The sequence below is a fragment of the Anabrus simplex genome, chromosome 1, assembly GCF_040414725.1.
Source record: "Anabrus simplex isolate iqAnaSimp1 chromosome 1, ASM4041472v1, whole genome shotgun sequence".
Lineage (NCBI taxonomy): Eukaryota > Metazoa > Arthropoda > Insecta > Orthoptera > Tettigoniidae > Anabrus > Anabrus simplex.
This window is the reverse complement of record NC_090265.1, coordinates 1012313713-1012457891: the sequence shown is the minus strand read 5'-3', so window position 1 is coordinate 1012457891 and position 144179 is coordinate 1012313713. Positions and strand designations below refer to the sequence as shown.

The 144179-nt window shown below is 38.9% G+C and overlaps 1 protein-coding gene across 1 annotated transcript; it reads right to left on the bottom strand.

Moving 5' to 3' along the window:
* Positions 1–40530: 40530 nt before the first annotated feature.
* LOC136857894 (sphingomyelin phosphodiesterase) lies at positions 40531–126977 on the bottom strand. Its single transcript, XM_067136937.2, has 10 exons — positions 126843–126977; positions 117894–118195; positions 112340–112516; positions 90657–90884; positions 67399–67571; positions 64502–64696; positions 56693–56863; positions 47784–47964; positions 47468–47658; positions 40531–40823 (listed from the first exon to the last, which is right to left on the bottom strand). Exons 1-10 carry the CDS (start codon positions 126910–126912, stop codon positions 40661–40663), a joined length of 1851 nt encoding a protein of 616 aa, XP_066993038.1. The 5' UTR covers positions 126913–126977; the 3' UTR covers positions 40531–40660.
* Between the last annotated feature and the right edge of the window lie 17202 nt (positions 126978–144179).

Here is a 144179-nt window from a genome sequence, read left to right as displayed (position 1 = left end):
AACATTTTCCTTCAGTCCTTCGTGGTAATATTTTCCACGTTTGTTTGTATGTTAATGTACTTGATGTAAACTCAATCCTGTGGATAATTATGATGAAATGGCTTGCAGAAGCACAGTGGGATGTCCTTGATACCATCAAAATTTAACAAAAAAATCCTGCGAATTTTGTTAAAAGAAAGAACTTAATGATGTTTATGAATTTATATTTTAAGCTAGTTTAATTGTAACGGGTTTAGTGTTTCTACCATTTTCTTTTTGCGTTGGCTAATCACGTTTTAATTAGATTTCAGTCTCCTGGTTTTTTATCTTCTTCTCATTTTAAAGAATTGTTATTATGTTATATATTCTTGGTATTTTAGTTGAGGATGACCTTAAATATTTTTCTTGGTTTCTACTTCTTTAATTTCAAAGTTTAATATATTTTATTAAGCTTGAAGAGGTGTTTTATTTTAAACATTCAATAATTTATCTATTTCCCTTTAAGTGGTGTTTTCCTTTTTTAAGTGTTCGATAATACTACTGTACATGGATGTGTTTAGATCCACATTAGAAGAGACACCCTGGCCTTCTTGAGGTAAGCTTCCTCCCCTTTTTCATTTTTATCTTGTGATTTTATTTCTAAGGGTGTTGTTACTTGTGTCTGCTAATTTTGGTATCATGGCAGCACAAAGTTTCCTTTTTTTTTTTTTTTTTTGTTTTGTTTTTGCTGGTGGCTTTACGTTGCACCAACACAGATAGGTCTTATTGCAACGATGGGATAATACCAATATAAATGGTCCGTTATTGGACATTATAAATTTTCCAGCTAGCTCATTCTTGGTTGCCAGCGTTTCGCCCTCGTGTGCTAGGGTGGGCTCATCAGTTGGTACCTAGCACACCTACCAATACGCTGGCTAGTGCATACCGTGGAGGCCACTGCGTAGGCTAACTGGAGCCACCGGCAGTGCCAATGCACTAAGAGACTTTGTCTCATCACTAAAAATTGATGCCTGCTTGGCCATCAGATGATATAGATGTTGATTCCCATAGAAAATCTGAAATATTTGTCCTGAATGAGCAAATTTATAATACCAATATAAATGGTCCGTTATTGGACATTATAAATTTTCCAGCTAGCTCATTCTTGGTTGCCAGCGTTTCGCCCTCGTGTGCTAGGGTGGGCTCATCAGTTGTATAGCCAGCGTATTGGTAGGTGTGCTAGGTACCAACTGATGAGCCCACCCTAGCACACGAGGGCAAAACGCTGGCAACCAAGAATGAGCTAGCTGGAAAATTTACAATGTCCAATAACGGACCATTTATATTGGTATTATAAATTTGCTCATTCAGGACAAATATTTCAGATTTTCTATGGGAATCAACATCTATATCACGATGGGATAGGAAAGGCCTAGGAGTGGGAAGAAAGCAGCCGTGGCCTTAATTAAGGTATAGCCCCAGCATTTGCCTGGTGTGAAAATGGGAAACCATGGAAAACCATATTCAGTGCTGTCGACAGTGGGATTTGAACCCACTATCTCCCATATAAAAGTTCACAGCTGCCACACCTCTAACCGCATGGCCAACTCACCCGGTAAGTTTTCTTTTACCAGTATGACTATTCGTCCTCCTACCATTCCTATCCTCTTTCTGTGATTAACTCTCCAATTCTATGAGAAAATTTCTGCATCCATAACATCAGTTCTCAGCTGTGATTCAACTTTTATTACAGTATTACAGTATCTAATAAATATTGTTCAAACATGCTCGGCGATGCTCAGGCTGCAACAACAGATCTTGCTCTCCTAGCCACTTGGATACGGTACTGGTGGATACTGCCATATCCCAGCTGCCATGACATATCTCTGGATGGTATGCAGAGGTGCCTAATGGAATGCTTACAGCTTTTTTTTTTTCTTTTTTTTTTTTTTGCTAGTGGCTTTACGTCGCACCGACACAGATAGGTCTTATAGCAATGGTGTGAAAATGGGAAACCATGGAAAACCATCTTCAGGGCTGCCGACAGTGGGATTCGAACCCACTATCTTCCGGATGCAAGCTCGCAGCCGCGTGCCCCTGACCGCACACTCAACTCGCCCGGTACTTACAGCCTGTTGCACAATGAAATGATCCTCCCTGCTGGTAGTCTGCCAAGGTAGATCGGATCACAAATGAGGAGATACTAAATTGTGTTAGTGAGAGGAGAAAAATTTGGCTAAATTTGTCCAGAAGAAGATAGAGAGCGATAGAACACATCTCGAGACATCCAGGACTTGCTCAGTTGCTCAGTGAGAACAATAGTGGTAGAACAGATTAGAGTAATAGTTACATAGAAATGATTTGGTTAGCACAGGATAGAGAGGCACGGAAACCACTCTATGGACTCGAAGACCCAAAGGACCCTGTCCTCTCTCCTACGATTAGTGTTATGAGGGGCTAATAATCATGTTATTTTGCTCCTTTTAAGACATCTCAACTATTCAGTTACATCATATCCTAATTGGGCCTTCCAGGATTGTCAACCTTTCCTATTGACAGGAATCCAGTTTTCCATTTAGCAGTAAGCTACATTGTAATTAATCTTGTTCAAATTGGATACAATTGATTGAATCCTATGGATCATATTAGATCTCATTTTGGAAATGTATTTATATAGCATTATTCATTCAGTTTTCTATGAAATACGTTTTAATTGTTGTTGCTGATGATTCACGTAGGGAGCTTGGGGCATCCTGATTATCACCTGGGTTCTTAGTTGTGAGAAGTTTTGTCTGACAGCCTGTATCAATATAATGTCTATTGCTAGTGCCTATTTCTATAGTTAAATGAGGCTAGGATTACAGAAGGTCATTCAGGACCTTTTGAGATCTCTGGTGACAAGTTTGAAGGCTGCTGGTGATGCTGTTATCAACTTGAGCATGTCAAAAATGGGGAGTGATGATTCATGTCAGTACTGAGAACGTATGTGTAGAGTTACGTGACATTAGCCGCAACAACACTGAAGCGGATTGACACCCTACTGGGAGGGCTACATAACAGCCCTTTCCGATGACAAATATAGCTGTTCTGCAATCCAAGGAATGTGCAAGAAGCATGCTGTATTGAGTAAAAAAGGCAAAGGCTGACTGGGCTTAATTCGAGAGGGGAAAAGAGTAGGTAAATCCACAACCAGCCACCAGCTGTACAACGGAAGTGGTGAGGAAAGTGAAGGCCCTTGTCTCAGGTGGTAATCCTGTCCCCCAAAGGAGTATCGCACGTAAGATGGGGATGTCTGTTTCAACAGTTAACATCAAGGCCCTGCAATTAGAAAAACAGCATAAGAGCTGATTTCATAAGCTGTTATCTCGTCACATTTTAGACCATCACACTAACGCAAGAAAGCTGTATGAGGGTTATCTGGCAGGGGAGAGATGGAAAAATATGTGTACCTTAGTGATTGTAACAAACCCCGCTCGATTTACTACTGCTCTAGAGACAAATTGTTTATTAAACATTGTATAAAGAATGCCAGGAAAGTTTTCCAAGGAATTTCATGATCATCACTGGATACTGCTACAATGGCAAGTTCACTATTGCTGTGTCACTAATAATGTGAAAGTGAACTCAACATACTATCAGCAAGATGTTTTAACACCCATTTACAACACAAATATGCCAGCACTGTATGAGAGGAGGAAAAATCAGGTATGGGTACATCACGATAAAGCATCCAGCATCACTTCTCGTTCAACTCGTCTGTTCTCAGAGAGAATGGAGATGGAAACTGGAATCCATGCAATTCCTTTTACTGACATTCTGGTGAAGGCGCCTGATGGGTCACCCATGGACATCTGTGCATTTGGACTCCAAAAAAAACCAAGCTCAATAGCTGCAGTCGCTTAAGTGCGGCCAGTATCCAGTATTCGGGAGATAGTAGGTTTGAACCCCACTGTCAGCAGCCCTGAAAATGGTTTTCTGTGGTTTCCCATTTTCACACCAGGCAAATGCTGGGGCTGTACCTTAATTAAGGCTGCAGCTGCTTCCTTCCCACTCCTAGCCCTTTCCTCTCCCATCGTCGCCATAAGACCTATCTGTGTCGGTGCGACGTAAACAACTAGAAAAATAAAACTCCTAAAAAGGGCCTTAGGAAATATAAGTCCACACACTATCAACAGCTCTGGAAAGCCTTTCAAGAGAAGTGGGATAAGATAGACATGCTAGCTCTGAAAAAACTTCTGCTACAATGGAAATTACATTGTTGGACTATAGCTAGAAATGCTGGCTTTCCAATTGAGCATGATCGTTGGTGGAACATGGCTTTTCATAAGCTAATTATCCTTCAAACTCCGTCCCCAGAGATCACAAATGACCTTCTGTAGGTAGAAAGCAGTCAGTGCCTGTATGTTAGGTATAGATTGCAGCAGCTAGCTGTGGCAATGTAAGGGCAGAAGAGGGGTTATGACTTGTACAGGTATCGTGATGTACATGTGTCTGTTTGAAAGCAATAATGTGCACTACAGTAGTATCTTTGACACAGGCTAGCCTGTAACAGTTAGAGGGTACTTCCTTGCTGAATGTTATTACATATTTTTAAGCTTATGAATGTTTAAATTAGGATAGGAATCTTGTATTAATTGGATGTACTATCATTTTTAACAATCCTCTCACTTCATCTTATTTCATCCTGGTTGTGGAACTCCTTAATTGAATTGATTTTGCCATTGATGCTTTCACAGCCCGTACTTATAGACATGATATAGGCTTTTCGGCTTATGCTGTGTCTAGAAAATAAGGTGAAATTCTTCATGTTTCACAGAGAACTTTGCTCTGTTTCATCAGAAGAAAATTTTGACTGTCCACGAGAAAGGCTTATCAAACAATGAGTTTTGAATTTAGACATTATAATAGAAGTGGAAATGATACGTTCATTCATTGCCTTCAAACATCGTTGAAATTGCTGAAATTGTCATGAAAAAGGTATATTTCAGACAAAAATCTTTAATTCAGGCAATTTCCTACATTTTTCCAATCAACTGTCGCCATCTGGTGACGAATGAATGTACCATTTCCACTTCTATTATAACGTCTGAATTCAAAGTTCATTGTTTAACCCATTGAGCCCTGCATATCTGTTGGATTGAAACTGCATTGGCGCTGGGATTATTTTGGAGGAAATATAGTGTCGCTTCATATCATGAGAAATTTCTTAGTTACAAGACCATTAAAGATTTAAATATACATGAACACTAAAGGCTTCCATACCACAAACTGCGGAACAAGGAATACAGTAAAACACTTTATTTTATTAGCATCACGGGACCGTAGGCCTACTCAGTCCGCCTGCTGAGCTGTAACCCAGTTTTCTCTTTGCACTTCCTCTTCGATTTCCACATCTATTTGTTATTCAGGAGCATTGCTCACACTAATACTAATATTACTACTAATTTCACTGAAAAAATTATATTCCTAATCATCATTACTTCCTAAAAGGGGTTATATATCTGTAAATATCAGTTCTATACTGACAGCCATCTTGTTTACAAGCGAATCTCAAAGGTAGAGATACCCCACTTCAAACTAGTATTACCAAGCACACTATCGATATATATTAATAAAGAGTATATAACATTGCAAAGAAAGAGTCCCTACACAAATCACAAGTGCAACTCACTCTGCCATCTCTTGAGGAAAAGTAGAATTACGTAGCAAAATGAGACAACGGAACAGTTCCGTGGTCCGGCGTTTGGTCCACCGAGACGAAGCACGAAACGGCTCCGTGGCTCGGGCCCAATGAGTTAATAAGCCCTTCTTTTGGACAGTTGAGATTTTCTTCTGATGACACAGAGTGAAGTTCTCTGCGAAACGTAAAGAATTTCACCTTATTTTTTTGATACGGCATAAGCCCAAAAGCCTATATCATGTCTATGAATTGATTTTATTAGAAAGCTCAAAGACTCTTTACCTCATTGATTAGCTCCCTTTAAACATTATTGTGATCTCTTATATCTGTCGTATGGATTTTAGTGCCCGGAGTGGCCAAGGACATGTTCGACTTACCAGGTGCAGGTCTTTTTACACTGACTGACAGAGCAAATGCAACACCAAGAAGGAGTGGTTCGAAAGGGATGAAAGTTGGGGACGGCACGGACGAATAATTGATGTTTATTTCAAACCGATATGCAGGTTACACAATGCGCACGGCATCGACTGAGTAGGATGTAGGACCACCGCGAGCGGCGATGCACGCAGAAACACGTCGAGGTACAGAGTCAATAAGAGTGCGGATGGTGTCCTGAGGGATGGTTCTCCATTCTCTGTCAACCATTTGCCACAGTTGGTCGTCCGTACGAGGCTGGGGCAGAGTTTGCAAATGGCGTCCAATGAGATCCCACACGTGTTCGATTGGTGAGAGATCCAGAGAGTACGCTGGCCACGGAAGCATCTGTACACCTCGTAGAGCCTGTTGGGAGATGCGAGCAGTGTGTGGGCGGGCATTATCCTGCTGAAACAGAGCATTGGGCAGCCCCTGAAGGTACGGGAGTGCCACCGGCCGCAGCACATGCTGCACGTAGCGGTGGGCATTTAACGTGCCTTGAATACGCACTAGAGGTGACGTGGAATCATACGCAATAGCGCCCCAAACCATGATGCCGCGTTGTCTAGCGGTAGGGCGCTCCACAGTTACTGCCGGATTTGACCTTTCTCCACGCCGACGCCACACTCGTCTGCGGTGACTATCACTGACAGAACAGAAGCGTGACTCATCGGAGAACACGACGTTCCGCCATTCCCTCATCCAAGTCGCTCTAGCCCGGCACCATGCCAGGCGTGCACGTCTATGCTGTGGAGTCAATGGTAGTCTTCTGAGCGGACGCCGGGAGTGCAGGCCTCCTTCATCCAATCGACGGGAAATTGTTCTGGTCGATATTGGAACAGCCAGGGTGTCTTGCACATGCTAAAGAATGGCGGTTGACGTGGCGTGCAGGGCTGCCACCGCTTGGCGGCGGATGCGCCGATCCTCGCGTGCTGACGTCACTCGGGCTGCGCCTGGACCCCTCGCACGTGCCACATGTCCCTGCGCCAACCATCTTCGCCACAGGCGCTGCACCGTGGACACATCCCTATGGGTATCGGTTGCGATTTGACGAAGCGACCAAACTGCCCTTCTCAGCCCGATCACCATACCCCTCGTAAAGTCGTCTGTCTGCTGGAAATGCCTCCGTTGACGGCGGCCTGGCATTCTTAGCTATACACATGTCCTGTGGCACACGACAACATGTTCTACAATGACTGTCGGCTGAGAAATCACGGTACGAAGTGGGCCATTCGCCAACGCCGTGTCCCATTTATCGTTCGCTATGTGCGCAGCACAGCGGCGCATTTCACATCATGAGCATACCTCAGTGACGTCAGTCTACCCTGCAATTGGCATAAAGTTCTGACCACTCCTTCTTGGTGTTGCATTTGCTCTGTCAGTCAGTGTATTTGACGCGCATGGGTGACCTGCAAGATTCTATGTGGGATGATTATGATAATGAGGTAAGGAGAGGGTGAAACCTGGTGTCAGCACGTTGTCTACTCCTGTCGAATAACACCAATGGGGTCTCCTCAAAGCTTTATGTCCCCATCCAACGGACGAATCACCATCAACAGCATCATATGCCCTCACTCCATATGAACACTGCAGAGAGGTTTGGAATTAAATCCAGACTTTAGGCACACAATCTAATGATTAGAAATTTTATACTGCCACCTCTTCTATCCTGACGGCCAAATGGTGAAATTATTTTTGGCCAAGAGGACTCGAACTGACTAACCACGTTGTCAGACCATATAGACTTGACCCTTTAACAATCATTATTGTGTTCATCATCATGTTCAATATTTTTAATTAAATGGACACAGATAAAATAAACTGAAAATACCATGTTCTGTGCTGGCTTGAATATATGACCTCAGTTAGTGAAATTTAGATGATCAATTTCTGAGTAAACTAAAAAAAAAAATTGTCATGAGAAAGGTATGTTTCAGACAAAAATCTTTAACTTAGGCAATTTCCTACATCTTTCTAATCAATTTTCTTCTGACCATAAAAGTAAAAATATCCTGCTAACTGAAAATTTCAGTAGACAATTTTCTAATTAAAATGTATTTGTTTGTTTTTATATTTAAAAATTATTGAAGGTGGTTTATAAAATATAATTACTGTATACCATTGACATGATCAGGCCTTCATGAAGCTAGTAGTACAATTTATTTTTCAACAATATTGAAAATAACACCAGAAGCTTGAAGGAGAGCATGATTTCTCATGCTCTGACTACTATGTTCAATCACACATTTCTACACCAATGCCTCGTATTGTCACGAACATTTTACGCTCAAGCAGTATGCAACAGGAATAGAATGGGCAAGTGCACAGCTAGCTGCTGGGATCTGTACTATCCAGAAAATCACCTGGAACTGGTAAATATGGAAAATAATTTGAAAAAACATTTGCTACCTCACCCTGCACTGCACTACACAACGTTAAACAGCCCTTTACAAGATTACTTTGAAAAATATACTGTTTAACACTAGTTTTAATTAGTTTCACAGAGACACAAATTGATAGTCATGACTGAGCCACTTACGAGGAAATATGCACACTCACTACAAACTACATTCAAATAAAAATTATCTGTATATTTTTCTACTCGATGGAATATGTGTTCCAGTGGCCTCTCTGTCCTCCTTCCTTGGTCACTCTCTTCTCATCTCACCATGATTCACTTCTCATTAAGCATAAACCTATTGGGCGCGCGACTGTGAGCTTGCATCCGGGAGATAGTGGGTACAAATCCCACTGTCGGCAGTCCTGAAGATGGTCTTCCGTGGTTTCCCGTTTTCATGCCAGGCAAATGTTGGGGAGGCCACGGCCGCTTCTTCCCAACTCCTGGGCCTTTCCTATCCTATTGTCGCCATCTATCTGTGTCAGTGTGACGTAAAAACACTAGCAAAAAAAAAAAAAGCATAACTGTATGGCTATAGAAGTATCATTCACCAGATTTAAATCAATGATCCCAGAGCACACCTCCTCTGTATAAATGTGCAGTACACATGGAAGATAAAATGTCTGGTGAACCAGTTGAGGACTTTTGAAGTAATAATATGAGTTGAGCACAAAGTACACAGCTAGGTAGCAGAGAATACACTGTGCTGCTGAAGAGGAGTCTTGTCCCATCCACCGAGGATACAGTTCTCGGATTATTGGAAAATGAAGAGATCTGCTGGTTATAAAGTTGTCATCTATTTCCAAAGCTTTCCTTCTTTCTACAACAGATGAGACATACATCACTTTAGTCCCCTGAAACATGGAAAAATTGAACAAAAGCATCATAGTTTAGAGTTATTTTGTTAAGAAAAGGAAGGCATTCTTTTCAGTGTTGACTCAGTTAACAGAACTTTTAAGATTTTCAGTTTGCTGAAGCATGAAATACAAAGTTCATAACACTGTAATATACTGTACCTGTAAAGGAACACATTAACAACTGAGTGTAATATCTGTAATGTGTTTCTTCACAGGTATGTTATAGTGTTATAAATTTTGTATTTCATACTTCGACATACTAAAAAAACTTAAAGGTTATATGTTTCGAGTAATTATACAACACCACGGCTAGGATTTTGATGACATGTCATCTTTTAATTGGTCTGTGACAGATATTGCTAATATGTACAGAAATCCTGATCATAGTTCTCACATTATAGGTCATTTTTGTCATTTTTTGCCATTTTTTATTTTTAGGTCATTTAATAAAAAAAATCATGATTATTTGGTCATTTTGAGGGATTTATTAGATTGTTTTATACATTTTGAGTCATTTTCTTACATGTTTGAGGATTTTAAAGCATTTACGCAAGTGGTATTGGATATTATCGCAACTTTAAGTGAGGATGAATACGAAGACTTCAGATTCTTCACAACACTTTGTCAATCTGGGGCCTAAAGAAACTTTGTTCACCACTTACTTCTTGAAAACGTCCACATTCCAGGAGAGACACCTCCAATTGGAGAAGTCTTCCTCTTGAACAGTCGAGATTTTCCTCTGAAGACGCAGATCAAAGTTGTCTGCGAAACGTAAAGAATTGCACCTTGTTTTCTTGACATGGCAAAAGCCCAAAAGCTTATTTAATGTCTATAACATAAATATAGGCTATAGAACTCGATCAGTGAATTGATTGTAAAATTTCCTTTTAAAATTTATGTCATTTTTTAAAGTTTTCAGATTACTTTACTGGATTTTTGCCATCATTTCATACATAATTTTTGAACATTTTTAGGTCATCAAAATCCTGGCCCTGTACATCATTGTACTGGCTTAAATACATCACTATCACTATCAGCCACTCCGGCTCCAGGGCTAAATGGTTAGCGTGCTGGCCTTTGGTCACAGGATTCCCGGGTTTGACTCCCAGAAGGGTCGGGAATTTTAACCATCATTGGTTTATTTCGCTGGCACGGGGGCTGGATGTATGTGTCGCCTTCAACATCATTTCATCCTCACCATGACGTGCAGGTCACCTACGGGTGTCAGATCAAAAGACCTGCATCTGGTGAGTCAAACATGTCCTCGGACATTCCCGGCACTAAAAGCCATATGCCATTTCATTTCACTATCAGCTAAATCAATCATTAAATTATGTGGCTTCTTTAAGTCCAAAATAGGCTTGTAACAGTCTTCTCCAAGTGGTACAGTTTTGTGCAGTTCTCTGCCAGGTGATATCAGCAATCTTCCTGATATCTCTGTCCCATCAGTCTGGTAGTCTTCCTCTAGGCCTCCGATATTCTTTTGGAGTAAATTCCAACACTAGCTTCATCCATCGTTCAATATTATGTTGTGCAACATGGTCATCCCACTGCCATTTTAAAGAGCACATTCTCTCCAAGATATCCTTAACCTTAGTGATCGATTGGATGTCAACTGCTCTTTTCCTATCTTTCTTTGTATAGCCCAGCATTGCCCTTTCCATGGCTCTCTGAGCTCTCTTAAATTTTCCTTTTGTAAACTTGTTTAGTGTCCAAGTCTCAAAACCATATGTTAAAGCAGGAAGAATGCTGATTTCTTCAAATTTATTGGCATTTCTGATCTAGAAACTGATGAATTCCTTCCCAAAGCTTGCCATCCAAGCTTCATGCACCGATAGTTATCTGGTTTTCTATCTCTTCATATTTAAAGTCTGGCCAAGGTAGATATATTCACTGACCTCTTCTAATGGCGTGTCCTTATTCATTATTCCAGCCTGGACCCATTTATTGGACATGACTTTCATTTTGGAAAGGTTCATGCTTAAGCCAACCCACTGACATTTTAATACGAGATCTGTAACTAAGGTTTGTAGCTCATCAAATTCATTTGCCAGTAAACCAACATAATCTGCAAATCTCAAGTTGTTAAGTCTTCCCCCATTAATTCCAATTCCCTTTTCTTTCCTGCAAAGCTTTGTCATAGCCATCTCCAGGACAGTCGATAACAGTTTTGGAGAGATAGGATTGACTTGTTTGACACCCCTCTTAATGGAAATTCTTGAGTTGATTCACTGATATTAACACAGGCTGAAGCTATTACTGAGTATTTGATGTAAACTGCTTCCACTCCTTGCTCACTCTAGCTTGCATGACAGCTGTACGACTGACGGAGTCAAATGCCTTCTCAAAATCAATAAAGGCAATACAGAAAGGCAGCTGGTTTTCACATGCTCTGCTAATCACTTCTCTAATAGTCAGAACGTGGTCTATTGTGCAAAAGTTGTTGCAAAATCCTGCATGTTCAATAGGCTGGGCTGAATTCAGAGTGAAATTGATTCAATTTAACAAGATCTTTCTAATAAAAATTTACTATTATGATCTACTAATATGTAAAGGATCTGTTACATTTTATTTGAAATCATGATAAGTCTTTGAATCAAGACCAGAAGAAATCCACCACATACAATTCGTGAGAGTGAAGCAAAAATGAAATGCATAACAAATTCCCTCAACTTGTGAAAATCTTTACAACAAATGTTTCACATTTACAAAAATTCATAATCGTGATTATATTAACACAAGCTAAAGAAGTCTCATGTGAATGAATACACAGTAGGCTATATAAATTCGGAGATGATTAAAATGATAGTTTCATTTTTACAGTAAATCTCTGATCCCATCATGATTATGGTATTGTATTTGTTGTAAGGATTTTCACAAGTCAATACTTTATGATAATACGGGCTCAGATATGAAATTTATCATGTGTAATGAATTCTCTCTAAACAACAAGCTCTGTGATTATTTTACATTTTTATGTGACTATGAGAAAAGGAACAAAGAAGAGAACAAATATAGATCAACAAAGGAAACTAAGGAGGAACACACACACAAGAATAATACATGATAGACTAATGTGGGAAAAAGGAGCAACAGAAAAGAGGAACAAGGACGAACATGAAAGTAGAAAAAGACAAGGACAAACTTCACAGCTTCACACAATACAGTCTTTATAGATGGATCCTCTCTTCATCAATCCCGGTTCTTTCAGATACATTTATCCACACCATTGTATGGTCCCAAGTCCGGAATGGGAAAGGAGGAGGGTTAGCTGGCTTGGCAACCAGCTGTAAAAACTGCTGACGCCAAGTGTCGAGCAGTGGTGAATAACTCGATCCCCCATACGGGCCAACAGCTTCAGGCGGATGAGCCCCTTTGGGTGGGGTGATGGTCCCCTCAGTGTAGGAAACGACACTGGAACCCATCATCTGGGTTTTTGGCCCAATGGCAAAACAGACGGAGGAAACTCCTCTTTGTGGTTCTCAACGGTTGTAGAGGTGGATGAGGTCATGTCAGGCTGACTGGCTGTGAAGGCACAACTCAATGGTATTTTGAGTCTGTGGCAGTCCATTGCAGTCCTGGTACTAGAACCTGCATGTCACATTTCATTTGTGACGCAGCGTATAGTTCCAAGATCATAGTGTGCGGCTCACTTCCTTGCAAGCTACGATCCACCTTAAACAAAATCCCAATTGTGGCACTTTTCCCTGCTGTCACGCCCTTCAAGTCAAGTCCAACGGCGATGGGATAAGGATGGTGGAGGCAGGTTTTCGGGTGAAACTGGAAGCCTCTAGTTCAGACTTGCAGGAGATGTGTGGTTGTTGTCTTTCTGAGACCCTGTGACTACTCAAGAATTTGGTCCTGCATCTGTGTTTGGGCAGGCGTATTTAGGATCACCACTGCCCACCCTGAATTGGGAGAGCCCTAGAAAATGTGGGCTAAACATCTGTAATTACACTCTCAGCCGGCTGGGAGGCTGCACCCAGCGGGTCACCCCTTATGTGGTCGAAATACGAAGATTACCAAAACTTTGATTATAGGAACCTGGAATGTTCAAACCCTACTTGTCACCCATGAGCTTGGACGAATGAACATTGATATTGCTGCCTTACGTGAAACCAGACTGTCCAGTGAAGGTAAACTTACAGAGTTCAGCTCAGGTTACACAATCTTCTGGAAGGGAAAAGATGAGGGATAACACTGCATTCATGGTGTTGGTTTCGCTGTGAAGATCACATTGGTGAATGATTATCAGCTAACTCCAACCACTGTCAGCAAAAGAATTATGACTCTCTGAATCCCACTCTCTGGAGCTAAATCTATGACACTCATCTCTGCATATGCTCCCACCTTGGATGCTGATGTAGAAGCTAAAGACTATTTCTACAACCTGCTGAGCACTACCATCACCAGAGTTCCAAGAAGAAACAAGCTCTTACTACTTGGTGATTTCAACGCCAGAGTTGGTAAAGATCAGCAATTATGGGGCAATGTGATGGGAAAACATGGACTTGGCAACTGTAATGCCAATGGTCTACTGCTCCTTGGTTTATGTGCTGAACATGAAGTCTTTATTACTAATACTCAGTTTTCTGCCTAATCGCTACAAGACCACTTGGATGCAACCTCGCTCAAAGCACTGACACAGCCTTGACTATATCATCACCAGGCAATGTGATAGAAAAAATGTCCTTGTTACAAGGACCGCAAGAAATGTCGATGACTGCTGGACAAAACACAAGCTCCTTTTTTTTCTTTTTTGCCGACTGTGAATCTCAATCTGTCGTAAACCAAAAAAATCCATCCACAACCTACCCAGAAAGAAATTTGATATTTCTAAACTTCAAATTGAATCCATTGCTACAGATTACAGAAATGCAATCTCAAACAAAAACTGGCTAGTCATCCAGTCAGCAGTGATAGTACAAATCAGGAGTGGGCCACACTTCAGAAAGTCATCACTGAGTCAGCTGAGGAAACAATTGGTTTTGTGAGGTAAAAATGAAAGTAATGAAGAAATTAAGTGTCTGATCAATGCCAAATGGGAAGCCCATCTATCCTATCTTCAAGATATGTCTTCCAATGTGAAGATATCACATTTCTTGGAACTTAAAGGAAAATGTCAGGCACAAATCAGGGAAATCAAGAATAACTGGTGCCGTGCCAACAAAAAGCTGAAAAACTCCAAAGACTATCTGATGCCCATGACCTGCAAAAATTCTATGCTTGAATAAAGGAGATATATGGTCCAATTCAATCTTCATCAGGGTCACTGAAGGCTGCTGAGAACTCCATCATTTTAACTGATAATGGATAAATTTTAGTATTGGAAGGAACATTTCTCAGTGCTCCTAAATCATGCCTCCAATGTTGCTGAGGACTTTCTTCATAATGTCCTTCAGCAGCCCCAACAACCATGGATGGCAGTTCCACCTAAGTACAGAGACTTCACCAAAGTACTCAATCAACTAAAACCAAGAAAGGCTCCTGGTCCTGATAACATCCCTCTGGAAATTATACAAAATAGAGGTATACGCTTGAAGACTAGACTTTTCACACTCATCCTCTTAATTTGGGAAACTCAAGAAGCACCTAATGGCTTGAAGAATGCTACCATCATCACTATCTTCAAGAAAGACAATTGTTGTGTATGTGGGAACTATCGTGGTATATCGCTTTTGTAAACTGCAGGTAAAATTTTCGCAAGAATTCTATTAAACCAGCTCCAAGTTATCTCAGAGAAGATTTTTGACTGAGTCTCGATGTGGTTTCCAAACCCTCAGAGGCACAACAGATATGATCTTCTGTGCTAGACAACTCCAGGAAAAGTGTAGAGAGCAACAGCAGCCTCTGTATTTAGTTTTCTATGATCTGGAAAAAGCCTTTGATTCAGTACCAAGATCTGCTATGTGGAAAGTATTGAGACATTTTGGGTGTCCTGAACGTTATATGGAATTGGTTCAAATTCTTCATGATGGCACAGGACAGGTCTGGACAGGTTCTGGACAGGTTCATCATGGTAACTCAGTATCAGATTCCTTCCCAATCACTCATGGATTGAGACAAGGCTGTGTGCTTGCTTCTACACTCTTTGCACTGTATATGACTGCCATGCTGCATGAATCATCTGCAAACAACTTAGGCATGGAGATTAAATTTCATTTTGATGGAGGCCTTTTCAATCTGGCAAGAGTTCACTCACGAAGATGTACTCTGGTTACCCGGGTGACAGAACTGCAGTATGCCAATGACACCGCATCTCCTGCTCTTACACCTGCAGAACTACAACAGTCAGTTGACAGCTTTAAAACTGCATGTGATCGCTTTGGTCTTGCCATTAATTAAAAAAAATGAAGGTATTTGCACAACCTGACCCAGGATTAACTCTTCCTGAGTTCAGTATCTCCATCTTAGACACAAAACTGGGCAGGTTGATCACTTTTCATATCTTGGAAGCATCTTGTCTAAACGGTGTACCTGCAAACACGATGTTAATAAGAGAATTGGGACTGCTCATGCAGCATTTGGACAGTTAATGCATAGAGTCTTCATGAATAATGACCTAAACCTGCATACCAAACTCATGGTGTACAAAGCTGTTGTCATTTCCACGCTACTCTATTGCTGTGAAACTTGGACACTCTATCGCCATGATATCAAAAACCTCAAGTGCTTCACCCAACAAAAGATGAGATAAATCTTGTATATCAAGTGAGAGGACTATGTAACCAACACTGCAGTTCTCAACAAAGCGCAGCTAAATAGCATTGAGGCAACAATCATCGCTCATCAACTGAGATGGTTAGGCCATGTTCACCGCATAAGTGATACCAGGCTTCCCTGCCAAATTCTTTATGGTCAACTTTGCTCCAGCAGTAGACCTCAAGAGCCCCTCTTAAGTGTTTTAAGGACCAGCTGAAACACATCATGAAGACAACTGGTATAAATATACAGACATGGGAAGAATGTGCTGTGGACCGTTCACTGCTGCAGAACACTACATCCACCACTGTCAACTTGTTTGAAAGAGAACGCTGCAGACATCAAGAGGCCAAGCGACAAGCGAGAAAATTCCATTAATTACAACCCCGCCCTCCTGCATCCATTCAGTGTGATTTGTATGAGCGTTTGTTTTATGCCAAGATTGGTCTGTTTAGTCATGGCAAACACATCCATAAAATGAGTTGAACTGCTCACTTTATGCAGGGAGAAGTTATATATACTCAGATCGAGTTACAGCCGACGGTTTATCTCAGCACCAACCAACTCATTTCTGCTTCCCGACGAGAGGACATTTCTTGAAAATTCTTGTAATTGTTGATGGTATGAATCAAGGACTTATTCAGAGTCCTCCACCATTACCTTTACTACTGACATCTCTCCTTTGATGTCAGTGTCATACCATTCCTCACTGTCAATACATCATAATGTCTTTCAAGTGTTAGCATTGGATACTTGATCCCCATCATGTAAAACAGAATTTGCAAGATGTACATAGTACACAGTTCAAAAAAATTAGGGGAACATGTTTTTGAAAGTATGCCATGCTCCACAACACAATACCTCACACCCAGGTATATTACCAACTAAACCTTAATTCTTTACCGTTGAAGTATGCAAAAGAACATCGATGGATTCACGTTCATTTTCAGAACACATATGGACATGTCCAAATAGGGGCGAACACATAGTGATAACAGTCCTCCAGGGTGGATTTTTATCACAGTTGGAGAGCTTCAGTATGGTGTATGTCCTCCACGAGCATTTATCACAGTTTGGCACCTACGTGGCATGCTCTGTATAAGTCGACGGAAGCCACGTTGCGGTATCAGGTCCCATTCTTCAATAAGAGCCTGTTCGAGGTCTTGGAGAGTCTGTGGTGGAACAGGACGCCCACAAACACTTCTGTCAAGCCTATCCCACACATGCTCGATGGGATTAAGGTCGGGACTCACTGCTGGCCATTCCATCTTTTGAATATCCAGTTCTCACACGACAGCTCTGGTGATGAGCGCTACATGAGCCCTGGCATTGTCATGCATGAGTATGAATTCAGGGCCAATAGTGCATGCAGCAACCAACACATGCTGCAGCAGTATCTGCTCGATGTACCCCGCAGTAGTAAGATTACCACGGACGACGACAAGATCCATATGGCCATGAAGACTGATGCCACCCCAAAACTATCACAGAACCTTATCCGAATCGGTCGCCTTCCTGGACAACATTTGGCATTTACTGCTCACTACGGCATCTCCATGCATGTTGACGTCTATCACGCTGTGTCAGGGGAAATCTGGACTCGTCTGTGAACAACACCGGTCTCCGTGGCGAAGTTGCCAGTTGACGTTGGTACGGGCAAACAGAAGGCAAGCTGCACGATGTTGCTACGTTAAACAGGGCACTCAAACAGGACGTCTGGGTCATAAGGACACTTCTCTTAACCTGTTCCTTACTGTCTGGTCAGACACCGTGACTCCTGTGATCCTCCTGAGGTCTGTTGCTGTGCTCTGGCAGTTGCTGAATGCCGCCGCAATGCAGATGGTAAGATATCGGTCATCCTGTAGGGTTGTTATGCATCCACAACCTTGTCAACACTCCTTGTGAACTGGCCTGTCTCACTGTAGCAATTGCACAAGCGTTGAATAACTGACGGAGAGACATTGAGATCCACAGCAACCCGGTGAAAAGTCCATCCTTCCTGGATTAAAGTGACGGACCCTGCGACTTGAACATCCTTAAGATGCCTTAAGGGAAGCGCTGGTTTACGTACAACGTGCTCAAATGACCGCAATAGTCTGTGCACCTCACAACGACACACGGACGCACAGCTATTCACTTTGTTTTGAGGGGTCACCTGACAGTTTAATGCATGGCTACGACTACAGATGGAGTATAACTTTGATTTGATACACCCTGAGTAGCTATGGTCTCAAGGTATGCTGTATGACCTTTGGAACCCCATCTACGAAATTAACGTTCACATATCAGACGTTACAAAATATGTTCCCCTAATTTTTTTAAACTGTGTATATAAATTTGGAGATGATTAAAATGATAGTTTCATTTTTATAGTAAATAGCTCAACAATCTCTGATCCCATCACATTCAACATGCGAAACCATTTCATGAAGCAGCTGGCATTAATTACCTATGTATATTCATCATCATCTTTTGCCTCTCTTTCTAGATCTGAACATTAGCATGATAAATGCCTGATAAGCCATACCCGGAATCAAACCAAAACATTCCTTAATGTAATCTAGTGTACTGACCGTGGTACACAAAAGCTCTTTATTCTTTTGTTCTTTTATTTTTTATTTTTGATATATTGGTATTAAATATGAATGGCAGAATTTGCAGTGTACAATAAACTATACAGTATAACCGTACCTATATAAACTAATATTCTTAATGTACTTTCAATGTAAATTTTGGTAATGAATCTCACTCAGTTATTTTGTACAATTTAAAAACAATATAATAGCAATTAAGATCAAGAATTTACAATTTTCTACTTAATTTTTGGTGATGAGCAAAAGAAATTTAAAAAAAAAGGTAAAGAAATACATAAATTAATTTAAATATCAAAATGAAATTCATTGTAATTATTTCCAAATTCCAATTATGGATGAAGCTCATCAGATGAAACATGTTTATGTCTGCAGCGAGTATATGAGTACCATTTCACCTGCAAGGTGAGCACATGAGTACAATGCCAGCGCAAACCAGTCAATATCCGGTGAGTATATGCATATGGGACAAGTGCGGAGACATGTGAGTTGAGTCAATGAGGGTATGGGTTTAAACAAGTTGCAGGGAGATGAGCATCAACCCACCTGGCGAGTTTTCAGCGGGTACGAGGAGTTGGTTTCTCATCTCTAATGTTAATGTATGGGCAGAAATCCATATTATAGATTTGTAACATTTTTGCCCTAATTTGAGAATTACAGGCCAAGGTAGAGTGGCCTTAGGTGTAGTCCTCAGGTAGTAAATTTCCTATCAATTATTTACCTTTTAAGAATCCCAGCCATGTATCAACAACATTGAACTGTTGGTCATGAAACAAACAAATGAATCAAAAGTCTATAAATAAAAATGTTGTGCGAACCTTCAGAACAACAGTAAATAATGAGAAGTGAATAAATCTGTTAATACCTATTTTAAAACTTATCTGCAATATTGGTATCATTTCTCAGTCACACTCCTTGGCTGAATGGTCTTTGGTTCAGAGAACCTGGAGTTCAATTCCCAGCCAGGTCAGGGATTTTAACGGTGTATGGCAAATTCCCTGGCTCAGAGACTGGATGTTTGTGTCATCTTAATATAATTCTCTTCAACTACATACAACACATTACACTCCCAACCACCACAAAAACACGCAATCTGAATACATAAAAATGGATATGTGTATGTATGTGCGTATTCTACATCTCCTCCAAATCCACTGGAACAATTTTGACCAAACTTGGTATCTGGAGACAAACACTGTGGGATTAAGACACTCCTTCCTCCCATAGGGCTGGGTGTGGGATGGAGTGAGATATAAAAATAATGAAAAAAACAGTATCGAATCCATAGTTTTCGAGGATACTGTAAATGAATGGTGATGCTCTGGGTGTCATTTAAGTCCAAGTTCAATCCCAGTTGGCACAGGAATGAGATGGCGTGAAAAAAAAATGTTTCAAATGACCGAGATGTGTGTATACCTCTCAATCAAACTTGGTATAAATAAGACTTACTATCTGTGAAAAAGCCTCCCTTGCAAACCATATGACCTTGCCATGATGGGGAGGCCTGCGCATCCCAATGAAGCAGACAGCCGAGCCTCAGGTGCAACCATATTGGATGGGTATCTGTTGAGAGACCAGCCTAACGAATGGTTCATCGAATGGGGAATAGCAGTCTTTTGGAAGTTACAAGGACAGCAGTGTACAAGATTGACTGATACGGCCTTGTAATAATACTTAACATGGCTTAGCTGTGTTGATACTGCTACACGGCTGAAAGCAATAGGAAACTACAGCCGTAACTAACTCCTGAGGACATGCAGCTCTCTCTGTATGAATGATGTAATGATGATGGCCTCCTCCTGGGTAAAATATTCTGGAGGTACGATTAAATTAGTCCCCTATACGGATCTCCGGGTGGAGAGGGGACGATCATCAAGAAGATGGATACCTACATTCTGCGAGTTGGAGCGTGCAATGTTAGAAGTTGAATCGTTGTGCTAGTTTAGAGAATCTGAAAAGGGAGATGGATAGACTAAAAGTTAGATCTAGTTGGTATAAGTGAAGTACGTTGGCAGGAAGAACAGGATTTTTGGTCAGGCGACAACAGAATTATCAACAAATCAAACAGAGGAAATGCAGGATTTGGTTTAATAATGAATAAGGAAATAGGGCAGCGAGTAAGCTATTACGACCAGCATAGTGAAAGGGTTATTGTTGTCAGGATAGACACCAGACCAATGCCCACCCCAATAGTGCAGGCCTATGTGGCTATTAGTTCAGCAGATGATGAAGAAATTAAAGAATATATGAAGAGATAGAAGTTTTAATACAATATGTAATCGTGATGGGAGATTGGAATGCAGTGGTAGACCAAGAAAGAGAAGGTAATACATTAGGAGAATTCGTATTGGGTCAAAGGAATGAAAGCGGAAGTCGGCTGGTTAAATTCTGCACCGATCATAATTTAGTCCTTGATAATACATGGTTCAAACACCACAAACGATGGTTGTATACGTGGATGAGACCTGGAGACACTGGAAGGTATCAAACAGAATTCTTTATTATTAGGCAGAGATTCAGAAACCAGATGCTGGATTGTAAAACTTTCCCAGGAGCAGACATGCACTCTGACCACAACTTGTTGGTCAGGAAATGCCATCTGAAGTTGAAGAAGTTGAAGAAATTGAAGAAATGAAGGAATGCAAGCAGATGGGATCTAGACAAGTTTAAGGAAAAGAGTGTGAGTGATTGTTTCAAGGAACATGTTGCACAAGGACTAAATGAAAATGCTGAAGGAAACACAACAGAGGAAGAATAGACAGTCGTGAATTATGAGGTATCTATAGCTGCTGAAGAAATGTTACGAAGAAAGGGAAGATCCACTGAAAATCAATAGATAACTCAGGAGATACTAGACCTGATTGATGAACGACAAAAATACAAGAATGCAAGAAATTAAGAGGGCAGAAAAGAATACAGGCAATTTAAGAATGAAGTGGATAGAAAGTGCAAGATAGCTGAGGAAGAATGGCTGCAGGAGAAATGCAAGGATGCTGAAGGTTGTATGGTCCTAGGAAAGATAGATTCTGCATACAGGAAAATCTAGGAAATATTTGGAGAAAGGAAAACTAGGTGTATGAATATTAAGAAATCAGATGGAAAGGCATTTCTAGGGAAAGAAGACAAAGCAGAAAGATGGCAGGAACATATCAAACAGTTGTATCAAAGTAAAGACGTAGATGATTTGGTTCTGGAACAAGAAGAGGCTGATGATGTTGATGAAATGGGAGACCCAATTTTGAGGTCAGAGTTTGACAGAGCTGTGAGATACCTAAATAGGATCAAGACATCTGGAATTGATGACATTCCCTCGGAATTACTGACTGCATTAGAGGAACCAGCATGGCAAATTTATTCCATCTAGTGTGTAAGATGTATGAGGCCGGAGAAGTGCCATTGATTTTCGACAGAATGTTGTTATACCAATTCCCAAGAAAGCCGGTGCTGACAGGTGTGAAAACTACCCCACCATTAGTTTAGTATCTCATCCCTGCAAAATTTTAACATGTATTACAAACAGAAGAATGGAAAGACAAGTTGAAGCTGAGTTGGGAGAAGATCAATATGGCTTCAGAAGAAATGTAGGAACACGTGAAGCAATCCTGACTTTACGCCTGATCTTAGAGGATCAAATTAAGAAAGACAAACCCACATACATGGTGTTCATAGATCTAGAAAAGGCTTTCGATAATGTTGATTGGACCAAGCTATATGCGATTCTGAAGATGATTGGGATCAGATACCGAGAATGAAGGATTATCTACAGTTTGTATAAAAATCAGTCTGCAGTGGTAAGAATCGAGGGCTTTGAAAAAGAAGCAGAAATCCAGAAAGGAGTGAGGCAAGGCTGCAGTTTGTCCTCACTCCTTTTCAATGTTTACATAGAACAGGCAGTAAAGGAAATCAAAGAGGAATTTGGAACGGAAATCACAATCCAAGGAGAGGAAATTAAAACCTTGAGATTTGCCGATGATATTGTTATTTTATCTGAGACTGTAGAGGATCTCGAGAAATTGCTGTATGGTATGGACAAAGTCTTGGGTAAGGAGTACAAGATGAAAATAAATAAGTCCAAAATAAAAGTAATGGAATGCAGTGGAATGAAGGCAGGTGATGCAGGTAATATTAGATTACGAAATGAAGTCTTAAAGGAAGTAGGTGAATATTGTTACTTGGGTAGTAAAATAACTGATGATGGCAGAAGTAAGGAGGACATAAAATGCAGACTAGCACAAACAAGGAAGAGCATTCTTAAGAAAATAAATTTGTTTACTTCAAACACTGATATAGGAATTAGAAAGATGTTTCTGAAGACTTTCATCTGGAGCATGGCATTGTAGGGAGGTGAAACATGGATAACTAGCTCAGAAAGGAAGAGAATAGAAGCTTTTGAAATGTGGTGTTAGAGAAGAATGCTGATAGTGAGATGGTTAGATCGCAAATAAAGAGATACTAAATTGAATTGGTGAGAGGAGATCGATTTGGCTAAATTTGATGAGAAGAAGAGATAGAATGATAGGACACATCTTAAGGCACCCAGGACTTGTTCAGTTGGTTTTTTAGAGAAGTGTAGGCGCTAAGAACGCTAGGGGTGGATGAGGTATGAATATGACAAGCAGATTAGAGCAGATGTAGGATGCAATAGTTATGTAGAAATTAAAAGGTTAGCACAGGATAGGGTGACATGGAGAGTTGCATCAAACCAGTCAATGGACTGATAACTCAAACAACAACAACAACAACAACAACTGTAAAAAAAAATATGTGGGGTCAAGACACCCCTAGAACTTCCAGGGGAGGGGGTGAAATATAAAAATTACTGATAATGATAACCTACAACCTGTTTCCCAGTTGAGTAGCTCCTCAAACGTGTTGTTTTGAAGTTCTTCTGGCAAAGCTGTCCTTTCCCAGCCTTCATATTTATCATACTTGTTGGCATGACACAAGGAATAATGGCACTCCAGATTAAATTTTTAATGTGATTCAATATTTTATTACATATTAAACATTTTGCTGTGTTATTTTCTTGAACTATTAAATACTCTTCTTCCCACAAAGGTTTGACACTTGTTGGCATTGATGGCTCATGTTGTGCTGAATTCTCTTCCATAGTGAATGCAACATCTACCGATTAGGCTTGAACGTCGTGTGGTGGGAGGATAAATGTGGAGACATACTACTGTCATCTCACATGAGTTCACGCGTATCATGTCGCAATCTAACCTGTCCAGAAAGATGTGCTGCGCCATTGGCCTTCAATACGTATTACGTCATGCACTTCCCCTACTTGCTCACTAAGCTGCTCTCATTCCTCGAAAGCAGGGAGCAAACTGGCTCCGAAGGCATTTTGCTCTCAATTGACGATGCCTGATATAAGGCAGTACAGTCAAAATTCTGACGTTTATCATGCAAGTAGACTATTCAAGAATCAGTTAGTTTGTCAGCCTACTCAGTACGTATGATTGTAATGTGGATGTATCAGTTTCTATTTATTTGTTTTACCTACCAGGTTAGTGATCAAAAAAAAAAAAAAGTATCAAAACGGTGGAAGAATTTTAATATTGTAAAACTTAGTGATTAGATTTTGATATGGAAAATGAAGGTGATTACTTGCAAATCTTGCTTGTTACTGGTACCCTTCTTCTGTAATGGGTGTATTAGAGCCACTTTCCATTATTCTGGTATCTTTTCTGTTTTATAAATTTCTTCAAAAATTATTTGTAAATCTTCAATGATTTTTGGTTCTGGCCATTTTAAAAGTTCAGCTGCTATGGAATCTTCCCCACTAGCTTTATTATATTTTAGAGATTTAATTGCATCTTTAATTTCTTTGACAGTTGGCAGAAATCAGATTTTAGGTTTTTATGAATCTCTGGAAATTTTAATTTGTGGCTTGATTCCAGAGGGTTCAGAATGTTTTCAAAGTGTTTTGCCAGTATTTCACAGTTTTCGCCATTGTTAAGGCCAGTTTTACCATTTTCATCTCTGAAACAAATACTCGGAACTTGAGAGCCCTTCAAGTTATTCTTGAAGGTTTGATAGAAGTTTTGTGAATTATTTTGTACGAAATTATCCTGTATTTCCAGTAGCTGTGATTTTTCATAGGATCTTTTGACACTCCTTATAATCGTTGCTGTTTCTTTCCTTTGTAATTTAAATAACTCATAATGTTCATTCTTTCTAGAACACTTCCAAATTCTTCATGTTTCCATTCTTTCCATTAGTACTTCTATTATTCTTATAATAATAATAATAATAATAATAATAATAATAATAATAATAATAATAATAATAATAATAATAATAATAATAATAATAATAATAATAATAATAATAATAATAATAATACGTGTACCAATATACATAACGGAATATGTATATACACACCATCAAGCCTTCAACAGCAGTCATTCAACTACAACCTAAAAATTCACACATTTCTGGAACATAATGGTATGTACATGCACTTATTATTATGTTCGTGAAACATACAAAGTACAACAGATTTGCACATTTACATACCTCTGAGTCATCTGAGTCATGGGGAATGTACTTGGGATCCTGGTTGGGAATATCAGGATCACTAGTAACTCATCCAAAGAAGTACACAGATCCCTTGTAGAGGCAGCAATTTTACCTAATAACTTAAAAGAACGTATAAAATGGTTCAACCTTTCAATACTATTAAAATAAGAATTGTAAGTTTACATTCCTATTTAATTAAAATTGTACCGATTTCGACCAGTATTTTTGCTCATCATCAACTGATCTCAAATAAGTGTAAAACAATGCACATATAAATAAATTGCAACGTATAAAGAGTTCTGTAGGTTGCTAATAGTGAAGCACTAAAATCTTTAGGGAGTTCTGTACATTGAAATATAGTCAATCATATGTAGTTTATGAAGCACTATAACACAATGTTATGAAAAAAATTCTAAAATCAAATATGTATTTATCAGCTGCAGTTCATAAGGCACTGTATAATTTTAAGGATCAGCACTGCGTGTCAATCATGAAGAAGTCATGGATCAAGAACATCAGTAAGACATAAGCGTTAGAGAGCACTGTATGGGAAGAAGTCCAGAATCAAATGCGTATCCAAATATAGTACTGAGCAAATTCTTGAAGAGTTCAATTGCAGTTTATGAGGCACTGTATAATTACAGGAAATAGCACTGCCTGTCGATAGATCAAAAAATTATGAAGAAATCGCCAATCAAATATGCAAATGTACTGCGTAGCAAGTTCCTGAAGAGTAGATCGGCACTGTTCTTCTAAAAGTCTCTTAAGTTAGATGTTTTAGAGAGCACTGTGTGTGTGAAGAAGTTCAGAATCAAATACGTGTCTAAATGTAGCACAGAGTAAATTCTCGAAGAGTTCAGCTGCAGTCCTTGAAGCACTGTATAATTTTAGGAAATAGCACTGCTTGTCGATAGATCCAAAAAATATGAAGAAAGTCGCAAATCAAATATATAAATGTATTACGTAGCAAGTTCTTGAAGAGTAGATCGGCACTGTGCCTTCTGTGGCAGACAGTAACTGGCGCTTACCATGGAGCCCCTCCCTGACATCTGTTGAGTTAATATAAAACTTTTAGCTAGTGTATTCTATTCTGCTGCTCATAGGTAGTGTCAATGGCCCTATATCTCAAAATGCATGGCGGTGCCCCCCCCCCATAATGGCTGAAATAATTATATACATTTTAACCTTACCATTCCTGAGTTTTCCTTGTAGATAATATAATGTATTCAGCACCATTCCCACAAAAATTTAAAGACCTACTTCTTTCAGAACTTCAGTGTTCAGTGCTCATCTAGGTAAGGGTATAGCATCATATCCAAACCATCAACAACCCCCATAAATTTGTTGAACTGATATAAAATTGCTGGTCCAATTACCTCTTTAGGGGGTCTCGGTTTAGTGGTAGGCTTTCGGCAATGGAATGCATAGACAAGAGCAAAACTGGTTTTTTAGAACTTTTTTCTCCCAGTAGTCAGCTAACAGGTCCTCATTCTTTCTAAAGTACCTAGTCTCACCAATAGCAAATTTACCTTTCGTTTCTGAAGGGGTATACTACCTGTTTTTCCGGGGAGTACCTGTGAGGAATGTGCCCTTAGAAAACAAATGCTGGGCCAAACTAATCATAGTAAGTAAATTGTCCATTACTACATAATAGTCCTTCATTAGGTAGTTGCCTAGTCTCAACAAGAAATGCTAGTTCATGTTTCTGTATATTTTTTCTATCGATATTGCTCTTTGCTCCACAGTAGCAGAAGTAACCCAAACAATAATATTGAATCGTCTACACCATTCAGAATTTTATCCGCCATTTGTGATGTTTTTTTTGTTTGGAAGATACTGCAACAAGAGGAATGACATCTTGTTCCAACAAGTGACTCGTCTATGCTAAGCTGCTGGACGGGCGTGTACTGGTGTCTGAACAAATTGTTAGTGTGATCCACAAGAAGACTGACATGAGCACATGGGTCATATTTCTCATGGCCTGATGGAAACAACGAATCATTATTCACAAGGTGAACGAATTTCAGAATCAGCTGGAATCTGTCCTTGAGAACATGTTTGAGAACGATGGGATGACTCCAGAATCAGTGTTCCAGTATGTGGCTTCAATTATTGTGCTGACCTCAACAACTGAGTAACATATCTATTCGTTTCTGTCATCATTAGCTGCCACAGGACTTGAGTAAAGAAGAAATAAAAACATAAAATAGGTTTTGCATTGCAGAGCAGGACATGCTTTGGGTCTGTATTTTCCAAGTAGACAGGTGCAGGTGGTGGTGGTGGTGGTGGTGGTCGCGGTGGTGATAATGATTACTGTTTTAAGAGGAAGTACAATTTGTCAACCATTCCCTATTAACACTACTCAGAGTGAAAAAGTGGAAGGGGTCTGACACTTCAAAAAATAAAGCTATCAGCTAAAGAAATACAAGGTCCACAAAGGGCATGCAAATGATAGACTCCCTAGGCCTTGAATGCTCTAATACCGTTGGGCAGATGCAGGTCGATAAACGACAGTCACTTTCTGCAAAAAGCTCCCAAACACAGAAGTTTGGGGAGCATTACCACTATCACTATCACCATCATCATTGTCATCGTTGTCCTCACCCACAGGACTGTCGTTTGTTTCATCAGTAAGTTTGGAATCCTCTGAACTCTAAGATATAATTGCAGCACTTACTCATGCGATTCATGCCATAACCTCACTAATGTCCCTGTCTGAGTCATTCTCAGAATCATTCCCCTTAAAGGGTGCAGAGTTCAAATACTCCACTAACTCATTATCGTTCGTGAACACATTACCATTAGTATCATGTTTTGCTGCCATTTTCACAAGCTACCCTGCGACACTTTATAAAACATACACCAAGTTCAAATACTAATAAATCCCAAACAACAAAACATAGTGACAAGCTGCAGGCGATAATGAAATTCTGTGCCTTTACTATCCTACTACAACCAGCTTTCCCTCCCATCAATGATATAATACTCAGTAATTGAGGAGCTTATTTTCCAAATGACTCTTGTCCACCTCCCTAAATTTGTCGTAAATAAAAGAAACATTTTCAGATCTAATATCTCTACCAGACCCCTTGAAAATACCTTCTTAAGATTCGTTGTATCTTCAGTTATATTTTTTCTCAGTATTGTCTCTACAGAGTCATCAGTTTTGCTATTCTGTGAGAAATTAATCTGGACAAAGTTCATTTTGAAACTAACGGGCAAGTGACAATTTGAAAAAAAATACATTGGACAAGAGACTTGATTCTAAAATGAGGATAGAAACTTTATTGCACATATTCAGTGTGGTTAGTAAGTAATTTAGAATAGGAGCAGATGGAGTCACCCCTCACACGATTATGAATCTCTTCACTGCTGCAAATTTGAAATGTCATTGCCCAGGGTCCTTCATGCTTTGTTGTGACAAAAGCTTCCAATCAGAAACAGCCCAAACATCTCCCGTTCTGAAGACTGTTCCATGGTTACCGAAGACCTCCCAGTTTCGTTCAGACTTGACAATTGTGTCAATATCACAGAGTTCAAGTTCTATCCAGCCAAAAATCCTGTCTGGTGGTACAGGAAAAATTACACGCACTTCCTTCACATGGCGCAGAGCACAATTTGCAAGCCAATATGTGATCATACATATTATTGAGGAATTTTTATTCTGCCCCCCAATCTATCTGCAAACATCTGGGGTATGGTGGAGCCATTGAAATTCATGTTATTTAATCTGTGATACACGGAAGGTGAAATCTGTGCTGATCCCTTGACTCCATCTGCCTCGTGCACGTGTAAATGAAGACCTTGTCTCAGGGCTGCTTATCAGTGGACGTACCTTCACATATTGTCAAATAGTAGATATTGCAGTAGGAAACCTGATCAGGTACCCTGGAAAGAACTTAATTTCTTGACATACGAAACTGTTCTCTCTTCGCTGTTCTTGGCTTGTAGTTTTGAAAAATAAATGCATCACTTCTCTTCTTGTGTACTTCAAACTCTACAATGCAAGATTTATCTCCAGCTTGTATTTTGTATTCATACTGAACCTATTTTGAGCATTTATCAACAGCTACCGAGCCAAAGCTTATGTTGTATTCATTTATGAATACAGTATATCGTAGAAATAAGAATATGGGACTTTAAGTTCTACAGTAGCATTATAATTGTAAACCATACAGAGTTTCTGAACTGAAAGATAACTGGACAAATAATGTCTCAGTTTATTCGATGCACGACAACAGTCTTTCTCCAACGGAACAAGTCTTTTGATAAAAGACTTCACTGTAGTCCTTTTTGTTCACAAAGAGGTGAGATTTGTGGTCCCCTCCCCTATTCACCTATTCACACTGGGCAACTGTCCATTTTTAAAATGCCGACTGCAGACTCGCTTGGCCTGCTAAAACAGAGCAGAAGCTTTCCTTGCATACCTGAACAAGCTCTGTTTTTCTGTTTGTAGTCTAATGTAGGCCACACGTTCTTGATCACTAACCTGGTAGGTAAAACAAATAAATAGAAACTGATATGTCCACATTACAATTATACGTACTGAGTAGGCTGATGAACTAACTGATTCTTGAATAGTCTACTTGCATAATAAACGTCAGAATTTTGACTGTACTGCCTTATATCAGGCATCGTCAATTGAGAGCAAAATGCCTTCGGAGCCAGTTTGCTCCCTGCTTTCGAGGAATGAGAGCAGCTTAGCGAGCAAGTAGGGGAAGTGCATGACGTAATACGTATTGAAGGCCAGTGGCGCAGCACATCTTTCTGGACAGGTTAGATTGCGACATGATACGCGTGAACTCATGTGAGATGACAGTAGTGTGTTTCCACATTTATCCTCCCACCACACAACGTTCAAGCCTAATCAGTAGATGATGCATTCACTATGGAAGAGAGTTCAGCACAACATGAGCCATCAATGCCAACAAGTGTCAAACCTTTGTGGGAAGAAGAGTATTTAATAGTTCAAGAAAATAACACAGCAAAATGTTTAATATGTAATAAAATATTGAATCACATTAAAAATTTAATCTGGAGTGCCATTATTCCTTGTGTCATTCCAACAAGTATGATAAATATGAAGGCCAGGAAAGGACAGCTTTACCAGAAGAACTTCAAAACAACACGTTTGGGGAGCTATTCAACTGTTTTTATACAGTGAGTTTTTCTCATTGGTTGTATTATAAAGTTTGAAAATTCCTCAGAGAAGATGTATTTATGTACCGATATACTTATGCATGTATTTATGTTGTATTTCATTATTTTTAACAGGAGGATATGTATTCCAGTGAACTTGCTATTCGGGCCAGCTACAAGATTGCCTTGCAGATAGGGCGTGTTTTGATACCCTTTAGTGAGGGTCATTTGGGAAAGAGTGTATACTTCTGGGAGCTAACGCAGTGTGTCCAGAACAAGTGGATGATTTTAAATCTATTACCTTATCCTCTTCTACAATTATGCGACTAATAAAGGACGTAGCCAATGACATTCATAGACAATTATGTAGCATTACAAAGAATTTCATAGCATAAACTGGCAATAGACGACAGCATGGATATAAATGACACCTCCCAACTTGCTATCTTTATCAGTGGCATAAACAGCGACCTCAAGGGAGGAACTTTTCGATATACTGCCAATGAAACATACCACAACCGGTTATGATATATTTGCAAGTCTCGAAGTGACAGTGGAGAATTTTGGCCTTCCATGGGAAAAACTAATGTCCATAGCAACAGATGGGGCAGCTGCAATGTGTGGGAAGAATACAGGAGTGGTAGGACGTTTCCAAAACAAATTAAAAGAAATGAGCATTCAGCATGATTTTCTGCCTGTGCACTGCATTATACACCAAGAAAATTTATGTTCAAAGCAGATCCAACTTGAAACTGCCATAGATGTAGTTACTAAAACGACTAACTTTATCAGATCAAGGGGACCGAACCATACCGAATTTTAAGAGTTTCTTCATGACCTTGAAAGTGAGTTTGGTGATATTCCATATTATACGAACATCCGGTGGTTAAGTAGAGGAAAAGTTTTACATCACTTCTATGATCTGAGGAAAGAAATAGCTCTCTTCATGGAAATGCACAGTGAACCACTAGAAGAACAAAACAATGGAAAATGGATACAAGATTTGGCATTTCTAGCAGATCTCACCAGCCACCTCAATGATCTTAATTCCTCCCTACAAGGTAGAGATCTTACCATTATTCACTTCTTTGACTGTGTTAAAGCTTTTTAAAATAAGTACTGCTGTGGGAAAGTCAGTTTGTGAATGAAGACACAACACATTTTTGCACTTTGACTGCAGAGTTGTGTTTAGCTCCAAACTATTACAGTAAAACATTAGAAGAATATAAAGAGGTTTTAATGTCACTATATGATGAATTTGAGAGTAGGTTTCATGATATTCAGGCATTAGAAAAGGATTTGCAGGTGTTCGCTACGCCCTTCTCAGTGGATGTGCAAACTGTTAGACCAGAACTACAGTGCGATACTCAAATGAAAGATAAATTTGCGAACACAGTTTGACTGAATTTCATGTTCGTTTCCCACATGAGGGGTTTCCTGGATTACACAAATTTAATGCATATATTTTAAGTATGTTCGGATCAACTTATTTATGTGAACAGATGTTTTCATTAATGAAGATTTGTAAATCTAGACACAGAAGTAGGCTCACCGATGAAAACTTGAAATGTGCTTTGCATCTTGCCAATACGCAAATTATAGTACCAAACATTGATACAATACTATCTAAACAAGCCCAAAGGTCCCGTGAAGGAGGAGTATACCAGTGATATGTTTTATTTCGTGTGTTTAATTTGTTGTCATAATCATAAATGCTATACAAATATTGAAATGTATGTTAATGAGAGTGCAAAGAATATGTACAAATATCACAAATTGTATTTCCTTTTGGCAAATGTACGTGTCCCAAAGCTTCAGTTAATCGTGAAAATGAATTTTTCAGGACATATTGCACACTGCTGTATATTCCTTTGTCAATGAATAATTTTCTTGTCCTGTTATACTCTGTAATCTGTGCCCTGTTCGTCTCACATGATCCATGTTCCAAATTATTATTATTATTACTCTCATTATTATATCTGTATGGTAACATTTTCTGAGCGGCAAGTACGGTATGGCTACGATATGCAACCCACCTGGCCGCTGCTCTGTTGCCACATGACAGGCAGCCTCCAGAGCGGAGAAAGTAACATCGCCTCCCTAGAGCAACTAGTGATGATGTCTGCCTTATATCATACCTTTCCACAATTAAGATCTTCAAAGAGAAGCCTTTTGAATCTAATAAACCTAACCTAACCCCATGGCACTGGAGCCCTGAAGGGCCTTGGCCTACCAAGTGACCGCTGTTCAGCCCGAAGGCCTGCAGATTACGAGGTGTCATGTTGTCAGCATGACGTATCCTCTCGGCCATTATTCTTGACTTTCTAGACCGGGGCCGCTATCTCATCATCAAATAGCTCCTCAATTGTAATCACGTAGGCTGAGTGGACCTCAAACCAGCCCTCAGATCCAGGTAAAAATCCCTGACCTGGCCAAGAATCAAACCTGGGGCCTCCGGGTAAGAGGCAGGCACGCTACCCCTACACCACGGGGCCAGCATTTGAGTCCAATAACTGCTGAAATCTTTGATATTATTCACTTACTTTGCTAGAAAAGTGCTAGTGCTGATCACCAACTTTCAGAGAAGTGTACAAACATAATTTATCATTAGAAATTAAGATAGTGTCATTCCATACATCCTCAGGTTTGCAACTTTTAAAATTTTCAACTAAGCAAGGAGAAATCAATGAAATTTATATCAATATGTGCTCTTTCTCCTTGATTTTTAAGCTGCTTACCAGGTGGACAAGAGACATTTTGAAATTTCTATCCCACTTAGTTCTGAGGTTACGAATAGTGGAAGCCAACAACTTCCACTAATCCAAGAGCCTTCATGGCCTGTATGAAGATTGCTTTGCTATCACACTTACATGCATTTGTATACAGTCAAGCAGAGAAATGTGAGGAATGGAATCTCTTAGTCAGGTCGGCCAGATTAAATTGGTAGTATTCTGCCTGTGTTTAATGATGGTTTACTAATAAAAAATGCTTCTTTTTAGGCAAAAGTAATTGTAGAATTATTTTAGATATTTGCACGTTGGCCTCTTTTTGATGGATGCAGTACTTTTGCATCTGTCTCTTGGCACAGGCCAGAGCAAAATGTAGCTACCAGAGTCTCAGACTAACATTTGGCTGTGTCAAAGGCAGAAAGTTAGGAAGAAATATAGGAACACAAACAAAGATAAACAAAATGTCTGGCTAGTCTGGACATTGCAAACAAGAGAAAGGAGAGAAGCAGTACATTGGAATGAACATCTGTTGTTAGGAGAAACAAATATTGGAGATTGTATGATTTAATCTTAAGACAAAGATGTAAAAATTAAGCTGTGATGTGTTTCTGGTCTCTCCCCAAGTACAGATCAGAAATCTCAAAGTGAACACTGGCACTGTGGTTTATTAACCTCACTATTGAAATCATCCAGATATAAGTTGTAATTCTCAGTTATCTTAAGTATCTAATACAAATGAAGCATAATACCTATGCAACACAGACATTTGTTCGCTGTTATACATCATTCTGTTTTAGGTCTACTCTACGAAATGGCAGAGAAAGTGGAACACTACTGGGCAACCTATGGCAGAGATTTAATGAATTTTTGTCAGGTAAGCAATGAATGTATCACCAAAGATCTTTTACATGGCAACATCGTACAACGTGGAGTGTCAAATTAAGTTTTCTTAAATCTGGCTACATCTGTTGGGTCTAAACCCACAATCTCAGGATCCAGAAACTGACACTTCACTGCTGATCCATAGGAAGAATTGGTGTCACTACAATGAAATATACAGATGGTACTTGTGGTCTTCAGGAATTTATCAACCCCATTAGAAGAGACTACTACTGCTATATCCTTTTCCAGTTCCCAGTCAGAGAGAGTAATGGATCAGTGACCTCCATTTCTGTCTGTTATTCCACAGAAATAGAAAACAGACTATTAAAGATAAATACACACATGCTAATTACAAGATATTGGTCACCATAACATTCCTATCTCCCATAAATTATCATTCTTTTCATTCATTCATGTTGTTTCAGCTAACCACACCATTTTAACTATCTTTTTCCCCGGGCTTTAACATTTGCCCAATACTCCTGCATTTGTTGTCAGTGTTGTTCCTTTCTTGGTTCGGTTTGTGCCTTCCCTACTTTCAGCTTTGGCTTTTCTTGGAAATTCTTGTGGTCTTGAAGTTTCTTCTTAAATGGGTTGTACACCAGTATATCATCATGTGTGATGCCCACCTCTTGTAGATATTTTTCTACCTCACTGAACCTCTTTTGTTTTCTTATATTGGAAGTAGGAGAAGATCCACTTGGTTGACCTTGCAGAGCTCATTCTACTCACGTGACCATGAAAAGCAATCCTTCTCTTCCGCATTACCATTCTTTGTTGTAATTTTTGCTACAGTATGAATATAGGAACACAAACAAAGATAAACAAAATCTCAGGCTAGTCTGAACATAGCGAACAAGAGAAAGGAGAGAAGAAGAAGCAAGCTTGTAGTTTTATGTGACTATTGACACCCGCAGGACCTCTCTAGTTTTACCTGGAATCTGAGCCACAGTGACATGACTTTTTATTTCAAAAATCTTGGCAATAAAAATGTGAAAGCCTTGCTGAAAAGCCAGTGATGATACCACTTTATTGCCATGCCTCTAGAAAGGAGAGCAAGTTGATCTTTGAAGTGTACAATGAGATGCAGTATTCATATTCTCACTATTAGGAACTTTGCCATTAGCTATATACAGTATACAATTTGATGAGCCATTCACATAATGGAAACTGTGAGAAAACAGCTGAACAGCTTTCAATATGTGATCCCTAAAGCATACAATCTGAAGGTTCTTGGATTACCACTTTCTCTATATTATTTTATTTTCTTCAAGTAGTTCCAAGGTCTTCTGCAAGGTACAATGGTGCGTGGTTAGCGTATTTCTATGGCCCTCTGTTATGCACTGTATAACAGCTGGTATCATTACTACTAGGGCTATAGCAACAGAATTACCACTTTCAAGCAGGAGTGTGTTAGTGTACTATTAAGACAGTAGCGTGAGTTTGGTTGTTATGAACTTGTATAGCCTATGTAAAATTTAATATGGAAATCAATGTCTACCAGACTGTGGCATCAATTATACCAGACTGCAAGTTGTTGTTGTTGTTGTTGTTGTTGTTGTTGTTGTTTGAGTCATCAGTCCATAGACTGGTTTGATGCAGCTCTTCATGCCACCCTATCCTTTGCTAACCTTTTCACTTGTACGTAACTATTGCATCCTACATCTGCTCTAATCTGCTTGTCGTATTCATGCCTTCGTCTACCCCTACCATTCTTACCGCCTACACTTCCTTCAAAAGCCAACTGAACAAGTCCTGGATGCCTTAACCTCTCAGCGTGGGATGACTTTCACTACCTGGCTACCCTGTGCTGCGGGAGAAGTATAACAACAAGCATGCTATGAGTGCAGGCTCTCAGTTAATGTGGCATTAATGACAAACAGTTCAATGAATTTTACCAAAATGGTTAGTGTGTTATTAGAGCATAAACACACAAAAAACATAATTTACTGGAATTATCTAAGGTCAATGAAGTGGAGGAATCTTCTGAGCTTTCAAATGGGCCCAAAATATGGCTGAACCAAATATAGAGGTAGCTAGTACCCGGATTTTTTGAGAATTAATGTCTCAGTACAAGTTTCTGTAGTATGCTCATTAACATACACAATGCAAAAGCTACATACTGTACCGGGAACAACGCTACGAGAGAAGTTCGAAGTATGTTTGTTGAACTTCGCGCGAGATGGAAGGTAGGCAGCCCGCCGAACGCAGTGACGTACCCAGCGAGTGAGGTGGCCGCCGTAAGCCAGCTATCCGCTACCATATATGGTAATGATCCAGCTCGTCCTCAAAAGTACATTTTGAGCTAATTTATCGCTATTTTGACATTGCCAACTTAAAAGCCTTTACAATAGACATCATCTCTTCAGATTTCAAGAAAATCCACCGAGTATTATAGAAGTTATAAGGGTAGATAGTACCTGAGTTCTAGACACTTCCATGCGAACGTGTATAAAAGGAGGCCCACCCGACCTACGAATTCAGTGTGTCTGTCACTCCGCCGTCTCTGTGACACGGGTGACAAGAGAAGTGTTGTGCGTGTCGAACTTCTAGTCGACAGTCTGCGAAATCCAAGTTCGGTATTTTCTCTAAGTGTTGTATCAAGACTTTATCATATTCTTGAAGTGCCTGAATGGGACTTTACTTTTGAGAGCATCGTATTGGAACTTTGTCATATTGCCATATTGGGACTTTGTTTTTTTCGTGTGTCGTGATTAGACTTTGATATTTTCTTAAAGTGCCATATAAGAACTTTGTTTTTTTTCCTGAAGCGTCTCATTGGAACTTAGTTATTTTCGCCAAGTGTCGCGATAAGACTATTATTTTCTTAAGGTGACGTACTGGAACATTGTCATCAAAACTTTATTTTCTTCGAGTGTCATGTTGGGACTTTACATTTCGACACGTTGGAACTTTATTTTTTTCGAGTGTCGTGTTGGGACTTTAACATTTCGGCACATTGGAAATTTGTTATTTCTACACATTGGAACTTTGTTTTTTTTTTTAAGTGCCACATAAGGACTTACTTATTCGACGACGATTGAATTTTCACGTGTGCTGTGTATCGCATTGAACTTACGTTTCGAACTTATTCAAACTTATATTTTTGAATCGATTTCTGGAACATTGAACTTAGGGGACATTCAACATTACGTTTAATTGTGAAATATGCAATGCTTTCCAAGTGCTGCACAGGGACTTATGTTTTGATTCTTAAAGACTGTGACAATTCGGAATACGCATATCGCATTTCCCGAAAGCCTAGAACTTTCCAGTATTTTGAGTGATCCATAATTTATGAAGTTAGACTTTTTCTTTCAAATATTATTTTCTTTAATGGCTATTCACTTCGCCTATTAATGCAACAGGACAGTTTCCGAGTGCTACTTATTCAGTTCATTGCCAATATGTTTTAAATCTTCAGAACTATGCATTTAGGACTGCAGTGACAGTAATCCTCTAGAACATTCTGACTTACAGTGGGCTTGCATTATGAACCTGCATTTCTACCAGTACTTGTTCTTCGAGTGATTATTCCAGAACGTTTTGATTTAATATCTAGAGTGCAATAACCATAATTAAAGGGTCATATCTGTTCAGACAGCGCCCTGAATGTGTGGAGTGCCGTGCAGGAAATTCAGGTGTGAATTACGTCTCGAATCGAACCCAGGAACGTGTGCCAATCTTCGAGACATTCCAGAACGTCGGGGCATTCCAGAACGTCGAGACTTCCAGAACGTCGAGACATTTCCAGAACCTCCAGACATTCCAGAACTCCTCATCCGAGCAGGTGTGGTCCCTGCCCAGTCGATGTCCAGCACCATCCCAGGACTTGGAGGTACCAACCAGCCACGACACTTCCACGCTGCTGTATGAAGGTGATATGAACTTGCTTTTGATGATCAATAAACTCAATTTATCAAAATAATCTCTCAAATTGATAACTATACCTCTCTCTGTACCAGCTCCAATGATAAAGCCACTCCCTTGATTAAGAATCATGCTCGTTCATTTAATATCAAGCGCCTTAAAGATATGAACACATTTTTACGGGTACAATACATTTCTTCCACAGTTACTGGAACACATTCATTTACCCTTGATTGAAACGAAAATATACCGTGTGATCACATGCGATGCTGAGCATAAATATCTGCCTATACTGCTATCATCTTTACGAATTCGACAGTGGAAAACAGCTGAATTTTTTTTACACAGGACATAAGCAGCTATTTGCAGCCTTCCGAGACCCATAATTTGCTGTAAACATTCCCCTTTGCCCTCTGTAATTCTCCATGTCTTCTCACACAAACCCACCATCAATAACATTATGGCCGATATTTTCCCGTGTATCAAAAGCAACATCAATGTCACGATCACTACTTTTACTCTCAAATTCTATATCCTAGTCCTTGCTTAACGAAACTGAACTTTCCATATCATCATTTGGTAAAACATCATTAATTTTCGAATTTGTGATCACGAGAAAATGTTTAGCAGCCATGATATCAACAACAGAACTTGTTGGTTTTTCAGACGCAATATATCATACGTAATCAATAAATACTTGATAGATACATGCATCAAATGAAAGATCGATGCTTCTTCTACAGATATATCTTACTACATTTGTAATAGTTCAAGAAACATTCGCTAGATAGAAGCACAAATCACAAGCTGCGCTGTGTGTGCAATGTATGTCACTCCACGACCGAGAGCATTTGGGGAGCCTGCGTGCAGTGTACGGCACTCCACGTTGAGCGATTAACATGTGTCTCTATCATTCTATCTCTTCTTCTCATCAAATTTAGCCAAATCAATCTCCTCTCAGCAATTCGATTCAGTATCTCTTCATTTGTGATTTGATCTATTCATCTCATCCTCAGCATTCTTCTGCAACACCACATTTCAAAAGCTTCTATTCTCTTTCTTTTTGAGCTAGTTATCATCCATGTTTCACTTACATACAATGCCACGTTCCAGATGAAAGTCTTCAGAAACATCTTTCTAATTCCTATATCAATGTTTGAAGTGAGAAAATTTCTTTTCTTAAGAAAGCTCTTCCTTGCTTGCGCTAGTTTGCATTTTATGTCCTCCTTAAGTCTGCCATCATTACTTATTTTACTACCCAAGTAACAATATTCATCTACTTCCTTTAAGACTTCATTTCCTAATCTAATATTTCCTGCATCACCTGCCTTAATTCGACTGCACTCCATTACTTTTGTTTTGGACTTATTTATTTTCATCTTGTACTCCTTACCCAAGACTTCATCCATACCATTCAGTAACTTTACATAAAATAAATTTCATTGTAAAGTCCGTATAAACTTTTGGTATTGTAAAGGTGGAATATTGACTTAACCTTAAAGTATTCAGTAACTTCTCGAAATCTTCTGCAGTCTCAGATAAAATAACACTATCATTGGCAAATCTCAAGGTTTTGATTTCCTCTCCTTGGATTGTGATTCCTTCTCCAAATTCCTCTTTGATTTCCTTTACTGCCTGTTCTATGTAACCATTGAAAAGGAGGAGGTACAAACTGCAGCCTTGCCTCACTCCTTTCTGGATTGCTGCTTCTTTTTTAAAGCCCTCGATTCTTATCACTGCAGACTGATTTTTATACAGATTGAAGATAATTCTTTGTTCCCAGTATCTGCGAGATATTCTCCTGGAATCTGAGATTTTACTTTTCTAAGCATTTTTCATGAATAAATGTTCTGAAGTGGAAATATTCTTAACAGAATAATTTTCACGATTGTACAGAAAAGTGCTGGTCAGGTATTCTCTAAAATCTAAAATATAACTAAATAACATCTCTGTAGCAAATGTCTATGACCAAGCCACTTAATCTTGAATGATCAGGAATTTTCAAACACAGAAATCTTTCAACTTTTGGGGAAGGAAATACTGCTGCTTATGACTAGTCATAAAAATTGCCAGCAATCCAATTACAGCAATGGGCAGTGAATACTCTACTCTCAAACCTGAATGAAATATCATGTATTTCTGATGTCCCAGACCAATTAGTTGGGAAGTATAAATAAAAATAATTCACTTACATTGAAGATAATTAATCTATTTATTTGCCCACATGTCACACCGTTTTCATAGTGTACTATTCCCACTAATACTCTTCAAAATTATGCCATACTTCATAATTAATATTTATGTTAGTTAAATGTATGAATTAAAAAATAACTGGAAATATATTTATGAGTTAATTTGATGAGACTGGGTTCTCATTTTACAGAAAATGAATTTACAGAGCCATACCTTCTCAAAGGCTGGGAACCGCTGTACTAGAGGACACTCCTACTGATGCAACTGATCTTGCAAAGAATCATCTGAGGGACAATGACCCTGGAGAGTTTTACAGGCAATTACTAAATTGTGAATATTGACTGCAGTAATTTTTCCCAGGTGCTGTTAAATCATGTTTGTTTGGTTTTTATTTATTTATTTATTTATTTATTTATTTATTTATTTATTTATTTATTTATTTATTTATTTTATTTATTTAATTAATTTTCTGCAGCACACACCACTAGTACAGCCTTAAATTGAGTATAAGAAAGACTGTCATGAATATTGGTAGAAGGCAGAGGAGATGATAGAAAATTGAGTGATATTCACAAAATATATTGACAGGAAGCAGGAAGATTCACACATTTCATGGTTTATTGAACTTTTATTTTACAGAAGAGAGCTGTCTCCACTTTCCAAGGAAGGGAGGTACAACAACATTAGTAGGTTTAGTTATAAGTTTGAGAATTTATATTGTTTTATTCATATTTCTTAAGTCTATTTGCATTAAATTCCTCCAGAAGCTCTTCACACTTGGTTTTATCTGTAGCATCAGTCTGCACAATTCCACACAGCCTTGATCTGAGACAGGAAGTATCACATCCAGAAGACAGAAGTGGGTCACCATCTTTCACAAAATATCTGGGAGGGAAAAAAATGAAAATAAACAGCTATTCCATAACTGATACTTTCTTCCAGTGTATTCTAAAACCTTTTAGAAGTACAAAAACAAATTACACCTAATGATATTTCTGTGGTTAATTTCAAACTCCATAATTTTCACACTCCAGTTTGTTACGTGTCTGTTCTGATTTTTTAAAAATCCTTGGTGATTTTAAGGAACAGGTCATAGAAAACAGGCCTGTTATAACAGGAAAGAATTATTTCATCATGTCGACCAGTCTTGAACAGTAAAATCTGTAACCCATAGTAGGTGACATGGTACCTGAGCTGCAAGAAAACGTTTAAGTTTTTATTCTGGATAATTTTATTTTGTTTTCTCGGTGAAAATGTTTTGTGTATCTCGAGAAATTTTTTTCTAGGTAAAGACTATCCGAAAATTATTTTGAAAGAAAATTATTTAGAAACAAACTGTTTGGACATATGAAGAAAAAAATGTGTTATTATGTTTCGTGTATCCCAAGAAAGTTATGTTCTTTTTTTTCTTCTAGGCCAAAAGATTATTGGATAAGACTGTTAAAGAACTTTTTAAAAAATGCCTCAAGATATTTAAGACATTTATTCGATTGTTTCAATTATTCCAGTGATAACTAGAAAACTTGAAGATTGTATAATTTGGTCTTGCTGATTTTATATTTTAAAATTTTGGTCCAGTTTAAAAATGAACTCCTGAACTCCCTATACCGACACGTGTAAGAAGTTAATGGTTCAATTGTTGCATCAGCAATTTCTTCATGGCTTGTCGTTTGCTTGATGCCCATATAAGGTTAGGGTTTTTGTAATTGGTTGTAATTAGAAGTGTTGTAATTGGTTTAACATGGAGGTGTTTTCCGATTGGCGGTTTGATATCGAACGATTTCCGGTATGATGTGAGGTACGCGTGTGCTACCGTTTTCTTGTCGTCTTTTTGTTTTCGATCTTTGAAGGGGTCGGACGCACAGTGCGCACGGTCCGGGTCTACGGGGCCAACCTACCCTAGGGTAAGCACGTTTAATTATCTTAAAATTTTGTAATATGTGATTATGTTTTTTTCTTTCTAAATTTAACTTTCGTGTGTTTCGGCCTTTCTTCTTAAATTTCGCGAAATGTAAATGTTCTTATCCTGCCAGGAAATCACCTCGGATCTTAGTTTGGGCAACTTCATTTATGCCTCGGTGTTACACGAGGCCACCTTTTGTTTTGTGGTGTTATTGGTGTGTGTGTGTGACGTGACGGTTGGTATGGGTATGGTCTGTGTCGTATTTTAGGTAAAGTATGTACGCTCAGAATATGATCTCCCCATGCACCAGAATGGGAATGGTAAGGCAATGCACCAAGAAAAACACAAGGCATAAACCAGTATACTAATCCAACTGACGCAGTACCAATCAACGCACGTGATGCCGTAGCAAAAGGGATGTAACAACACTCCAAAAAAAAAATATAAGTCCGTCCGTTCACAAGTTCTCAGGTAGTTTTCAATTTTCAAGGTGAAAGGTTTTCAGCGGAGCGCATAACGGAAGCATTTTCACTGAGTCCATATATTCAGAGGAACCGAGGTAGGTACAAATTTCGTGAGGGCAAGGAAAGGCGTACGACAACAAAAAAAAGGCAAAGAAGAAATAGTTTTTTCATAATAACAATATAATAACAAAAACACCCAGAAGAAACATTTTACAAGCCAAAGAAAACAACAATCATCCAAAGGTCAGTTAGTTTTGACTTCCAAAAGAGAAAAAACAGATGGGACGACCATATTAATTTTCTGATTTGGTTTTAAAGAGAACAGCTAGACTCAAAACCTTCAATAATAATACAACCTCTTTTACATGAGGAGTGTCCTACACAAGGAAAACAGAAATTTACGTATGAACACGAAAAAACATTAAAATTTAGAAAGACATATGGGCCACTGCACAATAATACATGTAGAAAAAAAAAAAAAAAGGGGCGGAAGGGATGCGGAATAGGAAGGTGGGGAAAGGGGAGGGACGTGAAAGAAAACGGTACCAATGGCTGCCAATAGGGATTTGGAAAAAATAGGATCAGTCAGTATCGATGAAATTCGAAAATAGCAAACAGAAGCTAGGTGATAGTTCAATTGATTCTATTCATGCGTTTGCTCGGGAAAACAGTTGAATTTCAATGGTTCATATCGCAGCAATCACTTGACGTATCACAAAGTCCAACTTCGGAGTAAGATGGTAATGTAATTCCAAAGTAAGGTACCGCTATCAATAGCTGCAGTTAGCTTATTATCAACATGAACTGTCATTGGTAGCCAGTAACGGCAATTTGAAAATTAAGGAAGTGCAGTATTAGAAGAAAGTTCAAAGAACAACATGGAAATGAAATAAATTAAAGTTTTCGCTCACCCGTCCAGCAGTCGTAGCTTTTCAATGGTATACAAAAGCACATTTTAAAAGAAACATTGCACTCAGTCCAGCTGGTAGCAAAATAAAACCAAGTCCTCCCTCCACACAAATCGTCGTGTTCATCCCAACTCGCTGCTCAAGCCCAGAGCAGGCCAATTTATATTCAGGTAGAAGCGTCCAGAAAGGACGAGAGCATACAGTACCCAATGCGCAGCGAAGCGGTAGGGGAAGGAAAGGGGGAGGGTAAGCAGCACGAGCAGTTAAAGCTGGACGGGCGAAGAGAGCACAGGCAGGTTAGTAGCGGCATATGCAGCGTAGTAAACGTAGAATCCATAAAACAGTAGAAAAATTCGGAGCACGTTATAGTTTGGAGGTTTTCTTGTTTTAAAATTTATTTTATCCTTAAGGTTGCAATGTGTTAATTTTCCGTCAGGTTGCCTCCAGTAGCTCTGTATAAAGAAATTACGAGAAATGTTTGTAGTCGTCCTATGATGGACCATCCAGAAGATTGTCTGTTATATCTTATCTGGTTTATGGTTCAAGATTCAAGTTGCAGTTGTATTTCTGTTCCTTTTTCACGATCTGTTTTCTATACGTTTCTGTTCTTTTCTTGGTTTCTCTAATTATATTTTATACGAAGGGTATGGGCGAGTATGTTCTTTTCCTTACAACAACCTACGATCTTACTGCCTCATAGGGTCCTAGTCCGCTTTCCACACTATTCCTGTATGTAGTTGTCATTTAGAACCTTAAGTTTTTAAATATCCTCTTCTGCATCTTTTATTTCATTTACGATTGTATTTTTAATGTATGTAGCCAACCTTATCCTTGCTTCCGTTGTGTTTTGATAACTTGCGTGATACCGTTAATACCATATTGCTGGTATCGGAAAGATGGTGATGATTATCTTTTATTATTGTTATTATTACTTCGACGTTCGCATTTTATGCATCTTTTTGGCCGCGAAAATCAATCCAGGCTACAAAATCCATCATCATGGTCGACGCTGACATCTGAGTGGTGAGAAGCAGCAGTTCGCCTTAATGTTTGCCACCACTGCCAATGGAAGAAATTGTTGTAGTACATCACATTCCTAACAAAAATTGCACTTAAAGGATTGAAGTTTGTAGCTAATGTTTCAGAAAATGGGTATAATCAGCAAAGTGATGTTGGATTGGATCAAAAAGGTGATGAAATATCAACCTGAGAGTCTGCTTTGTAAACAGTCCTTGTTTGTGTTGGATAGTTTCCCCAGCCATTTTATTCAGTTAACCCATCTGTGTCATATGATGAGCTGTGGTCACCCGCGGTGTTTTGGTGCATGAATCAAATGATGAGCTCAGCTCACAATGACGCAGTACCTCGCTTACCTTCGTATATTAGATTCCCTTTGCAATATAATTTCTAACAATACACACTGTAAGGAATTAGAGGCATGTGGTAAACAATGCTGTCTATATTTCTGTGACACTGGAATTGTTGAAAACAATTTATTTTCATCGGTATTCAGTATTTATTATGCAGTAGAACCGGTTTTGCAGTAACGACGACGACGAAGAATGAAAGCGCTTGTAGATTTTGTTATAGATGGCAATTATGGCAATAATGATGTTTTAGAGGATAGTGATAGCAACAGTGAAAGTTACTGAAGTGAGCAGAGCATTGAAGAAAGTGACAGTGAAAGTGCCGTGCCAGCTTCTTCCAAATATGCCTGGCCGGTGACACAAAAGAACCATAGTGACTGGAAATTGGAGAAGACAATAATCCTGATATATATAAATTTCATGGATACAGCAGTGTTTCAGAAATATTATGAAAATTTTATAGAGTCTGCGCATTGTCAGAACTTGTGAAGATTTTAGAGTACATGGATCCACTCTTTTTGGAATTATTTCAAATGAAACATTTGTACCACAACGAGAAGTATTCAAGGAATGAACAATGGGTAAGTCATAACCTTTAATGGCATGAATGCAAAATTTGAGTGAATTATCTGCATTAATTACTTTTTTTTTTTTTTTTTAACAATTTGTTTTATGTTGAACCGACACAGACAGGTCTTATGGTGATGATGGGATAGGAAAGCCCTAGGAAAGGGAAGGAAGCGGCCATGGCCACAATTAAGGTACAGCCTCAGCATTTGTCTGGTGTGAAAATGGGTCAACTCGCCAGGTAGTTATTATTTTATGTATGATTTTGTGTGACAAGTACACTCAAACTATGGGCGGGCAAATTAAATCTGATTCCACAGTAAAAAAATTTTTTTTTGCTATTTTGCTTAACGTTGCACCGACACAGATATGTCTTATAACAACGATGGGATAGGAAAGGTCTAGGAAGTGGAAGGAAGCGGCCTTAATTAAGGTACAGCCCGGCATTTGCCTGGTGTGAAAATGGGAAATCACGGAAAACCATCTTCAGGGCTGCCGACAGTGGGGCTCGAACCCACTATCTCCTGATTACTGGATACTGGCCGCACTTAAGCGACTGCAGCTATCGAGCTCGGTCCACAGTAAAAAATGTGGCCATTTATTGTGATTTGAATGGATTAATGAAATGCTGTCATGAGGAAGAATAGACTGATTTTGATGTGAATAATGGAAAGGAACAAACAAATGATGCATCAAGTTATATGTAGGAAGATAGGAACACAATGACAGATCAGTGTCAGAAGAAGGAGCAATAGAAAAGGAGACCAGGATGGACATAAAAATGCAAAAGGACAAGGAGAGTCTCCACATATCTTCACACACTACTGTCTTCAAATATACAGGCTCTCTCCTCATCAATCCGAATTTTTCTGCACCCATTTCTATTCATCCCCCAACAAGCATGTTTCTGCTTCCTGGTTCATCAAACTGGGGGCTTCAACGTTTATATTGGGGCCATCTTGCGACTCATCTTTAGTCTTTTTGTGGGAAGTGCGGACAAGAAATCATTAAAAGGGTGATGTTTGAAAGCCGTAATCATACCGAATCAGAAGAAAACAGTCCGACTTGTTGGCTGAATGTCAGCGTACTGACCTTCAGTTCAGAGGCTCCCGGCTTCGATTCCCAGCCGGGTCGGGGATTTTAACCTTAATTGGTTAATTCCAATGCCTGGGGGGCTGGGTGTGTGTGGTGTATTCACTATTAGAAATCATCCTAGGTAGGGCCCTCATCTTTACAGATATGCAGGTCGCCTAAAAGGCCGTCTTTGAGAAAAAGGCCTGCACCAGGCCTCTCCAGGGACCATACACCATTATTATTATTATTATTATTATTATTATTATTATTATTATTATTATTATTATTATTATTATTATAAGAAAATAGTGATGACCCTAAAACTTGTCAATAATATACCAACTGACAATTTATTGTTTGCTTTGTCCTTTCTGCTGCCTCTCATCTCTGGTAGATGGCACTGCTGATACAATTACAAAAACCAACCTGTCAGTTACAGCAAGACTTACTATCCATCACTTGTTTGTTTATTACCATAACTTAGAGAGTTCCTTTCCTTCTCCTAGGATTTTCCTCAATTTAAGGGGATAAATGTGTCATTTTCTGGTAAATCACATCACATCTCAAATCTTTTCATGTCATTCATGTCAATTTTATATCAGTGCTCTAAACAATTGATATGATTGATTTTCTATTTTTCTCCTACATAATGAATCCCTTTACATCTTCATCCTATTAATTTTAAAAATTGCTGTGTGCATATTATGCGGTATGGAATGACATTAGTATATGAATAAGCTTGAAAGGAATTTTTTAAATTAAGAAAGATCAGAATATGAAGATAAAGTTGGAATTCAAGAGGACAAATTGGGGTAAATATTAATTTATAGGAAGAGCAATTAGAGATTGGAATGGTTTAACAACGGAGATGTCTGAAATCGTATAGGTAAAGACTAGGTACACAACTGATAGGAAATGTGCCGCCTGAGCGAATGAGCAACAGCCTTAAGGCAGGTAGGTAGGTTGGTTGACAAGCCCAAATTATTATATTGACTGAAATAAGAAATACGACTGGGTTCAAACTAGTTCTTTAAGAAAACTTTGAAGTAAAAGATTTTAAACTTTGTGAACAAGTAGTGTTTGTGAGTTACACTCTTTGTATAGAGTATGGAGAACTTTCCCACTACAAGAACTCCGAACTTCCCATGTGTGCCCAAGAAAGTACCCTGCTGATGCACTAGTTCTCATTCCTTGGTTCTGAGTATATAGAATAAGGAAATATGAAATGAAATTTGAGTAAGCATACCTTTGATATTGCTCCAGAAGTTCATGGTGTGCAGCCATTCGATGAACTAATTCATCTAATGCTGTTGGTGTCATGGACTTCACTCCATAAGCTTCTCTAAATGAGTAGAGCTTATACCATTTAGGTTTCTGTTTACCATTTTGGTTTGCTTCAGTCAGGTTATATATCCATGTTTCATAATCCAAGACAGCCTACAAACAAAAATTTGTACATTACCCTGTCTGTCTCATGAGCAAATTCTTTAGACATAGCAGTTCCATTCCAGTCCAGCATAGTGAGCATTTTACATACACTGCATAACAAAATAATATCTTACCCCTGTAGTAGCATCAACTTTATAGACACGATAGTTGGAGTTCAGATCACTATAGGTAGTAACGCTGCCACCATCAAAGGCAATGTTAGTGGCTCGAGTGGAATCATTCAGGGAATAAAATAAACGGAATTCATCCTTGTGTGTATGTCCATTGAAAAGGGCTATGACTGTACCTTCAAACCTGGAAAAAAGTTATACATTAGCACAAGGAACAGATAGTATTTTCAGAGGATATAGTGATATTTTTGTAACAGCTTGTACATAACAACCAACAGCTGTTCTTTATAATTCTAAACAGTTTGACAGACACATAATTCCATAGTGATCTCAATATCAGTCATTATGAAGGCAGAATCTAATGTGATCAGTAGTAAATATAGAAAAGTGTGTGGGTAAATATAGGCATGGAAAATAATGTTAACCCTTTGAATGTCATCTGAAATTGCATAGTTCTATGCTAGTGGTTCTCAAACTGTGTTCTACAGAACCCTAGGGTTCCACAGAGGTAGTTCTGGGGTTCCGTGACATATTTTCTGCAATAGTGACCAGCTTGGTCTGTCTATATTCTAATAAGATGAAAAGTGCACTGTGTGTTTAAAGTTTGTCTTGGCAACATGGAAAATAATGTATTGCAGCTCCTTAACACCTTCGCTCCTGTACAGGAGTATGGTCATTTAAGCACACAGACTCCTGTGGCCCGTAGAGGTTAAAGTCATTTAGTGCTCGTTCAGTGTAGCACGCTCTGATATGTTTGTGTTTTCAGAGACCAGAAGAGTTCCACCTAAAAGTTCATTTTTCTTCCGGTAGATGTCTCATGTGTCCCTTTTCCTCAACACTGTACAACGCTCCCTTTGTGTTCTTTCTTTCATTGGTTACAAGCGTATTTTAGTCCTTTTCAAACTAATTGAAATTTCAAGTGATCACAGTTGTGTACTAGACAAAGCATCAAACGAGTAATTTTTTTAGTAATAAGAGTGATTCCAGAAGATGAAATGTGTGATATTTTGCACAATAATGATAGGTGAAAATCCGATAGCTTCAGATACAAGAAGTTAAATTGAGTTGATTACATATGCAGTTAAAGTGCTGGAAGGCTGGAGGGTGAAAAGTAATCTGGACAGGAACAACAGTGGCAGTAATTCAGAAAACAGGTGTTGGATTGCAAGACTTACCCAGGAGCAGAAGTGGACTCTGACCACAACTTGTTTGTGATGAAATGCCATCTGACATTGAAGAGATTGAAAAAAGGGAAGGAATGCAAGGAGATGGGATCTAGACTTGAAAGAAAAGAGTGTGAGGGATTGTTTCAAGGAACATGTTGTGCAAGGACTATACAAAAAGGCTGAATGAAACACAATGAAGAAGGAATGGACAGTCGTGAAGAATGAGATCAGTAGTGCTGTTGAAGAAAGGTTAGGAAGAAAGAGAAGATCAACTAAGAATCAATAGATAACTCAGGAGATACTAGACCTGACTCACAAATGATGAAAGTACAAGAATGCAAAAAAAATGGGGATACAAGTGATTAAAGAATGAAGTAGACAGGAAGAGCAGGACAGGTAAGGAAGAATGGCTGAAAGAGAAGTGCATGGATGTTGTATGGCTGTAGAAAAGGTAAATTCTCCATAAGGAAAATCAAGGGAACCTTTGGAGGAAGGAATCTAGGTGTATGAATAATAAGAGCTCAGATGGAAAACCACTTCTAGGGAAGAAAGACAAGACAGAAAGATGGTAGGAACATATCCAACAGTTATATCAAGGTAAAGAAGTAAGGTAAGGGTGTATTCTGCCCTAAGGCAGGTCCAAACCTCTGCAGAGGTGTGCCTGAGCCGGAGTTTATGTACGGTAGGGTGGCCAGTTCCTTTCCGCTCCTCCATTCCCTTACCCCCATCAACAGCGCGTGGCAACCCATCCAAATCTTGACCATGCCCAATGTTGCTTAACTTTGGAGATCTCAAGGGATCCGGTGTTTCAACACGGCTACAGCCATTTGCAAGGTAAAGAAGTAGATGATATGATTCTGGAAAGAAAAGAGGCTGTTGATGCTGTTGAAATGGGAGACCAAATTTTGAGGTCAGAATTTGACATAGCTTTGAGAGACCGAAATACGAACAAGGCACCTGGAATAGATGACATACCTTCAGAATTACTGGCTGCCTTAGGAGAAACCAGCATGGCAAGGATATTTCATTTAGTGTGTAAGATGTATGAGATAGGAGAAGTGCTATCCGATTTTAGGCAGAATGTTGTTATAGCCTTTGCCAAGAAAGCAGGTGCTGACAAGTGTGAAAACTACCACACCATTAGTTTAGTATCTCATGCCTGCAAAATTGTAACATCTATTATTCTATACAGAAGAATGGAAAGACAAATTGAAACTGAGTTGGGAGATCAATTTTGCTTCAGAAGAAATGTAGGAACACGTGAAGCAATGCTGACTTTATGTCTGATCTTAGGGGACCGAATTAAGAAGTACAAGCCCACGTACATTGTATTCGTAGATCTAGAAAAGGCATTCGATAATGTTGATTGTACCAAGCTATTTGACATTTTAAAGATGATCGGGTTCAGATACCAAGAAAGAAGAATTATCTACTATCTGTACGAAAATCAGTCTGCAGTGATAAGAACTGGGGGCTTTGAAAAAGAAGCAACAATCCAGAAAATAGTGAGGCAAGGCTGCAGTTTTCCATGTCTCCCTTTCAATGTTGATATACAGCAGGTGGTAAAGGAAATCAAAGAGAAATTTGGAAAGAGAATCAATCCAAAGTGAGGAAATCAAAATCCTGAGATTTGCTGATGATATTGTTATTTTATCTGAGTCTGCAGAAGAAATTTTGATATGGTATGTGTAACCTTTACTACGGTGGTTACACAAAACAAGTAATAAACACAATAAAGGAGGGAAATAAGAGCACTTACACACTATCAGAAAACACTATACGCTCAGAGAAACATCAGCTGGCCTACGCGGATCTCAGCCAACAAGAACATAATATGAAATATCAGTAGGGCCAACTAGTGGATAATAAACCAGGAAAGTGGAAACAGGCAAGACCTACCAAGGGCATGGACATGGCTTGGATTGCAGATTCTGAAATGAATCACCGTGATCCTTAAATTTGAAAAATATTATTTACAAGTGAAATTTTACAAATACTTTCCGAACAAAGTCCACCAAATTACAACTTACGAAACTATAACCTCCGTGATACACATATCTTAGCAGTTCTTTGGTAATGGGCTTCACTACGAGTTTCAAACTTCAAACCAAACTATACAACTAGTTACAGATCCAGTAGTACAATGCAAGTTAGTAGGTTAAACCCAATTACAATTCATGGTGAATTGAACGTATTCTCCTAAACTCGTACATCAAGAGACACTGAACCACCAGAGGCAAACCCCAAGGTAAATGTATTAATTTACAATCTACATATTTTGTGAAATAAGAAAAGGGAATGCCTCAAAAACAAACAGGCAAGCCCAGCTGAAAAGCTAGGGCATCCTAAATAATAAATTTGGCGAATCTAGGTTAGGCTAGGGCAGACTCCTATACGAAATTGCAAACGAACATTACGGAAATTTTAACCGGAACGGAAAGTAAGAGTGCTTACCCGAGGATGCGCCATTTCGGAAGCGAGGCGTTGCACATGATGCAGACCAACACAGACCAAAGGCAGATCAGGCCAAGACAAGACCGAATAATCACGATCGCTGCCTCGCTTATTATATATAGGAAAACTCTGGCTTGGAGTAGCCAATCAGAATGTATGAGTCCGCCCATCCCCTCCTAGGTTCACCAATCACAATTCCTACTCCCGTCACGAACTTTAACTAACATTCTCGAAGACACACGTTCGCGAATCTTCCATTTCCAGAATAGTGAGAAATTCCAGAATAGTAAGAAAATTCCTTCTAGAAAACATAACCCACAAAAGGCACACACCCTGTTCAACAATTTTCTAGATACTTCCAGTAAGTTTAGAATAGAAATCTACCATTTACAATTACATATGTTACAAATATTACACAGTACAGGTTAGGTCATTACAAATAAAACGTTATATTATACTTTACAAATAAAGTCTTCAAAAATACTTTCCACTTCCACAATACTGTTCACCTGTGACAGTATGGATAAAGTCTTCGAGAAGGAGTACGAGATGAAAATAAATACAGTAAGTCCAAAACAAGTCTAGTCAAACAGAGTCAGGTGATGCAGGAAATATTAGATTAGGAGAAGAAGTCTTAAAGGAAGTAGATGGATATTATTACTTGGGTAGTAAAATAACTAATTATGGCAGAAGTAAGGGCGACATAAAATGCAAACTAGTATAAGCAAGGAAGGCCTTCCTTAAGGAAAGAAATTTGCTCACTTCGAACATTGATATAGGAATTAGAAAAATGGTTTTGAAGACCTTTGCCTGGAGCTCAGCATTGTATAGAAGTGAAACATGGATGATAACTAGCTCAGAAAGAATAGAAGAATAGAAGCTTTTTACAGAAGTGTACTGAAGGTGAGATGGGTAGATCAAATCACAAATGAAGAGATAATGAATCAAATTGGTGAGAGGAGATTAATTTGGCTAAATTTGATGAGAAGAAGGGTTAGAATGATAGGGCACATCTTAAGACATTCAGGACTTATTCTGTTGGTTTTTGAGAGTAGTGTAGGTGGTAAGAATGGTAGGGGTAGGCCAAGGTATGAATATGACAAGCAGACTGGAGCAGATGTAGGATGCAGTAGTTGTGTAGACATGAAAAGAGTAGTCTATGGACTGATGACTCAAAAAAAAACAACAACAACAACAACAACAACTACTACTACTACTATAACAACAACTACTACTACTACTACTACTACTACTACTACTACTACTACTACTACTACTACTACTACTACTACTACTACTACAACAACAATTCTGATATGAAGCACTTCAAATAACTAAAGAGTATATGTAACCGTCCAACAAGTAAAAGAGTAGGAATGTCAGTATTGCCTTTAAGCTGTTACAAAATTAAAACTCATGCCTGCTAAGAGTGCACACTTAAAGCAAGCTGGTATGCTTCCGTATGGAGCCTAATATCTATTAGCCAGTCAGAAACATCCTTCCCTTCCCTGGGTTCAGCTGAGATAGTTACTTTTCTATTAGGGTTGCCAGTGTAACATTATATTTCTGGAACAGCTTAGTGTGACAGAACAGACTTTATCAGGTTATGATACTAACGCCTATTTCTATTTTAAATGCTAGTAATGTGAATTTGTGTCCTCCTCCGGAAGTGGTGCAGCTCTTTTCTGGCACATCCTCCAAGAGAGATGAGTTGCATGTACCTTTATTAACCACATACCAGCCCTCCTATTGATCTTAAATTTCTGGCAGTACTGGGAACTGAAGGCAGGCCTCCATAGACAGCAGCTAATACTGCTAACTGTTACACTATGGAAGTGGACAAAATTTCTGTCCTTGTTCTGAGGTGGTGTACGAAGTTCGATCAAATATAAATGGGATTTTTGTTCTTGAACTTCAACAGTTGGCAGGACTGGCCTTGAACTTCTGCTATGCTTAGGTGGGACTGTTAGGAGTGGGGAGAGCATGCTGTTAGATATTTCCCACCGTTTCATCAGTAACGCTCACAATGTCGGTGCAACAGGTGCACCCCTCCACTGCCCAACGCACACTTATAAAATTTCTTGCTCATGAAGGAGTTACAGCGGACAGAAATTTGCCAGAGATTCACTGCACAGTTTGGTGGTCGAACATTGTCAAGGACGCACATGTTTGCCTGGCATAAATAGTGCAAGGAAGGACGAGAACATGTGGGAAATCAGCAACATGATCGCTGTCCTCAGACCAGCATTACAGACAAAAACGTCTGTGCGGTTAAAGACATTATTGACGACGATCGACAGGCGACAGTATCAGAGATTGCAGAACAAGTTGAAATCAGTTATGGGAACTGTCAAGCAATCATCACAAACGACCTGCAGTTCCGGAAAGTTTGTTCCAGATGGGTCCCTCACCTTTTGACCGAAAATCTGATGTTGAGACCTGTGGAAGTCTGTCAGAGGCTTACAGCAAGGTTTGCAGAAGAAGGTGATGCATTTTTAAGTCGGATCATCACCTGCGACACAACATGTGTGCACCAATACACTCCTGAATCCAAACAAGCCAGTAAGGAGTGGCGGAGGAAAGGGGAGGCAGCACCAGTGAAAGCCAAGACTCGACTGTCAGCTGGCAAGGTTCTTGCAACCGTTTTTTTTGATCAGCGAGGCATTTTGCTGATTGAATTTTTTTGCATGAGCGACTCACAATCAATGCTGCTTACTACTGCGAGCTGTTGAACAAGGCGAGGGTTGCATATCGACGCAAAAGGAGAGACCAACCAATTCGACTGGGCATCTTCCTCCACGGCAATGCACGGCCCCATACTGTAGCTCTAACTGTCTCCAAGCTATAGGAAATGCACTAGACTATACTTGATCATCCTCCTTACAGCCCGGACTTATCGCCCTGCAATTTCCATTTGTTTGGACTGCTTAAAGAAGCTCTAGGAGGGCAACGATTTGAAGATGACGAGAGTGTGGAAGACTTTGTGCGCAACTGACAGGTGACACTACCCTGTTCTTTTTATGATGAGGGCATCAAAAAGTTGCCCATACGCTGGCACAAATGCATTACCAAAGCAGGAAACTATGTGGAAAAATAAATTGTAATTGCCTTGTGTTTTTCAATAAATGAATTTATATAAAAAATAAAATCCTGTTTATATTTAATCCCCCACCTCATAGCTTTTTTTTTTGGACTGACTCCCAATGAGGGTGAGCTGTCTGTACCTTTTTAACCACATACCAGCCCTCCTACCAATCTTACACTTCTGGCAATCTGGTTAAGACTGAACAGAATTCGGTGTGGCACTGCTCGAACTAGTGCAGTCCTACATCAGTGGGGTTGGATAGACTCTCCTCGATGTAGCTGTGGTTTTGAAATGTAGACTATCAACCATATAATGCAGGAGTGCCATCTACACTAATTTCCTGGTTCGTTGGATGAAATCCATTTAGCTAGCCCTGAAGCAATCGCAAGGATTACAAACCTTTCATTCCAAATATGAAAATATGGTCCTACTGCAGTAAACTGTGTATTGTGAAAATGTATTTCTTATTGTCTTGAATGCAACATACACTAAATAAATAAACTTCTGGCAGTACCAAGAATCAAACCCAGGCCTCCAAGGACAGTAGCTAATAGTACTAACCATTATACTATAAAAGGTGAAAAAATTTGTGCCCTCATCCGAAGGTGGTATAGCTCTTTAGAGGCACACTCCCAATGGAGGTGAACTGCCTGTGCCTTTTGAACCAAATAGCAGCCTCCTACCACTTAAATTTCTGGTAATACTGGGAATCAAATCCAGACCTCCAAGGACAGCAGCTAATAGTGCTAAACATTACACCACAAAGGTGGACAAAATGCTGGTTAGTAATACACGAACAATAGGCGACGACGACACAAGATACAGAGTAATAACTAATGGGAATGTGATGATGCTACAAAATTGATTACACTTATTCCATTGCCTGTTTGAATTTTCAACCATTAATTTATTACTTTTTTACTGATATAATATTACACGGTAATTATCTAACAGTTCATTATTTTACTAGAATGCACATGGATAAATAAGTCTCCGGGAAAACTCAAGCATGCAAACATGTGTAACAAGGTTTCCACCATTCACTGTTTTCACTCATTAGGGTTCAGTGATATAAAAATGTTTGAGAACCACTGTGCTATGCTAAAAGTGCCAAGCCCAATTCCCTAAAAATGCAGAGTATTTGACGAACATTCATAATTACTTAGCTATTAAGGTTTGTCACTTGATATTTTTTGTGGGGTTGGGGGGGGGGGGGGAGAGGGGGGGTAGGGAGCAGCAGCTGCCCTACATGCCATTCTCTCTTTTAATATTCCAAAAATATAATTAGTGACAAGTATATACATTATAAAATATCCCTTTTGGTTTCAACTTTTTCATCTAAACCTTCTTTTCTGTTTGCTAGACCAAAAATTGGCACTAAATGGAGTGTTTCACGACTATACTGTAATTAACAACAAAACAGTTAATCACTGACAAAAATGTAAGATTTCAGTTATCTGGCTGTGTTATTTAGGAATTTGTAAAGAAACAGGCGAAGCACTATATTTTTCTCTTTTTTTTCCTTTAAAAAAAAATACTGCTGTGATCAAACACATCTTACAGCTACACGAAGTGAATGAAACAAACCATTAACATTTCAAAATTCACAGCACACAAAATATTTCAAAATTCACATTGTAGCAAACCCTACCCAGTTTTCTTTGCTTGTTGAGAAGAAGCTTTGACATAGAAACAACGATGGGTTTGCATGATAAACACTCCCACAACTATTTCCCTCTTTACATACAAGTACACTTATTTGCTGTTCTTTGAGCCAACTGCAAAACTGGACAATGCCACTCTGTATATCAGTCAGTTGCCCCTCCCTCCACAGAAAATATATTACGGGTATTATTTGAAAGCAAACTACCTACAGACGCCTCTTGTGCCATCGAGTGAATATGGAAATAACTACACAAGTTAAAAGAAGAGTTGATCATATCAACAACGGCACATCTCGTAACATTTCCGGCTGTTCATATAATCCACGTTGGCAGGAGTTTTTCAATGATTTAATTTCTAATGTTAGAGAATGGTCTGCCTAGGAATGGAATTTTCCTAGTATCCTCTTGTAATATAACTTCCTTTTCTCAAATTCTTTGCTCTCCTCTCATTATGTGATCTTCTTTCATATACTCTACTTGAACACACATACAATAAGCAGCATAGGGTGGTATTAGAATGACAGAAACATACAACTGTTTTACCTATCAATGATCTTCCTGAATTCTCTATTCCAAATGTAGTGACATTCGCTATGCCCTGGAGGAATATGTGCCAGTATATGGACTTTCTCACCATCCTTTTCAGCTTGAAGCAATGTTTCTGCAAGCCACTGCAATTGTTTTCCTGGATCACGAGAATCATACAGCAACCACCTGGAAGTGAGGATCAATTTGTTATTAACACTCCAAACCATATTTATTTACAGTTATATTAATATTTGATCTGTGGTCATCTTTTAATCCATGCTATAAAATGTATGAATCATTTAAAAGGGGAAAAAATTTAAACCATAGAGTTATTAAAAGATACAGTTCCTAGAAGGAAACTGTAATTTAATTTCATCAATTGCAAATGTTAAAAATATTTAAGCTCTTTCAGTCTTTAGGCTTTTTCAACCTTGAAATTACCAGCGTTTCGCCCCAGTGTAGCAGTGGGCTCATCAGATGGAATACAGCACCTTTCCAAGATGTTGACGCCAGTGCACTGTTGAGACACCACTGCAAGCCTCCTATGTAGGACAATGCAGTGACGGTGTACTAGGGGAAGCATGTGTCTGCACTTGTATAATTGCCTGCCTTTGGTCTAGGTCAACAGCGCACTAGTGCCAGCGTCTTGGAAAGGTGTGGCATTCCAACTGATGAGCCCACTGCTACACAGGGGCGAAATGCTGGTAATTTCACGATTGAAAAAGCTTAAAGACTTAAAGAGCTTAGATGTTGTTAACTTTTACAATCAATGAAATTAAATTATGGTTTCCTTCTAGGAACTTTATTTTTAATCTAGGCCAAGGGTAGGCATTTATACAAGTGGAGGCACATGCTTCCCCTAGTGCACTGTCACTGCACTGTCCTACATAGCAGGCTTGCAGTAATGTCTCAACAGTGCACTGATGGTCAGGCAGACATCAATTTTTTGGAAATGAGACAAAGCCTCTCATAGTGCATTGGCACTGCTGGGGCTCCAGGTGGCCTATGCAGTGGCCTCCAGAGTATGCACCAGCCATGCGTCTTGGTAGGTGTGCTATTTACCAATTGATGAGCCCGACTTAGCACACTGGGGCAAAACGCTGGCAACCAGGAATGAGTTAGCTGGAAAATTTATAATGTTCAATAACGACCAACTATACTGGTATTATAAATTTACTCAATCGGAAAATATATTTCAGGTTCCCTATGGGAATCGACATCTGTATCGTAAGTGGTATGTTCCAAGCTGTCAGTAGAGAGATGGCGTGGAATGACATCAGTAGGCAAATAAGTTTGAGCGGTTTCTTTATAAGTAGGGAAGATCACAATATGAAGATAAAGTTGGAATTCAAGAGGACAAATTGGAGCAAATATTTGTTTATAAGAAGGGATTGGAATAACTTACCAATAAATTTTCAATTTCTTTGCAATAATTTAAGAAAAGGCTAGCAACACAACAGATAGGGAATTTGGCACCTGGGCTACTGCCCTAAATGCAGTTCAGGATTGATTGATTGATTGATTGATTGATTGATTGATCTAGGGTTCATGGTGGGTTATTAAAGACAAAGAGTGGAAATCTAACTGATGGAAAGAAGGGTAGAAAAAGATGGCCAAATAGGGGGCTATATCTGGGTTTGTACTGTGTAAAGATGAAGTACACTAGCCTGCAATGATTTTGCAGTTTTGGTGAAAATAGATGGTTCATATGGAAAACAATATGCTGATTTTGAAAACACAAACTGTTTTGCCATAACTCACACAGATTTTATGTATTTAGATATTTTATACATATCAATGATTGAGATTTAATGTATCATCATCATCTTCATTTCCCGTTTCCAGCTTCCCGGGTCGGGTTGTGAATCAAGGACCTCCATCGCTGCATGTCTCTCCACCACTCTGCTCCTTTTTTAAGTACATCTTACGGTTTTCCTCCCCTCTTCTCTATGCACTCCCACACTGAATCTGTCCATCCCTTTCGGGGTCTTCCTCGTGGTCTCTTTCCTGTTAACTTCTCTGAGAAAACTTTTTTCGGCACTCTCTCTTCTCCCATTCTCATCATATGCCCATACCACTTTAGCTTTGTTGTTTCTATCCTGTCTTGAAGTTTCAAGATTCCTGTCCTTTTCTTTATCTCTTCATTTCTAATTCTATCCTTTCTGGTCTTGCCCTCGATACCTCTTAGGAATTTCATCTCCGCTGCCTGTATTCTACTTTCCTCTCGTTTTGTTGTAGTGCATGATCCAGTTGCATAAGTTAGTATGGGTTCATAATAGGTTGAATATAATACTTTTTTACATTTCTTAGGGATAACTTGGTTCCACAAAATACCCCTTACACTCTGGTAGAAGCTGTTTGCTTGTTGTATTCTTTTCTCAATTTCCTCGGTTATCTTTCCATCTTCTGTGATCACACTTCCGAAGTACTTGAAACTTTTGACCACTTCCAGAATTTTACCATTCAGTTTTATCTTTCCTCTTCCTTCCTTCCTTCCTTCCTTCCCCTTTTCATCACTATTGTTTTACTTTTCTCTGCTTACTTTCATCTCAAATTTTTCTACCTCTTGATTCCATACATTTACTTGTTTTGCACTTACATTTCATCCTTACCCCATATCACTGTATCATCTGCAAACAAGATGGCTTTGGTTACCTGTCTTCCCAATCTCTGTTTAATGTTCTTATGAATTTCATCCATGACTATGATGAATAATATGGGGGATAGTACACTTCCCTGTCGGAGACCAGTTTCAACCTTAAACCATTTTGTTTTTCCTATACTAGTCTTCACACTAACACAATTTTTGCACATAGCTTTTATCACTTGCTCTTCTACTCTGTTAACTTGTTTTTACTTTAATGTGCCCCATACCAACTGTCTAGGCACACTGTTATAAGCCTTCTCAATGTCAATAAATGTCATCACTGTCTTTTCCAAACTCCCATCTTTTGTCCATCCAAAAGATCAGGTCAAACATTGATCTGTCTTTCCTAAAACCTTACTGTTCTTCTTCCATTTCTCCTTCTAGCTTCCTCTTCAGTCTTCCTTCCAATACTCTCTCAAATATGTTAGCTACATGGGCAATGTAGTTATTGCATTCCTTTTTATCACCTTTTTTAAATATCGGGATAATTAAACCCTTTCCCCACTCTTCTTGGATCTCTCTCTTCTTCCAGATTATTTTAAATAATCTATACAGCCACTATAGCCCTATTGGTCCTGCTACTTTTATCATTTCCGTAGTTACCTCATCCACTCCTGCCACTTTACTGCTCTTCATCTTTTGTATGGTTTCCTCTATTTCTAATATCAATATCTCCTTTTCTTGTTATTCTTCTTTCCCCATCATTTCTTCTTGCTCCTTCTTATCTACCAGTTCACTGTATTTAATATTTAGCAATTCTGAGGAGTATTCTTCCCATCTTTTTAGTATGTCATCTCTTTGTATCAATATCTGCCCTGTTTCAGTTTTTACAAAATTTGTATCTTCCCTATTTTGTACACTATTCTTCACCAAACCATACAAAACTTTTTTACTTCCCTTTATATCCTCCTGAAAAGTTTCTGTGAAACATTCCTAGCTCTTCCGTTTCTCTTCTTGTACTATTTTCTTACATACCTTTTTGGCTTCTTTATATTTCTGCCAATTCTCTGTACTATTACTGCCTATCCACTTCCTCCAAGCCATTTGTTTCTCTTTAACTGCTTCCTTTACCCTACAGTTCCACCAAGGAGTCTCCTTTTCCTTTTTCCTCCCTGATAGTCTTCCACAGGTGTTTACTGCACACTTTACAAATCCATTTCTGAAACATGTCCATTCCTCTTCCACACTGTTCAAGTCATCTTTGGGAATTTGTTTCTTCAGATCCTCTTGAAACTTTTCCCTTATTTCTTTCTTTTTTAACTTCCTTCCCTTTATTTTTCTTTCCCTTTTTTTTTCTATTAACTTCATTATTTTACCAAGTCTTAATCTGGCTACCACCACTTTATGGTCTCCTTCGAAATCTGGTCATGGCATTGCTGTTACGTCTTCCAGTTATCTATGTTTCTCCTTCTCCACCAGAATAAGATCAATCATTGTCTTTGTCTTTCTATCTCCCCAACCCTATCTAGTTATTTTTTGTGAGTTCTTTTCTCTAAACCACGAATTTCCAACAATTAATCGATTCCTTCTACAAAAATCTATTACCACATCTCCTTCTTCATCTTGGTTTCCATAACTATAGAGGCCAATTATCTCTTCTTTTCCCTGTCTGTCTGTTTGTTCCAACATGTGCATTCATGTCTCCCATTATTGTAACTTCTTTACCCTCAATACAACTTTCCAGTTCTTCTAGAAACTCTTCTAAATATTCATCTGCATTCCCCGATCGGGGTGCATAAACCTGTATAAAATCCTTGATTCCACTCTAAAGTCCAAGTCTAACTTTAATTATCCTGTCACTGATCTGGTCAATTTTGTACACATATTGCGCTAGGTCTTCTCTCAACATAACACCAACACCATTTGTTACCGTCTTTCCTCCACTCCAATATAATCCATATCCTTTCTTCAATTTGTTGTGACAATTCCCCTACCATTTTGTCTCACTTATTCCCATCACTGCTAGTTATTTCTTCTCCATATTGTACCAGGAAACGCCTATGGCCTGAACATAGTTTTGGTTAGAGGAATATTTGCAATGGGATGGCTCGAACACACGTGTAGAGTGCACGAGGTAATGCTATGGCACAGAGCTGCAAGCAGTGAGCGAGCTACGTCACCAGCTGCAAGAATGTGGATGACGCAACTATTATGTGAACTTCACCCGATTCTCTAGAATGTGCCAGAAATATTTTAATAACTTCTAAACCCTTTGAAATATTGAAAAATGACATACATCATCGTATAGCTCATTATCTGAACATTAACATGCCATAATTTCATGGAAATTGATCCAGGAATTTTCAAGTTGTTCAGCTACAAAGAAACTGCATTTTTTCATGAGGAGAAGCAGATGACCTCCACATTCCGTATAAAAGGACAGGGTCCGGCAAGGCATATTCAGTTACAACTTGCAACTCACAGCTGACAGACTGTCATGCTGGTCTTCACATAGGGTCTACAGGAGTCGAACCCGGTAATCTTACTGCGTATTATCGTCGATTCAATCTTCGTCGTACTTATAGAAATTGTATAGTATTTTGGAACTTAGAAAATTTCCAGTGCTTCGAGACAAACTTAAACATTTTACGGTGTTATTTCAGAGCTTATAATATTTCTTCCATTCACAAACTTAGTATTTTTGTGCTAGAAAGTGAACCACTTAACTTAGTCTTGTGCTAACACTCAAACGTGATTTAGTTTGAACTGTTATAGTGAATAACTGAGTGAATATTAAGGCTATTTTACGACAATTTAGATGAATACTACCTTTATTCAATGGAAAGAATCCATAATATCTCTAATTCAAGTGCAACGAATATTTGGGGAAGTTTGAACTAAACCAGACTTGTGTTGTGAGTAAACTACAATTACACTTCGTAGCATGATAGTCATTTGAACTCATATTCAATTAGAATCCAAACACTTGTTATACATTGAACATACTTTGAATTACTGGTACATGTGTAAACAGTATAAACTGTATACGATAAACTGTGTTTTGTACTGTACTTCCAATTAGTCAAGCAATAATTACTTTCCGCTAGTGACTTAACATTTTTGCACTTAGTAAAATCGTGCTAATTTGACACTCGTAACCCATACAGTCAGCTGAACTTTCTCGTGTTCGCGAAACTCATTAGTGACACCAGAAACCCTGACAGAGTGCCTTTTTCACCATATCAAAATGATGTTCAAGTTGATGTGGTACAGTGTGGGATTTAATGTGGTACAATGTGCTGTTTAACATGGTACATCATGGGACTTAACATGGTGGGTGCATCGCTGGAGATGGTACGTGGTACTATGATGGACATCACGACATAGGTTGGAAAGGAGTTCCAAATGCTGTTCGCTGAACCGCATTTTTCAGTTCCAATTTCAAGACTATTCAGATGATATAAGTGCATTTACCAACAATCTTACAACAAAATCAACTTTTTCTCAAAGATTGAACTTTAAAGACAGTGATTTCTTCCTTTTCAATGAACTGTCATTGTTGATTAGAAGTCACATAATTCACACAATATTTCCAAGTGTTGAACAGTACTTGTAAAATAGAACACAACATTAGACTTTGTGAGAAGATTAACTTTACGTTCTTGTCCATTCTCAAGTGATCGTTTGATAAAAAGACTGTAGGAATTTGGAAGTGATAACTTTGTAAAAAGACTATAGGAATTCTTAAGTGATAACATTCTAGAAAGACTATAGGATTATTTATTCTGAAAGTGAAGTGATATTTATTTTACATAATATTTTGCGTTATTTATCAAGACGAACTCTATGAACTTGATGAAAGGAATTATTAATTTTGAATTTCATTTATTACAAACATTCACTAAAAATTCATGATACTGCTGGAATCGGGCAACATTAAATTCAACAGAAGATATTTAAATTTGATTTCCTATTTTCAAATTTGAAATAAAAGAGGAATCATTCATGCTATCTACAAGTTGAATAAACTTAAAATTTTAAAGTATCATCTATTATTTCGCACTGCGAATACCTTTCTCTATACCTGCTTGTAAGCACAGAACACCCCATAGTTCTCATTCCCTTTTTCCTTTGACTTTTCCTGGTACAATATACTCTATCAGTTCTTCTACCTTGCCATTCAAAGTTATGACATTGATGATACTGATTCTTGTGATGTCTAGTAGCCCACTTTTTACAGTTCTCCCAGAGCACCGGGAACTGCGCATCACTTCAGTGTGACGCCCTAGCATTTTCCGAGGCCCTGATTCACTCGCACTCATTTTGCCGCTACTACTGAAGGCATTTTATTACCTTCTGCTGGGTCAAATCAGGCAGCCCCTAACATGGAGTCGGACGCCTTTTGTAACCGCTCCTCCTATGGATTTGCCCCTTCTGCCACCTCCAAAGTCCATCTTCTCTGCTGTAGATGCCATTGAGGTCTTCACCCATAACCCAGGGCAAGAGCTCTCCATATTTATGACCCCTGGAGAGAGGGTGTCCCACTATTTTAAAGCCCCCAAGAATTGGGCTACCTGTTGATCCACAGGTTGTATTGGGTATTTCAACCTGCCCTATATAATGTAAGGGCCCCCTATCTGCCACCTGGGGATGCGCTCTGTAGAGGTCAGGTTCCCCTGGTTATTGGAAGTTAACCCCACCCACAAAGGCTGAGGTTATTTGCAGAGCGAGATTTAATGTATTTAATGTATATCGTAAGAAAACCAGACTCCGGCACTGGATTCAGCGTGTTAAAATGATTTACAATCACCTATATTACCTCAGACCTTTTTGCTGGCAAGTGGTGACAGAAGCTGTCCTAAATGAATAAGAAAGGAGGGCAGACCATGGATACATTTTACAATAAACCAACCAAACCCCATGGCACTACAGGCCTTGAAGGGCCTTGGCCTACCAAGCGATATTTTACAATATGCTATTATTTTACAGTTATTATAATTGCAGGCTGGGAGTCAGAAGATGGCGGCAGAGAGCAATGAATAGAGTGGAAGAAAGGAGGTTATCTGGGAGGCCAGGGCTCTCCAGGAGCTATAGTGCCATAGGCTGCTGCATAAATAATAAATCTCAATTAAGACTTCATTTATCCTACTGTCACTCGACAACAGTCTTTGTCCCTTCAAATGTTAGAGCAATCAAATATTTCTGTATACATATTTAGGTTGTTATGGAGAACTTACCAGTTGTAAACATAACATACGTTATTGTTAAGAGAGATGATTCTAAGACCAGGTCGAGCAAGTGTTGTGTAAAAGCCTCCATGGAGTATGGTACTCATGGTTTCATTTGGCAGCCAATGTGACCAGTGAGATGCTACTGCCTCATATACCCACTGTGTGCTAACCTCATCATCAGTGATCTCAGGAGGGGCGTATCTGAGACAAACAACAGTTTACAATTACTTCTTGTGCTTGTTTGGAAGATAATAAATTGCTTTCTGTTTACAGCAGAAATGGCAGACTCATAAGGGTTGAATATCTACAGATAATAATACAAGTCACAATAATTATGAATTGAAAGAATAACAATTAATGAAATTCATGAGAAACAAAAATGATCTTTCCATTTTTCTTTGAACTTTAAGCTTTTAATGTATCCATTAAAAAAAAAAGAAAAAAATTCAAATGGTACAAATATATAGAAGTGTTTCCAAATTTCAGTCTAATTTAACAATATCATGAAATAAAAGATCACAGATAACACTGTAATAATAATTTTAAAAAAGAGGCAAAACTTAAAACATTGAAATCTCCATATTTTTGTGTCCGCTGAATTTGAAAATGTATTCCTTTATTTGTATCATGTAAGGCTTTTGTTCATTAATGCAATCCCACTTTCTGTTAATACTTCACAGGGTGGGCACTCCAGCGTGGATAAAGTAAACCTAAGAAAAAAGATTGCAGGCAGATGTTAATGGAAGTAATAGTTTCTTTTATTGCTTTTATGACATGCCCTGTTTATACATACAGTATATATTGTTTCTCCACTGCATATTAGCATTGGAAAGAAAACTCAGACAGTGTAGTGATTGGCTTGGTATTGTGCATAACATTCATATGAAAAATTTTGTGATTGCATTTATTGTTAGTTTGGATGTTCATTTTGTAGTTGTGAATAACAATGCTTTTAAAAGTTATAGGTATGCTAAACAGTCTTGTAGTTTGTAAAATTCACAACAAAGTGTCAATTTACAGCAACAATGTTGTCAGTGTGTAAATTCTCCTGATCTATTTTGCTATGTGTGCAGTGAATTCACTGCAAAATCTCAAAGAGAAAATATTAGTCATACAATCAAGCAAGGATCATCATCATCATTTCCTGTTTCCAGCTTCTCAGGTTGGTTGTGAATCAATGACCTCCATCGCTGCCTTCTCTCCACCACTCTTCTCCTTTTCTAAGTACATCTTCTGGTTTTTCTCCCCTCTTTTCTATGCACTCCCACATTGGATCTTTCCACCTCTTTTGGGGTCTTCCTCGTGGTCTCTTTCCTGTTAACTTTTCTAAAAAAGCTTTTTCTGGCACTCTCTCTTCTCCAATTCTCATCATATGCCCATACCACTTTAGCTTTGTTGTTTCTATCCTGTCTTGAAGTTTCATGCGTATTAGTAAAAGTGGCATACTTTCATTTCATGGCATGAAAAATTTTAATATATTTTTGTATAGTATAATAATTCAAAATGAGAGTGACAATGATAAGCGGATTCAACATAAAATTGCACTGGTAAGTTTCACTGACATTTTTGTATTTAACCCGCAAGTGGTCGCTAGGATGAAAGTAATGCGAGTGGTCGCGTGTTGAACAAAATGCTCACTGTGTGATATGACGTGTTTATATAATAAATACCACATGATTTCAAGCGTAAATGTATTAACACATTAAAAGAACATAAGAATAAATCTCAAATGGTTATAATTAACACTAAAAATTACAAATAAAATTACAAATATCTCAAATGATTATAAGTGTGTCTGGAAAAAACAATTCCCAGCTTTCTAAAATAGTTTATGTGTCTTTCGAAATGCCCTTTACACAAGAAGGATGAGTCACTATATTTTCAGCACAAGTAAGTGAGCGTGCATTTCTTCTTGGAGGGTGTCTGCCCCACTTCGTCACCTTAGTTTTTCCTTATACAAACATTGTCACTGAACATGAAATTTTCATTTATCTCCAACATAGGTTGTTCGCCAACTAAGATTGCTCTCCAGGTATGGTTCTATCAGCACGTTCTTCTGTCTCGGACTGTTCAATATCCGTATTGTGTTCTCTGTGTTCACTTTCACAATCCGAGTCACTGTTCTCGCCCCCGAGTTGATCACTAGGAATTTCATCAAACCAAGCTAAAATGTCACGACTTGAGGTCATTGTCATGCATTAATTACACGAAATATTAATACAATAAGTTGCAAAGAACTGTTTCAACTATGATGCAACATACAACAATAGCAAAACTATAACACACACAGAAATTAGCACCAATGTGACTGGTCGTGCGTGAAGCAAAATGCTCACTGTTGACGGTCGCTGATAATTCCTCCCTCACTGTCCCTTCTCAAGATCACAGAAGTGAGTTTCAATGCATCCGTACTTTTCTCAAAACTGCTGTATGAAGGTACATTAGGGCTCAAGTTCGAATCTACATGCTGTATAAAAGAGCAGATGATTTTCAATGAGCGTGAGCATTTTGGTCATATAGCGACCACTGGCGGGTTAATTGTAAATTAAGTACCAGTTTTCTCAGGATATAAATCATCTGCCTCTATAGTGTAATGGTTAGCACTATTAGCTACCATCCTCTGGGGTCCGGGTTCGATTCCCGGTACTACCAGAAATTTAATAATGGCAGGAGGGCTGGTATGTGGTTAAAACGGTACATGCAGATCACCTCCATCGGGGGTGTGCCTGAAAAGAGCTGCACCACCTCAGGATGAGGACACAAGTTTACTCACCAGGATATAAATCCAAAAGAAAAAATAATGAAAATGTCCTATGACGGATCAAAATCACTACATTATGCAATGTGTTAAGAAAAGCCAATTATTTACAATAATTATAACAGTCATTTGGTAAACTACTCACACATTCAATGGACTGGGTTCATGGTTCCCAAGAGCAGGAAATAATGATATGTTAACAAAAGTGTTTCGGAAAGCAGTGAGCACTGTCTTGAAGATATTTTTGTTGGATTCTCGACTTGTCTCCCATACTCCGTGGTCTACTAAATCTCCAGTGAAGTATACATAATCAATTTTCTGAAACAGAATTTATCCTTTATTCATGTTAAAGTGAAGGAAACTGATGAAAAGCAACAACTTATCTGGTAAGAGTATGGTAAAAAAAATCCAGTGATCATACACTTTGGCATACAATAATTTTAGTGTGTTTCGTTTTCTTCCCTACGAATGGCAATGAGTGGAGAACTGAAAGTCATTGGTCTATTAACTAGAATGCAACCATGATTTACAAAATATTTTTGCTTTTTATCCAAGTTTTGTTCCCTTTCCTCAGCGTCTCCAATGACACAGTGGTGGTGACAGTGGTGTACATACCATAAAGGAGTTTACAATAATACTTTGTTGGGTACAGGCAGAGAAGATTGCAAATCTGTCAAGTGAGGTAATAATAATAGTAATTATTATTATTATTATTATTATTATTATTATAGGGAACCTAACATCATGATTAACCAATATGAAGGTGAAGTTCATTTCAATTAATATCTACTGAATTATAAATAAAATCATTCACAAAAGGGAAATTGGAAATAAATTTAGTTATCGATTTTAAACATTTAGAATTCAATATGTGTATCTCAAAATTCTTCATTCTTATACTCTCCAAGGAAACCAAAACAGTTGCAGCTGGTGGATTCATTGCTGTACAGTTCATCACCTTAATCTTAATTACATTGAAATGTTTTGCACCAAAATTCTCAGGAACTTACAAATTATTCAAACCATGGACTTCCAGAATTTAAAGAATACCTTTTAATTTTTATAAGGGCTTTCACAAATGATACATCATTTTCTTTAGGCAGTATACTTGCCTCTCTTCCCTTGATGTGCATTGAGATCTGGCGCTTCTTCTGTGGTATGACGAACTGATGTCTTGATTCTTTCATAACTGAATCTTTGACATCATCTATAAATTCCATAAACTTTTTGGAAGTATAGGAAGTATAACCCTCCCTTGCAAACAACGTGAACTTGCCACAGTGCGAAGGGTTGCACGTCCCAATGAAGCGGATAGCCAACCCGCAGGTACAACCATATCGGATAAACTAACAAATGGTTCATCGAAAGGGGGGATAGCAGCCTTTCGGACGTTGCAAGGGCAGCAGTCTGGATGGTTGACTGATACGGACCTGTAATAATGCTCAACATGGCTTAGCTGTGCTGATACTGCTACATGGCTGAAAGCATGGGAAACTACAGCCGTAAGTAATTCCCGAGGACATGCAGCTCTCTCTGTATGAATGATGTACTAATGGTGGATTCCTCCCGAATTAAATATTCCGGAGGTAAAATAGTCCCCCATTCGGATCTCCGGATGGGGACTACACGAGATGGGGTAATCATAAGGAAGATGGATACTGACATTCTGCGAGTCGGAGTGTGGAATGTTAGAAGTTTGAATCGTTGTGGTGGGTTAGAGAATCTGAAAAGAGAGATGGATAGACTAAAGTTAGATTTAGTTTGTATAAGTGAAGTACGTTGGCAGGAAGAACAGGATTTTTGGTCAGGAGACTACAAAATTATCAACACAAAAACAAACAGGGGAAATGCAGGAGTTGGTTTAATAATGAGTAAGAAAATAGAGCTGTGGGTAAACTACTCTGACCAGCATGCTGAAAGGATTATTGTTGTCAAGATAGACACTAAACCAATGCCCACCCCAATAGTGTAGGCCTATGTGGCTATTAATTCAGCAGATTATGAAGAAATTAAAAGAATATATGAAGAGATAGAAGATTAAATACAATATGTAAAAGGTGACGGGAATCTAATTGTGATGGAAGATTGGAATGCAGTAGTAAGCCAAGAAAGAGAAGGTAATACAGTAGGAGAATTCGGATTGGGACAAAGGAATGAAAGAGGAAGTCGGCTGGTTGAATTCTGCACTGAACATAATTTAGTCCTTGCTAATACTTGTTTCAAACACCACAAACGATGACTGTATATGTGGACGAGACCTGGAGACATTGGAAGGTATCAAATAGACTTCATTATGATTAGGCAGAGATTCAGAAACCAGGTGTTGGATTACAAAACTTTCCCAGAAGCAGACGTGGACTCTGGCCACAACTTGTTGGTCATGAAATGCCATCTGAAGTTGAAGAAATTGAAGAAAGGAAGGAATGCAAGGAGATGGGATCTAGACAGGTTGAAAGAAAACAGTGTGAGGGACTGTTTCAAGGAACATGCTGCACAAGGACTAAATGAAAAGGCTAAAAGAAACATAATAGAGCAAGAATGGACATTCGTGAAGAATGAGGTCTCTAGGGCTGCTGAAGAAATGTAATATCAACTAAGAATCAAAGGATAACTCAGGAGATACTAGATATGATTGATTAGCCACAAAAGTACAAGAATGCAAAAAATGAAGAGGGCAGAAAGGAAAAAAAAGGCAATTAAAGAATGAAGTGGGTAGAAAGTGCAGGACAGCTAAGGAAGACTGGCTGAAGGAGAAGTGCAAGGGCATTGAAGGTTGTATGGTCCTAGGAAAGGAAGATGCTGCATACAGGAAAATCAAGGAAATCTTTGGAGAAAGGAAAACGAGGTGTATGAATATTAAAGAGTTCAGATGGGAAACAACTTCTAAGGATGATGCAAGTGTGATAAACAGATATAACTTGGAAACAATGTTATTATTATTATTATTATTATTATTATTATTATTATTATTATTATTATTATTATTATTATTATTATTATTATTATTATTATGACTTCTGATGTAGATCTATTTAGTATTAGTATTATTTACATAGTCGAATGGTCATTTTGTGTGTGAGGTTATGTCATGAAACATGTGCTGTACATTTATTTATTTATTTATTTATTTATTTATTTATTTATTTATTTTGCAACCTCTCCAAAGGGTAAGGTTACAATTAATAGGTTTAATGAAGAGAAAATGTTTGCTACCGTAATGCTTTCACTAAAAGTACTGTACACTAGGCATGTCAACATGTACGAAACTAAATTTGCAAGCACATTAATCACAGGAAATAAACAAACAGTTTAACCAACATGACTATTAAGAAAGGATATCCGGGAAGCGTCTGGGAACCATATCCAGGCGGTGGAAGGTATTGGTAATACTGAAGAAGCGAAGTCAATGTAATCCTAAACTTTACTTAACAATTTAGATTCAATTTCATATATAAAACAATAGCCAATATATCATTAAAATTCTGACGGCATAATTTCAACAACGATTACAATTTACAGTTTACATGAGGGTAGCATTTAGTTATTAAATTTCTTTTACACCGGAACATCACACATGACGTTCCACTGTCGTGGCGTTACCTTTAAAAACCCAAAACAGTTTGAAATAAAAAAAAAGGAAGGTGACGTAAAACTAAAGTGAAAAGATACATCTAAGGAGAAAAATATTTACGTATAATCATGGAGCAGAGCATCTTCGGTGGGTAGCCCCCTCAAAAACACTTCTGAGAAAGGGTACCCGACCTAAAGATGAATAATCCACGATGAAGCGGAATGAATGAGATAGTCCCGAGAAAAAAAAATTTTACTTATAAAGATTACTTCGAAAGGCGTATAACTTTTAATTTACAAAACAACAAACGGGAACTATCTCTTAACAAAGTGAGGGGACTTACCGAAACGGCTAAGTCATAATGATAACATTTGGAAGCAGAAGGAAACACGGGTACGCTCCGGCAAGATAAATTAAATGAAACACTACATCTGAAACTGAATACCTGAAAAGTTAAAAAAGAAAATAATCGGTGCTTACCGGATGGTGGGGCCAAGAAGACCCGTACCTTGGAAGGTGACCGCTCCCTTCAGTGGTCAAACAGAAAAGACGCCCTCGCAGAGCAAGGCTCCAGCGACAACGCTTCTCCCCGGAAATTATGAAATCTTACCACGGCCAATGAGCGTACGATGTTTTCCTTCACCTACCAATCACATTTCCTTTTATTTTCTCCAATAGGAGCGCAGAAAAAATAGTGCTGACAAAGAACATTTAGGAAGCCTCTAGAAATTACGAAATTGATGCAACTTTACGAAACCGGAAATCTCCCACGCCGATGTGGCGCGTGTGGTACAGGATGCACCAGAATTACCAGAATTACAATGACAATCAAATAATTTCAAAATCATATCGACTTCAAGCAAATTAAACAATTCCAAAATTCACATACAGAGGAGAAACCAAAACAAACAATTGAACAAATACTTTACATACACAATTCATCGCCATCTTCCGAGTCCAAATAATCAAATCCCAATAATCACAACATACTCCCCCCCTTTAATTTGGAGCACCGCTCCAAAAATAAAAATTTTGATCACAACTTTAGCAGTTCAGTTACAGCATAGTTTAGAAAATAACAGAACACCTTAAAAATAAAACGCTGAAAAACAAAGGAAAAGTGTCACTGAAAACAAAGGACATATAAGAATGTTCGTTGAAACAGAAACCACGTAAAATATACACTAAAGAGATTTTTAAAAATTTTCTTTTTTTTGTTGTTATGTTCATAAAACACCACACTGAAATTATTTTCTTTAAAAAAATGAAACGTTCACTGAAAAAAAAATTTAACACAAAATAAGAGACATCTTTTGAATTGAGTTCTTGGTTTTTCTGTTTTATTTACACTGTAGCACCACGAGTTCTTGCTGTTGATGTGACTGACGACGCGGCCGCTGTCTTCAGCCTCAACATTACAGTTCAAACTGGGTGACTGCGCACAGCCTAGCACGACTGGCGTCATTGGCATATCTGGTTACAGCGCTGTAAATTGACATGTCCAAGTATAGGTGATATCACGTGCCACTAATGGCCACGTCAGTGTATGTCTGGTAACTATTCAGAATCTTGGCATGGGATGATGGTCACCACCATGCAGACGGTTCCCTCTTGGACTAGGGACGTCAAGTTGTCAGGCAGGAACAGTAATTGTCATCTGTACCTCAGGTCACTGGAATGCAGTGCAGAACGGCAGGGCCCAAGACATAACGTACCTCTCCACTAGGCACGACAGCAGAAATGGGGATGGCATCCCCCTCCGGCCACTGCAACAGAAATTTACCCGCAGCAGACAGGGAATATAAAGCTAAAGCCACCCTGGTGGACAAGAGCTTGGAGGCACCTAACCGGTGTCTCCTCGACCTTCATTTGGGAGGTTCCCCCGCAGGTTTGGGACTATCTTAGCCCCCCCCATTCCGGCAAGCACTATGGATAACTTAAGATGAAATTTAGGAAATAGTTTAAAGAAACTCAAAAACTCTACCGGAGTTTACCCTGATTTCACAATTTGACAATAATCCCTAGTTACGAAGATCATAATTCTACCCCACAATACATACTAAATTATATCTAACGTGATCATAAATGACCTTTCCATTACAACTAAAGAGACTTAACTAAATAATAAACTATAAAACCCGAAAAATTGTGCGCACTAATTAAAAATTTGCTTACAACTAATTCCTTATCACTACCCCAAAACAAAATAGTTTCTAAAGTATTATCTCATAACTAGGGAATTTTTATCTGAGATAAATGCACACGGCTGATCCTCTTTCTTTCAGGATCACTGACTAACAATGATACAGGGGTTAAAAATTTCAAAATTGTGCAGGGACCTCGAAATCTGGGGGATAACTTGCTTATTACATGGTCCGCAGCACTACTAATGGGATAAGTCTTTACATAGACCTGGTCACCCACAGACAGATTGTGCGGTCTTCGCCCGTGATTATAGTTACGTTGAACTTTAGCGTAATAAACCTTCAAATTTTTACGCGCACGATGCCAAGCAGCACGGATCGTTTCTGGATTAGCGACATCAGGCAGGAGATCGTTAATGGACCACAGATTAGAAAGTGGAGAATTAGGGGTGAACGCTAGCATCAATGAAGCAGGAGTTTGCTTGTGACTTTCATGAACAGCAGTATTGAAAGCAAATGATAGCCAATTAAGTGAAGAATCCCACTTTGAGTGGTCAGAAGAATGGTATGCAATAAGAGCAGATCTTAGGTTCCGATTAACTCTTTCAGCATAATTAGGCCTGGGATAATAAGGTGTGGTAGTCACATGAGAGATAGATAGATCAAAACAGAAATTACGGAATTGCACAGATGTAAAAGCTCTAGCATTATCACTCACCAAAAATTGACAGGGTCCAAATGAAGCAAAGATCTGTTTTAAGCAAGAAATAGTAGTACTAGCATTAGCCATGCGAGTAGGGAACAGCCATGTAAAACGCGAGAACGCATCAACACACACAAGTATGAAACGATGGCCGGTCCGCGAACGCGGGAATGGTCCAATGTAGTCGATAAATAGTCTCTCCATTGGGCGAGAAGCTTGCTCAGATGACAACAGACCAAGGCGGGTATTAGGAGCGGGTTTACTGATGTTACAGGTTTTGCAAGATTTGACCATTGTGCAAATTTCACCATCCATAGATTTCCAAATAAAATGCTTACAAATTTTCTCTCTGGTTTTAAATACACCAAGGTGTCCGCCAACAGGGGATTCATGGAAATATTTGAAAAGAGCAGTTACTAAATTAGAAGGTACAACAATTTTGGGGTCTCTGCGCCCACGAGCAGGACAACATAAAACACCATTTTTGAGGACATACGGTTTGACATGTTCACCAGATTTAATCCTGTCAATAATACCCTTCAATTCAGGATCGTCTTCCTGATGTTTAGAGATCTTACCACGGCCAATGAGCGTACGATGTTTTCCTTCACCTACCAATCACATTTCCTTTTATTTTCTCCAATAGGAGCGCAGAAAAAATAGTGCTGACAAAGAACATTTAGGAAGCCTCTAGAAATTACGAAATTGATGCAACTTTACGAAACCGGAAATCTCCCACGCCGATGTGGCGCGTGTGGTACAGGATGCACCAGAATTACCAGAATTACAATGACAATCAAATAATTTCAAAATCATATCGACTTCAAGCAAATTAAACAATTCCAAAATTCACATACAGAGGAGAAACCAAAACAAACAATTGAATAAATTCTTTACATACACAATTCATCGCCGTCTTCCGAGTCCAAATAATCAAATCCCAATAATCACAACATATTTATTTATTTATGCCTTTTTCTTTACAGTGGCGAAGTTAGGGCTCGAGGCCCTCTCTTCCACTTAACCACATACTAATCAAAATCTCAAACAAATAACTGAGGTAGGCTACTTAAAATAGTTAAAAATACATAAATTAATAGAATTGAAAATAAATTTAAATTACTTTCTAAATTAATATTAAAACTAATTAATATTAAAAACTCAATAATTACTAATCCTCAGGCATTCATACTTCAACCATTCAGTCAGCTGTCCTGAGCAGGTAGTCTCGGCAGGTGACCTTAATCTTGGTAAAGAGCTAGTTTCTCTGACCTGAGCTGGCAAGGAATTCCATAATCTGGCGCCGGTCACTACAAATGATCTATTAATTTTATTTGTGCAGTGCACTGGACTAGAAAGAAAGGATCTGGAACGTGTATTTAAGTTGTGATATGATGATAAAAAGGTGAATTTAGAAGAAATATGCAGTGGCTGACTTTCAGCTAACACTCAAAACACCACTGTTAAAAGGTGTAGCTGCTGACATTTATCAGGCTTCCGCCATGAGACCGCCTGATAGTATGGGGTGATATGAACATCATACCCAATATTGTAAATAAATCACAGGCATGAATTCAGTGCTCGTTGAAGTTTAAGAGTTTCTTCTCTTGTCATATCAACTAAAACAACATCACAATAATCAAGAATAGGGAGAACCAGTGTCTGTATAAGTTTGGCCTTTAGTTCAAATGGAAATACATCCCTTTGCCAGTTAAGAGGGTGAAGCACTCCAAAAATCTTTTTACAGATTTCTTTTGTGTGATCAGACCAATCAAGTGTTTCATTCATAATTACGCCCGGATTTTTAACCATTTTACTCTATGGAGTAATGTTACCATTCAGTAGGATAGGCGGGATTACGGCATTGTTTGAGCAGTTCAGTCATTTTTGTGATCTAATTATGATTGCCTGAGATTTTGTGGAGTTTAGTATAAGAGAATTTCATTGAACATATATACTGAGTCATCAGAGGTCACTGTTAATATCTTGCATTGTTTCACCTAAGTCTGAAGTCTTGCAGTGTTGATAAATTTGAAGATCATCAGCAGAGAGGTGGTCTGTGTTATTTCTTGTCACAGATGGTAGGTCACTGATATAAATACATAAAAGTAAGGGCTCTAGAATATTGCCTGTGGGGCACCTTAATTTTCATTTTCCATTTAGAAGCCTTGTCGTTTACTGTTACACGCTGTTGACGGTTACTCAAATAAAAACTTAAAAGCTTAAGCGCAGCCAGGTTGAAATTTAGCAGTTCCATTTTCTTTATCATAGTCTGAATTTCTATTGTGTCCAAGGTGCTACTGAAGTCAAGAAGGATAAGTATAGTGAGCAGTCGTTTGTCCATAGCATTTCTAATGTCTTCAGTAACCTTCAAAAGTGCTGTTGCAGTACTGTGACCCTTCTTAAATCCAAATTGCAAAGGGTCCAAATGAGCATTTTTATTTAGGTACTCCAGAACTTGCTCATATACTAAACGTTCAAGGCTTTGGAAAGCACAGGGAGTATGGACACAGGATGATAGTCAGAAGGTGATTGTGGGTCTAAACTCTTAGGTACCAGTATAATATTGGCTGTTTTCCAGACAGTTGGGAAAGTTCCATTTAGTAAACCGTAGTTCAGTATGTGCATCAGTCTAGGCAGGACAGCACACATAATGTTATGTATAAAAGTAATAGGAATATCATCTACACCTGCGGCCTTTGATTTAATCGAGAACAAAGCCTTTTTAACCTGATTTTCTGTGACACTGTGAAATGTGAATGGTGGATTGGCTGGAAGAGAGGGCAGTGAGTCGGTGCAGTTAATTTGGGTAGGTTGAATATTTATTCTACTAAAGTAATCGTTCAGTTCGTCAAGTGGAATGTCAGGAGTGTCTGTCTCTGTTGATGTTTTCCTATTCCCAGAGTTGGTCCCATGTATGATTAGAATTTATGTTGTTAGCTAAATTCCGGAAATATGTACATTTTTTATTTCTGATTATCTGCTTTGTGCGATTTCTTAAGATGCGGTAAGATTCGAAGCCTGTGTCGTCTAGGGTTTATTTATAATGTCGAAATAACGAGTCACAGTGGGCCATCATTCTCTTGGCTTCATCATCTAGCCATGGACAAGAAGGGCGAGAAACTATTCAACGGTTAGGGGCATGTCTGTCAATAAGTTCTTTACCATTGTATTAAACAAGTTAACTTCAATGTCGGTATCATTTAGACTCTGCATATTGTCCCACGGTAGTTAATAAGTGTCATAATTCAAGTAATCCAAGTTTATGTCCTTCGTATTTTTGACAGTTATATACTTGGGTTTGTATTTAGGCACTTTGAGGGAAAAGGATAAATATATAAGGTCATGGGTTGAAATGGATGGTACATGGATTTGTCCATGGGTTATTATTACTTTACCTGGGTTGTTCGTTACAATGAGATCGATGAGTGTACAAGATGAATGGTTTGTTGTATACACGTGATTTGTGGGTTGCAGCAGGAGAATAGTCATGTTACAAGTAGTAAATAAATCTAATAATCGATTACTGTCATGAGTCGTATTAACTCTAGACCGGGCGCGCTGGTTGTTTTTGTAAACCAGCGCACTATTTTACTCTGTAATTCCTAGAACTGTCAGTCTTTCACCTCCTCGCAATTAATACCTTTGCTCTCACACTTGACCTTCAGTTCAGTCGAGTTTCGACAACTGTGGAAGCGATACGTGTGTAATTATTTTGAGCGAACTCTTGGAACCCGAAGCTGGTTGACAAAAGTCAACCACGCGCCTGGTCATGTAAGTAAAATGTATTTCTTTGAAATTTTCTTTCCTCTGTACTTTTAGGGTAATTAGGCAAAGTTAGGCGTAATTACATGTAGTATATTTCTATTCTAGGTCTCCTTTTGTCAATGATGAAGACATACCTGACATTTTGAGCCAGCTGTCCGATGAAATAAAGGACTCTGCCTCAGATTTTTCAGATGAGGAGGAGGAAATTATAAACGTATCGGATCAGGATCATAACAGTGATACGGATCAGGAGGCCGTTTCGGACAGTGAGATCTATGAAGACAATAACGAAAGGGAATTTAACTTCGGGAGAGATGGGGGAACAACATAGTCCAAGACGGACTTTTCAAAACATACTTCAAGGGTAAAAGCAAGGAACATTTTTAAAATACTGCCAGGACCGGAAGGTGAGGCGACGAAGGTATCAACAGAAATTGACTGTTTCATGCAGTTGATAAACGCTGATATGGTCGAGGAACTATTACATTTGTAGGATTAATGGTTATGAATTTCATGTTTTTGGTCCATATTGAACTGAGAATAATATATACGTTGTTATTATTATTACTTATACATTTGTAGGAAGCGGGAGGAAGTGAATTACAGCCGTGAGTGCAATGCTAAATTTGCGAACCACAGTGAAATCATGGCATTGCTCGGGGGATAAGATGAGAAAGATTTCTTGGACATGGCAACAAAGTGTACTTTTCATCCAGTATTTTTTTTGCTATTATATATAATAATTTCATTGTATAATTGTGCAAATATTAAAATATGACCATTATTTTAATTTAATTATGTATATACTGCTTAACTCATTATAAATAGGCGCAGTATTCAAGTCCCTATCAGAATTAGTTCACATGTTCATGATTATCTATTTTAAGTACATTCATATTAATCACTAATACAAGTTTTTAATTTTATTTCAAGAATAACATTGAAACAAAAGATAAAAAGCCGTTAAATGAAATGTTTATGCTATTGGAAGCCTGTAAACGACTGGAAATGTAACTGGTTGACAAAGTCAACCGCGAGCCCGGTAGTGTGACAGAAATTCGCGCGCCCGGTCTAGGGTTAAGTAGGTTAGAGTTAAAGTCACCCATAATGATTATGTGATCATAAAAGCCTGGAAGTCCAGTAAATACGTTTCGAATATACATATTTATATGAGTTCAGTTAATGTAAATACCTGTAAATTAATATTATATAATTTATTCTTACCAGTATATATAATTTGTAATCCAGTACGGTATTTTGAAACACACCATAACTTCCAGAAAGCACTAAATGATGGTAGAATATTTTGTACACTATAATCTATGTATTAAGCACTCTAGAATTTTTGAGTTATTTTTTGTAACGTATCTTTCTAGAAGCCTGGCCAGGCACATATCTAAGGAAGCGATCTTGACGGAAAGACAAGTTATTGTTTAGTAGAGTTATGGTGTAGCAAGAATATAGTTGTGACCTTGTGTTGACATGCAGTGGTTGCAGTCTCCATGTTGAAGTGATCAGCATAAGTTTAAAAAGACGGCTTTGTTGATGTTCTCGGAACGAAGTGTTTTGTTTGCGACACTGTGATTAATGTTATGTGTGTGTTAATTTGTAAATAGATGTGAATAAATAACTGTACCAACTGACAGCATTTTGTGTGTGTCTTTGTGGATACATTGGGAAAAGTAGACAAGCAGAGAGATGGCAGGAACATATCCAACAATTGTATCAAGGTAAAGATGTAGATGATATGGTTCTGGAACAAGAAGAGGCTGATGATGCTGATGAAACGGGAGACCCAATTTTGAGGTCAGAATTTGACAGAGCTTTGAGAGACCTAAATAAGAACAAGGCACTTGGAACTGATGACATTCCCTCTGAATTACTGGCTGCCTTTGGAGAAACCAGCATGGTGAGATTATTCCATTTAGTGTGTAAAATATATGAGACAGGAGAAATACCATCCAATTTTTGAAAGAATGTAGTTATACCTATTCCCAAGAAAGCTGGTACTGACAAGCATGAAAACTACCACACCGTTAGTTTAGTATCTTAAGCCTGCAAAATTTTAACACATATTATTTACAGAAGAATGGAAAGACAAATTGAAACTTTGTTGGGGGAAGACAAATTTGGCTTCAGAAGAAATGTAGCAACACTTGAAACACTCCTGACTTTATGTCTGATCTTAGAGGATCAAATTCAGAAACACAAGCCCACATACTTGGTGTTTGTAGATCTAGAAAAGGCTTCTGATAATGTTGGACCCAGCTATATGAGATTCTGAAGGTGATCGGGATCAGATACCAAGAATCTAGAATTATCTACAATCTATCTGTATAAAAATTAGTCTGCAGTGATAAGATTCAATGGCTTTGAAAAAGAAGCAGCAATGCAGAAAGGAGTGAGGCATGGTTGCAGTTTGTCCCCCCTATTCTTCAATGTGTATATAGAACAGGCAGTAAAGGAAATCAAAATGGAATTTGGGGAGGGAATCACAATCCAAGGTGAGGAAATCACCTTCCCCTGAAATTTGCTGATGGTATTGTTATTTTATCTGAGACTGCAGAAGATCTGGAGAAATTGCTGAATGGTATGGACAGAGACTTGGGTAAGGAGTACAAGATGAAAATACGTAAGTCCAAAACAAAAGTAATGGAGTGCAGAAGAATGACGGCAAGTGATGCAGGTAATATCAGATTAGGAAATCTATGTATATAAAATAAGAGTTTTGTCTGTACATTGCTCAAAATTTTAAAAAGGACGGTATTTCTGTATCAGTCATGTCCACAGTAACAAGGAAATGCACTTTTTAATTTTCCATAATTTCTGTCTGTCTGTCTGTCTGTCTGTCTGTCTGTCTGTCTGTCTGTCTGTCTGTCTGTCTGTCTGTATGTATGTATGTACACGCATCACGAGAAAACGGCTGAAGAGAATTTAATGAAAATCGGTATGTTAAGTCCGGGAATAAGTCCCTACAATATAGGCCATAAATAATCTTATTCATGCTGAGAGAAATGGTAGTTTAGGGGAAGGCCTGAAATTTAATTCTCAAGTATTTATATTATTATTGGTCCTATCATAATGAAAATTGGTATGCAAAGTCGGTACAATCTAGGCCATAAATAATCTTATTCACGCTGAAAGAAATGGTAGTTTAGGGGAAGCCTAAACTTTAATACTCAAATTTTTATGTTATTAGTGGTCCTATCTCAATGAAAATCGGTATTCAAAGTCAGAAAATAAGTAGCTACAATCTAGACCATAAAAAAAATTTATTCACATGGAGTGGAATGCTAGTTTCAGGGAAGGTTTAAAATTTAATTCTCAAATATTTGTGTTATTAGTGGTACTACCGACAAATACTACATTACTAAACTTATATAGTATTAAATTTCTGATCATTTATGTCTTATACATTTTTACCTACCGGCTCCGATAACAGAGATTTCATGAATTTGAATTTTTGTTGCCAAGTCCATACCATTGCCAAGTCACGAGAAAATGGGTAAACAGAATTTAACGAAAATCAGCATGTAAAGTCGGGGAATAAGGAACAACAGTGTACACTATAAATAATTTTGTAAGTGCCCTAATATCACAGAGTTGAAAGAAAACTAAATGTGAAGGCCTAGAATAAAGAAAGCTCATAACATTCACAACAGTAACATTACATTGACCATTGTTGTGATGTGCTTTGTGTCTTCTGTTGCCAGTCATGTCTGATAGATGGGATTACTGCTGTTTACCGATTTTTATTTTTATTTTTTACTTGCTTTACGTCGCACCGACACAGATAGGTTTTATGGCGACGATGGGATAGGAAAGGGTCAGGAGTGGAAAGGAAGTGGGCCTGGCATTAATTACGGTACAGCCCCAGCATTTGCCTGGTGTGAAAATGGGAGACTATGGAAAACCATATTCAGGGCTGTCGACAGTGGGTTTTGAACCCACTACCTCCCGGATGCAAGGTCACAGCTATGCGCCCCTAACTGGACGGTCGTCATCGCATTTGAGCTATTCAATCCCTACTCTGAGGCAGCCATTGAAATGAGCGGTGTGTATATTTAATGGAATAATGGCTGAGGAGTGAACCAACCAACCAACCAACCAACCAACCAACCAACCAACCAACCAACCAACCAACCAACCAACCAACCAACCAACCAACCAACCAACCAACCAACCAACCAACCAACCAACCAACCAACCAACCAACCAACCAACCAACCAACCAACCAACCAACCAACCAACCAACCAACCAACCAACCAACCAACCAACCAACCAACCAACCAACCAACCAACCAACCAACCAACCAACCAACCAACCAACCAACCAACCAACCAACCAACCAACCAACCAACCAACCAACCAACCAACCAACCAACCAACCAACCAACCAACCAACCAACCAACCAACCAACCAACCAACCAACCAACCAACCAACCAACCAACCAACCAACCAACCAACCAACCAACCAACCAACCAACCAACCAACCAACCAACCAACCAACCAACCAACCAACCAACCAACCAACCAACCAACCAACCAACCAACCAACCAACCAACCAACCAACCAACCAACCAACCAACCAACCAACCAACCAACCAACCAACCAACCAACCAACCAACCAACCAACCAACCAACCAACCAACCAACCAACCAACCAACCAACCAACCAACCAACCAACCAACCAACCAACCAACCAACCAACCAACCAACCAACCAACCAACCAACCAACCAACCAACCAACCAACCAACCAACCAACCAACCAACCAACCAACCAACCAACCAACCAACCAACCAACCAACCAACCAACCAACCAACCAACCAACCAACCAACCAACCAACCAACCAACCAACCAACCAACCAACCAACCAACCAACCAACCAACCAACCAACCAACCAACCAACCAACCAACCAACCAACCAACCAACCAACCAACCAACCAACCAACCAACCAACCAACCAACCAACCAACCAACCAACCAACCAACCAACCAACCAACCAACCAACCAACCAACCAACCAACCAACCAACCAACCAACCAACCAACCAACCAACCAACCAACCAACCAACCAACCAACCAACCAACCAACCAACCAACCAACCAACCAACCAACCAACCAACCAACCAACCAACCAACCAACCAACCAACCAACCAACCAACCAACCAACCAACCAACCAACCAACCAACCAACCAACCAACCAACCAACCAACCAACCAACCAACCAACCAACCAACCAACCAACCAACCAACCAACCAACCAACCAACCAACCAACCAACCAACCAACCAACCAACCAACCAACCAACCAACCAACCAACCAACCAACCAACCAACCAACCAACCAACCAACCAACCAACCAACCAACCAACCAACCAACCAACCAACCAACCAACCAACCAACCAACCAACCAACCAACCAACCAACCAACCAACCAACCAACCAACCAACCAACCAACCAACCAACCAACCAACCAACCAACCAACCAACCAACCAACCAACCAACCAACCAACCAACCAACCAACCAACCAACCAACCAACCAACCAACCAACCAACCAACCAACCAACCAACCAACCAACCAACCAACCAACCAACCAACCAACCAACCAACCAACCAATCAATCCTGATCTGCATTTAGGGCAGTTGCCCAGGTGGCAGATTGCCTATCTGTTGTTTTCCTAGCCTTTTCCTAAATGATTTCAAAGAAATTGGAAATTTATTGGACGTCTCCCTTGGTAAGTTATTCCAATCCCTAACTCCCTTTCTTATAAATGAATATTTTCCCCAGTTTGTCCTCTTGAATTCCAACTTTATCTTCATATTGTGATCTTACTTTTATAAACGCCACTCAAACCTATTCGTTTACTAATGTCATTCCACGCCATCTCTCCGCTGACAGCTCGGAACATACCACTAAATAAAAATCATTGTTATCCGTATTGAAGATACTGAATGTAGGATGCTAAAAGGTTTGTTTTATCACCTATTCAATACATACCATGCAACATTTTTTAACGCTACTCTTTTGTCTGAAATCACCCAGAACAAATCGAGCTGCTTTTCTTTGGATTTTTTCCAGTTTTTGAATCAGGTAATCCTGGTGAGGATCCCATACACTGGAACCATACTCTAGTTGGGGTCTTACCAGAGACTTATATGCCCTCTCCTTTACATCCTTACTACAACCCCTAAACACCCTCATAACCATGTGCAGAGATCTGTACCCTTTATTTACAATCCCATTTATGTGATTACCCCAATGAAGATCTTTCCTTATATTAACACTAGATACTTACAATGATCCCCAAAAGGAACTTTCACCCCATCAATGCAGTAATTAAAACTGAGAGGACTTTTCCTATTTGTGAAACTCACAACCTGACTTTTAACCCTGTTTATAAACATACCATTGCCTGCTGTCCATATCACAACATTTTCAAGGTCACGCTACAGTTGCTCACAATCTTGTAGCTCATTTATCACTCTATAGAGAATAACATCATCCGCAAAAAGCCTTACTTCCGATTCCACTCCTTTACTCATATCATATATATATAAGAAAACATAAAGGTCCGATAATACTGCCTTGAGGAATTCCCCTCTTAATTATTGCAGGGTCAGATAAAGCTTCACCTACTCTAATTCTCTGAGATCTATTTTGTAGAAATATAGCAACCCATTCAGTCATTCTTTTGTCTAGTCCAATTGCACTCATTTTTGCCAGTGGTCTCCCATGATCCACCCTATCAAATGCTTTAGACAGGTCAATCGCGTTACAGTCCATTTGACCTCCAGAATCCAAGACATCTGCTATGTCTTGCTGGAATCCTACAAGTTGAGCTTCAGTGGAATAACCTTTCCTAAAACCAAACTGCCTTCTGTCGAACCAGTTATTAATTTTGCAAACATGTCTAACATAATCAGAAAGAATGCTTTCCCAAAGCTTACATACAATGCAGGTCAAACTTACTGGCTGGCAATTTTCAGCTGTATGTCTATCACCCTTTCCTTTATACACAGGGCTTACTATAGCAACTCCCCATTCATCTGGTATAGCTCCTCCGACCAAACAATAATCAAATAAGTACTTCAGATATGGTACTATATCCCAACCCATTGTCTTTAGTATATCCCCAGAAATCTGATCAATTCCAACCGCTTTTCTAGTTTTCAACTTTTGTATCTTATTGTAAATGTCATTGTTATCATATGTAAATTTTAATACTTCTTTGGCCTTAGTTTCCTCCTCTATCTGGACATTATCCTTGTAACCAACAATCTTTACATACTGCTGACTGAATACTTCTGCCTTTTGAAGATCCTCACATACACACTCTCCTTGTTCATTAATTATTCCTGGAATGTCCTTCTTGGAACCTGTTTCTGCCTTAAAATACCTATACATACCCTTCCATATTTCACTAAAATTTGTAAGACGGCCAATTATGCTTGCCATCATGTTATCCTTAGCTGCCTTCTTTGCTAGATTCAATTTTCTAGTAAGTTCCTTCAATTCTTCCTTACTTCCACAGCCATTTCTAACTCTATTTCTTTCCAGTCTAAACCTCCTTCTTAGTCTCTTTATTTCTCTATTATAATAAGGTGGGTCTTCACCATTCCTTACCACCCTTAAAGGTACAAACCTGTTTGCGCATTCCTCAAAAATTTCTTTAAACCCATCCCAGAGTCTGTTTACATTTTTATTTACCGTTTTCCACTGATCATAGTTTCTTTTTAGAAACTGCCTCATGCCTGCTTTATCAGCCATATGGTACTGCCTAATAGTCCTACTTTTAAGACCATCCTTTCTATCACATTTATTTTTAACTACGACAAAACAGCTTCATGATCACTAATACCATCTATTACTTCAGTTTCCCAATAGAGCTCATCTGGTTTTATCAGCACCACATCCAGGATATTTTTGCTTCTGGTTGGTTCCATCACTTTCTGAATCAGCTGTCCTTCCTATATTAACTTATTTGCCATTTGTTGGTCATGCTATCTGTCGTTCGGATTTCCTTCCCAATTGACATCTGGCAAATTCAGATCTCCTGCTACAATCACATTCCTTTCCAAGTCGTTTCCCACATAGCTGACTATCCTATCAAATAATTCCGAATCCGCGTCAGTGCTACCCTTTCCCGGTCTATACACTCCAAATATATCAAGTTGCCCATTATCTTTAGAAATGAGCCTTACACCTAGAATTTCATGTGTCTCATCTTTAACTTTTTCGTAGCTTACAAATTCTTCTTTCACCAGAATGAATACTCCTCCTCCCACCATTCCTATCCTATCTCTACGATACACACTCCAGTGCCGTGAGAAAATTTCTGCATCCATTATATCATTTCTCAGCCTTGATTCAACTCCTATTACAATATTAAATTATTTAATTTATTCCTTTCTTTACAATGCTTCTACAGTTCAACACTAACAATTTTATGTCATTCCTACTTGAGTTCCAGTTCCCTGTTCGCTTATCATTCCTACCGACATTTTTGTAATCGCCTAAGGCTCACTTGGTTACTAATCATCTATGTTACTTTTAGGATTGTATTTTATCAATAATAAAACGCACTCCCCTAAATCTACATAACAAGAAGAATGTCAAAAGCAGAACTTAACCTCAAGCTCAAGAAAATGAGTGAAACATACTCCTGTATTCTTCTTTTTTTTTTTTTTTTTTTGCTAGGGGCTTTACGTCGCACCGACACAGATAGGTCTTATGGCGACGATGGGATAGGAAAGGCCTAGGAGTTGGAAGGAAGTGGCCGTGGCCTTAATTAAGGTACAGCCCCAGCATTTGCCTGGTGTGAAAATGGGAAACCACGGAAAACCATTTTCAGGGCTGCCGATAGTGGGATTCGAACCTACTATCTCCCGGATGCAAGCTCACAGCCGCGCGCTTCTACGCGCACGGCCAACTCGCCCGGTCCTGTATTCTTTGTAATAGTTACATTTTCGGTTAGGATTTTCTTCTTCCATAAGTTTCTCCTAACCTCATTCGAAAGAAATGAGAATATTGCTGTATAGTCACTTGAATGGTTGGACCTCTAGGACTGTTCACTGGAGACCATGGGAACATAAGAGAGGCATGGGAAGACCCCAGAAGAGATGGCTCGATGACATAAAGCTGTTGGCTGGAACACGCTGGTTCCAAGTGGCTCAAGACCGAAGACGATGGAAGCATATGGAAGAGGCCTATATCCAGCAGTGGAATGAAATATGCTAGAAGAGAAGAAAGAAGAAGAAGTTAACTGCAGTTAGGAAAACCACAAAGACCGTCTTTCCGAGAATCCCGTAGCGAAGCACGGGTACATCAGCTAGTTAAGTCTTAAAGGAAGTAGATGGATATTGTTACTTGGGTAGTAAAATAACTAATGATGGAAGAAGTAAGGAGGAAATAAAATGCAGACTAGCACAAGCAAAGAAGACCTTTCTTAAGACAGGAAATTTGCCCGCTTTGAGCATTGATATAGGAATTAGAAAGATATTTTTGAAGACTTTTGTCTGGAGTGTGGCATTGTATGGAAGTGAAGCATGGACGATGACTAGCTCAGAAAGAGAGTAGAAGCTTTTGAAATGTGGTCTTATAGAAGAAGGCTGAGGTGAGATGGATAGATCGACTCATGAATGAAAAGATACTGAACCGAATCAGTGAGAGGAGATCAATTTGGCTAAATTCGACCAGAATAAGAGATACAGCAGAATGATAGGACACCCAGGACTTATGCAGTTGGTTTATGAGAAAACTGTAGGCTGTAAGAATGGTAAAATGATGATGATTAGAGTAGACGTAGGATGTAGTAGTTATGTAGAAATTAAAAAGTTAGCACAGATAGGGTGGCATAGAGCGCTGCATCAAACAAGTCTATGGACTGATGACTAAAACAACAACATCAACAACAGCAATAACAACAACAACAACCCTGATGATGTCACTGAGATAAAATCTTCTCTTCAGGATCAAGAAAAAGTTCATGTTATATTATAAGTTAACAGAGAAGTAAAGAGACTAAGAAGGAGGTGCAGGTTGGAAAGAAATATAGAAATGGCTGTGGAAGTAAGGAGATATTGAAAGAACTTATTAGGAAATTGAATCTAACAAAGAAGTCAGCTAAGGATAACATGATGGCAGGCATAATTGGCACTCATACAAATTTTAGTGAAAAATGGAAGAGTATGTATAGGTATTTTAAGACATAAACAGGTTCCAGAAAGGACATTCCAGTCATTAATGAACAAGGGGAGTGTGTATGTGAGGATCTTCAAAAGGCAGAAGTATTCAGTCAGCAGTACGTAAAGATGGTTGGTTACAAAGATAATGTCCAGATAGAGGAGGTGACTAATAATAAAGAAGTATTAAAATTTACCTATGACAACATTGACATTTACAGTAAGATACAAAAGTTGAAAACTAGAATAGCAGCTGGAATTGATAAGGTTTTGGAGGATATACTAAAGACAATGTGTTGGGATATAGGTTCATATCTGAAGACTTATTTGATTATTGTTTGCTTGAAGGAGCTATACCAAATGAATGGAGAGTTGCTATAGTAACCCCTGTGTATAAAGGAAAGGCTGATAGACATAAAACTGAAAATTACAGGCCAGTCAGTTTGACATGTATTGCATGTAAGCTTTGGGAAAGCATTCTTTCTGATTATATTAGACATGTTTGTGAAATAAATAACTGGTTTGAGAGAAGGCAGTTTGGGCTTAGGAAAGGTTATTCCACTGATGCTCAACTTGTAGGATTCCAGCAAGATATTGCAGATATCCTGGATTCAGGAGGCCAAATGGACTGCATTGCAATTGATCTATCAAATGCATTTGATAGGGTAGATCATGAATGATTACTGGCAAAAATGAGTGCAAATGGACTTGACAAACAAGTGACTGAATGGGTGGCTCTGTTTCTAGAAAATACAACTCAGAGAATTAGGGTAGGCGAAGCTTTATCTGTTCCTGTAATAATTAAGGGTGGAATTCCACAAGGCAGTATTATTGGACCTTTATGTTTTCTTATATATATCAATAATATGTGTAAAGAAGTGGAATCAGAGATAAGGCTTTTTGCAGATGATGTTATTCTGTACAGAGTAATAAATAAGTTACAAGATTGTGAGCAACTGCAACATGACCTCAATAATGTTGTGAGATGGACAGCAGGCAATGATATGTTGATAAACGGGGTTAAAAGTCAGTTTGTGAGTTTCACAAATAGGAAAAGTCCTCTCAGTTTTAATTACTGCTATGATGGGGTGAAAGTTCCTTTTGGGGATCATTGTAAGTATCTAGGTGTTAATATAAGGAAAGATCTTCATTGGGTAATCAAATAAATGGGATTGTAAATAAAGGGTACAGATCTCTGCACATGTTTATGAGGGTGTTTAGGGGTTTTAGTAAGAAGAGGGCATATAAGTCTCTGGTAAGGCCCACTAGAGTATGGTTCCAGTGTATGGGACCCTCACCAGGATTACTTGATTCAAGCAAAGCAAAGCAAAGTCAACTCCGTACAGGCCATGAAGGCCCTTGGAGGAATGAAAGGTAAAGGCTTCCACCACTGTTAACCTCGGCGCGTGATGGGTAGAGTGGTTAGCTCTACGGCCGACCACCTTTGCTCCCAGGAATTAACCTGGTATTCATTTTTGGTGTAGGCTGAGTGAACGTCAGGGCCATATGCACCTCCGGAAGTGGAAATATTGTTTCTTAAATTTTACGACTTCCTGACGGGGATTCAAACCCATGTCCTTCCGGGTGAACTGAGCACGCCTTTACCGCCTCGGCCAGGCAGCCCCTACTTGATTCATGAAGTGGAAAAAATCCAAAGAAAAGCAGCTCGATTTGTTCTGGGTGATTTCTGCCAAGAGAGTAGCGATACAAAAACGTTGCGAACTTTGGGCTGTGAAGACTTGAGAGCAAGGAGACAAGCTGCTCGACTAAGTGGTATGTTACAAGTAATGCAAATCATTATGAATTTGTATCATAAGTGGTATGTTCCAAGCTGTCAGTGGAGAGATGGCGTGGAATGACACCAGTACTTTTTTTTTGCTAGTGGCTTTACGTTGCACCAACACAGATAGATCTTATGTGGACAATGGGATAGGAAAGGCTTAGAAGTTGGAAGGAAGCGGCCATGGCCTTGATTAAGGTACAGCCCCAGCATTTGCCTGGTGTGAAAATGGGAAACCACGGAAAACCATCTTTAAGGCTGCCGACAGTGGGATTCGGACCCACTATCTCCTGGATGCAAGTTCACAGCCGTGTGCCCCTAACCACACAGCCAACTCACCCGGTCATCAGTGGACAAATAAGTTTGAGTGGTGTCTTTAAAAGTACGAAAGATCACAATATGAAGATAAAGTTGGAATTCAAGAGGACAAATTGGCGCAAATGTTCGTCTACAGGAAGGGGAGTTAGGGATTGGAATAACTTACCAAGGTGTTCAATAAATTTCCAATTTCTTTGCAATCATTTAAGAAAAGGCTAGGAAATTAACAGGTAGGGAATGTGCCACCTGGGCGACTGCCCTAAATGCAGATCAGTAGTGATTGATTGATGTTTATGGTCCATCCAATCTGTATGTACAAATGTGTATAGATTCAAAGAGTTTGTAAATGTAGACTGATTCAGTTCACAGATTCACCAGCAAATTCAAATGTGTATTTTACAGTGAAGGAGTGAATTTTGGAAGTATTTAATGCAAAATATGAGGGAGCATGCATTTAAAGTCATTTGACAAGTTTTACCACAACTACGGTCGAAGGTCAAGTCAGAGATTTTTCACCATATGAGTGCTCATTCTCAAACAACAGGTCATTAAACTATGCATATGTAATTCCTGTGTATTTAGATAGCCTATTATAGGCCTACATCTCATAAATATAACAATATTTCTTAATTAATTAATTAATTAATTAATTAATTAATTTTTTTATTCAACTTCCACAATTACATAAGAAATATGCCAACAGTATATGTATGGCACTGTTAAGTGATTTCTTTACACTAACAAAAATCTACACACAATAATGAACACAGCAGTTAGCTACATTAAGAGGATCCTACAAATGGAATGATAAAGGCTTATCTTCAAGAAACTAGGAATAATGACACTTTCTTCAATTTATACTTATTACTATTTATGTGACATTAAAGGAATCTCCTTGCAAACTTACTGGATGCTGATGTACAATTTCATCCAGCACATCTTGTACAGAATGGAGTGGTACATCACATTTGCGATAATCTCCCCAGTACCCAGCAGCCTCCTCTGTTCTGTTTGGAGAACCTTGTTCAGCACGACAGCAGGTAGGTTCCTCACAGAGTGCATTTCCACCTTCCTTGTATGATGGGTCATAATGAATATCTGTTAAGTGGATAACAGTGAGAACTTCAGAGTCTGCCTGTAAAAATAGAAAAACACAAATTTTATCAACACACTGAAAATAACAAGGAATGAATCATTCCTACATGTAAACCAATTCAGCTTTGCTTCTTTCTTTCTTTTTTTCTTTCTTTCTTTCTTACAGCACGGTAATGGATTTTATGTGCTAAATAACTTGAAAATATATTTTTCTTATGCAGTAAAAAATTAAAAAATATTTATAACAATTATTTTTAAAAATTTATTTCAGTAACTTATTACAAAATTGTAAGTATATATAGTAATAAGAAAAATATGTATAACAATAATTATTTTAAAAAATTTCTTTCAGTAAGTTATTACAAAATTGTAAGTATATATAGTAATAAATCACTCGCTTATCATGTTGAGATAGTGATGGGTTAAAACAACCCACTGCTGCAGAGAAGAATGAAGACCTTCTCCAAGTTTTCCATCTAAAACCAATTTTGCTTGTCTCAGAACTTGGAGAAGGACCGTTCAACGCCACAAGAGAATAGTATTGCATATTTCATCACAGGAATGTCATTGACACGTAAATACTGAAATTCACTAACTTCTTGCCGTTCCAAACCTTTGGCAACTTCATACTGAACCGTTCTGTTCATGGCCCATTGGAAGTAATCTTAATTCAATTACTGTAAGCAGATGAGACCACAATGGGATGGTATAATATTGTGCAACATGATGCAATAGTGCGCATTTTTGAGAGCAACATAGCTTCAGTTGGGATGCGGTTCTCTGCCAAACAAAGAGGGAGATAAGCCAAGCCAACCACTTGATGTCGGGGATTTTCTGATGCCAAGATGTGAGAGAGAAAAAGCAGGAGAATCCAGGCTTGTCAGAAATAAAACTTGAGAAGTATCTCCATCCACAGATGGAATCTACAAAATGTAAAACAATAGGAATATTGAGAGTAATTTTCTGATCGATTTGATATACCTTATTAAGCTAATTATCATCTTCTCAAATTAAATGATCTTTATCTTGAGCACCGTGGGAACCAAGCCAGCTAAAAAAGAGAAACACAAGTGGCTCAAGCGGGGAAAAACTTGGCGTGGCTTGGGATAGTCACTCAAATAAATACTGAGCTGAGAGGATGTGGAGATCATTCTCTACACTCAACTCTGACCATGAGGTATGTGTCGCGTGTCAATTGTGCTTAGATAAAACAAAGCATTTTATACTTGTGATTCGAAAGTGAAGAACTTTCCTTTTGTCTGTGTGTTTAAGCGAACAGCAAATACAGTAATTGTGTGTGACAAAATGAGCAGAAAGCCGATTAAGATGATATGAGTTAGAAACAATTTTTATTCACTACAGTTATTATTCGAATAATTCAAAATCCAGTGTAGTCTGAACGCTAACTTGTTCTTAAGTCGGTGTAGGCTCGAAAGGAACAGTATAATCTAACTGCCTTATAATGGACTATTTACACATGGACAGAAATTAATCTGCTGAAACATTAGGTGGTTATCTCAAAGAAATGCCATAAATTGTAAGTACGTTAATTAGTGTGGCGTAGGTGAAAGAAAGTAGTAGCCCAGAACTTTATTGTAGGTGGTATTAGGAGTGCAATGCGTGTGTAATCTCACATAATTGTCAGTTTCAAACTTTATGCAAATAATCATCAGGTGTTCAAGTATATGCAAAATAAGGAAATAAGCATTTAACCAGAAGCAAATGTTAACACTGCATTTCCTTCTAGTTGCATTAGATCGCACAAATGCTTGCCCGCAAGTGCTAATAGAACACAGCGTGTGCCCAGCTGTACGAGAAGGCGAAGGGAGACTTCAGTAGCTGCAGGGAGAAGAAGATCCATTATTGTGTGGCATTGGGACATCACAGTATGTACGAGACATGAGTAGCTGCTGGGAGAAGAAGATCCATTATTGTGCGGCATTGGGTCTTTGTTTGTGTATATAAATTTGTCAGTCAATTGAAGGAGGGATTATTCTGTAAAATTATCAATAGAATGACCTGTGTAGTCTAGTAAATGTGATAGGCAGACCTTGTGTCTTACGTGAACCAATTAGATAACTGCATGTGTATGCCTTAGAGATATAATTTCATATTAGTGATCAGCATTGTAAGATTTAAGATCTTTGTAACAGCTCCTTCCAACACTCTCACACAAAATGAGCGGGATTTGAATGGCAGACTATTCAATGCAGAGAAATAAGGCCCAGGCAAGATAGATAAGTTTAATCAGCCCAGAGAGTCTGAGATAGAATGAGCACTAATTTGTGTAGATACGCAAGCATAAGTATACGATATGAGAGGTTAAATGGCTCTGTAGATGAGCAATGTGGTGTGCAGATACACGCACAGAAAATGAAAATAAGAGTTAAGGTTTCATGATTGATAATGTTATGAAAGGGCCAGGTAATTCAGTTTATTATTTGTAGGCATGTAATGATTGAAAGAAATCTTGCAGTAGTCCGAAACTGCTAAGCCGTCAGCTGTGGGGGTCAATAAATCAAGTGTGGAATCCATGATGACCGCCGTCACTCCCCCTTTCCCAGTGTCTGGAGTTGTGTCGTGGGGGTGAGTTTCTGACATCATTTGTTTGGGTTTCCAGTCCCCTAGCCAAGTAGAAGGTCATCGCCACTGCAGACACATTCTTAACAAGGTCGTAGGCATGCTTTGAAAGCTGGAAGGAAAAACACATTTCTTTGTGTTATTTATTTTACAGGAATTTAGCGATATCCAGACTACTCCGTACATTGTCATTGTATTGTAATTGCATTTAGACTTGTTTGCACGGATCCAAGATGGGTCGTAGGTTCATCTCCCAAACAGTAAGCGACAAGATTTGCATGTATAGTTTTATGTACTTGTCTCATAGGTTAAGGTGTCCTGTAGTGTGATGAAAATATCTCCCAATACAGAGAAGTTATTAGGTTAAATCAGGCAAAGTTATTCATCTCTAACTCCACATTAATGTCTGTTTTAAGCAAACATCGTTACACGTAGAATCTGTCTGCACCATGAGAAAGCAGTAAGATAAATCACTCAGCAAACCATGACAATGAAGACTAAACAGGATTTCCCTTGCTGGAAATCTGATGATATTTGAAGATGCCACTTCTTGGCAGTATCATTTGAAAAATTCATGTAAATTTATTGAATTCATTATCCATCAAGCTAGTATTTGCACTTCACATTTCTCTTTTTGTAAAATAAACTTATTATTTGATTATTATATTTTGGTTTGCAACTCACATTATGAAAGTCATTTTAAAGTAAAACTACTTTAAAACCACAAAACATCCTGTTCCTCTTCAATTTAATTTATCGACGCCCTTATTTAACCCACTGTACTCGCCGGCTGTGTAGTCTGGAGCTGTAGAAGAGGAAGTCAGGAATTAAAGTAAGCTATATGCCAGGGTTTAGGAACCATTTAGGTGAGTATTTTACTAACTAAAGCACTTCCAGTCTGTCCTCAGCATTTGCTTGAAAGAGATTGGATTTCTATATGATCTATACAATACTCTCACTCACTCCATAGGCTCTGAGGAACGTGGTGTTCCCGTGCCGATTTCACGATCCTCTTCCAGCCTTTTTGAACTTGAGCACGCTCTTCCCAGTTGTCAATTTGGAGGGTCTGGCATACCTTGTTGATCTCCTTCTTCCAGGTGCATCGGGGTCTTTCCCCATTAAGAGATCCCTTGTGTAGATCTACTGGTGCTCTGTTATCCTGCATCCTCAGTACATGACCAGCCCAGCGTAGTCTGTTGGATTCTATCACACCCATTATAGTGTGTTGTTGAGAGAGGGTGAAAATCTCATAATTAGATTTTTTCTGCCAGCTTTGAGAGATAGGATCAAACCATGGGCCAAATATTTTTCTATAAACTTTATTCTCAAAAACTTCCAACTGCTGCTGCTCTTTCTTGGTTATACTCCATGTCTCGGAACCATACAGAAATACTGGTCGATTGATTGTATTGTAGATAATCATTTTTGCATTCCTTGTTAAAAACTTGGAGCCTAATATAAGGCTCATAGAGTAAAATGCCTTACTTGCATTCTTAATTCTAGCTTGGTGTTCCTGTTGCCTCCGATTTTGCTCATCGATTAATACACCAAGGAATTTAACCTCCTTTACTCTTGTAAACAAACAATTCCTAATCTTCAAAGGCAATCTGTCTTCCTCCTCATGATTCGGTCTCTGTACAACCATGTAATGTGTCTTTTTATCATTTACCCATGAGCCAATTTTTGCTGCCATTTCCTCTAGTTCCACAAATAACTGCCTAATTTCTAATTCATTGAGGCCAATAAGAACAATATCATCTGCACATGCCAGGACTTCATGTTGTCTCCCCAATATGATGCCAGCAGGTACAAGAACTAATTTCCTGATAATCTTCTCCAGTGCAATGTTGAATAGAAGAGGAGATAGTGCACCCCCTTGTCTCAGACCATTTTTATTCCAGAAGGAACTTGTTTTCTGCTCTTGAGCAAAACACAGCTAACATTACCATCCATACACAGTTTGCACATGTTAATTAATTTTATGATAAAGCCAAACTCCATGATGATGTTCCACAGCCATTCTCTATGGATCCAGATAGTGAGACATTAAGTAAAGCTGTTGCCTTAGGCACGCCTTCGAGAAGAAGTGAATTTATAATTAGTTTGGAAACAGGTGTTCACTCTATGACCCACACTGTTAAAACTAAGCAAGTTCTTGCAACATTCTAAATAATATTTATCATCTGCACTGGCACCATAACAGGAAGGTTGAGTAGAAAGAGAAAAAATACCGATGAAAAATGTAAAGGCATTTTTATTGCAGCAAGTGACATGACTGCTTCTATGGGTGAAGATATCCATCTCCCACGTTATTTGTGGCAGGCAAACTCAAAGAATGAATGTGTCAGCTAAGGATCCCAAGGAATACTTCAGGAGAGTAGTAGGCTATTCTTGCATTCTGTTGACCCCTTAATAAGCCTTTGTAATAATGTTAACATAGTGACCCCTTAAGAAGGAGTTATTTCCAGTAATTTTTCTAAGTTTTCGGTATAAAAATTATTAAAGCAGCAGAGATGTATGAAGCAGATTGCACAGCAACAAGTGCTGAAATAAGAGCAGAAATATTACTATGGAGAGATAATTGGACAATGCCTCATCTAGAAGAAAGCAGAAGGCCAAAAATTTGCAAACATTAGCTCTTTGTAATGAAGACTTCTTTCTCGATATTAGACTTTTGCTACAAATATTTGCCAACCTGCCAGTCAGAGGATCCGCCCTTGCTCTGAGTTAATCAAGGAAACACAGATGACTGAAGAAGGTTAGAATGAAATGCATTACAACATTTCATAGATGGATTTCCCTTTGCAGGGAGAGTGAGTGAGCCAGTATATACAGTCAAGATCACAAAGCAATACAGTTAAGAAAGAAATTCATTCACATAGTGTTTTCATTAATATGTGGAGTATTTGTACCACTGTACATGTTTGGGTTCAACTTTAAAATCAGAAACAAAGAAACGTATGTATTTATAGCAGAATTCATGAAAATATTTATTTATAAAATATATTTTAAAATATGTATTTACATACAAAATATTATTTACATAATAAAAATCCATTCCCTGTTTATGATCACCTATTACAGTGATGGTGTGATCTACTTGAGGATAATTTAATAGTTGAGTGAGTTAAGTTTTTTACATTCTTTAGCCTTGCCTCATACCAAGAACTTTCTTCCTAAGCGTCCCACAGTTGTGTTTAGGCACCCATCAAATGTCAGTTACTACCTTAGTTGTAATAAACTGTAACAACCTTCACCTCTTCCTAGCTATTTCACCAACAAAGATAACTGCTGCAAGACCTATTATATGCATACAATATTCAACAGAAAAGTTGTCATGAATGTACCTCAATTAATACCATTTATCACTAACATCAGTGAAGACTCCAATAAGCCTTCTACATTGCTTTGACTATCAACAAAATCAATAGGCTATAAAGTCATCACAGTATCTGAAAATCTTCCAACACTGATCGGATTGTATTTCACTCTTGCTTCAACTAAACTACTCTGATAATCATTTCAATGTCACTATCAAAATTCAAAAATGTTTACCTCCCTCTTTTGAAATGTCAAACATATGCCAAGGAGCAGTCATCTAGGATTAGATGACTGTTTCTTGTAGCCTTTCCCTGACATAATGGAACACATACAATGGAACAAGAAACATCTCAATTGGAGCTCAGAAGGTTAGCGCACAGTGAGCCATCTAGTGACAAACAAAAGTACCACTTACTATAGACCAATGGTAAAGCATTCTTAAATTCAAAACTTCATTATTAGAGAAGTGTTGCTCGTGAATAAATGAGATTTTCTTCTGAAGACACAAAGCAAAGTTCTCTGTGAAACGTAAAGAATTTCACCTGGTTTTCCAGAACTGCAAAAGCCCAAAAGCTACAATTATGGACCATTAAACCATCAATCTAAATATTAATCAACATTTAATTTAAAACCACAGGTATTTTGCATATGTACAATACAGTGACAGATGGTACACGTCGGTAGATGCAGAGTGGGTTTCGTCCCTTAAGAGGCCATGGCTTGCCCGTGGTCCACCAGCTCTGTACTCTGACCGGCCAACCGAGCAGAGGAAAGTTGGCCACGGCTCTACCGTGGCTCTACGCCTCTGCATTCGGACGATGGGTCTGGGGCACAGTGCTGGACTACACGCCTGGCCCCACCCGTCGGCTGTCCTGAGAATGGTTTTCCGTGGTTCATTCTCCCGCACTAAGGTGAATGCCGGGACAGTTAGTATAGGCCACGGTCGCCCACCCCTCACCTTCTCCGCACATCTCCTTCACCGCAACAAATCTCCCGGCCTGAGAGACGGCGTCATCGTCTAAGAGGCCTGTCTCCCCCTTCAGGGGAGGAATGAAAACGTTTAGTAGTAGTAGTAGTAGTAGTAGTAGTAGTAGTAGTAGATGGTACATGCAAATTCTATACAGCCACCACACACATGTTAAAGTACATTGATTCTGTCTGGAAATTATTTCGACAAAGTACAGTATTTGATATACAGGACAGCACTGTACCTAGATACTGAATCCTTTTGAAAAATTAATCGATTTTACATTTAACCTTATAGTGTTCACTATGAACAGAAACAGTTGAATGAATGGTTATGAGTTGTTTGTACATTTCCTTTGAGAAATAATTCTATTCAAAATAAACAGGCAAACAATTTACACACTCTACAGACTCTTTAACAGTGATATTTTGGTTCATTTTCATTTCCATTACTGTCACTTGAACTTTCTAGTAATTTCACTAAGTCAACAATGTTGTCAGTGGAAAGTTCCTGAAACAATGGTTCTTCTTGGTCTGTTGCTATGAGTTCTTCTGCAGTGATAGTTGTTCCATCTGATATGTTGGTAAGATCAAGGGTTTTCTCTAATGATTAGACTGATTGGTCTTCTTCGGATGCACTAGCCCCTGCAACGATTCTAGCATGGGACCAAGAGTTCCTTAATATTGTAGCTGAAACTTCTTCCCGTGCAACAGTAATATAGAACAGGGCATCCTTTAACAACAAACTGATAACAGTTGCTGCTAGACCCCTCCAAGGACACAGCAGGTTGACGACATAACAAGACTTTGGGGAAGCTTTTTCATAACATCAGCAAATTCAAGAGATCCATTTTCACCAAATTAAATCAAACGACAATACTCACTACGGAAAAGACAAACAGCTGAAGAGAACAGTTTTCTTTTTTAATTAAGAAGTTACATCAATATGAAAAACTCCTTTCCAAAAATATATTTTTTAAAAGGTACAATTAAGAAAAACATACACTTCACATATGAACAAATACTAACATATTTTTAACATATATTTAAGTGAACAGGAAATTGTTTTAAAGTAGGTTAGAACATAATTTGATCCATCTTCCCTTCCCATTTCACCACCGCACTCAACTCTCCCCACATATTTTAATTATTTTTATCTTTTTAAATTAGTTTTGTTTTAAGCATATGAAAGGTACTATTTTATGATGGTTTTTTGAGAAGAAGAAAATTATATATTATTTTACCTAAACAATGTTATGTAGCTGAAGATATTCCTGAGGAATGAAACATGTTCTACAAATAATTAATTTGCTTAAAGCAAATACATAGTATCAAACAGGTGGAAGTTTACTTTTATTGATTTAATGTAAAACATGCCACGTAGTCAATCAGCTCATCCCCTTTCTCCCAAGTCTTCCCAGCGAAACCTTGCAACATTTTTGTAATGCTACTCTTTTGTCGGAAATTACACATAACAAACTGAGCTACTTTTCTTGGAAGTTTTTCCAGTTCTCAAATCAAGTAATCCTAGTGAGGGTCCCATAAACTGGAACCTGACTCTAATTGTGGTCTTCGATTTGTGATCATTGATTTGTTCAACGATTTTTTTCACTTGATGCTACCCACAATGTGCTTTAAAACTTTTGATTATTCCTGCATCCAAAGGCTGAATATATCTATGGTATAAAGGAGGAAGACATTCCATCCTGGTGTTGCTTAATTATCCTGAAATATATTCTGGTGTATTTGGCTCCTTGCTTGAATGGTCAGTTTTGAAGCCTTCAGTTCAAAGAGTGCTGGATTCAATTTCCCACCAAGTCAGAGATTCTACCCAAGATAGGTGAATTCCTTAATACATAATACCCCTCCATTCCATTCTAAACACATTACACTACCAACCACCACAGAAACACACAACGTGAATATATCCCTCCACACAGGGTTGGCATCAGAAAAGACTTGTCATAAAAATTGGTCAGATTTATATCCACATGTCAGTCTAGCTTAAGCCAGTGAGGAGGACGGACGTGTCGTGTGGCGTGCGCCTGCTGAGTGGAGTGGATTAAGAGTGAGGAAGCGGTAAGGTCAAGCGGTCGGCAAGGAGATAGATACGATGAATTGGGTAGACGTAGAGGTTATGAGGAAAGTAGTAAGAGAAGTAATACAGGAGGTATGTCCGTTTGAACAATTAAAGAAAATGCTTCAAGAACAAGGCCAGGAGCAAGAAAAGACGAGACAGTGGATCCAGGATTATATGAAGAATACGAAGGCGATGATAGAAGGCAGCGAGAAAGAACTGGTGTCACTAAGAGAGAAAATAAAAAATATGGATGAAGAGATGGTAAACCTGAAGAAAGAAATCGAATTTTGCAGACAGGAGCGCAAGAAGAAATCCATATTTATTTATGGGGTGGAGGAAGACAAGGCAGAATCTAAAGTGGACATTATTTACAAAGTGGTAGATGTTATACAAAAAAAAATGAAAATAAATTTCAGTGAGGTAGATATAGACAATGTGGAGAGAGTTGGCAAGGTGGGAGGGCACAGGCCCATAAAAGTGTCGCTGCTATCTTCATTGATGGCAGACATAGTGATAAGGAACGCTGGTAATCTACAGTGTGAGAACATTAGAATTAAGAGAGATTTCGGAAGAGAAGAGAGTAGAAATTTTAAAATTCTTAAAAAACATCTTGTGAAAGCAAAAATTCAGGGATTGAAAGCGTATATTAGTGGTCAGATACTCGTGGTGAGCGACAGGAATTGGACCCGTAAGTGGACAATATCGAAACTGAAATTAATGGATGAGTGTTTGAGGCAAGAAGAAACTAGCAGGGCTGACAGTTCGAGGCAAGAAGAAACTACCAGGGCTGATGTACATACTGTAAATGAAGGAACACTGAGTAGATGGGGTTCCTGGGAAGAGATCATGAAAAGAGCTGAAGAAAAAGTAAATGCAAGAAGGATGGAAGTAGTCAGGAATTTAATGGACGAATTAGTGTCGGAAGTCTGTGCGAGGGAAGAAAAAGAACCACAGGGGAAGACAAGCGGACAGAATCGGAGCGAGAATAATGGTTTGAGGGAGGAAGCAGAAGTAAGAAGTGCCGTGATCAAAGGGAGAAGCTTGAGTTTGAAGGACCTATGGGACAAAAAAGGAAAAATGGAAGGAATAATTACGAGAAGTAAAAAGTCAAGTAACAGTAGTAAGTAACATAGTTTGCCTATGATGGAGGACAGAAGCGTAGTTATGGTGGTGTTTGTATGTGTGTATTTACTCAAGTAATGGTGCCTGTATGTGTAGTATAATTGTAATTGAAGGGATGGTGTCTTTAGGTAGAAGATGGATAGACCAAGTGTATGGTATTTATTCAAGTGATGGCATGACGGAGATCGTATTGGTGAGTGATTTATTAGTTAATGATAAGAGGTATATATGTAAGGATATGTGGTATGGAATTGAAGAGAATGATTGTGGAGTGCGATGGATGGATGATAAGAGAGGTAGTGAAGCTTAGAGGGTATTTATTCAAGTGAAGAATGATAAGAGGCAGATATGTATTGATGTTTAGAAGTTGGATCAGAGTTTAGATGGATGGATGATAAGAGAGGTAGCGAAGTTTAGATGGTACTTACTCAAGTAATGATGTCTATATGTGTAGTGTAATTGTTACGAGTTTGGAGATACAAAGGAGGTTGGATGGTATCTACTGGAATTGAAGTGTTAAATATGAAAGGTGATGATAATAGATATATGATGGATGAATGATAAGAGAGGTAGCGAGGTGATAAGGTGTTTTTAAGTGTACTGTAATTGTATGGCACTTATTCATATAATGGTGTCTTGAGATATAAGATGGATGGATTGTTGAGTTCGAAGGGCATTGTAATGGTTAAAGTACGTATTAGCAGAATGTGAGTGTAACGGAAGTATGGAATCAGCAACCACGAGGGAGTCAAGTAGAGGAAATGTAGTAGGAATGGAATGTGCTAAGGTTAGCGTGTATGGGGTCTGTGACATTCATAATACAGCTGAAGCATGGAATCAGCAACCCTGAGAGAGACAAGTAGAGGAAATGTAGGAGGAATGGAATGTGCAAAGGTTTGTGTGTATGTTCAGCAGGGGCATGGTGGCGAATGGATGATAAGAAAGATAGCGAAGTTTAGTGGGTATTTATTCTAGTAAAGGTGTCTTTATGATAAGAGGTAGATATGTAATGATATGTGGCATGGAAATGAAGTGAATGATTGTTGAGTTCGATGGATGGATATTAAAAGAGATAGCGAAGTTTAGAGGGTATTTTTTCAAGTGAAGGTGTATTTATGGATATTAGGAAAGATAGCGAAGTTTAGAGGGTATTTATGCAAGTGAAGGTGTATTTATGTGTATTGAGACAGTATTGGTTTTGATTTATTAGTTAATGATAAGAGGTACTAGGATAGAATTAGTATAGATTTAATGTTGTAATTAGTTATAGGCTTAATTCAGATGTAGGGGGTGCCCTAGCATGTGAGCTGGTCATCCGTCCATGTTAGAGGCAGCTTAGGATAGATTAGTATAGATTTAGAACTAGTACAGATTTAATGTTGTAATTAGTTATAGGCTTAATTTAGACGTAGGGGGTGCCCTAGCATGTGAGCTGGTCATCCGTCCATGTTAGAGGCAGCTTAAGATAGATTAGTATAGATTTAATGTTGTAATTAGTTATAGGCTTAATTTAGAGATAGGGGGTGCCCTAGCATGTGAGCCGGTCATCCGTCCATGTTAGAGGCAGCTTAACAGATTTAGCTAGGGGTGGAACCTTGCATGGTTGCCCGGTATTCCGCCTGTGTAGGGTCCACCAAGTTAGTAGTATGTAATTTGGCTTAGGCTGGACATTGTTATTTTTCTTTATAACGGATCAAATGGGTATTATTACTGTAGATCTAAAGAAAAATAATAAATCTAAATCTAAAATCTAAAATCTATATCCACATGTGCAACACACATCACCTGTGACCCCACCAGAGAGTAGGAAAAGCCACTGGAAAAGAAAGAAACGGCACATCTTGTGTAACACTGTGACTCATAGTGCAAGAGTCTGTTTGATCATACTGTGAACTCTGATGATGACCAGTTTGTGATATGAAACTATAAAGCATCTTCCTATTCACAGCTGCCAAATGTAAACTTTCTACCATTCTCCTCAGCACAAGGTTTTCCATTAACGTGGAGGTAAATGAGATGATGTTTAGCATTTTCAATGGTATCAACAACATTATTCTTTTCCTACCTTGAAGTGGGTTGGGTTCGTCATGAGTCTACACAGGTTATAGAGGTACTGGTAAGTTATTATTAATATTATGAAATTGATATCAATGTTTGAGAAATACAATAGAGAGGATTATATTCCAAATGGACCTGGCCACTAGCTGTAAACTGCGCTAGATTATGATGATGATGATGATTTTTACTTTTTAGCGTTCAATCAAGTTGAATACAGAAATAAATTATATACATATTTACATAACAGGACAACAGTGAACAAGAAAAGACTCCTTACAATTGAATGTCAAGGTCATTGATCCACTGTATTGCTTCTGGAGTTGCCATCAAAAATCGACTTTACTGCCTGTGTATGCCCACGTTTCACGCTCTCCGACAACGTGGCATGTGGTTTGTCGTGCAGCTCCGCAGTCACACGCGGGTGTCGGCAACTTCATCCATTTAAACAACATGTCTCTGCATCTGCCATGGCCTGTTCTCATTCTGTTCAGAGCAGTCCATGTTTTACGTGCTAGATGGAATCCACTTGGAAGTTTGGCATTCGAGAACATACTGTGCAGGTGAATCTCTGTTGCTGCTTCCCACCGTCTTTTCCATTCTGTAGTTGGGTTGTAGCCTCTAGCAACCATGTCTGAGGCATTACGTAAAGTTACGTAAAGTTGGATGGCGTGAACGTAATCTGTCTTGGTTGATAGTTCATAGGTCTTCAAGTACAGGTAGATTGGGGTTCCTTAAGATTTTATCAAATTCCTTGATGAGAGCGGTGGATCTGTGGAAATCAGATGGCATTATTCCAGATAAAAGCGGGAGCCAATGAGTTGGTGTAGATCGAATTGTGCCAGTTATTATGTGCATAGTTGAATTCAATTGAGTATCAATAAGTCTTGTGTGATGACTGTCCATCCATACTGGAGCACAGTACTCAGCACTTGAATACACCAAGCCTAAAGCTGAAGACCGTAAAACGCTTGCCGAAGAACCCCAGGTAGTTCCACGAAGCTTATGAATGATGTTACATGTTTTCAGTTTCTGTGTGGAGTTCAGCAGATGTTGCTTATAGGATAGTGTTCGATCCAAGGTTACTCCAAGATATTTTGAGTTCCAGTTGTGGTGGAGTATCCTGTCACAGAAGCTCACATTCAATTTAGTATTTGCTAAGTGATTGTTTAAATGGAGACAAGACACCTGTGTTTTATTGGTGCTGGGCTTAAGTCTCCAGTTCCTGAAGTAAGTTTCCAAAATGGACAAATCCCTTGTTAACATCTCTTCAGTTTTCTCGAATTCTTTGTGTTGCACAGCTAATGCTATATCGTCAGCGTAGCAGAATTTCCATTATGTAACTTCAGGAAGATCAGATACATATAATCTGAAGAGGAGTGGCGATAGGAATGAACCATTTTTAAGCTTCCTCTCCTTGCTCACATTGTTCCCGATGATAACCTGAAGCCTCCTATTACTCAGCATATTGTTAATAAGTCTTGCCATCTTTCTGCATGGTATGACCCGAAAAAGTTTATAGACCATACCTTCCCTCCACACGGTATCAAATGCAGCAAAAACAAACGATGTTTTCAGTTTTCTTTGAAAACTTGATCACAACAGCTGCGACCTGGTCTGAAGCCTGCCTGATCCATAGGAATGTGCTGTAAAATGGCACTGTTTATTCTGTTAAATATGAGTCTTTTAAAAAGTTTGTAGCAACAGCTAAGTAGAGCTATGGGGCAATAATTTTCTGGCTTGTTGTAGGGTTTGCCAGGTTAGTGTTCTTGAACTCCAACGGCATGTGTCCAGTTAGTAAGGTGTCTGTGAAAAATCCTGCCAGCCATTTCTTTGCATTTTGTCCCAGATTGATCAAGAACTTGGGATGAATGCCATCGAAACCAGGAGCTTTAAATGGTTTTAGATCTTTCAGTGCTGTATCAATCTCGGATACTGTGAGGGGATTTGCATATTCTAAAGACTGAGATGCTGTTGACTTCAAGACTTGAAGTTGTCGTCTAATAAATTTGGTGTGTTTCTTGTCACCTGGAACTCGTGACGGTGCAATGATGTGGGAGGCAATTTGATATGATGTAATTTCAGCCTGTTCTCTGAATGATGGTGGGCTTCCTCCTAATTTTCTGAGAAGGCTCCAAGCTTCTCTGCTAGAAAAAGTAAAACATATCCTATCAACTGTTTCTATTCACTTATACCTTCGAGATGAGTCCAGACTGGACAGAAGCTCGGTTGCTGTGTTAGGATCTCTTCATTGTTGCTTCACTTTCTTCATTCCATGCAAGGATATATTCTTTGCAGCAACATCTTGGAACGAACTACTTAGCTGTTCCTATAACTGCACCAGCAAAACGCCTATAGTTGTTAGATTTAGGAGGAATTCACCAGATGCACTTATCGAGTTCTGCTGTGAAATTGATCCAGTCAGCTTTACAAAGGTTCCAGATAGAATGCGGTGTTGATCTAATTACAGGGATTGTGATACCAATTTCAATTAGGACAGGCCTATGTTGACTATGTGGAAATTCACCAATCACTTTTCTTGTGATGTTTATTGGAAAACCAGTTTCATTACAGCTTACAAAACAGAGGTCTGGATTTGTATCTTTGTTCTATGCAGCTGATCTAAATGTGCCCTTATCTTTAGTATCAAAAATTAAATGGAGGTCATTTTCCTCTGCCCATTTCATGAGCATTCTACCATTTTCATCATTTTTGGAGTACTTCCAGAGCCCATGGTGACTGTTAAAATCCCCAATATTGTAGACATTTCTTATAGTAATGCCAAGCAACAGTGTGACAATTGTATGTATATTCCCATTCGTGTTTTCAGAAATTAGCGTGTCTTCATTTATGTTGTTACAGACGTAGGTGGCTATTCCATACATATCGTGATAAGTCACGGATACGAGGGATACGACCTCTGCTTTGAAACTGATCTGCATTAGAAACATGGGTTTTCTGAATGGTGACAATATCAATAATGTTGTCCAATAAGAGTTTAGATAGTCACACTTTGCTTTGCTGATACTTTCAACATTTAGTTGGAGGAGTCAAATGGTTTGCCCAATGTTTCTTGTTAGGAAACTCTTAAAAGAGCTGTTGTGACATGTTTGATATGTCATTGTATGTAATTTCCAGGAAATCACAGTGATAGACTGGCTGCTCACTTAGCACCACAGAGGGGTCACGTGTAGGGTATTTTTAGGTTAAACCTATGGACGTGAACAACATCAACCCCCCGATGATGATAATTACAATGAACAACAAAATAAACATGTAAGAGATCTCTACAAAATAGGAACATAACAAGACATATTTTTAATTAACAAATATTTCATTCCCATGGCCATATGACGGTTTACTTTAATTTTCGTTATTAAAGCAACAGTGAGAACTCGTAACGAACTTTCAACATATTAGGTCGTGTTCTGTACATATAAAACATATTGAAGAGATATTAAGTACAGAACAAAAATGCCAAACTGGACATCAGTAGAATCCAAACCCACAACCTCCCGATTTCACGTCAATAGCTCTATCTAGTTGACCTAGGTCATATTTGTTCTGTTGGGTTCGGATCCCACTGATGTGCAGTTGGCCACTTTTGTTCTGTACTTAACATCTTTCCAATATATACTATATGTAATGCACACGAACTAATATGTTGAAAGTTTATTTCGAGTATAATCAATCACTACTGATTTGCATTTAGGGCAGTCACCCAGGTGGCAGATTCTCAATCTGTTGTTTTCTGAGCCTTTTCTTGAATGATTGCAAAGAAATTGGAAATTTATTGAATATCTCCCTTCGTAAGTTATTCCAATCCTTGACTCCCCTTCCTATAAACGAATATTTGCCCCAATTTGTCCTCTAGAATTCCAAGTTTATTTTCATATTGTGATCTTTCCTACTTTTAAAGACACCATCCAAACTTATTCGTCTACTGAAATCCTCCCACGCCATCTCTCCACTGACAGTTCGGAACAAACCATTTATAATACCATTAGTCGAGCAGATCGTCTCCGTTCTCCCAAGTCTTCCCAGCCCAAAATTTGCAACATTTTTGTAATGCTACTCTTTTGTCGGAAATCACCCAGAACAAATCGAGCTGCTTTTCTTTGGATTTTTTCCAGTTCCTGAATTAAGTAATCCTGATAAGGGTCCCATACACTGGAACCATACTCTAGTTGGGGTCTCACCAGAGACAAATATGCTCTCTCCTTTACATCCTTACTACAACCCCTAAATACCCTCATAACCTTGTGCAGAGATCTGTACCCTTTATTTACAATTCCATTTATGTGATTACCCCCAATGAAGATCTTTCCTTATATTAATACCTAGGTATTTACAATGATCCCCAAAGAACTTTCACCCCATCAACGCAGTAATTAAAACTGAGAGGACTTTTCCTATTTGTGAAACTCACAACCTGACTTTTATCACCGTTTATCATCATACCATTGCCTACTGTCCATCTCACAACATTATCAAGGTCATTTTGCAGTTGCTCGTAATCTTGTAACTTATTTATTACTCTGTACAGAATAACATCATCTGCAAAAAGCCTTATCTCTGATTCAACTTATTTACACATATCATTGATATATATAAGAAAACATAAAGGTCCAATAATACTGCCTTGAGGAATTCCCCTCTTAATTATTACAGGGACAGATAAAGCTTCACCTACTCTAATTCTCTGAGTTCTATTTTCTAGAAACAGAGCACCCATTCAGTCACTCTTTTGTCAAGTCCAATTGCACTCATTTTTGCCAGTAGTCTCCCATGATCTATCCTATCAAATGCCTTAGACAGGTCAATCGCGATACAGTCCAACTGACCACCAGAATCCAAAATATCTGCTATATCTTGCTGGAATCCTACAAGTTGGGCTTCAGTGGAATAACTTTTCCTAAACCCAAACTGCCTTCTATCAAACCAGTTACTAATTTTGCAAACATGTCTAATATAATCAGAAAGAATGCTTTCCCAAAGCTTACATACAATGCATGTCAAACTGACTGGCCTGTAATTTTCAGCTTTATGTCTATCAGCCTTTCCTTCATATACAGGGGCTACTATAGCAACTCTCCATTCATTTGGTACCTAAAGTTCCTCCATGCAAACAATAATCAAATAAGTACTTCAGGTATGGTACTATATTCCAACTCATTGTCTTTAGTATATCCGCCGAAACCTGATCACTTCCAGCTGCTTTTCTAGTTTTCAACTTTTGTATCTTACTGTAAATGTCATTGCTGTCATATGTAAATTTTAATACTTCTTTAGTATTAGTTACCTCCTCTATCTGGACATTATCCTTGTAACCAACAATCTTTACATACTGCTGGCTGAACACTTCTGCCTTTTGAAGATCCTCGCATACACACTCCCCTTGTTCATTAATGATTCCTGGAATGTCTTTCTTGGAACCTGTTTCTGCCTTAAAGTACCTATACAGACTCTTCCATTTTTCACTAAAATTAGTATGGCCACCAAGTATGCTTGCCATCATGTCATCCTTAGCTGACTTCTTTGCTAGATTCAATTTCCTAGTAAGTTCCTTCAATTTCTCCTCACTTCCACAGCCATTTCTAACTATTTCTTTCCAACCTGCACCTCCTTCTTAGTCTCTTTACTTCCGTTATAATATAGTGGATCTTTGCCATTCATTACCACCTTTAAAGATACAAACCTATTTTCACATGCCTCAAGAACTGCTTTAAACCCATCCCAGAGTCTGTTTACATTTTTATTTAGCGTTTTCCACCGATCATAGTTACTTATTAAAAACTCCCTCATGCCTGTTTTATCAGCAATATGGTACTGCCCGACAGTCCTAATTTTAATCTCTTCCTTTCTTTCACATTTATTTTTAATTACCACTAAAACAGCTTCGTGATCACTAATACCGTCTATTACTTCGGTTTCTCTATAGAGGTCATCTGGTTTTACCAGCACCACATCCAGAATATTCTTCCCTCTAGTTGGTTCCATCACTTTCTGAATCAGGTGCCCTTCCCATACTAACTTATTTGCCATTTGTTGGTCATGCTTCCTATCGTTCGCATTACCTTCCCAATTGACATTTGGTAAATTGAGGTCACCTCCTACAATCACGTTCCTTTCCTTATCGTTTCCCACATAGGTGATTATCTTATCAAATAATTCTGAATCAGCATCTGTGCTACCCTTTCCTGGTCTGTACACCCCAAAGACATCAAGTTGCCTATTATCTTTAGAGATGAGCCTTACCCCTAGAATTTCATGTTTGTCATCTTTAACTTTTTCGTAGCTTACAAATTCTTCTTTCACGAGAATGAATACTCCCCCTCCTACCATTCCTATCCTATCTGTGCGATACACCCTCCAGTTCTGTGAGAAAATTTCTGCATCCATTATATCATTTCTCAGCCATGATTCAACTCCTATTACAATATCTCGTAAGTATATATATCTATTAAATTACTTAATTCGATTCTTTTCTTTACAATACTTCTACAGTTGAGCACTAAGAGTTTTATGTCATCCCTACTTGATTTCGAGTTCCGTGTTCCCTTAACACCACTCCCTAGGCCACCCCATTTCCCTGAATGTACCTCCATATAACCCTTCTAAACAAATTTCCTAACTTATATGTACCACTGCAGTTTAAGTGAAGGCCATCTGAGTGCAGATCCCTATCTCCTACCCACCCATTTGGATCTAGAAATTTCACTCCCAGTTTCCCACATACCCACTCCATAGTCTCGTTTAAATCCCCAATCACCTTCCAGTCAGTATTCCTCCTACACAGTATTCCACTGATAACAATGTCCGCTTCCTTAAACTTCGCCTGTGTTGCATTTACCAGGTCCCACACATCCCCAACTATGTTGGTACTTATACCTGCTTGTCTTATGTTGTTATTATCAACGTGAAACACTACCACCTTCTCGTTTCCCTCCTCCTTCTCTTCTACTTTCCTCAAAATCTGCCTTAACCTAATTCCTGAATAACACTCTACCCTGGTACCCTTTCCTTCACACACTTTCCCGACATGTCTAACGATAGAATCCCCCATGACCAGAGCCTCAACCTTACCCACCTCAATTGATCCCCTCCCCTCCTGGTCAGTCCTATCTTTCCTGACAGCTGCAGAAGCTACTTCCTCCTCCCTCTTCTCCATCCCATGACCCTGTTCCACCTGTCTTTTCCTATCCACTACTCCACATTTCCCTTCCTACCTCTTCCCTTTCTCCTACTTCCACACTTCTCGGCAACAGTTCCCTGTTCCTCATCTTCCCTCGGTTGTTCTACCTGCAGTGACTCGTACCGATTTCTCACCGATGCCTGCAATCTCCTTCCCCTTAAAACATTAGACCACCTGTCTTCCACAATTCCCCCCCCCCCCCCCCCTTTCCTTCCCATCCCTCTATTACACCTACTGTATCCTGTACATTTTTTGGAGGCCTACTTTCCATCCTGTCCTCTGAGAGAATCCTAATTATCTGCCTCAAACTCTCCAACTCCTCCCTCATGCTCCTTAATGCCTCGCCAAACCCACAGTTCCTACACTCACACTGCTTAGTCATAGAAAAGGAAAAATAAGATAACTTATTCTGTGCAAAATAAAAATGAAAGGAAAGAAATATTGTCTAGTTTAGTTCACAAAGATCACATATCAGTAAGTTAATTAATATAGGCTACTACTACACTACAATACTACTTAATTGTACTATTTTTTATGCCTACAACACACTAAAATGATGAAAATTGCTGTTAATTACTGGAAACAGAGAATAATACACAAGAATTACACAATTCTTAACTGCAGTTAAGTCCACCCTAATTACAACAACAGAATTTTAGTAAAAGAGTTACTACAGATACCACAGAAATGGTACTATACTACACATGTACACAAATATTTTACAGTAATAGAATAAACACACTACTTTCTAATAAGATGCTATAATACACTACAATAATTTTAAACTATGTTCAGACTAAGTACAGATACTACAATACACTACAATAATTTTAAACTACGTTCAGATGTATTCTAATTACAACAGGTTATTACCAAGCAAACACAGAAAAGAAAATTACCATTAAAGTTCGAAATTTGCAAAACTATACTCAAAATTATAGAGTAGGCACTCTAATTTCTAATACGTTACTATACTACAATAATGTTAAAACTATGTTCAGACGTATCCTAGCTTCTTACTAAGCACAAATAGAAATTAAAATTCCAATTAGGCCTAAATTTAGATATTCGCAAGAACTACCGGTAGGTACTCAAAGATTATCAACAAAGTTAAACATGTATACAGATTAATATTAGTACTACTTTGTCCTACTATGCTGTAATAGAAATGAAACCTGCCGTTTGCACAAAAATACACACGAATATAACAGGCAAGATACTATCTAATATACCGCATCTACACTACAATTCTCAACTGACATGCGGTTATGTGATCTTTACAGATGGTGGATTACTATTATTTTCTCTACTCCGCGGATTGTGAAAATTCGATAATTGAATAGGGACAAGATCAAGGAATTAGCTTGTAAAATCCCTATGTGAAATATTCCACCTTTACAATACTGTGAAACGCTTTTATTATTAAGACTACATTAAGCTATAATAATGAAACATGTTTCGTCCTGCTTTTGGGTTATCTTCAGTCAAATAAGAACAAGACCCCTTTAAAAATAAAGTAAGGGCAAAGTTGAAGTATTTGACAAAAGTCTTTGCAACCATGTTGCAACGCAATGTGTTGACATCTTGTCATAAAACCTTTGGTAATATATATTTAAAAAGTCTTAAAAATAACCTACCGGTAGTTCTTGCGAATATTGCATATATATTGTTTTAACTGTATCCCTGTGTCCATTAAAACATATATGCAATATTTTTATGTTGTGATCTATGTTATACTCATGTGCAGGTTATTTTTAAGAGTTTCTTAATATATTACCAAAGGTTTTATGACATGACATCAACACATCATGATGCAACAAGGATGCAAAGGCTTTTATCAAATAGCTGAACTTTGTCCTTACTTTATTTTTTAAAGGGGTCTTGTTCTTATTTGACTAAAGATGTCCAGAAAGTGGGACAAAATAGCTTACTGTAGTCTTAATAATGAAGATGTTTCACAGTATTGTAAAGGTGGCATACTTGACGTAAGTATTTCACAAGTTAATACTTATGGCAATACGGGCTCAACCATGAAGTTTATTATGTGGAAGATCAAGGAAGGTGAAATAGCAATAAGAATCATATCTGCCTTCCAAAGGGTGGATCTTTTACATACATTTTTGATAAAGTTAGATTATAAACTTCCTATTTGTCTTAGAACACTACTTGTACTTACATTTGGCTGAGTATGTACTCCACTGCTATTTGCTGGCTTGTCACCAAGAGTAACATTCACAGTCCAGTCAACATCATAGTTGGTCTCTTCCATACAACCACTTCCCTGCAAGATTGTCGCACATATCTTCTCAGGAGTCAGGCTGGGTGTGTTGTCTATGATGTACGTCACAGTTTTCTGTAGGGATGGGACAAATGGTTACTTTACAATATCATGTACCTATGTATCCGTTAGAGTGCAGTATTAGCTTGGAGTATTAGGATATAAAAGTAATATAATATAAATTGCAGGTCAACTTTTGGGGGAGGGAAAATTTACTATACCTGCTGTTTCTTGCAGCCCCTAACCGCACCTTAATAAGTACTTATAAATAGCAATACTATATCTTCATCTCACTTCCCTCCCACTCTCTCTTTCATCAGCTCATCACTCACATTCTTGACTACTCCTAGAAAATGTTTGCAGTGACCCATATACACTCCGAAAACTAATACTTTGAAACCTTCATTTATGAAAATCGCCATGATTGTTAGGCATCTCTGTATTCCTAGATGTTCAAGGATCTGTAGTTAAACAGACACTGGGACCCGGTACAGTACACTTTTCTTTATTTATTTGTTTATATGTCTTTGTCTTTTTACGTTGCACCAGCTCAGACTAATATTATGATGATAGGATAGGATAGGATAGGATAGGATAGGATAGGATAGGATAGGATAGGATAGGATGGGATAGAAGCAACTGTAGCCTCAACTGAGGAACAGCCAAGCATTTGCTTGGTCTATACATGGGAAACCACTGAAAACCATCTTTAGGGCTGCCAACAGTGGGGTTAGAACCCATCATCTCCCGAATACAAGCTAACAGCTACATGACCCGAACTGTATAGCCAACTCGCTCTGGAAATCCAGTAAAAAAAAAAATCTAAAAAATCTTCATCTTCCACCATAAGGTGAAAGTTGGGAATATCCGGTGAACAACTGTGTAAGTGGCTTGTCTAGCATCTTTTTCTCTATATCAATCCCTTTCCTTTGTACTGGTAAAAATTATGATAACAGCAGGTTGCAGTCGACAATGACAAAGTTTTAGGACGGACAGATACATGTGATGGCACTTGTGATGGCTTTTCAGGACCTGATACTTGAGTACCATGTATATTAATGAGAACTAAATGAACCAGTTGAATTTTTAAAATTGTATGATTATTATTATTTGGTATCTTCTTGCAATGCATTTCTAAGGAACCATTTCCCTGTTATTGAGTTTTTGTCTACTTAACTTGTATTGGATCTTTTACTCATTGTTCACAACACAGCATGAAACACGAGATCCAAAGTGGGAAGACCACGCGGACAGTTTTGAGGAACTACGCTTCTGTATGTGTTACTACCAGTAACCCTAATACAAAGCACTTCGACTAACTAAAGAATATCTGTAACAGGCTAGTAAGTACCAGGGTAGGAATATCAGCACTGCCTCTAAACAGTTACAAAACGATTGCTCGTGCCTGTGCAGGAGGCGCACTTGAAGCGAGCTGCTGTGCTCCCTAATATCTGTTAGCCAATCACAAACTCTCTGCCTCTCCCTTGGTTTTGCTCAGGCAGTTATTTTTGTATTAGGGTCTCCAGCAGAACATAATATTTCTCGAACAGCTTACTCTGATGGAATAGGATACATTATCATATTATGATATGTAACGTCCATCTCTAGTTCGCTGCAGACATAATTGTATTACTTGAGATCAGTATAAGAAATGGATGGAAAAGTAAATGTACTTGCCCTGGGTAGTTGCCATAGAGGACAGAAACCTGGAATGTGATTGACAAAGCCTTACATAAGGAACTGAGAAGCTTTCTCCTATGACAGACAGCAACCTGATCATAAAACCTGAAACACCACACTGACTATATAACACTCAGTAGTTTCTCAAGAAAGATAGGTTTCATATAGAGCTGCTAAGGCACATCTTTGTTTTATTTTCTTTAAATTCTTATTAAAAAATATACAGGAAACATTGAGGAATGCAATATGAGCAGATAATATCTGTGATAAATTTGGAACTGACTAATTATTTAATCTAACATGTAATGGATAACAGCTTCCCTTGAATATGTACTCAACAATTTATGTATTCACAAGAATTCAAAACATGGCTGTCTTGGCAACAAGCTAGTAACAGTGTCCTTGGCTTTTATGCCTCCTATTTTGCGAGTCTTTAGAAGGATACATTAACTAAATCTGATAGGGTATCCAGCGTCACATTTAGATCTAGAGATGGAGAGTTGTCTATGGAGTGATCTATAGAGAATGCACTGGTACCCTGACAGCCATATCAGAACCTGTCTAGGAACACAAAGCTTTAGAAGCTATCCTTTATTCTTAGGAACCTAAAAATATTTCAGTGTTACATCTAGCTCGGTGTGAGGGGAAGATAAATCAATTCATATATGAGACACATTCCTTTCTCCAACATATCTTCATCAGGAGGGCTTTCAACACTTACAGAGGGGCCAACATCATGCTCTCCCTACTGATGAAGCTGGAAGCAGAAACAAGCTCACTGGGAGTGTAGCAGAAGTGGATATAGAAGGACTGGGATTGATGAGGAGAGGGTCCACCTATATGAAGATACAGAGAATGTCCTTATCGTTTTGTGTTATCGTGTTTGTCCTTGTCTTCTCTTTCCGTTGCTCCCTCTTCCAACACTGACCCAACATTATGTTTATCCTAATGTGTGTCCATTTTCAAGTTCCTTTCTATACATGACTCTAAAAATGTGAAAGTTAATCTTAAGGGGTTTTGAAGTACCAAGAAAATGAAGTTCAAAATAGAAAACAACTTAACTTATCTGAATGGTAATGAAACCCTACTAATTCTACCAACACCTAGGTTTTTGGAAAAAGTCTAAACTGCATGCAGCAATGTAGCAAAATAAAACTACTACTATCACTGACGAGTACATACATTTTCAGTTAACAAAGATACAGTATGATAACACACAATTCACAATTGATCCATCGGGCTGTATCAAAATAACTGAACTATTACCAACTTGCTACATAACATAACATCAACTGAACTCACTGAATTCCAACTACAACTGACTAATTGAACTGAACTCATATAAAACACACAGCAGATCACAATTGATCCACTGAGACAAATGGTATCACTACAGCTGATCTATGTCAACTCGCTACATAACATGAATAGCATTTCAACTTCCTGAAGTCTCACACTCTCTGCAACTGCACTTCACAATATCAACTACAGCAGACTCTCAGCTATCTGGTCTCCGTACTATCTGGCCTACTTGATACTGTAATACAGTACATTGTACGCGCACATTTTAGTGATAGACGGACACCCTAGTGCTGAATCGGTCAACCTCGGTTATCTTCGAGATTCGTATTGGCAACCTTTGAAACACAAACTAAGAATTGCTTACGATCGCTATGCGACATCTGGCATACACTTTACGTACTCGTACTGTTGTTCACACAGCAAAGCCAACCTATAGAATTTATGCTAGGAACAAGAAATTTCACATCAAGAAATGTTATATAGTATTATATATTGTGTGTGTGACACAATTATTGGCATAAGATAATAAAACTTTAGAAAATTCATATTGATCAATCATATTATCGATTCAATTCAGATTTCATTTCCATTCAGTTGGCAGTATTACCGGAACCGGCAGTGCTCCCTCCTTACTCCTCAACCCAGTACAAAAATATATCACTAAAAAGTGTGCAAATAATATTACTTTTCCAAAGCTTTAGCAAGCAGCTCTACCGGGCGAGTTGGCCGTGTGCGTAGAGGCGCATGGCTGTGAGCTTGCATCCGGGAGATAGTAGGTTCGAATCCCACTATCGGCAGCCCTGAAAATGGTTTTCCGTGGTTTCCCATTTCCACACCAGGCAAATGCTGGGGCTGTACCTTAATTAAGGCCATGGCCGCTTCTTTCCAACTCCTAGGCCTTTCCCATCCCATCGTCGCCATAAGACCTATCTGTGTCAGTGCGACGTAAAGCCCCTAGCAAAAAATAAAAAGCAAGCGGCTCCTGCTAGAACGCTATGTGATCTTTCAAAATGCATTATGCATATCTTGTGTTTCTGGCACTGGAGTCACAATTATAAGGCACAGTACAGTATGGTTAACACGTGTGTACTGAATAAATTATTAGAAAAAAACCTCTTGAACAAATGAGACATAGAAGCCCTCTTTCAGCACTCACAAACAACAATGAACACACGGAGAGAGCAGCTGTTTCATCAATTGTTTATCGGGTGTCCTAAGTGCGTACACTGGTAAATTGTCATTTTGTGCGCTCCGTTGTGTTTTAATTGAAGATTGCAAAATGGGTGATAATGAAAAAAAATGTTACAGTGACTATGGATGAGAAACTAGGTGCTATAAGATGACTAGATTCTGGGGTAACAGCCAAAACTATTGCTCTGGAGTTAGTGGAAGAAATATCAGGCAGACAATGAAAAGTGGTGTGTTGCCCAAGGTAGTGGAATGAAAGTAACAAAAATGATGTTGAAAGGTAAGCATAAACAAGTTGACAAAGCATTTTTTTGTGGCATGAACACTTAACAGGAAAGGCTTGCCCGTTAGAAGATGGTATGGCTGGGGTTGGAAGAGAATATTTACAGAACTCTGGGCTATCCAGCTTTAAACTTATCCGGCTTGACCATCCACCCCGTAAGGCCCGATAGCCGAGAGTCTACTGTACATAACATAAACAACACAGCAACACCAAATAATTCTCACAGTATTCTTTATATATAATCGATGTTTCTGGTCAGTTCTGGTTTCTTACAACATAGTATTAATATACACTGAGCAAGTGACCGTGCAGTTAGGGGCATGCAGCTGTGAGCTTGCATTTGGGAGATAGTGGCGAACCCCACTGTCAGCAGCCTTAAAGATGGTTTTCTGTGGTTTCCCACTTTCACACCAGGCGAATGCTGGGGCTGTTTTTTTAATCAAGGCCATGGCTGCTTCTTTCCCACTCCTTGCCCTTTCCTATCCCATTATCCCCATAACACCAATCTGTGTCGGTGCGACGTAGAACAACTTGTAAAAAAGAGGTATTAATACGAGATACTTGGAAGCTTCTACAATTAACATCTAGAAGTCCTTGAGTCCTTGGTAAGTTTCTGTTTAAGAATTATATTGATACGAGTTGGTCATTACAGCATATTACCCAAGGATAACCAGAAACAGGTGTCTTTGGTACATCAAGGTTTCAGAGTTCACCTAAGTCAATGCACATATAACTAGAAGTTTCCTCAGCAACTTGGAATACACAGAAGATTATTAACAAGTTATAAGCATGATATAATCTCAATCCACAGTTTTTGAGTTAACACTCATACAACAAGAAGCTTCCTGAAAAGCTCAGAACACATGAAAGATTATTTACACGTAACTCACGTACATTGTAAAAGAAGTGACATGGCTCTCTAGAAACATTTCCACCAAGAGAAAATCTGTGTATTCTAATCTTTGGTCAATAATAATGACAAGACAGTCATGCATTTACCAGGTTCAGATCAATAACTCCAGAGCACACTTCTTGTGTTTGAATTTTCAGTATAACACATATATCAAGAATCACATCACGAAAGTCTTCAGGAGATTTTGCAGAATGGTAGTACTTAAGCAGAGCCACAGCAACAGCATCACATAAGTCACAAATTATTGGCATCTGAAACTCCTCTCCCATTCTTACTCTGACAGGGGAAGACAGTTCATCAATAAGATCTTGAAATCTTGGTGAGATGTGATGTGTTGCTCTGTATGTGAGATGCTCATTGTAGAACTCTTCCGAGATTTTTCTCCTCTCTGAAACAAGGATTTCAAAAGAATTGGTTTAGAATAAAATATCATTTGCTGTAGCATTATAAATCTAAAAGGATCTGGGGATTATTTTAAACAACCCACATGAAAAGTAATAGAAATTTGAGCACCTTGTATTCTATCTACAGCTTCCTGGAATTAGCAAATTTGGTGTAGATAGTTTCTTTACTGCTATGGCTTCTACTTACAGGAAATATGAACAGATAGAGGATATGAATCAAATTCCTATTCTTTTAGAGTAGCTAGAACACAATACTTTAAATATGTGAAGTTCCTGAAAATTGAATTACAGGAACATTAGGAACATTTAACGGATTCAATCATTGCTTGTTATTGAATGGAGGACTTTTAAGCATTTAGTATAACTCAGATAGTTGTATTTTCTTATTTTTAAAGTATAAATGTAATCTTAGCCAATATAATAACTTAAATATCCATTAGAGATTTAGGGGACAAGACGATGGGACAGAGGAGGGTGAATTGATTTTAATTGATTACAGGATATGGCTTGAGTGACAGAAGAATAAAGTCAGTAACTGTTTACATTCTGGTGGAAAAAACAAATCAAAGACAGTTGATGGATGTATCAGCTTTACCAGGAGAAGTATTCGATGGAGATCATAGAGTTGTGACAGCAAAATTGAGATTGGAGAAAGTGGAAATTTTAAAAGAGAGAAGAATGTACAGGAAGAATTTCGGGAGAGAATGGAACAACAAATTCCAGTTACTGAAGTGGGAAATGTGGAAGATGAATGGTACAACTTTCAAAAGGGCATTTGTAATTGGGGCAGAGTATGCCCGTGGTAGAACATTGACAAGAGTGAAAGTAAAGGAGACACTGTGGTGGAATGAGAAGGTGAGAGAAGTGGTGAAAGAAAAGAAGAAAGCATGGCATAAATGGAACAGAGACAAAAAAAGAAAGCAAAAGGAACTATCTCGATAATAAAAGGAAATGTAAGAAAATGATAAGAGAAGAAAAGTTGCACCATTAGCTTGTCCAGGCCCATTAAACTTTAAAACTTATTCCTCCTTGGCTTTGGTTCCTCTTCAGGCTTCTTTAAATCTTCCCGATCGGACTGAGAAATTTTAGATCACCTGTATTACGCCCAAAGAGAAGAACGGAAGGGCAAACAATTACCGTATTTAGATGACAACATTCAATTTTATGTATGTCTCAGTGTAAATTTTAACAAGTGTAATAAGCCTTTCAAGGACAACATGCTTTATGAGATATACAAACGCATAGTTCCACAAGGTCCATTACACAAGCAATGTGTTATCGACTAACTTTCTGTTCTTACTTGGACGACATTTGAATAACAAGTGGTTTTAATGACTTGACAAATGATCACTAAAGATTTTATTAGCAATTGAAAAATGACGTGTGATGATTTGGGTACTTGTATGTAAACAGATCAGCAAGATCAGATTATTATATATTTGCTATAAGTGTATCACTTTAATCTTAACACACAGTAAAAAAAACTTCTAACTAAAGACTTTCACAAGCTGGGAGCGTTAAAAAAAAAAAAGGTTGAATGTACGGCTAATGTACAGCTAAGCATGTTAAAACTTTTAATCAATGTATTCATTTGGTGAAAAATACTGGATGAAGACATGAATCCCTACATGTCACATGTGTGATTTGTATGATTTACGCTGATGATGACATTTGTATATGTTGAAACCAGTACCACTATTAATTAAATGTTGTAGATAACTTCTTATACAACTTGTAATTTGTATTGAAAAGGTTGAACCATACTAAATCTTATCTCTGTAATCTCAGTTCAGTATGGGAAAACAATGAAGTTTATATCTTTGAGGATTACTGTTGTCAAGAGAGACACCAAGCCAATGCCCACTGCAATATTACAGGTCTCTATGCCTACTAGTTTAACAGATGACAAAGAAATCAAAAGAATATATGAAGAGATAGACAATTTAGTACAATATGTATGTAATTGTTATGTGAGACTGGATAGCAGTGGTAGGCCAAGGAAGAGAAGGTAATTAAGAGAATTTGCGATTGGGATAAAGGAATGAAAGAGGAAGTCGGCTGGTTGAATTCTGCACTGATTATAATTTAGTCCTTGCTAATACTTGGTTCAAACACCACAAATGATGGCTGTATATAAAGGCGAGAGCTGGAGACAATGAAAGGTATCAAATACCAGGCGAGTTGGCCGTGTAGTTAGGGGCACGCGGCTGTAAGCTTGCATCCGGGAGATAGTGGGTTTGAATCCCACTGTCGGCAGCCCTGAAGATGGTTTTCCATGGTTTCCCATTTTCACACCTTAATTAAGGCCACGGCCGCCTCCTTCCAACTCCGCCTTTCCTATACCATTGTCGCCATAAGACCTGTATGTGTCGGTGCGACGTAAAGCAACTAGCAAAAAAGGGGGTAAAGGTATCAAATAGACTTCATTATGATTAGGCAGAGTTTCAGAAATCAGGTGTTGGATTGAAAGACTTTCCCCAGAGCAGACGTGGACTCTGACCACAACTTGTTTGTCATGAAATGCCATTTGAAGTTGAAGAAATTAAAGAAAGGAAGGAATACAAGGAGATAGACAAGTTGAAAGAAAAGAGTGTGAGAGACTGTTTCAAGGAACATGTTGCACAAAGAATAAATGAAAAGGCTGAAGGAAACACAATAGATGAAGAATGGACAGTGATGAAGAATGAGATCAATAAGGCTGTTGAAGAAAAGTTAGGAAGAAAGGAAAGATCAAGTAAGAATCAGTGGATAACTCACGAGATACTAGACCTGACTGATGAACGGCAAAAGCTTTTTTCTTTTTTGCTAGTGGCTTAACGTCGCACTAACATATCAACGGTTTTTTGCACAGAAGATGGGAAAGGGCTAGGATTGGGAAGGTAGTGACTGTGACCTTAATTAAGGTACAGCCCCAGCATTTGGCTGATGTGAAAATGGAGAAACTGTGAAAAACATCTTCAGGGATGCCAGTGATGGGTTTCAAACCCAATATCATCCGAATGGAAGCTCACAGCTGTGCAGCCCTAACAGTATGGCCAACTCACTTGGTCAACAGGGGAAGTAAAAGAATTCAAAAAAATTAGGAGGGCAGAAAAGAATACAGACATTTAAAGAATGAAGTAAATAGAAAGTGCATGAGAGCTAAGGAAGAATGGCTGAAAGAGAGTGCAAGCATGTTGAATATTGTATGGTCATAGGAAACCTAGATGCTGCACGGAGTAAAATCAAGGAAACCTTTGGAGAAAAGAAAACTAGGCTAGGTGTTTGAATATTAAAAAGTCATAAGGGAAAGAAGACAAGGCAGAAAGATGGCAGGAACATATCCAACAATTGTATCAAGAGAAAGAAAGAGATGATAAGGTTCTCGAACAAGAAGAGGGTGTCAATACTGATCAAATGGGAAACCCAATTTTGCGGTCAGAATTCAACAGAGCTTAGAGAGACCTAAATAAGAAAAAGGCATCTGGAATTGATGACTTACCTTCAGAATTAATGACTGTCTTACTAGGAACTGGTACAGTAGGGTTATTCCATTTAGTGTGTAAAATGTATGATACAGGAGAATACAATCCAGTTTTGGAGAGAATATTGTTATGCTTATTCCCAAGGTAGCAGGTGCTGACAAATGTGAAAACTACTACACCAATAGTTTAGTAGCTCATGCCTGCAAAATATTTACACGTATTATTTACAGAGGAATTGAAAGATAAGTTGAAGCTGAGCTAGGAATATATCAGTTTGGCTTCAGAAGAAATGTAGGAACACGTGAAGCAATCCTGACTGTACGTCTGATCTTAGAGGACTGAATTAAGAAGGACAAGCCCACGCACATAGCATTCGTAGATCTAGAAAAGGCATTTGATAATGTTGATTGGACCAAGTTATTTGAGATTCTGAAGGCGACTGGGATCAGACACCAAGAACGAAGAATTATCTACAATCTGTATAAAAATCAGTCTCCAGTGATAAGAATCGAGGTCTTTGAAAATGATGCAGCAATCCAGAAAGGAGTGAGGCAAGGCTGCAGTTTGTCCCTTCTCCTTTTCAATGCTTACAGAGAACAGGCAGTAAAGGAAATCAAAGAGGAATTTGGAAAGGAATCACAATCCAAAGAGGAAAATAAAAATTCTGAAATGTGCCTACAATGTTGTTATTTTATCTGAGTCTACTTAATATCTGGAGAATGTGCTGAATGGTATGGACCGAGACTTGCAGAAGCAGTACAAGTTGAAAATAAATAAATCCAAAACATAAGTAATGGAGTGCAGTCAAAGAAAGTCAAGTTATGATGCAGGAAATACTAGATTAGGAAATGAAGTCTTAAAGGTAATAGATGAATATTGTTACTTGGAAAGTAAAATAACTAACGATGGCAGAAGTAAGGAGGACATAAAATGTAGACTAGCATAAGCAAGGAAGACCTGTCTTAAGAAAAGAAATTGCTCACTCCGAACATTGATATAGAAGGATGCTTTTGAAGACATTCACCTGGAGCATGGCATTGTATGGAAGTGAAACATGGGCAATAACTAAGCTCAGAAATAAGAATGTTTTGAAATGTTGTGTTACAGAAGGATGCTGAAGGTGAAGTGAGTAGATCGAATTACAAATAGAGAGATGCCGAATCGAATTGGTAAGAGGAGATCAATTTGGCTACATTTGACCAGAAAAAGAGATAGAATAATAGGACACACTTTTTCATTTGGTTTTTGATGAAAGTGAAGGTGGCAAGAAGAGTAACAGTAGACAAGGGTATGAATATGACACATAGATTAGAAAATCAACAAATTTGTCCTTAATTGGTCCGTATTGACTTGTAACAATCATGTACAACAGGTGATTGTTTAGTGCGCTCTGTCAATATATTATCAATACTTGACTTTTTACAATGTTTTACACGTACATGGAAGGCTCCTGAATCATGTACGCGTAAAACATTGTAAAAAAAAAAAAGTCAACTATTGATAATATATTGACAGGGCGGACAAAACAACCACCCGTTGTAAGTTACATAGATTAGAGCAAATGTTGGATGAAGTAGTTATGTGGAAACCGAGCTCGATAGCTGCAGTTGCCTAAGTGCAGCCAGCATCCAGTATTCAAGAGGTACCGAGTTCAAACCCCACTGTCGGCAGCCCTGAAGATGGTTTTCCCATTTTTACACCTTAAATAATGCCTCGGCTGCTTCCTTCCCACTCCTAGCCCTTTCCTGTCCCATCATCGCCATAAGACCTACCTGTGTCAGTGCAACGTAAAGCACCTTGTAAAAAAAAAAAAGTTATGTGGAAATGAAAATGTTAGCACAGTACAGGGCTGCATGGAAAGCAGCATCAGACTAGTCTATGGAATGATGACCCAAACAACAACATGAGAAATTTATAATTGAAATATAGGCTGCATAGACTCTCATTTGTTTTTGAGACGTTCGATGATGTTTTTCCTCATTGGCAGTGAAATAAATGTCTTCCCCAGTCCACTGCTGTAGCAGATTTGTTTTTGAACAATATTTTGGCATGCCAATATGTTACTATAAACTCCCCACACACTAAGTGGAAAAATGATTCATAAGATTCACACATTAGAATCTTGTGAACATAAAACCCAAAAGTATGTTGTAATTTTCTAATTATTACACAAGGACAAATATAGGTTAAATCTAACAATCCATGGCCTAGTAAAGAATTTCACTTAAAGAGCGAAGTAATGCCAATAAAGAACACTTCCCAGACGCAGACAAACTGTTATGTCTCTTCACTGTTCATACATTTATTTATTCATTACATTTTCAACAAGTTGAGGAATGAAAGAGAATAAAGACACATTTAAAAGCTGATGGACGTCTACGAGTTCAAGAAAATGATACACAATCTTCAACCGTCTGCTGTGTGATAGACTTAAAAGTAGTCTACAAATCACTTTCACACCGCTCTTCATAGCCAACCAAGCAATCACATGAACACTGAATGTAGCTTTTCCCCACCTTCAATAACGCAGACTGAGAAGACAAATCTTTGATCCTGGACACTGGGATGCTAAGTCTTGGTGAATTTTCTCCTCATCCATTGTAGGAAAATACAGGGATGGTCCATTATTCTATCTCTGTGGGCATTTATTCAAATTCTAGTCCTTAATAATACCTACATGAATACTTGGGTTCATGATCCAGTGATGCCCAAAATCACCCTGAACTTCAATACAAAATTATCGGAACTTCGGCAACAGGCAATACAATAATGAAAAATGATTATATAACTATACAGCACAGTTCAGAGCCATGTCACGACCTTCCACGTGGGGCTATATGAACACTCCCAGAACTCCCATGTTACTGCTGCAGTCAGCATACAGTTTATGGCTAATTTAATAAGGATGTTAGTAACACATAGAAAGATAAAGAAGAGTAAAGAATGCCTAAGGGATGCAAGTGTGGGGGCTGTGGGTGAGAATGGAGATAAAGAAGTATGAGGGAAGAGTTGGACAGTTTTAAGGATGAAACCAAGAACACATAATAGAACAATGAATAATATAATTGTACAGCCTGTTACTGTATGTACACATTTTTATTTGACACCACCTGAATGAATGCTCGTTGGTTTCAATGTTCCATTTCACTTGAGCCCTACTAGATGGCATAGTAAACCAAATCCCTCTACAGTGTCAAAGGTTGAGTTTTTATTAATTTTGTCAGGTAAACATCAAATGTGTCATTAGAGACCTTTTATATGCCAACATCGTACGACAAGGTGTGTCCAACAGACATATTTCTCCACCTTTCTAAAATCGAGCCACCTCTGCTGGGTTTTAACCTGCGATCTTGTGATCCGGAGGCTGACACTCTACCGCTGATCCACAGAGAAGGCTACAGTGTGGAAAGGAGCAACAAAAAGAAGAGATAAGGACAAACATGAAAACACAAAAGAGAAGGACAATCTCCATACACTGCTTTCTTCAAAGAGATTGGCTCTCTCCTCATCAATTCACACCCACTTCTTTCCAGCCCCCTGATAAACTCGTTTCTGCTTCCTAGCTTCATCAGGAAGGTAGGCTTCAACACTCAGTGAGGGTTCATCTCGACAGATCTTAAGTCTTGATGTTAGAAGTGTAGGATAAGAGGAAAACTATTTGTTCACCAGAGGTTGAGAAGAAATGCATATAGAAGATTGGGACTGAGGAGGAGAGAGCCAATCTATTTGAAGACAGCCATGTATGGAGATTATCCTACCCTTTTGTGCCTTTATATTTGTCTCTCTGTCTCTCTCTCTCACTCATTTTTCTACTTTTCTCTCTTTCCATGCCAACCTGTCGTAGTTTTTGTCCTATTACGTGTTTGGTTCCTTCCCAATATTGAATAAATATGTTATTTGTTTAATGATACTAATGGTCTACCGGCTCCACATTCTAGAGGTAGTGAGGCTGCCCTCTACCTGGAGGCCTTGGGTTCGGTTCCCGAACAGGTCAGGGATTTTTACCCAGATCTGAGAGCTCATCCGAGGTCCACTCAGCCTACATGATAATAACTGAGGAGCTATCTGATGGTGAGATAGTGGTCCTGATCTACAAAGCCAAGAATAACAGCAAGAGGATTTGACATGCTGACCATGTGTCAACTTGTAATCTGCAAGCCTTCGGGCTCAGCAGCGGTCACTTGGTAGGCGTCATGGAATTTGTTTGTTTGTTTGTTTATATTACAGCCGGATGCAGCTCTTGTAAGGCAGACCCTCTGATGAAGGTAGGTGGTGTCTGTCATGTGTAAGAAGCTGCATGCTATAGTGGTGGAGGATAGCATTATATGTAGTGTGTAAGTTGAATGAAGTCCAGTGCCGCGGTGTAGGGGGCAATGCGTCCGCCTGTCACCCGGCGGCCCTGGATTTGATTCCCAGCCGGGTCAGGGATTTTTAATTGTAATTATTAATATCCCTGGCCTGGGGACTGGCTGTGACGTCCATAATCTTCCTTTCTTCACACACAACATTCCACACTACTGCCATTCCAATTACACTCACGTTCATACAATATGGTGCCAGTAGGGGCAAAAGATCCAGATGGGTCGACGCCCCGAAAAATATCATTAAAGAAAAAGTTGAATGAATGTTGGGAATGGCATGAAAACCCAGTCCCTAAGCCAAGAAAATTAACTGTTTATGATTAAAATCCCATGATCCAAACAAGAATGAAGCCCTGAAACCAGAAGGCCAGGACACTGATCCCTCAAGCCATAGAACTGAGCAATAAATAAATGATAGATGCTACATAATTTGGAAAAAAATCAAATTTCAGTTTGTAATCAACACTGATTTTTTTTAATTTTTGGGAAACAGAGAGTAATTCAGTTTAAAGTAATACTAACAATAATGTTACTAGTTTTACATCTCACTTACTACTTTTACAGTTTTCAGAGATGCCGAGGTGCCAGAAAAGTTGTTCCAGAGGAGTTCTTTTAAGTGCTGGTAAATCCTCCGACACAAGGTGGGCATATTTGATCGCCTCCAAATACCCCCAGCTTGAGCCAGAATCAAAACCACCACCGTGGGCCCAGAAAGCTGCCACTCTACCATTCAAGCCACTCAGCCCATAATTAGCAGTAGTATTTCAGAAATGAGAAAATGACTTACATTTCATTCTTAAACTTACCTGGATCATATGAAATGGAAACTGTGGTTCCTATGAATAGGACCACAATGATGAGAGAAGGTACCCACATAACTGTGCCTGTCTGTGTGGAGAAGAACAGACAATGTGATTAAATTTTATATGTGGGTGATCAGTAATAGATATGTTGAGATTTTATCTGCAGATGATAAAGTTGCCAGATTCAATGTATGGATATGATAAGAATCCCAGTGTATGGTTCATTCTGTTAGGTAATGCCATATTGATTATAAGAATCATCATGGTCACCTCACATTACAATGCCATAAATCATGTGCATATGTTCTGCACAATTCACTCTGTTAGTAAACATGTTATCCCCTGGGATATTTGCTTTTTCTTCTTCTAACTCAATAAGTGACTTGATATATCAATTACTTGCAAACACCTCTGTCATCACTCCCCGGTATATCTGACCTCACGTCTTTCATTACACTGTTCTCCCAACTTGCACTTGGCTGTCCCCTAGGTCTTATGTCTACGGCAGTCCTCAGCAAACATTTTATGTTGCACAACTCTTCTGGAGCATAAAATTTAATAATAATAATAATAATAATAATAATAATAATAATAATAATAATAATAATAATAATAATAATAATAATAATGAAATTCCACAGCCTGTTCCCAGTCATTTGACCGGGTCAGGAATGAAATGAATGAAGCCCCCATCTAGTGGCGAGGATAGGAAATGTGCCGGCTGCCGAAGCCTGACGCACTCCTCTGGGGCAATGATAAATGACTGACAGATGAAATGACATGTTAATGGAGAGTGTTGCTGGAATGAAAGATGACAGGGAAAACTGGAGTACCCAGAGAAAAACCTGCCCTGCTTCCGCTTTGTCCAGCACAAATCTCACATGGATTGACCAGGATTTGAACCACGGTATCCAGCGGTGAGAGGCCGGCATGCTACCACCTGAGCCATGGAGGCTCTAATAATAATAATAATAATAATAATAATACACTCACTCCATAGGCTTCTGAGGGACATGAAGTTCCCGTGCCAATCTCACAATGCCCTTCCATCCTTTTCGATCATGAGTCTGCTCTTCCCAGTTATCAATTTGGAGGGTCCAGCATACCTTGTTGATCTCCTTCTTCCAGGTGCTTCGAGGTCTTCCTGAAGGTCATTTTCCATTAAGAGATCCCCTGTATAGATCTTACATATCCAGCCCAGCACAGTCTGTTGGATCCTATCACACCCATTATAGTGTGTTGTTGAGATCTCTTCTGCCAGCTTTGTGAGACAAGATAGAACCATGGGCCAAAAGTTTTTCTATAAACTTTATTCTCAAAGACTTGCAACTGCTGCTGCTCTTTCTACGTTATACTCCATGTCTCGGTCGGAACCATACAGAAGTACTGGTCGAATGACTATTGTACATAGTCATTTTTGCATTCCTTGTTAGAAACCTGGAGCCTAACATAGGGCTCATAGAGTAGGAGGCCTTATTTGCATTAATAATAATAATAATAATAATAATAATAATAATAATAATAATAATAATAATAATAATAATAATAATAATTGTTACGGAGATTTCCGTGGTAGTTAGAGGTGAAAAAAGGTGCTGGGATGAATAGGTCTCAACTTACAAAATTAAAGTTAATTTAAAATTTAACAAGGTTATATTTTCTTTTCAAGATCAAGAAATAACAAGTATAACAGATATTCAGTAGCCTATCAACCAATTAAGAATGTACAATTACAATTTGTTAATGGTTTTGGGCTTCGAGCACCCAGACACACAATCCTTGAGCAAAGAGCCCAACTTTACTTATGTATAAGGTTCAACAAAGGGGCAGAAAACCCCAATCATTCCAAGGAGCACAACTCACAATTACCCAGTAAAGCCTCCTCGAGGCACACAGAACCCAAATTTAAGAAAGAGCAACCCGCTCTCAAAGTTCAAGCCCATCAACGGCCACACCAAACTCCACCTTCAAGCTGTCCTCCGGACACATAAAAACAGGGGTAAAAATACCCAACCTACTGAGGCCTATTCAGTAAAGAAACAGGACAATGACATGGCCCCAAAATACCAACTTGAGTGGAGGCGTACTCAGCACTCCTAATACACTTTATTAAAACCTAATTTGGCCCTAGGCCGCTTATGCAAGGGCTAATCCCATACTACGGAGGTGACATGAAATAAAACTTTATTACATTACGAAGAGATGGGAAACTGTTATAAAAATGTAGTCACCTCAAAACAATACGAGTGGGAGCTCGAGAGGGTTAGGCACTCTCTATCCCAATTTGTAGTTAAAGAGACAGAACTTTATACCAAGTGTCTTTTACATTTTAAAGGAAGGTTACATGGTAAAAGTTTCGAACCTGCCCCGAGGGTTAAACTGCTGAGCTAGCAAACAAAGAAGTTATTAAAAGGCCATTACCTGATGGATGAACTGCCACCTGAAGAAAGGGGCGCTTCCCGCCCCTTGCTATATAATCACACTAGGAAAGATGTTACTTAAGTGGCATCGAGACCAAAAAAACGGCAGTTTATATATCCTCGTGGAAGATTCGAGACGTTTCATGAATGATTACAACCCACCCACAAAATTTTATTGGTTACCGAACACAGTTACAGAGCAGGTTGGGGAAGAAAGCCCCGATTGGTCGAAAATTGAATTAAGAAATTTGGGATTGGCTAATTTCAAAACTGGCGGAATGAACCGGATTAACATTGCCAACTCAAACAATGACAGAAAGAAATTTAACAAATAACAAACTTATGACTACAAAATTTCTTCAAAAAAAAGTCCCTTCGCTTCGCACTAGGGTGCACAATTGTAGTTCTTAAGTGGTGCCATCTAGAAGAGAATGTTCACACTTCTTGCTACAGAGAAAACAAAAACGAATCGAAACTGACATAGTTCAGAACACTTCAAAATTTACAGTAGGGACATCTGAGGAACTTTAGAATTAACATGGTTGTTAAAGTTCAGGCTTCCTCCAGTAGAGGAGTTTCAACCGGTGCAATGTTTGAATTAGCGGCGCGGAGGTGTACCGCCCGGTACAGACCTCCCCCCCCAAAAGTCCTTCCAAGGGGTAACACAGAAGAACACCAACTTTTGTTTTAAAATAAGGTCCAAGTTATCGTGGTGTAGGGGTAGTGTGCCTGCCTCTTACCCGGAGGCCCCGGGTTCGATTCCCGGCCAGGTCAGCGATTTTTACCTGGACCTGAGGGCTGGTTCGAGGTCCACTCAGCCTACGTGATTAGAATTGAGCAGCTATCTGACGGTGAGGTAGCGGCCCCGGTCTAGAAAGCCAAGATTAACGGCCGAGAGGATTCGTCGTGCTGACCACACGACACCTCGTAATCTGCAGGCCTTCGGGCTGAGCAGCGGTCGCTTGGTAGGCCAAGGCCCTTCAAGGGCTGTAGTGCCATGGGGTTTGGTTTGGTTTGGTTTATGATGTTGATATAGAAATTAATTGCAGAAGGATTTACAAACAAGTTTTCTTAAATTGATGGGATCCAGTTTCAAAATTCTTTGTAGTAACTTTTGATGTAATGTCTTTTTTTTTTTTTTTTTTTTTTGCTAGGGGCTTTACGTCGCACCGACACAGATAGGTCTTATGGCGACGATGGGATAGGAAAGGCCTAGGAGTTGGAGGGAAGCGGCCGTGGCCTTAATTAAGGTACAGCCCCAGCATTTGCCTGGTGTGAAAATGGGAAACCACGGAAAACCATCTTCAGGGCTGCCGATGTAATGTCTTCATGCTTGTAGTAGTTGAATTCAGAAGGAAAAACTTTTAATTCTTGAAAGGAAAAAAAAAAAAGAGTTTCTAAGTCCACCAAATATAGCAGTTGAATCCAAAAATGTAGTAATAGTAGAAATGGAATGTCCATGTAGCTGATTAAGTACATTCAATGTTGATTAAGTTTGACAGCCAGACCGGCCGCCGCTGTTTGTGTTCAGAGGAGGCCGCTCGGACCCCTCAAGTACCCTGAGATACCGCTCGCCCACACCATGAGAGGGGTAGTGGTGCTGAAGCACGTCGCACCCGCGGCGAATGTTTACAGACCGCGGGCAAGTTGCAGGAGGTGCGCCGCACATCAGCCTTGGCCAGGAGGAGGGCTCCGGCTCGCCGTACACTGGTTGACCTCAATGAAGTAGATCGGGCCCGTGCTCTACTCCAGTAGCGGCACAGCGCCGCACGGCTGCGGGGGCACTGCAACATTAAGACCTCGGCGGCAGAATTTGTTGGAGCATAATGATTTTTGGGTACAGTACTTGTGGTGGAGCTGAGGGGCCAGCGGCGTGGAAATATTTATTTCATTTTAATTAGCCACTTGTGTTGTTGAGCAGGAGACGGGAGCGTGGTAATGGCCATGGCAAGGACAGGATAGCAGTTTAGCTGGTCGGGGCAGGTTGTACAATGAACATTAGGAAACAAAGAACATAATTCCAAGGGCAGAAGGCCTCAAACTGAAACCAAAATATAACCTTCAGATTTCTTTCCAAATGTAAAAAAAAAAAAAAAAAAAACCGAGCTAAGTTAGTGCGTAAATTACACAGGTTTCCTGGGACAGGTGAACCCTAAATATCCTCTCGGTGGCTGGATTGCTTAATAACAACGTAACCGGCGTAAGAAAATCTAGAATTATGCACGGCCCATGAAATCTGGGGGCAAGCTTGCCCGCGGGAACAAAATTTTTGACCATCACCTGGTCACCTACCTTCAAATTGGTGGGTCTCCGTCCACGATCATATCTTTCCCTAACCTTTTCATGAGACACTTTAAGATTGGCTTTAGCCTTCTTCCAAAGATCTTTAATATTATCTGGATCTATTGTCTCAGGTAGAATGTCTCTCAGAGACCAAATGTTAGAGAGGGGCGTGTTAGGAACAAACTTGAACATCAACGAAGCTGGAGTAAACCTATGAGATTCATGAACCGCCGAATTCAAAGCAAAAGCTAACCAATGCAGGGACGTGTCCCACCTAGAATGATCTTCATGATGATAGGCAATCAGCGCCGACCTCAGATTACGATTGACCCGTTCAGCCAGAGATGGTTGCGGATAATAAGCAGAAGTAGTTACATGAGATATGGACAGATCAAAACAGAATTTACGAAACAGATTAGATGTGAACGCCTTAGCATTGTCAGACACAATATATTGACACAGACCGAAAGAAGCAAAGATCGAATTTAAACAAGTAATGGTGGACTGAGCGGTAGCCAGCTTAGGCGGAAATAACCAAGAAAATCTTGTAAAACCATCTACACATACAAGGATAAACTTGTTGGCATTCCCCTTTGACTGGGGGAAGGGTCCTACGTAATCGATGTAGAGACGTTCCATGGGGCGCGACGCTTGATGAGAAGACAAAAGCCCTTGCTTAGTTGACATAGTGGGTTTACTAAGCCAACATGATTTACAAGATTTTACCAATTCACGGATTTCTCCGTCCATACTCTTCCAAATGAACATTTCACAAATCTTTTCTCGGGTTTTGAAGATGCCTAAATGCCTCCCAGTGGGGTCTCATGATAGTACTTGAAGATCATTGGCACAAGAACAGCTGGAACTACAACTTTCATTTTTTTTATCATGCCTTGACGGGCAACATAAAACACCATTCCTCAGAACATAAGGGACAACATGTTCCCCAGAAGAAAGGGTTTCCATGATCGGAGCCAGCATCGGATCTTCACGTTGATATTTCTCAACATCCCTAAAGAGCATGGGAGCATCTGTTAAGATGGCATTAACCTGAGATAGTATGGACACGGGAGGTGACGAACTATCATCCAGATCAGGAGTCTCTACATCATTAGAAAACATACGGCTTAGTCCGTCAGCAACCATGTTTTCAGAACCTCTGATATGCCTAACATCAAACTGGAAGGCCGAAATGCGGATGGCCCACCGGGCTATACGACCAGTACGACGCGGCCTACCTAAGACCCAACTTAAGGCTTGGTTATCAGTCTCCAAGTCAAATTTGACATGTTCCAGATAGAGACGGAACTTTTCTAAAGCAAATAAGACTGCCAAACCTTCGAGCTCATAGATGGAATATTTGGCTTCTTGAGCCGATAGAGTCCTAGATGCATAGGCGATGGGTCGCCTCCCTAGTTCAGTCTCTTGAAGAAGGACTGCAGCTACCGCCGCCGCCGACGCGTCGGTTTGGACGATGAATTTCTTGGAGGAATCGGGGCCAGAACAGGGGCATTACACAGAGCTAATTTGAGATCTTCAAAAGCGGCTTGTTGAGAAGGTCCCCACTCAAATTTGACGCCTTTCCTACGAAGATGGTTCAAGGGGGCCGCTCTATTGGCGAAATTTGGAATAAATTTCCTGAAGAAATTCACCATACCAATGAACCTAGCCATACCTTTGATGTCCTTGGGAGGCTTGAAATCACGGATGGCCTGTGTTCTCGAGTGATCAACTGCAACACCATCGGGCGACACACTATGCCCTAGGAATGACATTGAAGGCTTAGCGAAGGCGACCTTGGACAACTTCACAGTTAACCCAGCCTTACGAAGGCGATTGAGAACTTCTTTTAGATGATCTAGATGTTCTTCGAAAGTCTCCTAAAATACGACAACATCATCAAGATAGTGGTACAAGTACTTAAATTTGATGTCGGAGAAGACCCTATCTAGCAGTCTCGTAAGTACAGCTGCTCCCATGGGGATCACGAAAGGCACACGGTTGTACTCATACAAATTCCAATCGGTGGCAAAAGTCGTCAGGTGTTTAGATTCCTCTGCTAACGGTATCTGATTATAAGCCTGGTTAAGATCTAGGATAGTAAAGAACTTAGCCTTACGAAACCATGAAAAACATGAGTGAAGGTCTGGAAGGGGCACAGATTGTAACATCACCTTCCGATTGAGAGCCCTATAATCAATTACAGGCCTGAAACCACCTTGGGGTTTCAGGACTAGGAAAATAGGCGAAGAATACGCCGACTTAGAGGGCCGAATAATACCATCTTTTAGCATCTGATCTACGATTTCTTTCAGCGCCTTCATTTTAGGTGGAGATAGCCTATAAGGAGGAAAACGGACAGGAATCGAATCCGTAACCTCAATCTTGTATTCAATAAGGTCAGTAACACCGAGAGTATCCGAGAACACCTCTGGAAACGACTGACACAGCTTACGAATACTATCAGCCTGCTCCTCAGGTAGATGTCTAAGGTCTAACAACATCTCATCCTGGGTAGGCGAAACAGATGAACATGATACAGAATTACATTTCAATAAGGGGATTTTACAATTAGAAGCAAATTTGAACGTGCACGACTTACTCTGAAGATCGAGCACCAGACCAGTGTGAGACATGAAGTCTGCTCCCAATATAATGGGGCAAGACAAGTGCTTAGCCACTAACAGTTTAATTTTCCAAGTAAATTTAGAAATATGAATTTTGACATTTAAGGAGCCTAAGATTTCTAATGGAGAAGAATTAGCCGAAACATATTGAACCGAAGTCGAGCAATAGGCAGGAAGTTTACAAACAGATTTCAATTTCGAATACCATTCGGCCGAGATAATGGAACAAACACTGCCAGAATCTAAAAGACCAGTCACAGGTTCATTATTTAATTCAATTTTGAGAAAAGGCACAGGGTGGGGGTATCCGCCGCAATCCTAAGACATTCTTTGGGACTTCAAAAGATAAATTTGAAGCCTGAGTTTTCCTTGGGAATTCGGCCCTTTTACTTGGGGCTGAGCCTCGGAATGAAGAATTGATCGACTCAGCCGAAGCCACTAGTCACTTTTGATTTTTGTTGGAAGTTGCACCCAAAGTTGAGCAAGAGGGGGTGCTGTTAGTATTAGGGCAGTTCTTGGCAATATGGGAGAACGCACCGCATTTAAAGCAGCCTTGGGATGAACCTGCTCCTACTAGATTTGATCAATGGACATTTATTGCGAAGATGGTCGGGCGACCCGCAAGCGTAACATTTACGGGGTGTGATGGGTCGGTGAGGTGGAGGCCGAAAACTACTAGAGGATGGAGGGGGTTCTTTCGCGACACGCAAGGTATCGGCGTATCTGACTCCTTCGGCTGACACAGCCAATGCTTCTAGCTCTGCAAAATTTTGAGGACGCGATGCAAAACACAAGTATGACCTGTAGGATGGTGAAATCCCTTCCACAATCGCCTGAACAATCTGCTCTTCAGGGAAGTGAAGAGCAAACACCCTGGTATAGAATTTGATGTCTTGTATGAAGTCTGCCAGGTTTTCATCAAGTCGCTGCACTCTATAGTAGTACTTCTGAATTAGAGATGACCTAGCTCGAGCCGGAATAAAATTAGTTAACAGATGGACGTGGAAGTCTTCTATGGATGACTGTTCAGCAATTGCCCTAACTACCTTGTCTGAGAGAACCCCTATGGCATATGGATATATAATCTGAAGGATTTGTGAAGCAGAGAGGGAAAACACTAGAGCATGATCCTGGAATTCGACCAAGAATCTCAAAAAAGAAATTACATCACTGGTAGAGTTAACCGAAAACTTAGAAATACCCATAAGTAACATGGCTAATGGATGAGGCAAACTACTGAACCCAGGTGACATAGTAAGTACTTGCCTAGGGGGTGACGGAGGCTCGGAGGGAGCATTATTCAAAAAGAAAGGCGGAACAGAGGGCCGATGATCAGGGCCGGATTCTAAATGGGCAGGAGTCTTTTGAGCAACTGCAGATGTGCCATTTTCTTCCCCTTTGGAAGAAGTTTCCTCACTGACAGTGTTTACCGCCATGGGCGGGTTGGCCTTGGGAGTCATTACCCCCGATAACAATTGACCGACAGTACTGGACAATTTAGAAATATTTTCAATGATGGCACTAGCCTCCTTTCTCTGAATGTCATTCAACTTTAAAGACAATAAATCATTGAGCCTACTGTAAAAATGGAATAGTCGAGCTTGTACCCGTTTAAGTTGGTTACGGGATGGATTCCCTTCTTCAAAAAAACTAACTACAGATGCTAGCTCAGTAGGATTGTCATTGATCGTGGAGAGAGCATCTTCAATTTCTTTCTCTCCCAACGTTGGGGTGGTAAAAGGCAAATCAAGGGAATCTTTAAGTTTATTGGCATCCAACGCAACCGTGCCTCCAGATTGAACGTTTCTAAGAGGTAGTTCATAAATTAATTCCTCTTTACGCAAATAGAAAGGATGAAGAACCTCGCGAGGGCCGGACATGACAGAAAAATTTTGAAACAAGAAAAATAAAAAAAATTACAGCAACTGAGAAAATTGTTAGAGTTCGAAAGCAAGGCAATGTTTAGCCGTCAAAAGGGGCTAAATTGAGACCCATTCAACCACGCTCTGCTACCACTTGTTACGGAGATTTCCATGGTAGTTAGAGGTGAAAGAAGGTGCTGGGATGAATAGGTCTCAACTTACGAAATTAAAGTTAATTTAAAATTTAACAAGGTTATATTTTCTTTTCAAGATCAAGAAATAACAAGTATAACAGGTATTCAGTAGCCTATCAACCAATTAAGAATGTACAATTACAATTTGTTAAAGGTTTTGGGCTTCGAGCCCCCAGACACACAATCCTTGAGCAAAGAGCCCAACTTTACTTATGTATAAGGTTCAATAAAGGGGCAGAAAACCCCAATCATACAAAGGAGCACTAGCTCCCAATTACCCAGTAAAGCCTCCTCGAGGCACACAGAACCCAAATTTAAGAAAGAGCAATCCACTCTCAAAGTTCAAGCCCATAAACGGCCACACCAAACTCCACCTTCAAGCTGTCCTCCGGACACATAAAAACAGGGGTAAAAATACCCAACCTCTTGAGGCCTATTCAGTAAAGAAACAGGACAATGACATGGCCCCAAAATACCAACTTGAGTGGAGGCGTACTCAGCACTCCTAATACACTTTATCAAAACCTAATTTGGCCCTAGGCTGCTTATGCAAGAGCTAATCCCATACAACGGAGGTGACATGAAATATAACTTTATTACATTACGAAGAGATGGGAAACTGTTATAAAAATGTAGTCACCTCAAAACAATATGAGTGGGAGCTCGAGAGGGTTAGGCACTCTCTATCCCAATTTGTAGTTAAAGAGACAGAACTTTATACCAAGTGTCTTTTACATTTTAAAGGAAGGTTACATGGTAAAAGTTTCGAACCTGCCCCGAGGGTTAAACTGCTGAGCTAGCAAACAAAGAAGTTATTAAAAGGCCATTACCTGATGGATGAACTGCCGCCTGAAGAAAGGGGTGCTTCCCGCCCCCTGCTATATAATCACACTAGGAAAGATGTTACTGAAGTGGCACCAAGACCAGAAAAACAGCAGTTTATATATCCTCGTGGAAGATTCGAGACGTTTCATGAATGATTACAACCCGCCCACAAAATTTTATTGGTTACCGAACACAGTTACAGAGCAGGTTGGGGAAGAAAGCCCCGATTGGTCGAAAAATAAATTATGAAATTCGGGATTGGCTAATTTCAAAACTGGCGGAACGAACGGATTAACATTGCCAACTCAAACAATGACAGAAAGAAATTTAACAAATAACAAACTTATGACTACAAAATTTCTTCAAAAAAAAGTTCCTTCGCTTCGCACTAGGGTGCACAATTGTAGTTCTTAAGTGGTGCCATCTAGAAGAGAATGTTCACACTTCTTGCTACAGAGAAAACAAAAATGAATCGAAACTGACATAGTTCAGAACACTTCAAAATTTACAGTAGGGACATCTTCTGAGAAACTTTAGAATTAACATGGTTGTTAAAGTTCAGGCTTCCTCCAGTAGAGGAGTTTCAACTGGCACAATGTTTGAATTAGTGGCGCGGAGGTGTACTGCCCGGTACAATAATAATAATAATAATAATAATAATAATAATAATAATAATAATAATAATAATAATAATAATAATAATAATAATAATCCTGGCAGTAGGTATAAAATGCAACCCATCATTGATGGAGGAAATGAATAATAGAAATCAGCCTCGGAAAAGGACGCTACCCGAGGGTCGTCGGGGCACGCTTGGACCTGGTGCTGAGCGTGACAGCAGGCAAGCCACCAGTGACATGATGCTGATCAGGCGGGCACATGTCGGGTCACCCGAAAATTCTACAGCCGACAATTCAACTAGGAGAATTCAACAGCTACCTACTCCTCCTGCCGAAGATGTTTCAGAAGTTCAGCTGACCACCAAGGCAGGTAAACCGAGGCAGCGCTTGAAATGGACAGATGATATGAATAAATTCATAATGCGCTCCTACTTTATAACTACAAACTTAGAGAAAGACCTTACAACGTACAGGAAAGATGTGCACAGGTTGTTTGTGGACAAATTCCCCCAGTACTCCTTTGTCACAGAACAAAGAGTTGCAGACCAAAGACGTACGATAGTAACCAACAACAGACTTCCTGCCACAATAATTCAAAACCTTAAGGAAGAAGCTGCTAAAATTCTAGCTACGAGGCCGAGCAGTGAAGGCAACTCACATCTCAATGCCTCAAATTCGTCAGGATGATTCTGGAAGAAAAGAACCACAGGAAGACAAATCTGTGGAAATAAGAGAAACTGGTGATTTCTCAGCTGCTGATGAAGCACGTCGTGCTGAAGACATGTTTAAAGAGGCGATGGCGGAGTTTGTGGGTCTCAAAGTGAACTATAGACCAAAACTGCCCAAAATTCGAAGAACACCAATGAGCAAAAACCTTGTAAGTACTGTAAATAACATCCTACAGCAGTATATAGAAGAATACAGTAGCAAAGAGGAAACAAACACCCTCGTTTATTGCGCAGCAGTAACTGTGGTTAGGATGAACAACCAAAATCTAATACCCATCTCCAGAAGCTCTTGTAAGAACGCAGATTCAGAATACATTCCACCATGGCAACGTCGATTACAAAGTGATATCCAAGAGCTAAGAAAAACCATTGGTAAACTTTCCGCATACCTCTGTAACAAAACGAAATCGAAAACTAACAGAAACTTGAGGAATGTGTTCAGGAAAATTAACACCCACACAAATGAACCCGAGCACAGAGAAAAGGTCAAAGAATACATTGACACCCAAAAACAAAAGTTGTGTGCGAAAGCAGCAAGGCACAGGAGGTACCAAAAACAGTAGAGACAATACACAGCACTGAGCGAGATATCGAGGGACAGCTATTGGAGCTCACTCTAGCGGATAGACCTGAACAGTACTGATTCTCTCATAAGAGCACGTGTATTTTTGTGTGAAGTTTTTGGTGTTATTTATGCGTTTTCAGTGAGGTGACATAATTAAATAATAGCAAGTGTCATTCCTTGATATCTCCTCTCAACATGAGGGGAAAGGTATGTGCTGTGTTTGGCTGCAGTAATTACGAAATAGAGAAAAATGCGCGGTCGTTCTTCAGGTTCCCTCATGACAAGAACATGTAAGTAATATTGTGTTTGCATATATATTCTTCCAGTGACAGAGATTTTTATAGTACTTCATAATCTTCTGACCTGCTCGACCCATATTTTAACTGGCATAAAATGTAATACGCATATTTTATTGTATAGTGCAACAGTTAACCTTCAATACCGATGTGTTGTTGTAGGTGTGATCTGTGGGTTTTGAAATGTCACAGAAGTGATTTGGATAAGGTGTACAAGAAAGAAGGGACATTACGCTTATATAAGAATTATAAGATCTGTTCAGATCATTTCCAGGCCAGTGACTTTAAAAAATCCTCGACTATACAGCCAAGGGTATGTTACATTTTTACTCTAATTGTACGTAAATATTCCTCAAAGCATCACTATCGACAACATTTTCATACTTTTATTTCTTTAATCCCTCTTCTCAGATTAAAGCTGGAATTTTATAGATTTTCTTTCTGTTAGTAGGCTTCATGTTAAGAGGAAAATCGTCCAGCTTTTAAATGTTAATTCACTGCATCATGTGTGTAAGGAATGTGCCGATATTTTTATTGATAAGTGTCTTAATGTGATCATACAATGTTTTTTAAATGAGAAAAAAGACAAATCCAACCGTTAAAGTTCAGGCAGGAATGCTAAAGCTAAAAAAGTAATGCATAAATGAAAGATCAAGCCATTTCACAGCAGCCCATTTCATATCTTCTTTATGTGTCTAATTTCAGTCTTTGAATAATAACCTTTTAAATAATTTTTCATTCATTTATCCAGAATTGCTTTAGCAACTTCGAAGTTAATATCTCAATACCACTTTCTTTCCATACGTAATTTACTTATCCATTTCCGTATATACATTTCCATTGATATTTGAATTTAGCGCGATTTGTTCAGGTCAAGTCACTAGGAGCGCCACCGTCGAATTGTCTCCCATTTTAGCAAGGCGAAATCCGTAAGTGTCGCGTATTGTCTCTACTTTATTTGGAGGTACAAAGAGTCTCGAGCTAGGAAAATGCAAAACAACCTTTTCTCCAAGAATGAGGGCCAATTATACAGAACGCTCAAGCAAAATCGGCAAACTAAGGCAGAAGAATCCCCAAGTATGCAGGACACGGAAGACTTTTGGAAACGTATTTGGTGTACCAACACAGTCCACAATACAAACAAAACATGGATTAAGGAAGAGAAAAACAACAATGGTTATGCAGAAATGAGTTTTGATACCATAGAAGAAAGTCATGTGAGTAATGCTGTCAGGAGAACTCAAAGTTGGAAAGCACCAGGTACAGACAAAATACAAAATTTTTGGTATAAACATTTCACTTGCGTCCACAAGAAAATAGCCCAACAATTCACTTATCTCATGCATCATCCTGAAGAGTGTCCTGAATTTCTTACATCAGGAATTACATACCTCCTACCTAAGGAAGGTGGAAATGCTAAAGATCCATCAGCATACAGACCAATAACTTGTCTACAAACGTCTACAAACTTTTTACATCCATACTCACAGAAGAAATGTATAAACATATCAGCAACCATAACATTCTGACTGAGGAGCAGAAAGGATGCAAAAAGTCATCACTAGGGTGCAAAGAACAGATAATCATAGACTCCGTTGTAACACAACAGGCAATACACTCACAAAGGAACCTGTAAACAGCGTATATAGATTATCAGAAAGCATTTGACTCAGTTCCCCACTCATGGTTAAAAGAAGTACTTCATTTGTACAAGATCAGTCCTGCCATAACTCATTTTCTTGAAGTTACTATGAACAATTGGAAGACAATGCTCTGCACTAAGACAGAAAATAAATGTATCATGTCCGACACAATTAAAATTGAACGTGGTATATTTCAAGGAGATTCATTAAGTCCTCTGTGGTTTTGCCTTGCAATGAATCCCCTATCCAATCTTCTAAAAGCTACTGGTTTTGGATTTGATATTAAATATAACAATGGGAAACACAGAATATCTCATTTGTTTTATATGGATGATCTGAAAGTGTATGCGCACAACGAAACACAAATGAACGCCCTGCTGAATATAATAGACTCCTACTCATCTGATGTGGGAATGACGTTGGGAGTAAAGAAACGTAAGCTGCTAACAATTGAACGTGGTCGGTACACAAACTCCCAACCATATGAGCTCCATACTGGATCTTTAATTGAAGGAATGACACAAACAGAGACATACAAGTACCTTGGATTTGCTCAGAATACAACTCTGGAGCACAAGAAAATCAAACAGGAACTCACTGATAAATATACATCGAGGTTGCATCAGATTTTGCGCAGCTACCTAAATGCTAAGAACAAAATTAAAGCAATAAACACATACGCTATTCCAACCCTTGTTTATTCATTCGGAATTCTGAAATGGTCTGCAACAGAAATAGACAGCATACAAAGAAAAATGAGAACTTTGCTCACCACCTATAGATTACATCATCCCAATTCATGCATGGAAAGGGTCACTCTCCCACGAAAATCGGGAGGCCGAGGAGTACTGGATCTTTAAGTCATGCTCCTGAATCAGATAAAGAACCTAAGGAGATACTTCCATAAAAAGCAAGAAAACAGCCTTCTCCATAAAGCTGTAGTACTTGCTGACAAGTACACTGTTCTGTATCCATACAATGCCTCTGCCCCACATACAAATCACCAAGTATCCCTGCAGGAGAAAGAAAGGACATGGCGAGAGAAGAACCTCCACGGAAAATACTACAGCAATCTAAACCAACAGAGCATAGACAAGAATGTGTCGTGTATGTGGTTACAAAGTGGGCGTTTATTTGGGGAGACAGAGGGATTTGCAGTTGCTATACAAGACTAAGTAATAGCTACAAACAATTACAAAAAGTACATCATCAAAGACACCAGCGTACTCTCCGACAAATGCAGACGATGCTCTGTTCATCTCGAGACCATCGACCATATCACTGCAGGCTGCCCAGTACTTGCCCCCGTAGAATACACGAGACGACACAATCATGTCTCGGGAATCATACACCAGGCACTTGCTCAGGAAAACCAATTAATTCAGGAGCGTATCCCTTATTACAAGTACCATCCAACACCATTCCTGGAGAACGAGTCGATTAAGCTTTACTGGGACACTGCTGTAGTGACAGACAAAACAGTCAACCATAACAGGCCAGACATCATACTGGTAAACAAGAAAACTGGGACGACTTTCATTATTGACATCGCTATCCCCAATGACACCAACATTGACAGGAAGTACAGTGAAAAAATCTCTAAGTACAAAGAACTTGCAGAAGAGATAAAGAGGATCTGGAAGATGAAACTGGTACGAATAGTTCCTGTGATTCTGTCAGTCAACGGCCTCATTCCACACACACTTCACAAGAGTCTGCAAGAACTGGGTCTTCCACCGAACATCTACAGAATTATGCAACATTCTGTCCTCCTGTCAACATGAAACATTGTGCGATCGTTCCTCTCGCAAGAATGAAGATCCCGTGATCTACAGTTTTGTATATACCTGTACATCAACGTTTGTATTATAATGTGTAAATACTTTAATTATGTAAGGCACTTGGTGCATCCCGTGCCCCATTACTACCCATATTTCCTGTGGAGAAGTGTATGAATAATAATAATAATAATAATAATAATAATAATAATAATAATAATAATAATAATAATAAAGGCAACACTCACTGACACTATCTCCAAAGTTAAATTCATGGAGGAGATCTCTGAACCATTCCCTATTAAAACTGGCGTCCAACAAGGTGACGGTTTATCTCCGCTTCTTTTCAACGTCGTCCCAAACAGTCATCCAAGAGTGGGAGAAGGCACTGAAAGACATGGGATACTGGCGCCTCATACGACTAGGACGACCCAAAGACGGTATTGAGATATCATGCCTCGCTTTTGCAAATGACCTTGCCATACTGACAGAAGATGTAGTCACAGCCGTTAAACAAATTGAAACCCTTAGTGAATATGCTGGAAAGGTCGGCCTACAAATTTCCTTTGAAAAGACCAAGTTTTTCTGCTCAAAATTTGACATCCAAAATTTGAACACGACATATGGGCAAATCAACTGAGTACCACACTTTGGGAGAAATACTTGAACCAACGGGAGGCGAGAAGGCTGCCCAGAAAATTCGCGTACAAAAATTTTGGAAAGCCTACGGTAGGGTTCACAACATATACAATAAAAAGTGCTTGTCCCGCCATGCAAAGATCAGACACTAATACAGTAATCAAGCCCGAAGTCTAATATGCCAGCGAGACCCTTACACTAAATGGGAATGGTGACCTAGAAAACATTTTAAAAGAAGAAAGAAGAATCCTGAGGAAAATTCTCGGCCCTCGAAAAACAGAAGATGGATATAGACTGAGGTCACGCAAAGTTTCAGAAGAGCTTTTCAACATTGCAGCAGACATCCGCAAAAGACGTCTGAAATTTTATGGGCACGTTCACGGACTGCTGGCAAGTAGACTGACACACAAGATTCTCACCTACATAGAACATCTAAAAAATATTCCATGGGTACTGGAAGTGAAGAAGGATCTGGAAAAAGCCCAGATGAACTCAACTGACACCGTGGACAGAAACCTCTACAGGAAAAAAATTAATGGATGGAAAGTGCAACCAGAGAACGAAGTGAAAAAGAAGACTGGAGCAAAGTGGACAGAAGAACGAAAAAGGATCCATGGAGAAAGGATGAGAGCTGTTTGGCAACTCAGAAAACAGAATCGTTAGAGCTTTGCGTGATCCATTGGGTCCATACGCACATAATAATAATAATAAGAAGAAGAAGAAGAAGAAGTGAGATGAATCTTCATTGTGTTCTGTACAATTTGCTCTGTTAGTAAACATGTTATCCCCTGGGATAGTTGCTTCTTCTGCTTCAGACTCAATCAGTGACTTGATATATCATTAGCTTGCAAACACTTCTG

Coding starts and splice junctions, on each gene's coding strand:
- LOC136857894 (XM_067136937.2), bottom strand. CDS start 126,912: ATGTGGGTACCTTCTCTCATCATTGTGGTCCTATTCATAGGAACCACA. Junction 64,697..67,398: donor GAACCCAGTCCATTGAATGT/GTGAGTAGTTTA, acceptor TGTTTGTCTCAG/ATACGCCCCTCCTGAGATCA. Junction 47,659..47,783: donor AAGTTGATGCTACTACAGGG/GTAAGATATTAT, acceptor TTTTGTTTGTAG/GCTGTCTTGGATTATGAAAC.